Source organism: Podarcis liolepis (assembly GCF_965112155.1).
Source record: "Podarcis liolepis genome assembly, chromosome: 15".
NCBI lineage: Eukaryota > Metazoa > Chordata > Lepidosauria > Squamata > Lacertidae > Podarcis > Podarcis liolepis.
In genome coordinates, this window is record NC_139566.1 from 32,835,082 (window position 1) to 32,956,977 (window position 121,896).

At 45.1% G+C, this 121,896-nt stretch overlaps 1 protein-coding gene across 5 annotated transcripts; it reads right to left on the reverse strand.

The window, feature by feature from the left end:
• Positions 1-10,009: 10,009 nt before the first annotated feature.
• GNB1L (G protein subunit beta 1 like) lies at positions 10,010-102,610 on the reverse strand. 5 transcript variants are annotated; one of them, XM_083479077.1, is made up of 9 exons: positions 102,485-102,530; positions 101,174-101,314; positions 99,273-99,353; positions 49,531-49,671; positions 47,986-48,114; positions 43,852-44,014; positions 35,432-35,530; positions 24,229-24,444; positions 10,010-10,487 (listed from the first exon to the last, which is right to left on the reverse strand). In XM_083479077.1, the coding sequence occupies exons 4-9, from the start codon at positions 49,644-49,646 to the stop codon at positions 10,221-10,223; spliced, it is 990 nt and encodes a 329-aa protein (XP_083335203.1). In that variant the 5' UTR covers positions 49,647-49,671; positions 99,273-99,353; positions 101,174-101,314; positions 102,485-102,530; the 3' UTR covers positions 10,010-10,220. The 5 variants fall into 5 exon arrangements, with proteins under 5 accessions (XP_083335203.1, XP_083335202.1, XP_083335206.1 ...); XM_083479076.1 differs by lacking the exon at positions 101,174-101,314 and having other exon boundaries at positions 102,485-102,610; XM_083479080.1 differs by lacking the exons at positions 24,229-24,444; positions 101,174-101,314 and having other exon boundaries at positions 102,485-102,607.
• Between the last annotated feature and the right edge of the window lie 19,286 nt (positions 102,611-121,896).

Sequence of the window (121,896 nt, forward strand, 5' to 3'; positions counted from 1 at the left end):
TTTAGCAGTGTAAATAAGTTTTTATGGATGTAATAATGGAATACTGAATGGTTTAAGGTAAAGGTAAAGGTAAAGGGACCCCTGACAGTTAGGTCCAGTCGCAGACGACTCTGGGGTTGCGGCGCTCATCTCACTTTAAAGGCCGAGGGAGCCAGCGTTTGTCTGCTTCTGTAAACAGTTTTACCGGGTCATGTGGCCAGCATGACTAAGCCGCTTCTGGTGAAACCAGAGCAGCGCACGGAAATACCGTTTACCTTCCCGCCAGAGTGGTACCTATTGATCTCCTTGCACTTTGACGTGCTTTCGAACTGCTAGGTTGGCAGGAGCAGGGACCAAGCCAGTGGTCTGCAACCTTTAAGACAAAAAGAGCCACTTGGACCTGTTTCCGAAGAAAAAAAAACTGGGAGCCGCAAAACTCGTCATTATAAAAATAACTTTTGTCACTTTTTATTATTATTTCTTTGTTTGACCCCTCGGAATTACTCCTCCTCATAGAAATAAACGTTAAATTAACAAGTTACCCTTTTTTGTGTGTGTGTTCTTCACTCCCCTTCAAAACAGTGACCAGCGTACATGCCCCTTACAATGTAGTGGGCGGGCGGGCGGGCAAGAAGGTGACGTCGGGACGGTGCGTGACTAATGCACGCACCGCCCCCATGCGACGTCACAGCCAGTACAGCGCCCGCCACAGTGGGGAGTGTCGGGGCGCACAATGCGCCTCCTCCCCTTGCTAGTATCCGCCCTGGAGCCGTGGCAAAGGTGTAAAAGAGCCACATGCGGCTCTGGAGCCGCGGGTTGCAGACCCCTGGACCAAGCAATGGGAGCTCAACCCGTCGCAGGGATTCGAACTGCCAACCTTCCAATCGGCAAGCCCTAGGCTCTGTGGTTTAACCCACAGCGCCACCCGCGTCCCTACGGAATAGTTTAGTTGCTTGTAAAATACACAGGGATTTATGGTATGCAAAATGAACCATGGAAAGAGAAGGAGGGAAGTCACTGATACTTTAAGGATGCAAAAATGAGTACTTTAAATTGTAAAACAGAAAATTTAATTAAAAGTGTGTGTGTGTATACACATATATACAGTGGACGCTCAGGTGATCCGTGCACGTTCGCAACCCGCAACATTCGCAACCTGCAGCGGTGCTTCTGTGCGCACGCGGGTTATGATTCTGCGCATACGTAAAGTGTGATTTAGTGCTTCTGCGCATGCGTGACCGCCGAAACCCGGAAGTAACCAGTTCCGGTACTTCTGGGTTTCGGCGGGTCAGTAACCTGAAAAAATGCAACCTGAAGCGTCTGTAACCCGAGGTTTGACTATATATGAAACAGAGATTGCCAATAAAATGACCACCTGTTATAAGAACATAAGCAGAGCTTGCTGGATCAAGCCAGGGGCCCATTTAGTCCAGCACCCTGTTCTCGCAGTGGCGAACCAGGTGCCTGTGGAAGCCCACAAATGGGATTTGAACACATGAGCCCTCTCCCATCCTGAGGTTCCCAGCAGCTGGGATTCAGAAGCACTCTTGCCTCCATCTGTGGAGGCAGAACATAGCTGCCATGGCTAACAGCCATCAATAGCCCACTCCTCCATGAATTAGTCGAACAAAGGGTGCTTAGACACAACCCAGCTTTCCATAGCGTTTGTGCCTACCAAAAATTCAGGGCAGGCACACCTTGTCGTTCGCAACCGGTGCGTGTTCCATAACTGACCTGCTGAAATCCCGTTCCTTTTAATCCTCCGGTGCTCTCTTACAGAAACTAACACAAAATACTCCCTAAGCCACACTGCTCACTGGAGTGGTGGTGACTTGGGCCAGTCACTGCCTCTTTCAGCCTACGCCTAACTCACAGGGTCCTTGTGGCGATTAAACGAGGAGGGGCAGAACCACGTACACCATGCCAGGCTCCTTGTAGGAAAAAAAGGTGGGTCTGCAAAAAGATAAATACATATCTCTCTCTTTTTCCCTTTTTTAAATTTCCAAACCCTTTATTATTTTATTCACATAATATACCGTATTTTTTGCACCATAACACTCACTCTTTTCCTCCGGGTGGCATGCCTACGGATTTTCCTCCTCTAAAAACTATGTGCATGTTATGGTCGGGTGCGTGTTATAGAGCGAAAAATACGGTACATTCTTTACAACAAACAACTCCAATATAATCAGACAATTCCAAAATAAAATCGTATGTAACAAAACCGTAAGTCTCACGTTTTCATTTACACTGATCTCCTCTCCAATACCTTTACTTGATATTTCTTGCTGCTTTCTGTTTTCCTTATAGAATCTTTATGAAAATTTAAATCTCTTAAATCCTACACCAATCTTTAACAATTTCAATTAATCCCTTCACCTCCCTCCCCCACAGCCCAGTGCTTCCCTCCACCCGTGTGCAATCTTCCTTACCTACTATTATTGTTGTTATTGTTGTGTTATTCACTTAATTTGTTATTCCATCCTTAATAAATTATTATCCTATCTCCTTGCGCCTTTTAAACTTTTGCATATTCATTTTTAGTCTCCAGCACCGACTTTTTCATGTACAGTCATACCTCGGGTTAAATACGCTTCGGGATGAATATTTTCGGGTTGTGCTCTGCAGCAACCCAGAAGTAACGGAGCACATTACTTCCGGGTTTCGCCGCTCGTGCATGCGCAGAAGCTCAAAATGACATCATGCGCATGCACGGAAGCGGCAAGTTGCGACCCGCGCATGCGCAGACACACAGACGCGGGTTGTGTTCGCTTCAGGATGCGAACGGGGCTCCGTTTGCATCCAGAGGTACCACTGTATTCCTTAACGCATTCACACTCTTTATTAATATTTTGATTAGAGTAGCCTCTAATTGATGCTGTTAATTTTGCCATCTCGACGAATTCAGTAAGTTTGGTTCTCCATTCTAATAATTCTGGTATTTAGATAAATACATTTCTCAATTGCCAGCATTAAGCTTGGCGGCATGGAAAAGTTTTCAGTGGGTATTTAGAGACTAAAACAGAAAGGCGGGTGACGACGGATGGTTTTATTGAGCATTGTTGTAACATTTGTTGCTGCCTTTTGATTTCCTTTATGCTACTTAAGACCTATTTTTTCTATATTACAATGTATTATTCTATATCAGAGGTACAGTAGTCTCCACCCCAATCGTTCTACCCGGACACTGAGGTCCAGCACCGAGGGCCTTCTGGCGGTTCCCTCACTGTGAGAAACCAAGTTATAGGGAACCAGGCAGCGGGCCTTCTCGGTAGTGGCACCTGCCCTGTGGAACGCCCTCCCACCACATGTCAAAGAGAACAACACCAGACTTTTAGAAGACACCTGATGGCAGCCCTGTTCAGGGAAGCTTTTAATGTTTGATGCATTACTGTATTTTAATATTTTGTTGGAAGCCGCCCAGAGTGGCTGGGGAAGCCCAGCCAGATGGGCGGGGTATAAATAACAAGTTGTTGTTATTATTATTATTATTATTATTATTATTATTAGTCATCTCTCACTGAGGACCTTTCTGGCTGAGGCTGCTAGGCCACTCCAGTGGTCCAGAAAGGACGCTGAGTCCAGATGTGCTCCTCCAGGATGTGGCTCCGAGTCACTTTCATTCCCCAGACCTCCAGCTCCAAAGGCTAGTTCACGGTCCTCTCTCTGCTGGCTCAGACAGAATGGGAACTTCTCGCTGGAGCGCAGAAGGAAAGGGACTTTGGAACTAATTGATTCATTTGCAGGAAATGTCTGGGGGTCAGAGATCAGCGTCCCTTTCGGCTGTGATAAATATCCCATGTAATTGGTGGACAAATGCGAGTGCTCAAGATTTATATCAATTAATTTTGGAATGTTGCTTGTTCTCACCCCTTCCCGTAAAACTCGCTGGGAGGGCAGCCTTTGCAGAGCCAGCGTGTTGCTTTCATCGCCTTCGGATGCTGACTCTCGGCTTCGGATACAAACCAGTCCTTTAATTTTGCCAGAGTTGACGTTTTAGAAAGGGGCTGTTTTACTGTGCTTTGTCTTGCAAAGTGTGCCTTTGTTAAGTTTATATTAAATGCACCATAATCACTTTTAGTCCTAAGAATACGAGAAGAGTCCTGCTGGATGAAGCCAATGACCCACCGAGTCCAGTATCCTGTTCTCACAGTGGCCCACTAGATGGGAAACCTGAAGTCAGGATTTGAACACAAGAGCCCTTTCCCTTCCTGGCGATTCAGAACCAGTTCTGGGCACCACAGTTCAAGAAGGACACTGACAAACTGGAACGTGTCCAGAGGAGGGCAACCAAAATGGTCAAAGGCCTGGAAACGATGCCTTATGAGGAACGGCTAAGGGAGCTGGGCATGTTTAGCCTGGAGAAGAGGAGGTTAAGGGGTGATATGATAGCCATGTTCAAATATATAAAAGGATGTCACATAGAGGAGGGAGAAAGGTTGTTTTCTGCTGCTCCAGAGAAGCGGACACGGAGCAATGGATCCAAACTACAAGAAAGAAGATTCCACCTAAACATTAGGAAGAACTTCCTGACAGTAAGAGCTGTTCGACAGTGGAATTTGCTGCCAAGGAGTGTGGTGGAGTCTCCTACTTTGGAGGTCTTTAAGCAGAGGCTTGACAACCATATGTCAGGAGTGCTCTGATGGTGTTTCCTGCTTGGCAGGGGGTTGGACTTGATGGCCCTTGTGGTCTCTTCCAACTCTATGATTCTATGATTCTAGGTTTGTCTCCATCTGTGGAGGCAGAGTATACACTACAAATAAGAAATTGAGATAAATCTATATAGTTGCACCAGCAGCAAATCTCTTTTTTCTTGTATCCAAAAATGCAAGAAGGGCTTTTACACTTGCCAGAAGCTTGGCTCTGCTCTCGCCGGTCTCGGAAGCATCCTTTAAAAAAGTCCCATATGACCAGAGAATTTGTGCCTGTCCATTGCGAGATATAGGAAGCCCTGAATACATATTTTTTTAGATGTCCCTTTTATGATGAGGCACATAGAGAAACCACACTGACCCCCTGCTGGTGAGGCTTACTGACCTCCCAGTAAAGCAAAAATTTGATCTTCTCTTGTTAGGCAAAGACCACAAAAGGACCCGGATTGTCGCCAGATTCTAGGCACAGATCTGTAGGCGCAGACCATCCCCCGATTCAATCTAGTTTGTTAAGAAAATTCCCAAACCCAGATCCACAGGCTACTTTGGGTCATTTCTCTAAGGAAGTCTATTTTAAAGTTTTTATGTATTTATATGCCTATCACACTTTTAAACTTAAAATCTTTAAATGTTTGTTTTGCTATTGGGCTTGTAGTTCCATTTGTGCCTCTCAGGTTGGTCTCAGACCGTAATAAATTTCATGTTAGACTACAAATAGTCCATCAATAGACTACGAATCTTCTTTTAAGGCCATCCTAGCTGGTAGTCTTCACTGCCTCCTGTGTGAGCAAGTTCCAAAGTTTAATTTTGCGCTGCATGAAGAAGTCCTTTTTATGGGATGAAGAAAAAGTCCCGACCAGAGAAGAAAGGCAGATCAAGTTGATGGACTATGACGAAATGGCAAAAAATGACCGGAAGAATCAGAAAACAGGAAGACCAAAATTTTAATAAGGAATGGGGGAAATTCAGAATCTGTCTTAAAAACCATTGTAAACAGCCAAAATCGTTAGTGGGATTGGAATAACACTTGTAGTTTAATGGTGAATTTTGGACATAAGGGAGATGCAAAAGATTTGGATTGTTGTAAAAGATGCAGCAGGAAAGGACTAACAATAGAAAGGGGAGGAGGGACGTCCAGGCGATTCTGTGGAATCTTGTTTCTCTATTGTATGTTGATATGTGATTGTAAAATTCTAATTTGAAAAACCCAAATAAATTTGCAAAAAAGAAGAAGTCCTTTTTAAAACCTGTCCCAAATCTTTCAGTCTTTAATTCTTCCATGTGTCTCTGTGTGTAATAATTTAAAAATCTTAATCTGCTTCAAGATGCTACTCAAGCTGAGCACGAGGAGCAAGGGCAGGTTGGAAACTGTGAAGTAATTGAAATAAATGACTCCAGTGGCCCCAGGCGGCTCATGCTCTCTCTCTCTCCTTTAATTTCCCATCTGGGGGTGGGGAGGGGAGTCGAGCGAAGAACAAGACGCCTTTGCAAGCAGCTGCACCGTATGACCCAATTGGGGCATCACTTGCAACGTCGCAGGAGATGTGGAAATGCAGGTCTTGAGAGTTGCAGACAATCCCCAGCCAGACCAGTTCACAGATTGGATATAGGGACAGATGGAACTGAAGGGCAGCACACTCTGGCTTCTGCCATTGGGCACGTAAGCCAAGGCAAGCTCCACACCTACTTCCAGGAAGACCTTGAATACAAGTTGCTGGAAATCACGTTGGGACGTGGCTGTAATTGGCCGGGGGAACCAAGGTGGCTGCATTGCTTGCCTTGCAGCTAGAGCACAGGGGCATGGCGAAGGCCAGCTTGGTCCATCCCTAGGTGGCCTTCAACTGGTCCAGGCCCAAGACCCACCACCGACTCCCAACTTGCAACATGGACCCCATTTTCAGAGAGATTCCCCAGACAGCGATTCCTTGGTCTGACGAGCCTTAGCCAGAGATAAACATGGTGGCAACAGCTTTGCCATGACCCACCTGGGATGGCTTTGAGATTCTGACCCACGGGATGAAGAGCTTTTTGCCACACCCCACCTCCTAATAATAATAATAATAATAATAATAATAATAATAATAATAATAATTTATTATTTGTACCCCGCCCATCTGGCTGGGTTTCCCCAGCCACTCTTGAAACATGAGCACAATAATGAGGGACTTTATGTACACAGGAATTAACAGAGTCATTTTTTAAAGAATGTTTAGAAACTTGAGGGAAGAGGATCACATCTCCGGGGAGTATGAAATGAGCCCTATCTCTGCTGTGACGTTCTGGGTTGTTGTTTTTTAGTTGAATCAAGACTCTCCCATCACGGCTACATTGAAATCCTGGATACCTGAATTGTTTTCTAGGGGTAAACTATCACTTCTCCTCTGCAGAAAGCTCAGCAGAAAAGGCCTAAAAACAAATCAAAACGTTCCTTCTCTAAAGGATAGACAGAGGGTGTCTAGGAATAAGCGTATCTTTGGGCTGTAAGATTTGACCAGGTAAAACAGAAGATCATCCAACAGCTTTAGCTGGCAGGGTCAGTTTTAATGGGAGGTTTTGAGAATTAAGGGGACACTTTTTGTCATTATTATTATTTTGAGATTAGGTGTTGCGATAAGGAGTGACATACAATCCGAATAAGGCTGGAGAGGTTTGGCCCTCTGGCTGCTGTTAGATTCCAGTGTTTATCAGCCCCAGACAGCATGGCTAAGTGCTAGGGATGATGGGAGTTGTAGTCTAAGAAATCTGGCCACAGGGTGCCCCCGAAAGATGGCCCTTTCCTTCTACCAACGCATGGCAGGGCTTTGCTTCTGAAGCTGCCATCTCAAAAGTGTGTCCAGTCTCTCAAGAAAGGTGCTGACACCGAGGGTGTGTGGAAGCACACCAATTTAACGAAAGCTGAATCCACCAACTGGGTTAAGAGGCAAATCGTTAAGCAACGGCAGAAGTTGAAACTGGCGGTTGGCTGCTCCAGGTCAGACAGGCAGGAGGATCTTTTCTTCTTGCTTCTGTGATCGCGGAATGGGAATTATGCGCCCCAAACTTGCCCGATTCTCCACACTGAAAAAGTATGCCAAAGTCTCTAAGGAGAAAGGCATTAATTGGATTGGCAAGTTAAATCCTCCTGCTAGAGCTGGTCTACAGGGGGAAGGATTTAACAGCGGCTCTGAAACGGTTCTTAAACACAGCTTTGCAAGCAGAGACTGTGGCCTGGGCAAAAACCTCTCTCTCTCTCTCTCTCTCTCTCTCTCTCTCTGTGGCGTAGCATGGGGGGTGTAGGGGGGGCCGGCCGCACCGGGCGCAACATCTGGGGGTTAGGGTTAGGGGGCGCAAATCCACGGGTTAGGGGGTGCAAATCCACAGGTTAGGGGGCGCAAATTACTTGCCTTGCCCCGGGTGCTGACAACCCATGCTATGCCACTGCGCTCTCTCTCTCTCTCTCTCTCTCTCTCTCTCTCTCTCTCTCTCTCTCTCTCTCCCTTCTCTTGATTAATTGCAAAGCTCAGGGTGACAGGAGACCATGCAATCCACAAATGCCAGAGGCTGTCCCTTGCCACATTCTTGGCCGATTTAAAAGTTTGAAAACCTGACAGGAGTGTGAACATATTAAAGGCGGCCCTAATAAGACTGTAAAGGGAGAGGCAAAAGGGGGGAAAAGAGAGGGGGATCATAAGTGTCGCGGGGAGTAAATGTTGCAAAAGGACATTCTGCACAGAGAGAGATAATCCTAGAGTTGTAGAGCTGGGACTCAAGGGTCATCTAGTCCAACCCCATGCAAGGCAGAAATCAGGCCTAGAGAATCCCTGACACATGGCCACAGATGCCGAAACACCTCCCACCGCCATCTGAGGGAGTCCGTTTCACCTTTGAACAGCTCTTACCATCACAAAGTTCTTCCAAATTCTTCACTGGAATCTCCTTTCCTGTAATTTGAATCCATTGGGTTGGGTCTTGCCCCACATGTTTCTATTATACAGTGGTGCCTCACAAGACGAAATTAATTCGTTCCGCAAGTTTTGTCGCCTTGCGATCTTTTTCGTCTTGCGAAGCACGGTGTCGGGAAAGTTTTGGAAAAGCTTCAAAAATCACCAAAGTCTTTAAAAACCTCAAAAAAGGCTACCACACCGCCTTCTATGAGTTGCTCCTCGAAGTCAAGTCGCAACTGTATTAACGGTGTTAAGAAAAAGGAAACAAACTTGCAAGACGTTTCCGTCTTGCGAAGCAAGCCCATAGGGAAAATCGTCTTGCAAAGCAGCTCAAAAAACAAAAAACCCTTTCGTCTAACAAGTTTTTTGTCTTGCGAGGCATTCATCTTGCGAGGTACCACTGTACCTCGGGTTAAGTACTTAATTCGTTCCGGAGGTCCGTTCTTAACCTGAAACTGTTCTTAATCTGAAGCGCAACTTTAGCTAATGGGGCCTCCTGCTGCTGCCGCACCACCAGAGCACGATTTCTGTTCTCATCCTGAAGCAAAGTTCTTAACCCGAGGTACTATTTCTGGGTTAGCGGAGTCTGTAACCTGAAGCGTATGTAACCTGAAGCATATGTAACCCGAGGTACCACTGTATAATATATCCATATCTAATCTATCTATCTATCTATCTATCTATCTATCTATCCAGCACCGGATTTACGTATAAGCTAAACAAGCTATAGTTTAGGGCCCCACTCTCTTTGGGGCCCCCAAAAAATTTAAAGGGGAGAAAACTGGATGTACAGTTCCAAAATATAAGATAAAAAACCCAAATAAAATAAAACCTACATACAGCAACAGTGTTTTGTGTTGTGTAAGCTCCTATTTGTTATGTGCAAATAGCTCTAGGGTCCCATTAGGTCCATAAATTACCATATAGCGTATATTCAACACAAAAAACAGCAGCAATTTGTTGTTGACAATGGACAGCTGGACATATAAAGGGACCCATTACCTTCAGTAGCTTAGGGCCTCATCAAACCTAAATCCAGCCCTCTATCTACCTACCTCCCACCTTCCAAGACATTGCCTGCAGTCCCTCACTCCTTCATACTGCTATATATTGGTGCAGGTGGGCAGAACAATCACAAACTATGGCAAGAACCTCCCTTTCCTGGTTCACAGCACAGGCTTATTCAGAGAGAAGTCCCCATTTTGTTCTATGGGGCTTACTCACAGGAATGTAGGCCAGCCGGCACGGAAACTGGTAACGTTGGGCCCCTGCTGAGGCCCCAGGATTTTCTTATTTCCTGATGAATAGCCTTTGGACTATCATGTAACTTAAACAGAAAACTATCTTTAGAAAGATTTTTTCCTCCAAAAGCATTTTATTTTAGAAATCCAATTTAAATAAAAAAAAAGATTCAAAAAAAAATCTGATTTAAATAAAAATAAATACAAATACAAATCCATTTTTTTATTTTTTATTAAAAAAACCCATTGATTTTTATCCACCCTGAAAGCAACCCTGTTGCCTCCTTCTGCTAAGTGGAATTGTGTGTCCTGAAGTCCCGCTTAGATGGTACCATCTATTCTCCCTCTCGCCTTGCCCTGCCTTGCCCTTTAACTCTAAATTGCAAACTTCTGCCCTGTCTTCCTTCTTCAGCTCCAACCCTGTTTCATGTTTGATTATATATCGACCAGACGCTGATGCGGTGATCTTTGGAGCCAGCCGCCATCAGTCTCTCCTGGGGCTGGCTGTGGTCCGAAAAGGCTACGCAGTGGACTGCTGCCGTGTGGTAGTCCAGGACGGCCAACGGCTTCATCTTCTTCCAGCCGAAGAGGCGGATGCGGTGATCCCAGCCAGCAGTCGCCAGGATTTTCTTGTCTTGGCGGAGGGTCACCTCGGCGATCCCGGGATTGGTGAGTTCATACGTTTGTCGGAGCTGAGAAAAGAAGGGGGAAATAATAATCATCATCATCAGTGGCGTAGCGTGGGTTGTCAGCACCCGGGGCAAGACAAGTAATTTGCGCCCCCTAACCCATGGATTTGCGCCCCCTAACCCTAACCCCCAGATGTTGCGCTCGGTGCGGCCGGCCCCCCCTGCACCCCCCACGCTACGCCACTGATCATCATCATCTATACCCTCCCCAGCCAAGACCAGCCTCAGGGCGGCTAACACCAAATATAAAAGCAATGGATTGAAATACAGCTTAAAAAACAAGATTAAATACAACATTAAAACATTAAAATGCAACCTCATTTCAGTGGAAACTCAATCAAAAACTTTTGGGGGGATAAAAACGTCAAGTCTTCACCAAGGCTAACTACCCAGTCTGGTCCTACATGGGCCAGAAAAAAGCCAGGGAAGTCCCCAAAGAGGAGGAAGGAGAAAGGAAAAAAGAAAGAGGGGGGAGGGAATCAAACTGATTCCAAGCCAAAGCCGAGGACCCTGGAGAATAATTTGTTACTGCACTCAAAGTACCATAGAACTGTAGGGTTGAAAGGGACCCTAAGGCAGTGGCGTAGCGTGGGTTGTCAGCACCCGGGGCAAGGCAAGTAATTTGCGCCCCCTAACCCCTAACCTGCCGCCGCTGCCAGCTTCTTCTTGCTGCTGCCTGGTCTGGTCTGGTGTGGTTCTCTCCCGCGCTTAGCGCTGCGCTGGGCGGCCGCTGCACTGTCCCTCCTCCAGATAGTCCCTCGTTCTCTCTCCGCACCGCACGCCTGGCACCCACCCCCTCCACAGTGGGCGGCGACCCAGCGGCTCGGATCGGATTCGCACAGCCAGCACTGCAGTGAGAGAGAGTGAGTGAGCCTGGAAGGGGCAGAGAGCTGCGAGTGCGAGCGCGCCCCCCCCAGATGTTGCGCCCGGTGCGGCCGGCCCCCCCTGCACCCCCCACGCTACGCCACTGCCCTAAGGGTCTTCTACAACTTCCTACCATGCAGGAATCACAGATGAAGAATCCCTGAGAAATGGCCACCCAGCCTATTTAAAAGTCTCCAAGGAAGGAGAGTCTACCATCTTCCAAGATGGTCCATTCCACTGTCAAACAGCTCTTACTGCCAGGAAATTCTTCCTACTTCCTTGTAATTCAAAGCCATTGGTTCAGGTCCTACCCTCCGGCGCAGCAGAAAACAAGCTTGCTCCCTCTTCCAAGCGACAGCCCTTGAGATATTTGAAGATCGTATCACCTTGCCGACAAAGGTCAGTAGAGTTAAAGCTATGGTTTTCCCAGTCGTGATGTATGGATGTGCGAGCTGGACCATCAAGAAGGCTGATCGCCGAAGAATTGATGCTTTTGAATTATGGTGCTGGAGGAGACTCTTGAGAGTCCCATGGACTGCAAGAAGATCAAACCTCTCCATTCTTAAGGGAATCAGCCCTGAGTGCTCACTGGAAAGACAGAACCTGAAGCTGAGGCTCCAATACTTCAGGTCAAGATGGTTGGATAGTGTTCTCAAAGCTACCAGCATGAGTTTGACCAAACTGCAGGAGACAGTGGAAGACAAGAGTGCCTGGCATGCTCTGGTCCATGGCGTCACAAAGAGTCGGACACGACTAAACAACAACAAATTGTATCTCCTCCCAGTCTCCTCTTTACCAAGCGAAACATACCCAGCTCCCTCGACCGTTCCTCATATGGCCCGGTTTCCCAGACCCTTGATCGTCTGGGCAGCCCTTCTCCGCAACAAATATAGATTTTACAAATATGTAAAATCTGACACCCTTTGGCTCCAGCGAAGGAGACCAAATGTGAGAAAGCTGCACAATAGGCCCGTCTCTCACTACCATTCTCGTAAGAATATAAGAAGAGCCTGCTGGATCAGGCCAATGGTCCATCTAGTTGGTAGTCATCTGCCTCTTGCGGGTCGTTTAACTATATGCTTCTTGGCTTCAATACTTTCGTTTATCTGTACTGAACTGTCCAGCGTTCAGCTTCCTTGGACACCTACGAGTTCTAGTGTTATGAGAGAAGAACTTTTTCCTCATCCACTTTCTGCATGCTTCTATACTGTCGCCTTTCTCCTCCCAGTCTGCCCAAGCTTTCCTCCTTTCACAGAGCATCCCTTTCCTGATGTGGAGTAAAGAGGGTCTTCATATCATGGGAAGATAATGAATTTGAGCTAGGCAAGGGGTTGGAGAGAAGAGTTGCTTTGAAACTGGTTGGAGGAGGTTTTAAAATTGGATTGTTAAGTATATAAGGTTTTATGGACATGCATAAACAAGTACCGTATTTTTTGCTCTGTAAGACTCACTTTTTCCCTCCTAAAAAGTAAGGGGAAATGTGTGTGCGTCTTATGGAGCGAATGCAGGCTGCACAGCTATCCCAGAAGCCAGAATAGCAAGAGGGATTGCTGTTTTCGCTGCGCAGTGATCCCTCTTGCTGTTCTGGCTTCTGAGATTCAGAATATTTTTTTTTTCTTGTTTTCCTCCTCCAAAAACTAGGTACGTCTTGTGGTCTGGTGCGTCTTATAGAGCGAAAAATACGGTATATTATAATGGAACCAAGAGGGGGAGTGGAGGGAAGTCAACCAAAACATTATGGTTTAATTTGGTTATGGGATTTTTCTTTTCTGTTTTGTTTATTTTGTTGTTCTTGGAAAATCAATAAATTGTTATCAAAGGAAAAGAAAAGGAAGAAATTGGTTGTTTTCATGTGCAAAGCTGAAATAAAAACAAATGGGGTCTGAAACAGGCACCACGGGCAATTTCCAATTCTCTGTATGTACCAGGTGTAGAAGGCCTTTGGTACCTCCAGATGTTGCTGAACTACAACTCCCATCAGCCCCAGCAAGCATGGCCAATGACCAAGGAGAGCCAAAGGTTCACCACACCTGTATGGCTAACGTTGGATTTATCCTGTTAGGTGTATTTTGTTGTTGTTGTTTAGTCGTTTAGTCGTGTCCGACTCTGTGTGACCCCATGGATCAGAGCACGCCAGGCACTTCTGTCTTCCACTGCCTCCCGCAGTTTGGTCAAACTCATGCTGGTAGCTTCGAGAACACTATCCAACCATCTTGTCCTCTGTCTTCCCCTTCTCCTTGTGCCCTCCATCTTCCCAATATCAGGGTCTTTTCCAGGGAGTCTTCTCTTCTCATGAGGTGGCCAAAGTATTGGAGCCTCAGCTTCAGGATCTGTCCTTCCAGTGAGCGCTCAGGGCTGATTTCCTTAAGAATGGATACGTTTGATCTTCTTGTAGTCCATGGGCCTCTCAAGAGTCTCCTCCAGCACCAGAATTCAAAAGCATCAATTCTTCGGCGATCAGCCTTCTTTATGGCCCAGCTCTCATTTCCATACATCACTACTGGGAAAACCATAGCTTTTACTATACGGACCTTTGTTGGCAAGGTGATATCGCTACTTTTTAAGATGCTGTCTAGGTTTGTCATTGCTTTTCTCCCAAGGTGTATTTTTAGCATAGTTGAAAAGGCTAAGGAGTAAACCCTCCACATATCCGGAATGGAGTCCCTAAGACGGTTGGATGGCGGCTTGTACGCCTCCTTCCAGCAACTCCTGCAGCCCAGCTGGTGCCAAACGTATTGCTCTGCTTTCCTTTGGGCCACATCAGCGAGGCTGAGAGTGGGCTCTTGTTGTCTGGGCAGCCCAGGACCTCCACACCCACTGGCTAGGTTTGCGTCCCAGGGAAGTCACTTCAGTGCCACTAACGCAGACCTGTTGATGGGATTTTACCATTGTACTGTTGAGAGTGTATTAATTTATGGTCTCTGTGTGTGGTTTGGGAGCTGCATGGTCAGGGAAAAAACAATGCTGCCCAAGGTTGTAAAGACTGCGGAGAGAAAAATTGGGTGCACCTCTTCCCACCTTGGAGCAAATCTATGCTTCCAGGTGCCATAAGAAAGCTGCAGAGATCATGCAGGATAGTGCACACCTCGGAAATGATCTCTTTCAGCTTCTGCCTTCTGGAAGAAGGTACAGGGTTATAAAGACTAGGACTAGCTGCCTGAGAAACAGTTTCTATCCAAATGTGATTTTAGTTTTAAACGCAATGTAAGGTAGTCTCTGGGGACGTGGGTGGCGCTGTGGGTTAAACCACCAAGCCTAGGACTTGCTGATCAGAAGGTTGGCAGTTTGAATCCCCGCGACGGGGTGAGCTCCCGTTCCTCGGTCCCTGCTCCTGCCAACCTAGCAGTTTGAAAGCATGTCAAAGTGCAGGTAGATAAATAGGTACCGCTCTGACGGGAAGGTAAACGGTGTTTCCGTGCACTGCTCTGGTTCGCCAGAAGCAGCTTAGTCATGCTGGCCACATGAGCTGTAAGCTGTATGCCGGCTCCCTCAGCCAATAAAGCGAGATGAGCGCTGCAACCCCAGAGTCAGCCACGACTGGACCTAATGGTCAGGGGTCCCTTTACCTTTACCTTTAAGGTAGTCTCTATGTGAGTATATTGTATTCAATTATGGGGTATCAGAGTTTTTAGGTGCTAACCAGGCTGGGATAGTTGGGTTAGCAGGCTTGTTGGTTTTTGAATGTCTGATGTAGATTTTTCAATTTTGTTGTTCTGTATGGGACAGACAGATACCAAGAAAAAGCTGAAAAGGAGCAGGGCGATAGTGTTGCTGCCACAGTCCAGAAGTGAGTCCTGACCAGCCAGTTGAAGACCACTGACCTATTGGACCCCCCTAGAGAAGGAAGACAGAAACACCCTTTTCGCTTCCATTTCTGCACAGATGGGAAAGTAATTCTAACTCCCCAAACTACGGCAGTCACGTCCGGCCTGACAGGTTGAAGCGTTACAAAAATGATGGGAGATGATTTGGCCTACAAGGGGATGAGATGGAAGGCTTAACATGTGCAGAGATTATTTGAAAGAAGAAAGTCGCAGCTGCTCAGCTCTACCTGCTCCTCGGACAACCTGCTTCTTGAGCGTTTGTCCTGATTTACCGGTGCAAAGCTTATGCAGAGGTTGGACCAGGCGTAAGGGTGGACCAAACATTTGGATTTGTTTGCAGGATGGTTATGTGACAATGTGCAGTCATCTTGATTTGCTTGCAGGGTGCCTTCTATGTCTTCCTGTTAGTGATTTGATCCTGCCACACTTTCTTTTCCTTTTTCTAATATTTCTAATATTTCTAATATTTCTAAATATATTTCTAATATTTTTTATTGCATTTTTTCCAGATAGAAATGAACAGCACAGAAAAACAAAGAAAACAAGAAAAGAAAAGAAAAAAGACAGATTATTTCCAAAGCTTGTTTCAATCCACCAATGGACTTCCCCACATCTCCCGCACAGTGCATTCTCAATAATAAATTTGTCAGCAAATTATAACCTTATTTCATGTGTTTCTTTTGTACTTTCAAATGCATTTTAAGTTTAAATTACTTATTATCCAAATTACTCAATAAGCACATATATTATCCTTTTTTGAACATTTAAACATTGGTTCTTTCATTATTATTATCTAATTTCATATATATTCCACTCTCATTGCTGGGGCTATCCTTCCAAATCGTAACGAACTCCTATAATTCATATAACTTATAAAGTTTTTGCAAATAGTCCTTAAATTTCTTCCAGTCCTCCTCCATTGCTTCTTCTCCCAGATCTCGGATCCTGGCAGTCATCTCAGCCAACTCCATGTAGTCAATCAGTTGCGTTTGCCACTCTTCCAGTGTGGGCAAATCTTGAGTCTTCCAATATTTGGCGATAAGAATTCTTGCTGCTGTGGTTGCATACATAAAAAACGTTCTGTCCTTCTTTAACACCTTTTGGCCCATAATGCCCAAGAGGAAGGCCTCCGGTTTCGATCCTGCCACACTTTCAATGCGTTTCCTCATCAGTCTCCTAACCACAAAGCCCTCCATTTTGCAAAGTGATTTTGTGGTGCTTTAATCTGCTTCAGTTGCACAAACCTTTTTTTTTTTTGAAAGGCACTTGAATCCCTTGTGCAAAACTATTAAGAGCCTGTAGGTGCCCTTGAGGTGTTTGTTTGTTTGTTTGTTTGTTTGTTTGTTCAATCTTTATTGCAGTCCAGAGACCCAACAAATTGTTACAAAGCAATGCAATGTTTGTTTGTTTATAGTAGCTACTTGCCCCAAACCTTTTCACAACACTTTAACAAATAAAAAGAACTGGATGATTTTGGTCAATGACTGGCTACTCCAAAATATCACCATGAACTGGAATTCTATTTAAGTCCTATACAGGTACTTTATTACCAGCAGATATGTTAAATCAGAATTAAGTCCCACTACATTCAAAGAAGGTACGGCTAGCTGGCTGGAACCTTGAAGAGGAACATGCTGCGATGTTTTGTTACATGTTCCACACACTTATAGGGATGCGGGTGGCGCTGTGGGTTAAACCACAGAGCCTAGGACTTGCCGATCAGAAGGTCGGCAGTTCGAATCCCCGTGACGGGGTTAGCTCCCGTTGCTCGGTCCCTGCACCTGCCAACCTAGCAGTTCGAAAGCACGAAGTGCAAGTAGATAAATAGGTACTGCTCCGGTGGGAAGATATATGGTCGTTTCCATGCGCTGCTCTGGTTCGCCAGAAGCGGCTTAGTCATGCTGGCCACATGACCCGGAAGCTGTACGCCGGCTCCCTCGGCCAATAAAGCGAGATGAGCGCCGCAACCCCAGAGTCGGCCACGACTGGACCTAATGGTCAGGGGTCCCTTTACCTTTACTGCACACTTATTTTTTGATAGCAGCTACAACATCCACTCCATTTTCTTGGGGTGGGAAACAGGATATGTCTCTCCGCCTCCGTCAGAAAATTTGGGATAATTTCATTCAGTCAAAGTTAATGAATTATTATCTGAGGAAGGACATAAGGTAAGTTCATAGGTCCACATGGTGCTATTGTTAATGCATTTTTGATGCCAGGCAAAAACCTCTCTCTTTCCCCAGGCATTGGACAGATTATGATGATACATTTTTCTGCTAAGGTTTTTTTTTTTTTTTGGCTGATGTTTTACTGGGGCTGTTTGGTATAGATTTTTGTATAGTTTTTATTGCAATGCACTGTTCCCTCAATTTTATGTTATGCCTTAAAGTTTTTTAAAATGCTGTAAGTTGCTTAGAGACTCTTTACATAGCAAGAGACTAATGAACTGAATATGAAAAAGTTAGATATTTAAAGCATTATTTAAATGCCCTATTATTAGGGGTGTTGGTTTTTACTTACCTGGCATTTAATTTAATGTCTATTATTTATCTGGTGGATAAGGCAATTCTGATCTTTCATAAGTTTGGTTATGTAAATAGAGTTTTAGTACTTTTTAAAAGAGGTCTAAATAAGTTTATATACATACAGTGTATGTATAGTGTCAATGCATAACAATATAAAGTCTAAAATAACCAGACATACATGCAGTAAAAAAAGCGAATAAATAACAGAAACAGATGTACTGTTCTAAAATGCTAAATTTCAGGGTATTAGGTCATATGCACTACCTTCTGTGCCCCTAGTTTATTATGAGCTATGATGTTTGGCTAGGGATAGATGGACCTTTCAGTTTCTCGATTTTTCCACTCTTAAATTCAGCTCTCCACATTTCCACATCAGTTTGCAATTTTTCTACAAGTAACAATGCCATCGTGAAAACTTGTCGGCGTATCAGAGCGAATCTGTCCTAGCAGACACATGTTTGCAAAGCGATCTTCTCTAATACAATGCGCTTTCATGCACGTTTTAACCAAGCATATGCAAAGTTTCCTACACGTAACTTGGCTGGAGATCTGCTTTGCACAATTTGGAGAAGTGCAAATTTCAAAGGAGGGCTGAGTTTTGGGATTGCGCATTATTTCGGAAGCTGCAGATCGGAGGCGAGGTTCGCTTTCAAATGTGAAATGAATCGGTTTTCTTCTCCAGGTCTATGCCTGGCCTTTTGAGGAAGCCTCTGAGATTCCTCCCTGCAAGGAAACAACAGCCTCAAACCCATTATCCCTTCGTTACACTAACTCGGCCTAACCACTTTCCTTTGCGGCCTCCCCACCGCGGTGCCCGGCACAGACTCTGGACAGCCTCCTGGAGACAAGAGAGCCTCGTTTCACCAACTCTTCACTGGCACACTGGACTGGTGCCATCCCAAACGGGGCCGCTCTTGCGTCACGCCTTTGGACAGCCGGTTACCGAGCGAGGAGTCGCCAAAATGCATCGGGAGTAAAAATAACGTGCCACTGAGTGGCTTTCCAAACAACACCATTACCTCAGGGATGTGGAATGTCGAGGGGGAAAAAGCATCTGGTTCCTATTATTAATCCAATAGGAGAGAGGGGGGGGGATAGGTGGAAATAACCTGATGTGAGGCTCTTAATGCTTTCGTTGGAGAGACAGCAAGTAAAGATGGGGGAATTGAATCAATGAATCGTAGAATTGTAGAGTGGGAAGGGACAGCGAGGGTCATCCAGCCCAACCCCCTGCCATGGCAGGAGTATTTTGCCCAACGTGGGGCTCGAACCCACAACCCTAAGATTAAGAGTCACATGCTCTACTGACTGAGCTGTCCCTCAGTCTAAGTGGGGAATGTTTCACAACCAGCCTTGGGGAAAATGCCCAGAGTTCGCTCCAAGTAACAATAACTAGTTCTAATACTGATGACAACAAGCCCATTCTATAGTTGCTGATGCCGTGTGACTAGTGGGGATTGCAATAAGAGGTTAGAGGCACCTGCCATATGCTGTGTATATGTGTTATTATTGCAATTTCTGTGGTCTGGTCTTTGACCATAATAAATCTTGATCGCTGCGTCAGACCATTGGCTCAGCACTGTCTACGCCGACTGGGTCTTCAGCTGTTGTTGGACTACAACTCCCATTAACCCTAGCTAGCAGGACCAGTGGTTGGGGTGATGGGAGTTGTAGTCCAACAACAGCTGGAGGCCCAACCTTGAGAAACAACGGACTGCCACATCACAGAATGGCTGTGTATGTGTACATGCATGCGAGGAGAACCTCATATCCAAATGTTAACTCGGCCTCGAAAAAGCTTTGCATGTGGGAAGCGAGCACATTATTATTATTAATATTATTATTAGAATTTATATACCACCCTATACCCAGAGATCCAGGGTGGTTCACAGAACAAAATCAAAATATAAAACCACAAAATATATAATCAAAATAAAAACCAACCGAATAGGCCAACCCAATAATTTAATCTCACTGTAAACAAGTGGTACAGTGACACTAAAGTATTTCTTTTCTTTTCTTTTCAATTCTATTCTATTCCAATAACCCCCCCCCAAAAAAAAACCCCACATTTTAAATGGGCAAAGGATCAGGCTTTCTGTATGCTATCTTTCCACTTGGAGGGAGGCATCACATGGCAGGCACAATTCCCCCCCCCCACTGCATTTTTTAAAGGGTTAAATGAGGTCTGAGGCCGCTGAACACCAGTGGAAATTGATCCCTTAATGTGCAGGATTAGAACTTAATTTGGATTAAAACCAACAACGGAGATAACTCTGAGGATTCTGCCTACTATGCAAATGACTCATCCCAGCTTTTCACATGTTCTACTTCTAAGCATCCGGGCGCCTCGTCTTTGGCCATCCAGCAACAGGAGGCTTGAGAGAACAGCCCCTAATTAAGTACGACTTAACCTCTTGGCATTGACCGGCTCTTTTGTCCATGTACAGATTACTCTGTGGCCATTACCATTTGCTGTCATTAGGCGACCTTGGCTACTCGGGGAGATGTCTTTAATGAAGGCAGCTGCTTCGTTGGAGTGGAACACTGCACACCCTGCCCTTCTGTAATAATAAACTCCCTTTCCCATTATAGACTGGAATGTCCAAAGAACAGAGACTTAATTTCAGAACGCTACGATCAAAATCCTATTAGACCTTCATAGCAAATCTTCAATCATCCACTTGCTAGCGGCTGCACTATCAGTCATAGCACAAGGGCGGAAGGACCCCCAAGGCTCTGCTTACTGCAACTTCCGACAAAACCATCAAATTTGCAGATGGCACCAAACTGGGAGGGTCAGCCAATGCCGCAGAAGACAGAATTGGGATTCAAGATGACCTTAACAGGTTGGAGAACTGGGCCAAAACTAACAAGATGAGTTTCAATGGGGACAAAGGTAAGGTTCTGCACTTAGACAGGAAGAACCAGCTGAACAAATGTAAGATGGGGGAAACACCTGGATTGCCAGCAATGCATGTGAGAAGGATCTAGGGGTCTTAGTAGACCACAAGCCTAACACGACTCAACTGGGTGATGCAGCAACAAAAAGGGCTCATGCTATTCTAGGCTGCATCAACAGAAGTACAGTGGTACCTCGGGTTACATACGCTTCAGGTTACATACGCTTCAGGTTACAGACTCTGCTAACCCAGAAATCGTACCTCGGGTTAAGAACTTTGCTTCAGGATGAGAACAGAAATTGTGCTCCAGCAGCGCGGCGGCAGAGGAGGCCCCATTAACTAAAGTGGTGCTTCAGGTTAAGAACACTTTCAGGTTAAGAACGGACCTCCGGAACGAATTAAGTACTTAACCCGAGGTACCACTGTATAGTGTCCAAATCAAGGGGAATAATAGTATGACTCTATTCTGCCTTGGCCAGATCACACCTGGAATACTGTGTCCGGTTCTGGGCACCACAGTTTAAGAAGGATGCTGACCAGCTGCAGGGTGACCCAGTTGATCAAGGGTCCGGAAGGGTCTTATGAGAAATGGTTGAGGGAATTGGGTATATTTTACTTTCTTGGGCTCCATCATCACTACAGATGGCGACAGCAGTCACTAAATTAAAAGACACCTGCTTCTTGGGAGAAAAGCGATGACAAACCTAGACAGCATCTTAAAAAGCAGAGACATCACCTTGCCAACAAAGGTCCGTATAGTAAAAGCTATGGTTTTCCCAGTAGTGATGTATGGAAGTGAGAGCTGGAGCATAAAGAAGGCTGATTGCCGAAGAATTGATGCTTTTGAATTAAGGAAGGGGACGGCAGAGGACGAGATGTCTGGACAGTGTTCTCGAAGCTACCAGGGGACGACAGAGGACGAGATGGCTGGACAGTGTTCTCAAAGGAACCAGCATGAGTTTGACCAAACAGCGGGAGGCAGTGGAAGACAGGAGTGCCTGGTGTGCTCTGGTCCATGGGGTCATGAAGAGTCAGACACGACTAAACAACAACAATACTTCCAAGGTGCAGTCCACACAGGACCTTATATGCTTTCTGCCACCAGCTGAGGCTGATTTGGGCCGGGGAGCATTTACTTGGGGTGAGCGAGATGTTGCTCAAGGTGCTGATGTGTTGCTCATTTATAGCTTTCTATTCTTTAAAGTGTAAGGTTTATTGCATTTTTTTTAAAGTATTCATTATTACTTTTCTTGGGTTTTTATTACTTGAGAGTTGCCTCTGGCTAGAATGGCAACTAAAAAGAGTTATAAATAAAATACAGAACATATGCGCAATGCTACATTTATGCACATGAGTAATGTGTTTGTTTTTCAAGGTAGAATTTCCTTCTGCGCTTTATAGGATGGAATGGGCATTGAATATCTTCCCCAAGCTCTCTCGTTCTCTGCTTCTCTCTGTCCCTGTGTCCCACATCCCAGAAATCTGCCACAGGTATCAAGAGGCCATTGGTCTCCCATCGATGGAACATTAATGTTCCACTTTGGACAATATACCTGCAATCAGCTTAACAAAGAAAGAAAGAAAAAGGTCCACAACTGTGATATAACATTGCATCGTAAACTTACTGACAGCAATTGAGCATTCATCCTAACCCACCTTGTTGTCCCTTTAGATATTTGAAGATGGCTATCATATCTCCTTTTAGTCTTCTGTTTACCATGCTGTTGTTGTTTAGTCGTGTCCAACTCTTCGTGACCCACATGGACCAGAGCACGCCAGGCACTCCTGTCTTCCACTGCCTCCCAAAGTTTGGTCAAACTCATGCTGGTAGCTTCGAGAACACTATCAAACCATCTCGTCCTCTGTCGTCCCCTTCTCCTTGTGCCCTCCATCTTTCCCAACATCAGGGTCTTTTCCAGGGAGTCTTCTCTTCTCATGAGGTGGCCAAAGTATTGGAGCCTCAGCTTCACGATCTGTCCTTCCAGTGAGCACTCAGGGCTGATTTCCTTCAGAATGGATAGGGTTGATCTTCTTGCAGTCCATGGGACTCTCAAGAGTCTCCTCCGGCACCGTAATTCAAAAGCATCAATTCTTTGGCAATCAGCCTTCTTTATGCTCCAGCTCTCACTTCCATACATCACTACTGGGAAAACCATAGCTTTAACTCTACGGGCCTTTGTTGGCAAGGTGACGTCTCTACTTTTTAAGATGCTGTCTAGGTTTGTCATTGCTTTTCTCCCAAGAAGCAGGCGTCTTTTAATTTCGTGGCTGCTGTCACCATCTGCAGTGATCATGGAGCCCAAGAAAGTAAAATCTCATACCACTCTAAAAAGTCATGGCTTCTCCCAAAGAACCCTGGGAAGTGGAGTCTGTTAAGGGTGCCAAGATTTGTTAGAAGGCCTCTCTTCCCTGATTCCCAGGGCTACAATACCCAGAATTCCCTGCGAGGTTGTGAAATCAGGCTGAGAAGACAAAGGGTGAGGAAATTCAGTTCTGTGGGCAGAATGTGGCCTTCAGAACCCCATTCAGGCCACACCCACTTTCCTATGGCCGCTCCCCTCACTACCCACCTGCTCCACATCTAGAGCGTTTTATGCCTGTAACGTGTCCTCTGACAATGCCTCTTCCTTGGTCTAGGCCAGCATTTCCCAAACTTGGGTCTCCAGCTGTTTTCGGACTACAGCTCCCACCATCCCTAGCTAACAGGGCCAGTGGTCAAGGATTATGGGAATGAATAGCAGTCTAAAAACAGCTGGAGACACAAGTTTGGGAAATGCTGGTCTAGGTGGCGGATAGAGAAGGGGACGTGTGTGCAATGGGAGCCATCTTACTCCACCAGAGTAAATATTATTATTATTATTATTATTATTATTATTATTATTATTATTATTATTATTATTATTAATTTATAATTATTTCTACCCTGCCACTCTGGGCAGCTTCCAACAGAAGGTTAAAAATACATTAAAACATCAGTCATTAAAAACTTCCCTAAAGAGGACTGCCTTCAGATGTCTTCTAAATGTCATATAGTTGTTTATTTATTTGACATCTGATGGGAGGGCGTTCCACAGGGCGGGTGCCACTACCGAGAAGGCCCTCTGCCTGGTTCCCTGCAACTGCGCTTCTCACAGTGAGGGAACTGCCAGAAGGCCCTTGGACCTCAGTGTCTGGGTTGAACGACGCGGGTGGAGACGCTCCTTCAGGTATACAGGACTGAGGCCGTTTAGGGCTTTAAAGGTCAGCACCAACACTTTGAATTGTGCTATTACATTAATAGCTTCAACTGCTTTGCCTCTGGCTCCGCCCACCATCGACATGTGGCCCCCCAAAATGATGTTCAGAAAGGAATGTGGCCCCTGGGTTAAAAAAGTTCCCCCACACTTGTGTTAAGACCTTAGTGGGGCCTGCATAAAAAATGAAAAGGACAGAGAAGAACCAACGACTTAACGGAAGTTGAAGAAGCGTCTCCATCTTCACCCAGCTTTCCCCCCAGATCATAACCAGCCTGTGATTAATTAGCTAGGGATTGGCAACAGCCCCACTTCATGACTAAATATTTTTTCAGTCTATCAAGCCGTTAGCGAAAAAACAGAACAAATGGTGCAGAGAGGGCAAAGGCACTGACCTCTAGGCTCTGCTGCTCATTGCAGCTCCAGCAGCAAAGCATCTTCTCAGACGAGGCCGAGACCCCCTTGGCCTTCTCAGAGTCAAAGTCAAGGCCCATGATTGGCTCCTGATGACATGTGAGTCGGCTCTGCATTCTCCCCATTGACAAATTCCACAGAACCACTGATCCATCCTCATAGCCGGCCAGAAGGGAAGGATGCGAACTGACCTTGGGCTGATAGGAAACACAGAACAGATGAGTGAAGTGGCCTGGCGAACTCCCCACCAGTTATTAGACCCAAACCCGACGAGTACTGTATTTTTTGCTCTATACGACTCACTTTTTCCCTCCTAAAAAGTAAGGGGAAATGTGTGTGTGTTATGGAGCGAATGAAGGCTGCACAGCTATCCCAGAAGCCAGAAAGGCAAGAGGGATCGCTGCTTTCGCTGCTCAGCGATCCCTCTTGTTGTTCTGGCTTCTGAGATTCAGAATATTTTTTTTCTCGTTTCCCTCCTCCAAAAACTAGGTACGTCTTATGGTCTGGTGCATCTTATAGAGCAAAAAATATGGTAAATGCAAGCAGGGCAGAGAACTCCAAAAGGCACTGCTAAAACAAGCTACAATACCCTAAACCTTGAATACCCACTGAGACTAACTATCATAACTTGGCATGTGTAGGCAACTGATTTTTTTAAAAGAGGGGAAGGGCAATTGGAACACAGTTATCCCTACCCTTAATTAAAATCTCATAACGCCGATTATTTCAAAAGCTTAATATGATGATTTAGTTTAATCTTGGGTTGGGCCCTAATAAAAAAAGCCTGGTTGGAATGCAAATTGGCAGAGCCAAATTCCTCTCTCCTCTTGCCGAAGTGTGATGTCAAACATCCTCTCAACACTTCATCGTCCCAAAATGCTTCTAGCGACACCTGCGCTCTGTATGGACCCCAATTATTTCCCACTCAATTCACAGCAAGTTCTGTTGGTGGTCCATCCCTCCATCAAAAATCTCCTTATAATTTGAATTTTATTGGTCGTATATGGAAAGAATTGGATCTGACTCAGATAAAGCATTTATGACATTATTCATCGATGGCAACCGCGGCGTTAGTACAAAACAACAGAAAAGCAGGCAAAGTAGCAGGAATGATGGGCAGGGAACTCAAACGCTGGGCCTTTAATTTAAAGCTGTTAAAACTATAATGTTGGAAGAAGAATAAGGGAGAGAGAAGAAAACGGCATTAAAATGTCAAAACATATTTTCCCTTGGAATCCTAGGAAGGATTCTGTTTTAGGGTTGGGTTAATTTAAGGAACAATTAAAGAATGTGTTTTGAGCTAATCTGAAGTTCTTTAAAGGTAAAGGGACCCCTGACCGTTAAGTCCAGTCGTGGACGACTCTGGGGTTGCGGCACTCATCTCGCTCTATAGGCCGATGTAATAGGTATGAGTTACTCGTGTGTAAGCTGGTGCCTTTCTCGGTTAATTTGCCTTGTTAAACCTTTCTGACTGCACAGCCCCTTCTCATTGTGGCTGCCTCAGTCACTGGCAGAATCTGTCAGTGGGCGTTTCTTGAACCTCTTCCAACATAAAAGTTGTTTGACACCCAGTCTCCTCCTCCTCTCACTGCGCGGGAGTCTTCTGCACAGGGAAGGTGTGGGTAGCAGAGGACCTGGGCTCTCCTCACTGATGTCCAGTGAAGAGTCCTGGAGCCCTCTCTCCAATTCCCCCGTCTGCCCCCCTTCATCCCTGGTGTTGCGCTGATTGGCTTCCCCCTCTACTGAGCTGTTTCTCCCCCTGCTGCTGGGTCCTTCGCCAGCATCATCTGGGAGCCTCCCCTTCACCTCTCCCTCCGATGTCAGTTCCCTGACAGCCGAGGAAGCTGGTGTTTGTCTGCAGACAGTTTTCCCGGGTCATGTGGCCAGCATGACTAAGCCGCTTCTGGCGAACCAGAGCAGTGCATAGAAACGCCGTTTACCTTCCCGCCGGAGCGGTACCTATTTACCTGCTAGGTGGGCAGGAGCTGGGACTGAGCAACGGGAACTCACCCTGTTGCGGGGATTCGAACTACTGACCTTCTTATCAGCAAGCCCTAGGCTCAGTGGTTTAGACCACAGCGCCACCTGCATTCTTTAGTTACCATGTTTTTCAATGTATAAGATGCCCCCTATTTTTGAAAACCCCAAATTAAGAAAATGGGGGGAGATTGCCTAGAGTCGCTGGGCTTTTTTGGGGGGGGGAAGAGTTGTTGAGCATTTTTAAGGGGGATTGCCAAAAATCGCTCACCGCCTGGCCTACGCTGCCACCTATTATCTGTCCCCTTGCCGGCAGAAACAGCCAATCGCGCGCCCACTTGCCGCAGCGACAGCCAATCAACACCAGCTCTTGCCACAACCACCAATAGCACACCCAATAGCCCAGGACAATCTCCGGCTTGCGGCAGCAACCAGTTCCATGTTCCCCCTATGCACTACCAGTGTATAAGACGACCCCCAATTTTTAAGATAATTTCTTAAGGAAAAAATACCTCGTCTTATACACGGAAAAGTACAGTATGTATTCATGATGACAGCCAACCCAGCTTGCTGTCCTCTTCTTCTACCTGCAGCCCTCACCCCATGTAGCTCAAAAGTTTTATCTGGAAGGTCCTGTGCAGATTTTGAGGGTGTGTTAGGGAGAAGGAGAGGAATGGGGAGTCCAATTGCCCAAGTGAAAGTCTGTTTCGCTCTTGCAACAGAACATTTAAATTATAGTGTTTGCATTGTGATGTAACCCAATTTACATCCCGCCTTATACATTTCTGAAAAATCATTCTAAGGTGTTTACACAAAATAACGTGAAATATTCACACTGGTAACACCAACAGACTTGAAAAACAAGTAGACATTTCAGAACACTGTGTAATGGATGGCGGGTGTTTATATCCTTCCAACCTTGAACCTATAAGTCTCTTGGCCCCCACAAGGGCTCTTCAAGATCCACTGCCCTTTCAACCTTTGAACATATAGATTATATAGGTAGGACAATCTCATTTGGATATCTATTTGGACATATGAATGGTTTCATAATAATAGATACATCTGAATTAGGATGGATTGTTCAAACTGCTAATATGAGCTGGCATCCTTATTTTCCTGTTATATTTTAAACATATTAAAACAAACAAGCAAGCAGATGTAATAAAATCTTCAATATACATAAAATCAACAGTTTTGTAAAAAATAAATAAACACCAGAGTTTTGAGCAGGCCTTGGAAAAAGAGCAAAGAACGTGGCTGCTTAATATTAAATTTGTTCATATTTTCATATATGAGTTTGTATAAGTGAGGAATAAAGAATATATATATGTGTGGTTTTTTAAAAGCTCAAGTAAAGTGCTGTCCATGGATACTATCTCCAATATCAAGGGAAACTACTTTCTTTCTCTCCCCCTCCCCCAAAAGGAAAAAACAAAAAAATCTCCTGAACCCAAAGAGTTAACAGGTCTGAATCCCGCTGTAACCAATTGAGAGATATTTTGATTAATGATGTCACAGGTCAAAGGGCATGGCACCCTGGCCAGCCACCCAATTTATTTAAGTCTCTGAAATAACTCAAAGAAAGGAACGTTACTGGATTACGTGTCACACTTAAGGAAAATATTCATCATTGCACCGGCCGGTTGACGGATGGCCCCTGCAAATCGGAAGACTCACCATGTGAGCAAAAGGTTCAAAAGTCGTAATCAAAGCAAATTTAAAAAACCAATTGCCTGTTAACGCCAGCTATAGATTTTAAAGAAGAAAACACAAACCCACAAAGGCCGAAATAATTTCCGACAGAACGCAAAGATGCCCCACTTTCAGATCTGACCTCTTGCCAGATCTTTATGTTAATTAGTTAATTAATTAATTAGAGGTAGCTTTTGAAGAATTAAATGCTCAAGACAACCGTGCATTGACCCTCTCCCTCTCCCATTACTCCTTCAGACCGGTATCAAGACCCATGTTACAATACAGTGGTACCTCGGGTTACATACGCTTCAGGTTACATACGCTTCAGGTTACAGACTCCGCTAACCCAGAAACAGTGCTTCGGGTTAAGAACTTTGCTTCAGGATGAGAACAGAAATCGTGCTCCTGCACCACGGCAGCAGCAGGAGGAGGCCCCATTAGCTAAAGTGGTGCTTCAGGTTAAGAACAGTTTCAGGTTAAGTACGGACCTCCGGAACGAATTAAGTACTTAACCCGAGGTACCACTGTACTAAAATTGTTTTAAGAATCTCTAGGCTAGCTACAATGGATGACCCTGCTGGTGAAAATAGCCTCGCAGCAGTCCTTCCTGTTAAAGTCTGCTTTGTGATCTATCCCTCTCCACTCTTTGTTGTAAGGGGAAGATATTTAAGAATGCCGTAAGAATCCTGGTTGGATGATAATGACGAAGGTCATGAATTACATTTGTCCGTCGCTTTGTACAGAGGAAAAAAGTTCCGCAGCGACTTGACAAGGTTAAAATGAAATGAACGAAAGCAATTCAGAGCCAGAAAAAAAATTAAAGGAAGAGGCAATACAAAATAGATAAAAGGAGATGTTGGACATAATATTATGTTTGCTGACTGGGAACAGTTATGGACCACAGGTATGAAGTTTACGGCATGTAATGCCTTAAGAGAGAATATTATGAAAATGATATACAGGTGGTACATGACCCCAGTCAAGCTTGCAGAAATCTATCATTTGCCCGATAATAAATGCTGGAAATGTAAAGAAACTGAAGGTACATTCTTTCACCTTTGGTGGACGTGCCCAAAGATTAAGGCCTTCTGGGAAATGATATATAATGAATTGAAAAAGGTATTTAAATATACCTTCCTGAAGAAACCAGAGGCCTTTCTCCTGGGCATTGTCGGCCAATTGGTGCCAAAGAAGGACAGAACTTTTTTTATGTATGCAACAACAGCAGCAAGAATACTCATTGCAAAGTATTGGAAGACACAAGATCTACCCACCCTGGAAGAATGGCAGATGAAGGTGATTGACTACATGGAATTGGCAGAAATGACTGGCAGAATCCGAGACCAGGGAGAAGAGTCGGTGAAAGAAGACTGGAAGAAATTTAAAGACTATTTACAGAAACATTGTAAAATTAATGAATGTTAGAAGCATGTGGGATAGAAACTAAGCGGTTTCCAGCTGTAATGCTTTAAGAGATATATATAAAAAAAGGTTTTACAAATGGGTAAAAGTTTAATGGTAAGGATTTGCTGAATTAACAAATTGAACTGGAATACAAAGAAGGGAGGTATGAGGAGGTCCAAGGAAATAAGTGTACGGAAGTTATGTTATTGAAAATTAATGTGTGTTTTTAACTGTTTTGTATTTTGTATGTTTATTTTTCTTTTTTGTTATATCTTAAAAACTTTCAATAAATATCTTTTAAAAAAATAAATAGATAAAAGGTATGGCTAAGGAAAGGTCCTAACCTGCCCCAAGAAATGATGAGCTCCACTGATGGAGGCAACTTCCTTATCAAAGGCCTGAGTAAAGGAAAAGGTCTTAGCCTGGTGTGTAAAGACTGAGGGGGCCAGTGATCCATGCGACGGTCACCTCCAGGCTTGACTACTGTAATTCGCTCTATGCGGGGCTGCCCTTGAAATTGTCCCACAAACTCCAGCGGGTGCAGAATGCTGCAGCGAGGCTCCTCACGGGGTCCCTGCCATGGGATCATATTCACCCAGTGCTTTACCAGTTGCACGGGCTCCCGGTGGAGTATAGGGTCAGGTTCAAGGTGCTGGTCTTGACCTTTAAAGCCCTTTGTGGCTTACGGCCCTTGCATCTATGGGACCGCCCCTCCTGGTATGCCCCACAGAGGACCTTAAGGTCCATGAATAACCATAGTTTAGAGGTCCCGGGCCCTAAGGAAGTCAGACTATCCTCCACCAGGGCCAGGGCCTTTTCAGTGATGGCTCCGACCTGGTGGAATGCTCTGTCCCATGAGACTAGGGCCCTTCAGGTGTTAACCTCCTTCCGTTGGGCCTGTAAGACAGAGCTATTCCGCCTGGCCTTTAATTTGAATTCAGCCTGTTCTTTTATTTCCCTCCTCTTCCCTCCCCCTCCCCTTTTATGAAGATCACCCGCTCTGAGACCCCACAGCTAATTCTCCCCTGGCCTCCTCGCTGGCCCAAGTAGGACCAATTCAGCCAGCTAGCCCTGGGGATTATTTAATTGATTTTTGATTTTTATTGTTATTCATGTTTTTATGCTGTATTTTATGCTGCTTTTATAATTAAGTGTTTTAAAGTGTTTTAAATTTGTTGTTAGCTGTTCTGAGACCGGTTTTTGAACCGGGAAGGGTGGGGTATAAATAATTTTATTTATTATTATTATTATTATTATTATTATTATTATTATCATTATTATTATCATTATTATTATCATTATTATTATCATTATCATCCCCGGGGAGAGCATTCCATAGATGGGGAACCACCACTGAAAAGGCCTGTTCTTATGTGGCCACTCTCTGCATCTCCCTTGGCTGGGCCTCTGCCGAAAACTGCAAGGTATCTTGGCTGGTTCATATGGGGAGGGTGGCCTCTGATCAGACCAAAGGCCTGCCTGATCTAGAATCCTGTATTCCAACCTGGGAATCTCACAGGTAGCTCATGACAGCAACAGTTCTCTCCTGCTCTTCCCAAGTGATGGGTATTCATAAGTATATTGGTTCGCTTGTTTTGGAAGACATTCCCTGGCCTATTTTAATTTATGTGCCATTATTAGATTGTTGTTTTTTTGACTGCTATATAGTGGTACCTCAGGTTAAGTTCTTAATACGTTCCGGAGGTCTGTACTTAACCTGAAACTGTTCTTAACCTGAAGCACCACTTTAGCTAATGGGGCCTCCCGCTGCCGCCGTGCTGCCAGAGCATGATTTCTGTTCTCATCCTGAAGCAAAGTTCTTAACCTGAAGCACTATTTCTGGGTTAGTGGAGTCTGTAACCTGAAGCATATGTAACCCGAGGTACCACTGTATAGCAGTCTGTTTTGCTGTCTTTTCATGATGGTTGATGAATTGTACAGCAACTTGGGTGCCATTTTTTTTTAAAAAAAACGGAGAATGTGAGCCATATGTTTTATAAATTAAAAGTGCTGCTATCCTTGGAAGAGTAGAAAGGAAGGTCCAAACAGCAGCTTGAGGTCGGATGGAACATTCCTCCTTCCTTTGAAGGAATATGTCTTATAATCCGATGCGTATCCACTGGGCTCCTGCAAATCATAGCCAACTGGAAAGGGTTGAATCTGCAAACGCAAGGATTGTCTTTCCTTAATTTTCCCAGCAGGAAAGGTGCTATGTTGTGCAATGGTGAGCATTTAAAAAAAAACAACTAACTAACAAGAATGCATGTAGAAACTGGAAATGCAGTAAGTACTTTATTATATAAACTCCATTAATGCATATTCCTGACACATTGACAGAGATTCTCCTTTGCTTCCTTCCTTCCTTCCTTCCTTCCTTCCTTCCTTCCTTCCTTCCTTCCGGGACAGGCTTCCAAATGAAATAGCAATAAACCTCTGTCTGTCTGTCTGTCTCTGCAGTTAAGTGTAACACTTATGAATATTCTAATGTTCTACAACTACCACCTTGACTACAGCACCTTTTGATTCACATCCGAGCAGTCGATGAAGGCAGAAGCTGAAATGCTTTGCTATCAAAAAACAATCTATTTTGTTAGTCACTGTAATTCATTTACGATTTTTGTGATTACCTGTATTCTACCAGGATCTAGGACAAGGCTGTATGAAGTGCTATACAAAAGCTTTGACAACTTTTCTGTTGTGTGAACGTTTCTGTCTCTCTAGAAGACTAAATGTTATAGGCTTCCCTACCACTCTTCTCTGGAGCACTGGGGGAAGCAAGTGAAACATGGACAGGGAATCTGTGGTCTTCCAGATGTTGTTGGACTGCAACTTCAATCATCCTTGACCAAAGGTCATGCTAACTGGAGCTGCTGGGAGTTGGGAATCTAGCAAATTTTTATTATTCCTGCATTTCAGGGGGTTGGACTAGATGAAAGGGGTCCCTTCCAACTTTACAATTCTTTGATTCTATGAAAATCTTGAAGGCCCAATCCCACCTTCATTTTTGATCAAACTGCGGTCAGAGGAACCCGCCCCCCACTAAAGCTAGTTGGTTAAAGCAGGGTCCATCTGTATTTTGATATTCTGGTTTATTAAATCAGAGAGCGATGAGGAGATTTCACCCCTCCCATACCCAAGAATCTCCTGATGATCTCCTGATGGTCTCTGCTGACTCTCCAGAGAGGAGGAGGCGTGTCCTGCCTATCTACTTATTCTGCCCAGCAACATATCATTGTGTGTGTGTGAGTGAGAGACAGTCAGTATATCGGAGAAAGTGAGAGTGTTAGAGATTCTAGAGATAAGATTGCTGCTAAGTGCAGCTGCAGACTCTCAGTGTAGCATTGATTTATGCTTAGAATATTCAGCTCTGTATATAGTTTTGTATCATAGTTGTAGTTACAGAATAAAAGGAAGATATTCTACAGAGCTGCTCTCTGAGTGGTTTATACTCTGCAAGACTCTGCAAAACTCTGCTGCGCAACAACTGTATTATTGAGACAGTGAATCCGGTGCTCTCAGCTCTAAGCTGTGAGTCCACAGCACTGTGACCTTTTCCTGTGAGAAGGAGGTCTCTGGCGGTGCTTCCCAGCTCGCCTAGCCCAGTCGGGGTTGAGGTGCATGAGTCCAGTTGGTACACTGGCTCTAGGGCGATGCTGACAAGCGATAGAAGGAACCACAGTTCCTCAAGTTTGTAAACAACCAGGGCACTATGGTTGAGGCAAAACGGAAAGCATGAAGGTTTCACTCTCCTCCTCTTGTGTGCAAAGGAGGAGACAAAGCCCTCTGCAAATAATTCCCAATCATCTAAACCAGCTTTTCTCAACCTGTGGGTCTCCAGATGTTGTTGAACTACAACTCCTACCACCCCTAGCTAGCAAGGCCAGAGCTCGGGGATGATGGGAGTTGTAGTCCAACAACATCTGGGGACCCACAGGTTGAGAACCACTGATCTAAACTATTAGTTTAGACAACCATCAGCTGAGCCACCCAAGTAAATCCTCCATTAAATATAGGTGCTATGCTAAAAGTATGAACTGGGCCTTCATGTCTTCTATTGATATGACAAAGTGTGTGAACCTTAAAGGTAAAGGGACCCCTGACCGTTAGGTCCAGTTGTGGACGACTCGGGTTGCGGCACTCATCTCGCTTTATTGGCCGAGGGAACCTTAAGGCTTCTCTAAATAAGGCCCAGCGGTATAATTACATTTGAACCCTCAAAATCAGTGTTGATGGGTGCCTAGTGCAGGGGCTGAAGAGCGCCCAACACAGATGGCTATCCAGGCTCCAGTCTTTCTTTAATTCCAAAGACAAAAGTCCATTCCAGACATATATTAACATATATTTCGGAAAGTTATTTGCTATGCATTTGGACACCTCTTGACATATTGCAACTACATTTTGCATGATGTTTCCCAAGACCAAGGAACATGTTTCCCTCCATGTGTGGATCCATTTTGTCTAGGTTTGGTGGGCACAAGATATTGGTCATAACATTATGTTTGCTGACTGGGAACAGTTGTGGACCACCGGCATAAAATTTACGGCATTTAATGCCTTAAGAGAGAATATTATGAAAATGATTTACAGGTGGTACATGACCCCAGTCAAGCTAGCAAAAATCTATCATTTGCCTGACAATAAGTGTTGGAAATGCAAAGAAACTGAAGGTACTTTTTTCACCTTTGGTGGACGTGCCCGAAGATTAAGGCCTTCTGGGAAATGATATATAATGAAATGAAAAAGGTACTTAAATGTACTTTTCCTAAGAAACCAGAAGCCTTTCTCTTGGGCATTGTCGGCCAATTGGTGTCAAAGAAAGACAGGACTTTTTTTATGTATGCTACTACAGCAGCAAGAATTCTCATCGCAAAGTATTGAAAGACACAGGATCTACCCACTCTGGAAGAATGGCAGATGAAGGTGATAGACTATATGGGACTGGCTGAAATGACTGGCAGAATCCGAGACCAGGGGAAAGAGACGGCTGAAGAAGATTGGAAGAAATTTAAAATTTATCTTAAGAAATACTGTAAAATTAATGAGTGCTAAAATGTTGAGGTTATAGAAAGAAGGGGATTACAGCTGTAAAAGATTAAGTAAAAGAAAAGAACAAGGGAAAATTAGATAAAATCATGGGGGAGGATTTGCTGAAACAAATTTGGGAATTGGGATGCAGAAAGGGGAGGTATGGGGAAGTCGGCGAAGTAAGGTTTAAGAAAAAAGGATTCGAAATTATACATGTTTGTTTTTGTGTTTGTATGTTTGTATTGTGTATTGTTTGTGTTTATAAAATTGTGAAAAACCAATACAAAATTTTAAAAAAACATTAAAAAAAACATTTTGTCTAGGTTTGGGATGCCGGATGCCACTTTGAGTCAAGATGGCGCACGGAACCTTTCAAAACGTCGTGATTTCAGCCAATTTTTGCGTGATGGTCCCCAAGATCCAAGAGCAGGTTTTCGTCTTGCGTTTGGGTACTAGGCACCATTTTGAATCAATATGGTTCAAAACCGATTTGAACCACTGATTTAAAAACCACACCGATTTTTGTCATCGTTGTTTCTCAGAATCCCCAAGCAATGCTGAGTATGAGGCTGCTAGTACAGGATAATGTAAGCATTATACATAAATGAATATGTTTAACCTCTCCAAATCTGAAGAGCCAAGGAAGGTAGTAACATGGTTGGTTCACACCAGACTAGAGACAAGCAAATCAAAATACAGTCATGTTGATTAAAGCTCAAGTGTTTTATTAATGCCAGGCTATCAAATGCCTTGCCAAATCCAAGTTCCATGATCGTTATTTCCCCCCCTGGATACTTCAAAAAAACCAAACTACCCGGGCTAAACTTTTCAGGGAGTATTTACAAAACTCGCAACCCACACCATCTGATGAAGTGTGGAAAGCTCCAGCGGTTATGTGAAGGATGTTCCTGTTTCCCTCCCACCCTTAATAGCATAATTAGTTGATTGCTTTTGACAATCAATCAAAAATAAATAAATATACAAACCTCAGAGTGAAGAATGATTCATGGGCTCCGTATATAGAGAAATGAATCACAGCGAGGGAAGCGTTTTGTAATTAGCAAGCTCCCGTTGGCTTACCTGCCACATCTTCAGACACATGGGCATGCCCAACTTGGCATCGGCCTCTGGCTTCAAGGTACAGACTGAAATCTTGGATGGCAGCTCCAAAACCCGAACCTGACATCAGGAAAACAAGTTTAGTTGGCCTGGCGCCAGGCACAAGGATGAGTCTCCTAAGGTGATTTGCAAAAAAAAGGTGGTGCAAGCTCTTTTGTTGCTCAGGGATGGTGGGAGAAAACAAATCAACCCAGAGGAAGCCCCAGAAATCATAACTGCTAAGAAAGGCCAAAGGAAGCTACCTTATACTGAGTCAGAATATCGGTCCATCTAGTTCAGTACAGTGGTACCTCGGGTTACATACGCTTCAGGTTACAGACTCCGCTAACCCAGAAATAGTACCTCGGGTTAAGAACTTTGTTTCAGGATGAGAACAAAAATCGTACTCCGGTGGCGTGGCAGCAGCGGGAGACCCCATTAGCCAAAGTGGTGCTTCAGGTTAAGAACAGTTTCAGGTTAAGAACGGACCTGCGGAACGAATTAAGTACTTAACCTGAGGTACCACTGTACTGTCTACACGGGCTGACAGCAGTGGCGTAGCTAGCCGCTTGGGTGCCTGGTGCGGGGCCGTGTCTTGCAGCCAGGGGTGGTGCGATCCGTGCCCGTGGGGGTGGGGTGAGCCTCTCCGAAACTTACAGCCTCTCCATCGACGCCCCCTCAGCTGGGGGGGGGGGCTAAGGGGGTAGGCAGACGCAACTTCCACGCTGCCATTTCAGGCAACATGGAATCTGCAGGCGCCTAAGCCAGCACATCACTCCTAAAAAGTTTTGTGAGCCCAATTTTGTTAATTAAAAAACTAATTTTGTCACCCCACCCCCCTCAGTGATGACACCCAGGGCGGACCGTACCCCCTTCCCCCTTCCTCCACCACTGGCTGGCAGAAGTTCTCCAGGGTTCCAGGAGACGTGGGGGGTGTCCAACCTGGGCCCTTCTACATTCAGAGCACATGCACGAGATAAACTGTTTAGGTTTCAATCAAACTCAGAAACAGGGCATCAGGAGCGCTTCAGCCCTGTTTTTGAGTTTCTGCCCTGTTTTTGAGTTTGTTTGAAACCTAAACAGCTTATCTTGTATTCCTTTGTAAGTTTTACTTAAAACCTTTTTGTAAAGGCAATACTAGAGTTTTTACAACCGAGTCCTCAATTTCTTATTACTACTGCTTGGTTCTCTTAAATAGGGCTATGTTTAAAACTTGTCATTGAAGTTTTCATACCTTTTTTGTAAACTCAGGGAAGCGTTTCAGCCCTGCTCTTGAGTTTGCTGGAAATTATTTAAAATCATTTAAGGTTTATAATGTTCTCTTAAATAGGGCTATGTTTTAAACTTGTCATTGAGGTTTTTATACCTTTTTTGTAAACTCAAGGAAGCGTTTCAGCCCTGCTCTTGAGTTTGTTTGATAGCACTTAAAATCATTTAAGGTTTATAAATGTATTTATTTCCTTCTGAGGAAACTGATTAGTTCAGTGGAACGAGTTTTGTAGCCGGCATCTCGATAAGTCTTTCGTTTAATTCTAGGTTAATTTTCCCTTAATTTTTTTTAATTTAATTCAATTCTATAGTCGATTACTTCTTGTTTCAGGGATTTTCACGGTAATTCTTTTGTTTTGTGTAATTTCTTGGTTCCGTGACTGTATTTTTCACTGGTTTGAAAAGTTATTGGCTGTCAGGTACTTGGATAAAAAGTTTTCTCTGAACCTCAGGGAAAGGTACCTGAGTTTCATTGCTGAATCATAGATTCATAGAATTGCAGAGTTGGAAGGGACCCTGAGGATTATCTCATCCAACCCCCCTGCAATTCAGGAATATGCAGCCGTCCCGCTGTTAGCCCACAGATGGAAGGAAGATAAAGTACCCACAAGAGAAGAATGGCTGATAAAGATGATGGGCTACGCCGAAATGGCGAAAACGACCAGGAAGATGAGAGAGCAAGAAGATAACAAATTTAATAAAGAATGGAGAAAATTTATAAAGGAACACTGTAAACAACTAAAAACATTGGCAGGATTTATTTTTTTAAAAAAACCACACTGGCAATGTAAAGAGAACTATGGTGAGAATTGAGTGTTAAGAAAATATGGAGAATATTATATGATGCCATTGGAAAAGAATAATTATGGAAACCATGGAGGGCTGGAGGGAAGTCCAGGGATTCAAAGAATCCTATGTGTATGACTTATTTGTGAAGCTAACTGTTAAAATTAAGAGTGAATAAAAATAAAAATAATAAAAAAGGACTATGCAGCCGTCCCATACAGGGATTGAACCTGCAGCCGTGGCATTATCAGCACCACGCTCTAGCCAACTGAACTGCTGCCCTATGTCAATTTAGATCTGTACAGTTTTGCACCTGCTTGCATTCCCCTTTTGCGGTAATAGCTGTGTCAAAATTAAGAGCGGAGCAGCCTGGCCCCATGGGCGTGCAGTGCAGAAACAATTCTCGCTCTGTTCAGTGGGGATGACTCCCAAAGGCAGGACATGGGATTGTAGCCTCCACCACAATCCAGCAATAGAGCCCACGCTAGTCGGATTTCCCCAACGGCAAAAGAGAAGAGATCGTAGCTCAGTAGTGGAACACAGGAATTGCATGCAGAAAGTCCCAGCTTTCCAGCTAAGACTGAGGAAAGGTCACTGTGCTGATATCCCAGTGACCTACTGTCCGGTGTAGAACAAAAACACTCAATGCAGATGTTTCTGGATTACAGATCCCTTCATCCTTGACTGCTGGCCATGTCGGCTTGGGCTGACACAGTCCAACCAGATCTAGAGGACTCTATTGTGGACTATCCCTGGTGTGGGCAGCACCGAGTTAGATGGAGCAATGGTATAAGGCAGCTTTCTCTGTAGCATCCTGGGCCAGTAGCAGGAGCCCCAAGAGCATACAGTGCTCCATGGAGCCAACTTCTTTAGATGTTCCTCCTACCCCTTCTCTCCGCTTGATCTTCTTCCCTCTTCCTGTATGAATCATTTCCACGGCAAACCATTTGCATGAAACACATTCAGGGCACATTAAGACTCTCGGCATTCAGAAGGGCCAGAAGGCAGCCGTACCAGCACGACGAGTTGAGTTCAGTACACAACACTTACAATTTACTGGCATTCTCGAGCTGAAAACCTGGGAGGAAAAATCAAAGGGGACCAAGCTGCTTTGAGAGCACATGCTCTGCTTTGAGCAGTCTGTGGTTTAAATCGCAAGAGCCCAAGAGGTGGAAGGCACAACGACGTCAATGTTTTACTGCTGATGAACGAGAAAGAGAGAGTGCATGGAGGGTTTGAAGGGCACAATCCAGAAGAACCGTAGCTACCAGGGTTTTTTGCCCCAGGTGAAACCTCCAGAGGAGCGCCACGGAGGCTCCCAGACTGTCCCATTTGTACACAAATGCGCGTTGGGGTGTGTGCCAAACTGGGTCTGATCCAGGTGAAACGAAGCCTAGTTTCGCCCCTGCGAACCAGGAGGAAGCTCATCTTGCCAAGTTCCACTGAAATGAACAGGGCTTGCTCAAAGCTCTTGCTAGGGCGCCCACAATAGGGTTGCCAACGAATTGTGCCTCCAATTTATTAAACCATCTCAGGAGCAGACATAGCGCTGAGAAAATCAGGGCATTTGCGGAGGGAGGAGAAGGTACTGCCAGTGCTGTAACTAGGGCAGGGGTCTGCAACCCGTGGCTCCGGAGCCACATGTGGCTCTTTTACACCTTTGCTGCGGCTCCGGGGCGGATACTAGCGAGGGGAGGAGGCGCATTGTGCGCCCCGACACTCCCCACTGTGGCGGGCGCTGTACTGGCTGTGAAGTCACATGGGGGCGGTGCATGCGTTAGTCACGCACCGTCCTGACGTCACCTTCCCGCCCGCCCGCCCGCCCGCTACATTGTAAGGGGCATGTACGCTGGTCACTGCATTGAAAGGGGGCATGTACACTGGTCACTGTTTTGAAGGGGAGTGAAGAACACACACACACAAAAAGGTAACTTGTTAATTTAATGTTCATTTCTATGAGGAGGAGTAATTCTGAGGGGTCAAACGAAGAAATAATTTTAAAAAGTGACAAAAAAGTTATTTTTATAATGACGAGTTTTGCGGCTCCCAGTTGTTTTTTTCTTCAGAAACGGGTCCAAGTGGCTCTTTTTGTCTTAAAGGTTGCAGACCCCTGAACTAGGGGAAGGCAGCTGTCTAACTTGCTGCACAGTCCTATTCACAATGACTTGGAAGTCAATCCCACCAAGAAATGTAGGAAGGTGCCTCATACTCGGTCCATTGAGCTCAGCATCGTCCTCAAAAGGGGTGGGGAACCTGTGGTCCTCCATATGTTGGCTCTGGCCATGCTGGACAGCTTCTGCATGCAAAACACATGCTTTACAGCTGACCTTTGGTTCCTTCCTCCTGGTATGTCCCACAGAGGAACTTACGGTCTTCAAATAAAAACATCCTGAAGGTCCCAGGCCACAGAGAGGTTAGGCTGGCCTCAACCAGAGCCAGGGCTTTTTCGGCTGTGACTCCGATCTGGTGGAACAACCTGTCACAAGAGACTAGGGCCCTGCGGGACTTGACATCCTTCCGCAGGGCCTGCAAGACAGAGCTGTTCCACCAGGCCTTTGGCCAGGGCACAGCCTGACTCCCTCCTTTGGCAATCTCCACAGAACTCTAGCCTAATGGTTGCCATCAATTTGATATGAATTAATTTTATAATGAATGATTTTAGAATTTTGTACTATTTTATTGTTGTTAGCCGCCCTGAGCCCGGCTTCGGCTGGGGAGGGCGGGATATAAATAAAATTTTTTATTATTATTATTATTATTATTATTATTATTATTATTATTATTTGCACACAAAGCAGCCGTATGCTGAGTCATTGGTCTCTATAGGCCAGCACTGTCTATGTCTTTATTTAGTTATTCATGTTATATTCCACCTTTCTCCCAGTGAAAAACTCAATGCATCTCACAACACAAACCAACGCAACTAAAAATTCACTCTCTGCCCCCATTAAATAAGTAACCTTGTTTAAAATAGCACTGAAATCACTTTAAACCGTCATAACAGCTAGTGACTGTTGGAACAAAGACATCTCTTTGCCTGCTCGCAAAAGAAAAGCAGAGTGGGGGACCAGGCGAGCCTTGAGGGGGAATATATACCATTAACTGGGAGCAGCGACCAAGAAGGCCCTGTCTTGTGTCTTACCAAATACCTAGGAGGCCACAAGTTTGCTATTTGCTCTTATCGCCTGCCATGGTAGTTTCCCAGGAAGGGAGACATCTGAAGGCAGCCCTGTTTAGGGAAGCTTTTAATGTTTGATGTATTATAGTATTTTAATATTTTTTTGGAAGCCGCCCAGAGTGGCTGGTGAAACCCAGCCAGATGGGCGGGGTATAAATAAATTATTATTATTATTATTATTATTATTATTATTATTATTATTATTATTTTGTTATTATTAGGAAAGTGTGTGGAAGAAAGCAGCCTGAGCCTCCTTTCTCATTTTAAAGGACAGCAAAGAGCTAGGAGCGCTTGCGTTCCTAAGGATTCTTTGCATTTCTCAGCAGAGAGCAGAACCATGCACATTTACTCAGGAGGAAGTCCCTCTGAGTTCCATAGGCCTTGCTCACAAGCAAGTGTGTTCAGGTTTGCTGTCCCGGTGCCAAGCTTAAACAAGTTGTGAAAGAGCCACCGTCAGGTTTCCCAACTTCCTTCAGTTGAAAACAGCTACAGACATGTGTGCGTAACTGAGATAATTTGGATTGGGGCAAATTATGGCCCTTTCCCCCCACCCCCGACTCAAAAGCACATGCTTCCAAAAGTGCAGCTTGCCCAGTATGGTACCTGCAGGTTTCCTCCCCATGAGGCATGGAGCAGATTCAGGAGGGCAATTTAAATGGTGTGTTAACCTCCCCCCAGTTCACACTTTCCCCACTTCAACTCCATCACTGCCTTTTTAAAAAAGAGGAAACCTGTGATCAGATCACCCTCATCAGGTCTACTTTGTCGCTAAATCTGCAAAGTGGAAAAGCCTAGAACATGGGTAGGCAAACTAAGGCCTGGGGGCCAGATCCGGCACAATAGCCTTCTAAATCCAGCCTGCGGACGGTCCGGGAATCAGCATGTTTTTACATGAGTAGAATGTGACCTTTTATTTAAAATGCATCTCTGGGTTATTTGTGGGGCATAGGAATTCGTTCATCCCCCCCCCCAAAAGTCCGGCCCCCCACAAGGTCTGAGGGGCAGTGGACCGGCCCCCTGCTGAAAAAGTTTGCTGACCCTGGCCTAGATCATGGATGAATCTTGAGCCCGGCTTCGCCTGGGGAGGGCGGGATATAAAGAAATTATTATTATTATTATTATTATTATTATTATTATTATTATTATTATTCCAGATTCTGTTGAGCTCTAACTCCCCTCACCTCTGCCCATTGTCCATGGTGGTTGGAACTGAAGAGACCGAGAGCCCAACAACATATGGTTAGCCACATGCTTCCCCATCCACAATCTAGGCAGGGAAGGAAATATTTCTGCAGCTGAATATCAGCTGCATTCATCGCGGCTCAGGAAAGAGAAGGCAAGACCTGAGGGTTGTTGGCTGCTATTGCTGAAGACCAAAAGGCAGTGAGTTTGGGGCACTCCCTGCAGCATGCAAAAGGGTTAAGTCTGCTAGTATGGAAGACCCAAGAAGCAGCCTGCAATGGTTGCCACCGAGCCTCAGAAATAAATCCCGGGTCTCATGTATTTTGTCAACTGTAGCTGAAACCAGAAGCCGTTCCGTGCTGCTCTTCTCTCCTTCGTTTTTGTGCTTACTAGGTGAGTTTTGTCTTTGCCTGGGGCTAATAGTGTTCCTGGGTGGCTATAGGTGGCCACAAGAAAACACACCCTTCTCCTTTTGCACATTTATAATGCTTTTTAGCATGTTTCTGGCAAATTGGCAAGAGAAGTGCATGTAACTCATAATTGGTGATTTAAATGCAATCAGGAACAAATAAATGTCTGTTCAGGTCTTATTATTCATAGACGGAATCTGCTTCAAGACAAAATTACCCTCTTTGGGTCCCGGCCAAGCATAAACACATATTAAGTCTTCATGTTAATCATAAGCCTCAAAAGTACTTTGGCTCATGGTGTTACCTGTTTGAGGATAGAATATATATATATATATATATATATATATATATATATATATATATGCTTACACATGAATTTTGTGGAATTTTTGACTTGGGCACTTAAAAAAATAATCTGGCAAGACCGTGACTGCAAACAGCAAAGCCAAGCCCACCCTCTGGGGGAACAGATTATAGCTCAAAACAGAACAACTGCTTTGAATGTAGAAGGTGGCCTTGGCATTTCCAGATAGAAGGATTCTTCCTGAGAATGAGGGGAATTTACTGCCAGTCAGGATCACCATCCCAGATCCCACAGAGCACACATAAAGAAGGTCATCAGCCACACATTTTCAAACATCAGCTAAAGCCAGGCTTGGAATATTCCATTAACGGCCATTGTGTTCTTGGTAGATCTCATTAGCCAACACAAAGAATTCATTGCGCCTCCTTCTGAGAAAAGTTATTTTACATAGATAATGAACATTTCCTCATTTTGGATCATCCAACTCATGGAAAAACTAGAGCATGCCAAATATTGTTCATGCTCCACCTAGCATCTCAAAGACCACCTCCTTCCCTACAGACTCTCTTGGGTGTTAAGATAATGTCAGGGAACTGACATCGGAGCTAGAGGCGGAGGGAAGGCTCTCAAATGATGCTGGAGAAGGGCCCAGCAGGGAGAGAGGCAGCTCCGCAGATGGGGAAGCAAATCAGCGCAACACCAGGGATATAGAGGGGCTGATGGGGGAATCGGCGAGAGGGCTCCAGGACTCTTCACCGGACACCAGCGGGGAGAGCACGGGTCCTCCGCTACCCACACCCACCCTGCGCAGAAGACTTCCGCGCAGAGAGAGTAGGAGGAGACTGGGTGTCAAACAACTTTTATGTTGGAAAAGATTTAAGAGATGCCCACTGACGGATTCTGCTAGCGACTGAGGCAGCCACAAAGTGAAGGGCTGCCCAGACTGAAAGGTTTAGCAAGGCAACATAGCCTGGAGAGGCGGCAACTTACGCACGAGCAACCCATACACATTACAGATAACCAAGGGAGCACTCTCGATTCTTCTGCTGGCCTTGGACATTTTAGTGGGAGATGGTCTTGGTTGGAAGTCCCTCCCCAGAGAGATGCAACTTGCTCCTTCACTCTATGGATGTTGCCATTGGCCTTTCCCAGCCAGGATGTATATTTTTTAGGGTCTATTCTGAAGTCTTTTAATGGATTTTAATGTTGTTTTATATTATGGTGATCTGTTCCAGAACCTTATGATGGAGGGTGTCAAACATACATTACCTACCTCTTCCAGGCCTTTCCATGGCATGGCTAGTAGCCACCGTCTCTCTTCAACCTCCAAGAGGGAACATTTGCAGAACCCAATATTCTCCGTGGAAACAGAGTCTGTGACAACACTCCTTCCTTCGGCCAAGTCCCACAGGCAAATGTTTTGGTCACGGCCCTGGCTTTTACAATCAGAAACATTCTTTGTCATACGGCAGAATTTGCAGATTCTGAGCGACTCTTTGCCAAGCAGCTTCATCATGGATCCTCAACAGAGCTCCATGCCAATACGTATCTAACACTCCTGTATACCCAGCCCTCGCATAAGCCACCCTGAGCTGTCAACTTCCTGGCTACCAAGAGGAGGGAAGCTGGTCTCTGTTTCCTTTACAGTGGTACCTCGGGTTAAGAACTTAATTCGTTCTGGAGGTCCGTTCTTAACCTGAAACTGTACATAACTTGAGGTACCACTTTGGCTTAATGGGGCCTCCAGCTGCTGCCAGAGCACGATTTCTGTTCTCATCCTGAAGCAAAGTTCTTAACCTGAGGTACTATTTCTGGTTAGCAGAGTCTGTAACCTGAAGCATCTGTAACATGAGGTACCACTGTATTTGCCAGTCAAATTAAAGAAAACAACACATGTCACATTAATATCATTGTTGAATGATTGTGAAGCTGAGGCTCCAATACTTTGGCCACCTCATGAGAAGAGAAGACTCCCTGGAAAAGACCCTGATGCTGGGAAAGGGGACGACAGAGGATGAGATGGCTGGACAGTGTTCTCGAAGCTACCAGCATGAGTTTGACCAAACTGAGGGAGGCAGTGGAAGACAGGAGTGCCTGGCGTGTTCTGCTCCAGGGGGTCCTGAAGAGGCGGACACGACTAAACAACAAGAACAAATCTTGCGTGTTTTGAGCTCAAGCCTCCAGGCTCAGGAGCCATGAATGTATGAAGCTGTTGTATCCTGAATCGGGCTATCGGTCTAACTAGTCTAATGTTAAAGGAAAGGTTGAAGCAGTTGGGTGTGTTTGGTCTGGAGAAGGGGAGACCTGGCTGGGATGGCAACGAACGTGATAGCACTCATCAAATATCTAATCTGCAGTACAGGCCCTTCAGATATAGAAGGCACCAAACATCCTTGGGTTTAGCTGTATGGTGCCCATGAAGAAATCATGGTGGGAATTGCCAGAGTAGGAAGAGGAATGGAGTGAGAATGGGGAACTGGAAGAACTGGATCCTGGGAAGGGGCCCAGTGGGCTGAGAAGTACCAATCCAGATCCTCCAGCATCACCTGTGTGCTTAATTTTGTTGTTGTTGTTTACTGCAGACTAATGTTGGAATGGGATGAACTGCCAACACATGGTGACATGGAAATCAGTACAGTCATACCTCGGGTTACAGACGCTTCGGGTTGCGCGATTTTGGGTTGTGCAGTGCGCCGAACCCGGAAGTACTGGAATGGGTTACATCTGGGTTTTGGTGCTTGCGCATGTGCAGAATCGCAACCTGCGCATGCGCAGACGTGGCGCTGCGGGTTGCAGACGCTGCGGGTTGCAAACGTGCTTCCCGCACGGATCACGTTTGCAACCCGAGCGCCCACTGTAGTTAAAATCAGTGCAGCTTCCAAAAAGTCAGCCTGCCATCTTGATTCAAAATGGCACCCAACTGTATCCAAACAAAGATGGGAACCTGCTCCTTGTTTCTCAGAACAAATTGATTACGACACCTCAAGATGCATAGGGAACAAGCAACTTTCCGAAACAGGTAAGAGCTTTTGTTCTATTACATATATATCCCACCTTTCTTCCATTATGGAACACAATGTGGTGCACATGTGGCTCCAAGCACTTACCACACCTAGACCTGCTTAGCTTCAACAAGGCGGCTGCTAAATTTACCTCAGGCCCAGCCCAGCCCATCCACAATGAAGCAGCCGAAGCATCGGTGCTCATTTCCAGTGGGAATCGCTGAAATTTCGTGAGATATCGTAGAGTACACGAAATCTCGTGAGATTTTGGTGAGATCTTGCCAGAAATTGGCACGGATGCCAGCAGCCGCGGGGTGGGAAGTGCAGCAGCGGCAGAGAGGGCGGCACTTTCCATTTTGCCTCAAGCTTTGAAACGGGACAAGCCGCCCCTGCTTCAGGCCACAGGGGAAACAAGTTTGCAAGAAGTCTGGATGGCTTTCCCCTCTTCCAGCCAAAAGAACATTGCCGTCTGTCAGTTTTGGATGAAAGGTCAAAGTACATAAAATGCACCAGCTCCCCCAACTCACAAAAATCTAATATATACATTTTGGAAAGTTATTTGCTATGTATTGGGGCACCTCTTAAGATATTGTAACTAGGTTTTGCACGATGATATCTGAGATAAACAAGCACATTTTTGACCATGTCTGGATACAACTAGACACTGTTTTGCATCAAAATGGCGGACTAAACCTTTCACAATAGCACTGATTTTTTTGTTTCTTAGAATTCCAGAGCCACATCAGGTATGAGGCTGCTAGTAAACGACAACAATGACACGCCACATACGAAGATAGTATTAATAACTGCAACAAACAAAACATTTGCATTGTGTTGCTACCATGTAATTTTAAAATAAACAAAATATATTGATCTGCAGTACAATTAACATTACAGACGACAGATGAGATACTTAAAATTACGAGAACCAAACCTCATACGAAGTACAGTAATAGACATTTGAAATGTGGGTGTTAAGATGGACTCAGAAGTCCATCAACACAAGTGAGGTTTCTCAGGTATCCTGACCGAATTGCTTATTCAATCAACCCCAGCTAAGTGCAGAGACCAACCTATACAGACATTCTCTTATGGAGATTGAAAATTAAGGAACACTACCCAGAAATAACTGTAGTTCCTGAAAGATTTCTGTGTCAATGCTTCTGAGCACAGAGTGCATGCGAAATGAAAACCATGTAATTATCTTAACAACTCAAATTTAATTCTGGGTTGTTAATTGTGGTTATGCAGACGACAACAAATATAAATGCTAATAAGGTCTGCTACGGAAGATGTCTTTTCTTGATAAACATGTCAAAACATCTCCAAATTACCCTGACGCTTTGGCAATCCGCTCCAGAAGAAGGTGGAGCGTTCTGTCAGTCAAAACAACCGAAGGCCTTGTGGCACCTAGCAGATTTATTGTGGCAGAAGCTTGTGTGAACGAGAGGCTGTTCATCCAGATGCAGGAAAAGTTCTCTTCTGCTGATTCTGTGTGTGTATTAAATGGCCTGTATCCAACGTTAACCAAGGCCGCATCCGCACTATACATTTAAACCAGTATCATACCGCTTTAAAAAGGCATGGCTTCTTCCCACCCAAAAAAGTATCTTGGGAACCGTAGTATGTTAAGGATAGTGAGAGTTGTTAGGAGACCCCTATTCCCTTCACAGGGCTTCAGTTCCCAGAATTCTCCAGCATAGGGATTCATAGTTAAAGAACGCTGGGAATTGTAGTTCTGTGAAGGGAACGGCGGTCTTGTAACAATCCTTCACAATCCTATGTGGTATGCCCCACGGAGGACCTTAAGGTCCATAAATAGCAACACCCTAGAGGTCCCGGGCCCTAAGGAAGTTAGATTAGCCTCAACCAGAGCCAGGGCCTTTTCAACACTGGCTCTGGCCTGGTGGGACGCTCTGCCTCATGAGACCAGAACCCTGCGCTCCCTCTTCGCTCAGGAGGCTTCTTATTTCTTGTTTTCCTCCCCTAAAAACTAGTGCGTCTTATGGTTGGGTGCGTCTTATAGAGCGAAAAATACGGTAATTATTGGCAGCACCTCCAGGTTGCAGCTGGGAAAGACTCCTGGCTCAAACCCTGCAGAGCTGCTCCCAGTCAATGAAATCCAGAGATGTGGAGCCTGTGTCGCCCTCCAGATGTTGCAGAGACTTGCCTACCATAGAAAGGAGCCATGCAATCTGTTGCTCCGCCCACTTTGACCTCTGGCCCCGCCCACCACTACCATGTTTCCCCAAAAGGGTTGCGCAGAGGGGAATGTGGGCTCCTGGGCTGTAAAAGAATTCCCCTCTCCACTGCTCCAGTTTTTCATTCTGATGCCCTTTTCTAGAGACATCGTTAATTCCGCAATCTTCTAAGTGTGCGCCTTCTGAATTGCATCACTCACTCACCTAAGAAGTGCGTTTCTTCTGTTGCGTAAAGTTTTCACCCAGTACACTGATTTCCCGCCATGCCCATCCAGTGTCCTATCCACCCTGTGTGTTTTCAGATTCCAGATATGGACCAGCCCATTAGAAGATCTAAACAAGAAAAGAAAAAAGTGTGGGAGGGAGACAAATGCTAATTTCATCAGCAACCGTTTCAAAGCATGAGCAATCTGGTGGTAATTCCAAACTTATCTAAGCTGCCTACGGACTTTCTACACTGCAGAGATGTTTTTTAAAAAATCACTACAAGCTTGCTGATTTGATCATTACTTTCCCTTTCGGGGGAGGGAAAAATCAGTAAAATGTTGGGATGTTCCTTGAAAGTTAAATTTTATGGCAGGGATGCCTAAGCCGCCGCACTCCAAAACAAAAACAAAAAAATTCTGCATACAAAGAGAATCTGAATATGCTTGCTTTGCTTGCCTTACACAGTCACACGCCTTTTGGTTTTCTTTTTAGATGTTATTAAAGTTAGAAAAAGAATACAGGTTTCAAAGAAAGAAGAATGGCAGCTGAAAATAATGGAATACGCAGAGCTAGCAGGTCTAGCCAGCATGGTAAGAGAACAAGAAGACTGGGTATATAAAGAGGAATGGAAAATATCTGTGGAGTAACCGGAAATCAACTGCAAGCAAATGAAAATGCTAGCAGGATTATTGTAAATTCAACAGTAATAATAATAATAATAATAATAATAATAATAATAATAATAATAATAATAATAATTTATACCCCACCCATCTGGCTAGGTTTCCACAGCCACTCTGGGCGGCTCCCAACAGAATTAATGATAATAATAGTAATAAAAATGATAAAACACCAAACATTAAAAACTTCCCTAAACAGAGCTGCTTTCAGATGTCTTCTAAAAGTCAGAAAATTGTTTTAATTCTTTGACATTTGGTGGGAGGGCTTTCCACAGGGCGGGCGCCACTACCGAGAAGGCCCTCTGCCTGATTAAGATATAATGGAAAGGGGGAAACTAGATGGCGGGAATAAAATATGCAGCTAATTTTGGAAGTACAAGGAACCATGAAAGGAGAAGGGAAGTCGTCGTAAGTACTGTTGTATATTTAATGGTGGAAAATGTATATCTGAAATTTTAACCAAATTTTTTTTGAAAAAGTTTGAAAAAGAACACAAAGGTTAATACCAAACATCCATTTTCAATTCAATTCTTCATTGCGATCCAAAGACCCAACAGACAGAGTTCAATGCATACATTCATGGCACATAAAATACTGTATTTTTCTGTGTATAAGATGCCCCCATGTATAAGATGCCCCCTATTTTTAGGGATTCCAATTTAAGAAAGCAGAGGGGAGATTGCCCCGTGTATAAAACAACCCAGAGTTTTCCACATAATTGTAAAGTAAAAAAACTAGCCTTATATACGGAAAAGTACGGTACATTAAAAGCAAACTGCTGAGCAGATCGTAAGACTATGCTTGTTTAAGACTTTTTTCTAATATAATTTTATCTCTGATCCTGACACCCCCCCATACTCACCCAGAGAAAAGAATGGGAAATTCCGGTTCTGGATCTGAACAATGAAAGCACAGAGCATTGACTGCATCAGTTGTTCCCCGCAGAACATACTGGGGATCCGGGGAAGGCAGAGCCATTACGGCAATAATGTATTAGAAGCTCCTGTAAGAGAAAAAAAAATGTCAATGGGAAGCACAACGCACACATACACACACACACACACACACACCCAGTTACTGAATGGAGAAACAAACAGCTATTGACGTACATCATTGTACATATGTCATTGATCAGGGGTGTGGAACCTTTTTTTGGCTCCACGGGTCAGATCCTTAGAAGATCCTAGCCTCGCGGGCAAAATCTGACGGGTGGGTGGGGCCAGCCACCTGTCAATCGCCTGGCATCATAATGATGCTGTGTGATTTCATGCTCTCAAGTCCCAAAGCTGGGAATTCAAAGCGTCTCCTAATGGGTTTCCAGACAGCCCTGCGCAATGCTTTAAAGCAGCGGTTCTCAACCCGTGGGTCCCCAGATGTTGTTGGACTACAACTCCCATCATCCCTGCAGCTCTGGCCTTGCTAGCTAGGGGTGATGGGAGTTGTAGTCCAACAACATCTGGGGACCCGCAGGTTGAGAACCGCTGCTTTAAAGCACCTCTGGTGCCCATCAGCTGAGAGACAAAGCCTGCTATCTCATGAAAATCAGGAGAACCCTGCATTCGCACACGGGTTTCTACCTGCCCCAGATGTCGGGATGTGGGGCAGGTGGACGTAGCTTGTGAGAAAAGGCCTCGCAGACCGAATTTGAACCCCTGAGCCATCTTGCCCATGTGCCAGAGGTCCCCCACCTTTGCCATAGATGGAAAACTCGGATACTCATATACAGCCCATACTTTGACTACTTCCCCAAAGCTTTGGTGAATTCAAACACCTTGATTTAACAGAAGTAATAAACTGAGACTGATATTTGGGCTCGGGGATAGGAGAATGAACGCTCCTAGCCCAGTGGACCATAAAGAAGGCTGATCGCCGAAGAATTGATGCTTTTGAGTTATGGTGCTGGAGGAGACTCTTGAGAGTCCCATGGACTACAAGAAGATCAAACCTATCCATTCTGAAGGAAATCAGCCCTGAGTGCTCACTGGAAGGACAGATCCTGAAGCTGATGCTCCAATACTTTGGCCACCTCATGAGAAGAGAAGACTCCCTGGAAAAGACCCTGATGTTGGGAAAGATGGAGGGAACAAGGAGAAGGGGACGACAGAGGACGAGATGGTTGGACAGTGTTCTCGAAGCTACCAGCATGAGTTTGACCAAACTGCGGGAGGCAGTGGAAGACAGGAGTGCCTGGCGTGCTCTGGTCCAGGGGGTCACGAAGAGTCAGACACGACTAAACGACTAAACAACAAAGCCAAATGGTGTCCAAACTTTTGAGGGCCAAATTTGATGAAGTAAAGGGCCGTGGGGGCTGACCAAAGGGCCAACCAAAGTTGTTGAGCTTCTTTTAGGATTGAAGTTGTTAGGATTTTACCCCAGGAAATAAACACAGGGGCTAGATTAAACAGGGGAAATAAACACACTGCCACAGGGGCTAGATTAAACTGGCAAGCCAGCTGGATTAGGCCCCAAAACGGACTTTGGACATGCCTGTCCTAGCGAAATTGTGCCCCAACACCTATTGCTAAATGCCAAAACACTCCCCACCACCACCATTACGATGCTTCCGGGGCTCGCTGTTGGTACAGCACCATTTCAAGAGAAAACTGTCAAGCCGTAGCACACAAACCGCTGTATATTTAAAAAACAGGCCAACTAGATCTTTGTGGGAATAATTAAGGGTACAATCATATGGCATCCCAGAGGTCACAGGGTGTCTTATGTAAGGCAGAGAGACAGGTCTGACCTTGGAGGGGGAGATCTTGTTGGGATGTGAATAGATACTAGGAGATGATATATTTATTAGACATTATGCTTCCTTCCTCACGTTTGTGAGTTCAGCAGAGTGCCACCTCTTTGCAGCTTAAAGGGAAGCTTATATAGGCTCGTTTTAGGCTTATCTGACTGCATTTTATATATTCCAGAGATCTGACCACAGAACGCTTCTTGCAGAAGCCTCCACTGGTCTTAGTTTACTGACATTGGAGCTCCAATATTATCAGAGGCAAAAAAAAAAAAAAAAAGGATTTGCCTGGGGCTGACTGGGTGCAGGTTTTGAACCAAAGGGCCCAACATCTTTCCACTGCCTTTCTGTTCTTTATAAGGGAGGGACAATGGGAAGGAAATATGAAGTTTAAAAAGTGCCCCCCCTCAAGGGATTGGGGAAAGGCCACTCCCTTCTTTTTCGCCATGCTTGCCTAGAAGACTTTTCAAAATTTCGGATCATAGAAGCCAACTCCAAGGGAATGAGGTCCCTTTGCCCCCCACCCAAAAAAATATTTGAAGAGGCTAGGCCCCCCAAAGATGTTGGGCATTGCCATTCAAATGGTAAGTATGCAACACATCATGTGATCAGTTATATGTGGTGGAGGTCACCTGCCCCCCCCATATTTTATTAAAATTGGCACCCCTGTTTTGGATCCCCGCAACCCACCAGTAGGATTCCTCTGCCCTCAACGCTCAGTGGGCTTGACTTTTGAGAAGACATGTCTAAGGTTTTGCTGCGGAGTATGTTTCATTTAAAATAAATATATAAATCAATATATCCTTAAAAGGAAAGCCTTTCGCAGATGTCCAGATACAGACATGATTTGATCTGGGATGGTTTTTTTCCTGGATATTTCAAATTGTATTTTCTGAGCATTCTCAAGGGTTGTTTTTTTTTTTTTAGCAGATACTGCTTTTCGTAGGAAAACAAACCAACCCCATAACATCACGTGTTTTATTTCCTGTATACTGCTTTCCTAAAAAAAAAAAGGTAGGAGATATCATCATGATGGATGTCAACTACTACGAATCTGTCAAAAGAGTTTGTTTTTAATGTTTCCTGAGATGGAGACTTCTTTTAAAAAAGAAGAAAGCGGCAAAGGGATCCTTTTCTCTGTCTGCCAGTTGCAATCAAGTATCCCCAAAAAGAACCATATCGCACCAACGAAACTTTCAACCCAACAGAAACATGTCGACCGAGAGGCAAGTCTCACTGATTGCAGCAGGATTTATTTGAAGATAAGCATGCTTAGGATCACGACTTTAGTGTGTCATGGGAAATTAAGGTGATTTTCATCCCAAATCCTTGTTTAGAGTTTGGATTTTTCTCTCTCTTTCTTTCGTCGTTTCATTGCTGCATTGAGTTACATTTGAAGGGAAAGATCGATTTCTGTCAGGGGTTTTTATGCGGCATAAAACCTGGCAGCTTGATGCTGTATCTTGATGCGTTTCGTGTAAGATTTCATAGAATCACAGAATTATTTGCTTTTGTGGTTTCTTATTTATTTTACTTCGGTACATTGCTCTGAGATATTTATTGTCGCTCCATTATGTCACTTAAAATATGGAATTATTATTGTTGCTGTTTCTAGTAGTAGCAGTTTAGTTTGGGATGCGGAATCTGTACAGTGGTACCTTGGATTTCGAACAGCTTAGTTCACAAACAACTTGGAACCCAAACACTGCAAAACTGGAAGTAGGTGTTCCAGTTTTCGAACATTTTTCAGAAGCCGAACATGCTTCGTTTTGTGTTTCCTGTTGCGTTGTTAATTTGTGTGCCCCCATTGTAATTCATGCCTTCCGTTTCCGATTGCAATGTTCTGAGGTGATATTTGGAGTTTATATTTGGTGCTTTTGTTTTTGCTATTTGTTTTGCTATTTATTGTTTTGAGGCTTTTTTGCTTAATTTGTTTTTGTGACTGTGTGGATCCCAGTTCAGCTACTGACTGACTGATTGTGTGACTGCAGAAATGGATAAAAGCCCCCCATCCAAACAATGACTATCATTAGTACAGGTAAGAAAAAAAATAATTTTATTTTTTCCCCCATCTACAATACTGTTTTATTTATTTTATAGTACAGTACATTATTTATTGCTTTCATTTCATGGATCAATAGTAAAATTCATGCTGTTTTAGGGGTTGTTTTTAAAAGTCTGGAATGGATTAATCCGCTTTGCATTACTTTCTATGGGAAAGCGTGCTTTCGTTTTGGAACAGACTTCCGGAACGGATTAAGTTACAGGTAGGGTAGCCGTGTTGGTCTGCCGTTGTCAAAACAAACAAACAAAAATTCCTTCCAGTAGCACCTTAGAGACCAACTAAGTTTGTTATTGGTATGAGCTTCGAAGAAGTGTGCATGCACACAAAAGCTCATACCAATAACAAACTTAGTTGGTCTCTAAGGTGCTACTGGAAAGAACGGATTACCGTATTTTTTGCACCATAACACTCACTTTTTTCCTCCTAGAAAGTAAGGGGAAATGTATGTGCGTGTTATGGAGGGAATGCCTACGGGTGGCATGCCTACAGATTTTCCTCCTCTAAAAACTACTTGCGTGTTATGGTCGGGTGCGTGTTATAGAGCGAAAAATACGGTAAGTTTGAGAACCAAGGTACTGTATTGTATTATTTTTATATACAGGCAGCGACCATTCTGTGCGGGGGTTTCGCTCCTGGCCCCCACGTGCGTCAGTGAAGTGACCATTACTCCCTCTTCCCACTGGAGAGCCAGTGTGGTGTAGTGGTTAAGAGTGATAGACTCGTAATCTGGGGAACCGGGTTCGCGTCTCCGCTCCTCCACATGCAGCTGCTGGGTGACCTTGGGCTAGTCACACTTCTCTGAAGTCTCTCAGCCCCCCACACTTAACAGAGTGTTTGTTGTGGGGGAGGAAGGGAAAGGAGATTGTTAGCCGGTTTGAGACTCCTTTGGGTAGTGATAAAGCGGGATATAAAATCCAAACTCTTCTTCTTCCAGGTCCAAAACGACCTGCACAAAACGACACCGTTTGAACAAGGTTGCTTCCCTCAATGCCTATAGCAAACTTTCTCTCTATTATGATGCCTTTGCAAAAAGAACCATGTTGTGATTTAAAGTCCTTTTATCTTCCAGTCGTGTCACTACCCTCGCGAACACCTTCAAAACAGGGGCACGTGCATGCAGCGCTCTGTTGACTCGAAAGACGGCAACTTTGCAAAAACACACCCAAAAGGGTGTTGTCCTTGAAGCCAAAAACGCACCGCTCTGAAGTTTTACAGGAGAAAGATGGAGGCAGAATGGAGAAGAGAGTCACCCCAGAGGCTATCTGGAATTACGAGGAAGGATTTAATACCAGCTTTTTCTTTTTCTTTTTCACACTTCTAATTACTGACACACAAGTGTTTTGCTGACAGAAGGAAGGTTTGTGTGTGTGAATCTGGGGAGGGTTATTAAGCTGGCATGAAGCTGGAACTCCAATTGCATGTCCCTACACGGAGAGCATCATGGAAGATTCTTAGACACACAGCACCAGGGAAGGGCGGAAGAGGGGAGTTAATCTCAAACATACGCCAAATCCATTCATAAATAAGGCTGAATTTCCTTTTTCTCGCCAGAGAGCTCTTACTGATGCAATGAGCTAAGGTGTGTTGTGAAAGCCTTGTTTTCCAGTGTTTCATTTTATGTGCATCCTTCCCCTTGTTGTTCAGAAGCCAGTCTCTGCCCCTGCGTGAAACAGGGCACACACCATATACACACCAGGAAATGGTGTACATTTCAAGCCTTGGCAGGATTAGGCTCTGGGCAACTGAATTCTGGGCGCCATGTGCTTTAACTCACAGATGACAGCCTTTTGCTGGAAGAAGCCCTCAACATGATGTGCTGTCTTGCCAAGTTTGGTTTAAAGATAAAGGTAAGCCGAGAAAGGCAGCAGAGGCCTCAAAGTTTCCCATCGACAGGTCAACGGGCCACAGAATTCCTAACTGTGGTGAGATGGACTGAATTTCTATTTAGTTATTTTCTGCGGCAGCCCCATAGCTGTTGAACTCCCTCCCTGCCACTGGCACCAACTCTATCGGGTTGAGGACAGCTCAGCCCCCACAACGTATGTGGAGATGAGGCTGAGCATCCGTAATCTTGAGGGGCTGGGCTCTGTCAAGACTACCCAGCCAGCAGAGGTTATCACTGGGGCTCCCCACAGCAGCAGAGGGCCTCCCTGGGCCCCGTGGCCTCCTCCCAACACACGTATGCGACAAGCCTCCGCCCCCCAATGTTGCATGCAACTTGGAGCCTCTGCTCCCCGCATACAGTGGTACCTCAGGTTACATACGCTTCAGGTTACACACGCTTCAGGTTACAGACTCCGCTAACCCAGAAATAGTACCTCGGGTTAAGAACTTTGTTTCAGGATGAGTACACAAATTGTTCTCCGGTGGCGCGGTCGCAGCAGGAGACACCATTAGCTAAAGTAGTGCTTCACGTTAAGAACAGTTTCAGGTTAAGAACGGACCTCCGGAACTAATTAAGTACGTAACCCGAGATACCACTGTACAGTGGTACCTCGGGTTACATGCGCTTCAGGTTACAGACTCCGCTAACCCAGAAATAGTACCTCGGGTTAAGAACTTAGCTTCAGGATGAGAACAGAAATTGTGCTCTGGCGGCACGGTGGCAGCAGGAGGCCCCATTAGCTAAAAGGGTGCTTCACGTTAAGAACAGTTTCAGGTTAAGAACGGACGTCTGGAACTAATTAAGTACTTAACCCGAGGTACCACTGTATTTGTATCTGGCACCTTCAGTATGCAGCAGGCATGTATACTCCCAGTATAAAAAAACTAGCATTGATCTACCCATTGTCATTGGAAGGAGCAGGAGCGTGCGTGGGGTGGGGGGATGGATTGCCCAGAGTTGTTGAGCTTTTCTTAGGAGGATTGAACAGATTTTTACCTTTCCCCCCAGTAAATTTTTTGTACACGATAGGGATCCCGTGATCTACCAGGATCAGCCAGGGATCTACTGGTTGGAGATCCCTTGCACAGTGGTATTTCGGGTTACATACGCTTCAGGTTACAGACTCCGCTAACCCAGAAATAGTACCTCGGGTTAAGAACTTTGCTTCAGGATGAGAACAGAAATCGTGGCAGCAGGAGGCCCCATTAGCTAAAGTGGTACCTCAGGTTAAGAACAGTTTTAAGTTAAGAACTGACCTCTGGAACGAATTACAGTGGTGCCCCGCAAGACAAACGCCTCGCGAGACGAAAAACTCGCAAAACGAAAGGTTTTTTCGTTTTCGAGTTGCTTCGCAAGACGAATTTCCCTATGGGCTTGCTTCGCAAAACGAAGCTTGCCCCGCAAGCTCCGGGGATAGCGGGAAGCGCAGCGCGTCTTCCCCGCTGTCCCCGGACCTCTTTTGAAACAAGGGGCGGCGCGGAGAAGATCGCTTCTCCCCGTTGCCAGCCCCGCAAGCTCCGGGGACAGAGGGGAAGGCGCAGCGCCTTCCCCTCTCTCCCCGGACCCCTTTTGAACCAAGGGGCGGCAACGGGGAGAAGCGATCTTCTCCTCTCCGCCCCTTGCTTCAGAAGAGGGGACAGACCGGCGCTTCCCCTCTGTCCCCGGACGGTCTCCATAGGAACGCATTGATTGATTTTCAATGCATTCCTATGGGAAACCGTGCTTCGCAAGACGAAAAACTCGCAAGAAGAAAAAACTTGCGGAACGAATTAATTTCGTCTTGCGAGGCACCACTGTAAGTTCTTAACCCTAGGTACCACTTTATGCAGCTTCTGGTGAATGCTGAAGCTGTACCTCTGAAGCTTGGCTTTTAACACTTGAGGTGCATATTTTCAGGACGCAGCCTGTTTTTATGATTGTAGTTGCATCCTTCAGGAAATTCAACAAGGGTGGCCCCAGACCTGCGCAAGGAACACCTCCCTGTTCTCATGCAGAATGTTCCCACTAAACATAGGAAAGTCCTACTGCAAGAAATCTAGCTTCCCACAATCCTCCTGTCTTTTAAACAAGACCCAGCCAGTAAATGGCCCTCCATCTTCTTTAAAGAGTCATGCAAGTCCTGGATATACAAAACCGGCAAAGCACTACGTACTGAGTAGCTTCTTAAGCCCCTGATAGCGTAGGAACACGTCATTTTTCTGGTGGCACTGAACCTCTCCATCAGGCAGACGTGAAAGTAAGCTAAAACCTCCCCCCCTTTTTTTTAAGATAATGGGCTAACTAAACACCCGACATTTGCACAGAAAAGGATTACTGCAAAACCAAGAACCTCAAATGTCACACTGGTGCTGTTTAATGACTGTTCTCCTTAATGCTCAACATCTGTGCCTCAAAACGACCCATTCTTCATTCCCATTCTGCTAGAATGGTTTGCGTAACTTGAAAAATGGCAAAAAAAGCAGGGGAGTTGGGTGAGGTGGGGGGAAATAGGTGCTTTAGGCTACAAACCTACACACACACGTACTTAGGAGTACAGTGGTACCTCGGTTTAAGTACTTAATTCGTTCCGGAGGTCCGTACTTAACCTGAAACTGTTCTTAACCTGAAGCACCACTTTAGCTAATGGGGCCTCCTTGCTGCCGCCACACCGCCAGAGCACTATTTCTGTTCTCATCCTGAAGCAAAGTTCTTAACCTGAAGCACTATTTCTGGGTTAGCGGAGTCTGTAACCTGAAGCGTATGTAACCTGAAGCGTATGTAAGCCGAGGTACCACTGTATGTGCATCAGAATGGCAATCAAACCATGCCACTGTCTAAAATACATAGGGATGGGGATATTGACTTTAAAAAGCTCTTGCAAGATCAACGGAAAGGAAAAGAAGAGTCTAAGCGAAGAGTCTTCAGAAACGGTCTGCATACCAGCGGAACCAATTTCAGGAGGAAGAGAAATTCAAAGACAAGGACCATTCAGAGAGCGCAAAGACCTGAACAGAAGTGAGGTTAGGTTTAATAAGACTTGCTCCAGAAGGCTGGAGATATCTGGAGCTGTCGTTCTCCTCCCTTCTCCACCCACTTTTGTGGATTCTATAATGGGTTGGGAGTTACTCGTGCGTAATCCTGCTCCGTTTGAGCATTAGATTGCCTGGTTAAACCCTCTGGACTGCACAGCCCATCTCAGCGTGGCTGCCCTTAGTCACTCGTAGAATCTGTCTGTGGGCGTTTCTTAAAGCGTTGCCAACATAAGAGTTGTTTGACGCCCAATCGTCTCCGCCTCTCACTGCACGGGAGTCTCCTGCGCAGGGTGGGCGTGGGCAGCGGGGTGCTTGGGCTCTCCTCGCTAACTTCCAACAAAGAATCCTGGAGCCCCTGCACCTCCCTGTCCCGTTGCTCTCCTGGATCCCTGGTGTTACACTCATTCTCTTCCCCTTCTTCCCGGCTGAGTCTCCCTCTAGCGCTTGGACCTTCCCCTGCAGAATCAGAGACCCTCTCCTTCTCCCGTGCCTCTGATGGCAGTTCCCTGACAGATTCCTTGAGACAATCCGTTCCGTATCTGTCGAGAAACAGCCATGTTTACACACAATCCTGTGTCCACTTAACCTGGCAGTAAGCCCTATTGAACTCAATGGGTCATACTTTTGAGTAGATGGGTATAGGATTGCACTATAAAAGAGAGGGAAGCAAAGGGATTGTGTGTGTGTGTGTGTTGTGCCAGCACTTTGAAGATCAGCCTGCTAATTCTTTAATCTTGCTTTCCTTTGTAAGGAGGGGCACCTGGTGGGCTTGGAATTTCCAGAGAATAACAGGGATTTCATATATTTGATCAGTAGCACACCTGGATGTTTCAAATACTTTTGCGGCCATAATTATGGCTGCACACCTGCTGGTTTGAGTCCTCCCAATTGGTTTGCCAGATGTACCTTGGAGAGATTTATTTCTGGTATACCTGACAATCGGTTTGTTTGTTTTTCCTTGGGCACCATCTCATGGCTATTCTAAAAGTGATTAGAAAAATCATACTTTTGGGTCTTGGCTCTAGATGTCGGGATTATTGGGCTGGAAGCAGCCAAGACGGAGGGGACCGCACGATATTTTACCAGCAATTTTGTTTTTGCTTGAATGTGTGATGGAAATGCAAGTGACAGGAGTGGGAGCAGGAGAGTTGCTGAATTCTGCTGGAATTTTTCCTGTGGGAAACAGTTAACGTGGTGGTTTTTTCTAAGTTGTTCTTTTTTCTGGTCTGACCCCCACCCGCCCAAAGATAATCTTGCTAACATTTGCATACACACACACACACATATATACATATACATGAATTAGGAAACTTCTTTTGTGATTGCATGGCAAAATGACAGCTTTGGAATTCCATAAATACAATAACAAATGGTAGTTTCTGGGTTGGTCTGGGATTTAAAGAACAGCAACCAAGGTATGGCAATTAGATTTTTTTCTTCCCTGCTCCAACTTGTGTTACTGGATGCAAAAATGTGCCTAGTTTCAAAATTCCAGAGGGACATTTATTTATCTATTATGTTTGTATCTCGCCTTTCCTCAAAGGAGCTCAAGGTGAGATACATGGCTTCCTTCCTTCCCACCTTATCCTTACAACAACCCTGTAAGATAGGGGCCTCAGAGGCTGAGAGTGGCCCAAGGCCACCCAGTGAGCTCCATGGCACACCCGATTTTAACCAGGTGGAATCCATTTTCCTCTTAGCCATCTAATGGGGGGGGGGGGAGCTCCTTGCCACAATCTGAAGGCATATGGTACAGCAGCTTTGCTGAATAGTCAGTAGGTCCAGATCCGGCCAGTGGCTGGATGGGTGCCTGAGAACAGTGGCGTAGCGTGGGTTGTCAGCACCCGGGGCAAGGCAAGTAATTTGCGCCCCCTAACCCGGGGCAAGGCAAGTAATTTGCGCCCCCTAACCCCTAACCTGCCGCCGCTGCCAGCTTCTTCTTGCTGCTGCCTGGTCTGGTCTGGTTCTCTCCCGCGCTCAGCGCTGCGCTGGGCGGCCGCTGCACTGTCCCTCCCCCAGATAGTCCCTCGCTCTCTCTCCGCACCGCACGCCTGGCACCCACCCCCTCCACAGTGGGCGGTGACCCAGCGGCTCGGATCGGATTCGCACAGCCAGCACTGCAGTGAGAGAGAGTGAGTGAGCCAGGTAGGGGCAGAGAGCTGCGAGTGCGAGCGCGTGCCCCCCAGATGTTGCGCCCGGTGCGGCTGGCCCCCCCTGCATCCCCCACGCTACGCCACTGCCTGAGAATCCTAAACCTGGTATCCTATGATGGAAGGTGGGCTACAAATGAATCATAGGGGCGTCTCCAATGGCTCTACAGTGTTACCTTGGTTCTCAAATGCCTTGGTTCTCAAACAATGAAAACCCAGAAGTAAGTATTCTGGTTTTCGAATATTTTTTTGGAAGCCGAACATCTGATGTGGCTGTCAGCTATTGTTTCTGGGGCACCTTCACCAATCAGAAGCTGTGCCTTGGTTTTTGAACATTTTGGAAGTCAAATGGAGTTCCGGAAAGGATTAAGTTTGGCACTTTTGTTTTTGCTATTTATTTTGCATTTTTGTTTTTGAGGCTTTTTAGTTTAATTTGTTTTTGTGACTGTGTGGAACCCAGTTCAGCTACTGATTGATTGATTGACTGAGTGTGACTGTGGAAATCCAAACAATGACAATCCGCGGTGCAGGTGAGAGAAAAAAATAATTTTAATTTTTATCATCCACAAAACTGTCTTATTTATTTTATAGTACAGTACATTGATTATTAGGGACGCGGGTGGCGCTGTGGGTAAAACCTCAGTGCCTAGGACTTGCCGATCACATGGTCGGCGGTTTGAATCCCCGCGGCGGGGTGCGCTCCTGTCGTTCGGTCCCAGCGCCTGCCAACCTAGCAGTTCGAAAGCACCCCCCGGTGCAAGTAGATAAATAGGGACCGCTTACCAGCAGGAAGGTAAACGGCGTTCCGTGTGCTGCGCTGGCTCGCCAGATGCAGCTTTGTCACGCTGGCCACGTGACCCGGAAGTGTCTGCGGACAGCGCTGGCTCCCGGCCTCTAGAGTGAGATGAGCGCACAACCCTAGAGTCTGGCAAGACTGGCCCATACGGGCAGGGGTACCTTTACCTTTACATTGATTATTGCTTTCGTTTTATGGATCAGTGGCCTCATTAGATAGTAAAATTCATGTTAAATTGCTGTTTCAGGGGTTGTTTTTAAAAGTCTGGAACGGATTAATGCATAAGTTTCTATGGGAAAGTGCAACTTGGTTTTGGAATGCTTTGGTTTTGGAACAGAGTTCTGGGACAGACCAAGGTACCACTGTACTTAGACCCACCGGTTAATGGCTAGCTTAGGTTCCTTATTTCAGTGGGTCCACTCTAAGTAGGATGTAACTGTACACAACCCATTCAATCTGAGTTGGACAGGATCCTGGAGGTCATCTACAACCCAGTGCTCAATGCAGGATTTAGGATCCACAGCATCCCCAAACAGGTGGCCATTCACAATGAGTTTAAAGATCTCCAGCGTGGGAAAGCCTTTCAAGGCAGCGTGTTCCATTGTCAAAACAGCTCTTCCCATAAGGAAGTTCCTTGTAATCTTTATCTGAAATCTAAAGATTAGGAAACTGAAATTTCCACCCACTAGCTCTAGTGCAGCTACCCAAGTGAAGTCTGCTCCACCTTCTGCACTACAGGCAGCCAGATATTCAAAGGCTTCTATCCCATCTCCCCGTGAAAGTCCCTTTTCCAGGCTAAACATGGCCAACCCTTTCAAATAAATGCAGAAACCACCGAGTCTGGCAACCTTCATTCAAGAGTGGCCAGAGAGTGAGTTAAAGTTATGGCCTCCATCTTTTTGCATGTACCCGTAACCTAGTATTCAGTATTTTGGTAAATTGAGAGGCAGGATAAACATGATTAATCCCATGTTTTAAAATTGCTGAACTGTTTTGTTAAGAATGAAGCCTCATCATTTTAATCTGCCACATCATTCATAAAATGCGTTGCATTTTAAAAATGTCTGCAAACCAAATTTTTCTGAAGGTATTTTAAAATAAGGTAAAGGACCCCTGGATAGTTAAGTCCAGCTGAATTCAATATGGGGTGCAGTGCTCATCTCTGTTTTCAGGCCGAGAGAGGCATCGTTTGTCCACAGACAGCTTTTCAATGATCAATACAGAAATCCTACCATACACCTACTGTAGACATTTCTGCTTTGAATTCTGCTGATGAAGCTTCTTTTAATTCAAATTCTAACTTGTATTCCTACCCCCCAAAAAACACACACACACTCCAGAAACATGTAAAAACTGTTTGAAAATTGCATTTGGCATAAGCGAAGGACGTTGGCCACATTAGTCTCGCTGCGGAAATGATATTCTTAACTTAAGCCTGATGAACACACACACAATTCTGATGGCACAGTACAGTGGGAATGATTCAGCTCCTAAGAAGACACACACACACACATACCAAAAATGATGTGTATTCTTAAAAACCATTATTTACAGCAGTGGAACTTGTTTGCGAGCTTCTGTGCATTACAATTATGCCTTACCCTTCCGGTACACATGTTTCAAGGAGGTCTCCCCTTCCAGGCACAGACCAAACTCAGATCTCCTTAGTTCCAGAAAGTTTGAAGAATCAAATATATTGTCTATGTTTTAGCCCAGGGCTGGGAAACCTGTGGCCCTCTGGATGTTATCGGACTCCAGTTCCCATCACCCTTGACTGTTGCCCCATGCTGGCAGGGGCTGATGGGAGTTGGAGTCCAATAACTTGCAGAGGGTCACAGATGTTCACCCACCCTTGTTCTAACCCAACACCTGTCTCCTTTGCAGGTAATGATGCCTACTAGGCAACAAACGAGACTCGGTGAAGTTACCTTAGCCCATTAAAAAATTAAAAGGTCTGTAATTGGAAAACATGCTGCGATAAGGATTACTTTGTTTTATAAACACTACTAGTCTTGGTTCAAGAGTCATATGAAATGACATGACACTGTTGCCTTTGGAAGTTTTAAGTAGACATTAAGAATGTCATCAAGAGATTGCCGATTTTTATCATCCGTCTGTACGATAATAGCTGCTACTCTGTACTTGTCATCACCTCTGTCTTGATTGACCAAATGTATTTTTTTAAACAGCCTGGAAACAATAAATGCTGCCAGCACCCTGCATTTTAAAACAAGACACTAGACAGGCTGTAATGACCATATCTTCTGTTCATTTAAACATCTATCAGCAGCTCCACCCTATATGGAAGACCAGGGGCAGGAAGCAATTAAACACATTTATGCAAACCAGAGTAAAAGTTACAGCCACACTCCACTTAACCAGGGCCAGTCTGGGGAAACCATGGTTAGCACTACCTGGCATTGCTTCCAAACCATGCTGAGTGTTAACCATTGTTTGCCTAATTAGTATGCCACAGCAAATTGTGGTTAAAGGAAACAAGAAATCGACATACTGGAGGATACATATGAACCTATATCACATGCCTGATCCTACTTCACTTGGTGCCTTGCAGATGTTTCCATCAGCATGGATAACAGTCAGGCATGATGGGAGCTGTAATCCAAAACATCTGAAGGAAGCCTCCTCTAAACCATGGTTTAGAGGATTGTCTGCATTAATCTAAGACATCTGATTGAATCAAATAAACTGTGAGTTTAAAACAGCAAGGTATGAGACCAAGTTACGTTTTTTCAGTCACCTCTCTCACTGACCACAAACAGGCAAATAAAAAATAGAGTATTTTACTTTGGGTAACTAATGTCCTATAAGGAAAATCACGCTGTATCAAATGTGACTTTCAGAAAAATTGGAATCTGAGCTGGTGCCTTGAGGATCACTTTCAAATGCTTCCATCTGTGTGTTGTGAAATTTCAACTATAACTATTTTCCATATGAAAACACGTATTCAGCATGGGAGCAAAACTAAGAGTGATGGTAATTATTTTTAGGACACCGAGTTAGCATATGGATCTCATTGCCATTTATATATTTTAGTCAGTGAAACAAAAAAGTGCTATTAATCAATATGTACACCCCGTATATTAACATAAACATTAATCATTCTAATACTCCCGGTGTGTCACAGTGATAATTTTTTTTCAGTCTTTCATTCTGACACATTTGCCTTCAGCTATCAGCTGGTTGACCTTTCCGAACACAGTAAAACATTTTGGGCACTGAAAGCAGAGTCTTCTAAGACAGCCAAATAGCACGGCAAGATGAAAATGTCCCCCCAAAAAAACTGTGGCGGGGGGTGGGAGTGGGGAGAAGGGAGAGATTGAAACATAGCTGAGTTTCACATTTGGCGTATGCTTTGAAATATGTAACATTAAAATGCAGCATGAAAAACAGCTGAAGTTAAGGAGACTTTATTTTTCCTACACAGGTTCAACTTTGTAGATTATTTGGGGGGGGCGAGGGAAGAAGAAAAGAGAGAGAGAGAAATGCAGCTGTTCTGTTTTACGAAGCCATAAATTCCCTGATAAAATGCAAGGATGAAATTGAAGAAAGACTAAAACAAACCCCACAATAATTTAATTCCGAAAAGCACAGGGCTCGATTTTGCACCACTTTCTTCCCAAGGATGGATCTCTATTTAATGTGAATGTTAACGCATGTAAAGGCATAGCTTCACAAGCCGCAGCTGGGAAATGGTCCAGCAGACAGGAGTCACACACAGGCAAGGCAGAAAAACAATGCATTAGCCGCTGGGTCCTGAGCTTGCAATTGGATGGTTTCCCCTCTCTGAGAAGTTGGGGTTCTCCATGAAATTGACTGGTGGGAGGTTCAGAGCAGGTGGAGGGGAAATGTACTTCTTCACAAAGCACATGCAAAGAAGTGGGACCGGCCACTAACTTGCATGGCTCACAAGCAGACTAGACAAAATTCATGGAGAAGTCTATCAGTGGCTACATCACGTTCATTATGGAACCACCAGGATGAGATAGTCCCCCAAAGCAAAGCTGGAGAACCTCTGGACCTCCAGATGTTACTAAACTCCCAAGTCCCATCAGCTCCTGGCAGCATCGCCGATGGCCTGGGATGATGGCAGCCGCAGTCCAGGAACATTTTGAAGGCTACAGGCTCCCCTCACTCCTGACTCCTAACCTAAAGCATGGAACTCCACCTAGAACCTTCAGTCTTTTTTCAGGCAGTTGGCAAAATCTGTCCCTGAGTCTTTAAGGACATTTGATTGCTTTTTGTGGGTATTTCTAAAATACTTTCCCCATTGAAATTAGCTTCTATCTTCTCCGCTGATTTCATGCTTGGTGCCTCTAAGCTTTATCGTGGGATATAAAACCAGGCAAGTAAACCCCATAGACAAAAGGGTCCCTCTGCACTGTACTACTGCAGTATGTACTGTTCCTCTAGAGCCTGAGAGTGGGGCAATTTAACTGGTTATTAAGGACACTCAAGCACCTTAATGCTGGAAGGAGAGGTCTGCCCCACTCCTCCCCACGCAATGCACAATGGACAGAAGACAAAACTCAGCTGGCAGCTTATGAGATGGCAGATGCCCTTAAACATAAGGAAGATGGGAAGTTCTCAGATATGTGGACTCCATATGCAGATTTATTTGGCTGAATGTTTGAGCGCTGGTCTGGTCTTGACCTCCAGTTGTTTCCTCCCCTTAAATGTATGCACAGAATGTATTGTTTTGGCTATATTTTCGTTTCCTTGTTTTTATACAGGCGACGCCTCAATTACATGGGTTTTATGTTCCAGGCCGCAGCGCGCATGAGCGAAATGCGCTTACATAGGGAGCCTGCAGCTTCCCACCCAACAGCTGTTGAGTGGGGTAGCGTGGCAGCAATGAGAGCTCCTGTGCGCCATTTTGGAGCCCTTGGGAGTCTATACACAGTTTCCCATAAGTGGGGGAACCCAATCTGATAGGCAGGATACAAATAATAAATAATGACATGCTGTTGAAATGGAATACCCAGGATGAAACGGTCAAATCTGCTATGATTAAATGGGCACAAGATGTTGGACATAACATTATGTTTGCTGACTGGGAACAGTTGTGGACCACAGGTGTGAAATTTACGGCATGTAATGCCCTAAGAGAGAATATTATGAAAATGATATACAGGTGGTACATGACACCAGTCAAGCTTGCAAAAATCTATCATTTGCCTGGTAATAAATGTTGGAAATGTAAAGAAAACGAAGGTACATTCTTTCACCTTTGGTGGACATGCCCAAAGATTAAGGCTTTCTGGGAGATGATATATAATGAATTGAAAAAGGTATTTAAATATACTTTCTTGAAGAAACCAGAGGCCTTTCTCTTGGGCATAGTCGGCCGATTGGTGCCAAAGAAAGATAGAACTTTTTTATGTATGCCACAACAGCAGCAAGAATACTCATTGCAAAGTACTGGAAAACACAAGATCTACCCATCCTGGAAGAATGGCAGATGAAGGTGATGGACTATATGGAACTGGCGGAAATGACTGGCAGAATCCGAGACCAGGGAGAAGAGTTGGTGGAAGAAGATTGGAAGAAATTTAAAGACTATCTACAGAAATATTGTAAAATTAACGAATGTTAGAATGATCTTGGATAGAAACTAAGTGGTCTTTGGCTGTAATGCTATAAGAGAATATGAGAAAATGGTTATTAATAGGTAAAAATGTAATGTTAAAATATTTTTAAAAAATTGAAGATTAAGATGATTGAAGAGGGGAGGGATTTGCTGAATTAACAATTTGAATTGGAATACAGAAAAGGGAGGTGTGAGGAGGTCCGGGAAATAAGCAAATGAAAATATGTGATGGAAAGACTGAATTGTCTTTAACTATTTTTATTTTGTATTTTTCTTTTTTTGTAATTTTTTTGAAAATCTCAATAAATATTAAAAAAAACAAATAATAAATAATGACAATAACAATTTTTGAGTTTGCTTCTTTTTGGAAAATTCATTTTTTTAAAAAAAAGCTAACAACAACAACAACAACAGAAGAGGATGCCTTCCCACAACCCCCACTCATTCACAGAACCAACCTAGCTATTGGTGCTTGTGGCGACCAGATCAGCCCCAAACAAGCACATCTAATCCCTTAAATGAGAACCGTGTGGATGGGAGCTAAAAGAAGTTCACAGGAAAATGGCTCATCTCATTAGAAAATTAAAAGAATGCAAAAATGTGCAATGTTAAGTGGGGAGGGGAGGGTTGAGGGTGGATCTGTCCCTTGGCGTTCACAGCTTAGAAGTGCATTCGGGCCCTGCACACTTGATAAACCATGGCAATCTAGCAGAAAATTGATAAGCCAAGGACCACTGCAAAGGTTATTTTGGAGAGGCTTTCCCGTTCAGCCACGCAGAGTCATCTGTCAGCTAGAGATCAGTCAGCCCAGCCCCCTTAATTAGGGGTGCAGCAGCAGCAAGCACAAAGCCTCATGTATTCAACAGCAAGATCTAGCTAAGAACGTCCTTAGACAGCACAGGTTTAATTAAACACCTTCCAGTCATTTTAGCAGACGTTTCCTGAAATAATCTCATTTGAAAGAGCAGGCTTTTTTAAAAACACACACACAATGAAAAACAATAAAAAGAGGGGGAAATGACAGCAAGAGTAGTATATCATGTTGTTACAATATCTGAAATTAATCGAGCCCGCACTGCAATTAAGGACGCTATAATTTTCAGCAATTTGAAGCTACACTTCGTTTGCAACCTAATTAATCCTAGACAAATATTTTTCCCATGACAAACTTTTTTTTACGAGCGCCCGATTTATTCCCTTCTAATTACCTTTTAATTAATCCAGCCTTGGTATAACATTATCGTAACTTTTGGCACTTCCCCAGTGGAAGACGTTAAGCTGATTGCAATGTGGTTGCGCAACCCCCCCTCGACTCACGGAGCGCCACTTTCAACACCCCATTTATTTATTTGTCTGTTCTGTTACTTTGCTTTCCCACCCACGGGGCATAAGAACATGAGACATGATAGACAACCTCGCATCCCTCTCTTCCTCTCAAAACGGCAAAGCACGTCCTTAAAGAAAGAAAACACATTTCTAACCTGAAGGAGAACAATGGGCCCCGTACCAAAATCCTAACTCCTTTAAGAATGCACACCACTTACCCAAGCTGCCTATTTGCAACCCAGGCAGGAAAAAACAAAACAAATCCTTTTGATAGGTACTTAATGGGTCTTACTAGTGCCAGCTTCGGCTCAAGCAAAGATGTGGGCCACATTTTCTTATAAGCAAGGTTTTAGAATCTCTAAAGGTCCAAAAAGTAAGGAGAAACTGCTTTCTGCTTAGCATGAGGTTATTGTTTACGTCAGGCATAGGCAAACTCCGGCCTTCCAGATGTTTGGGACTACAATTCCCACCATCCCTAGCTAACAGGACCACTGGTCAGAGATGATGGGATTTGTAGTCCCAAACATCTGGAGGGCCGGAGTTTGCCTATGCCTGGTGTCAGGGAACTGACATCAGAGGCACGGGAGAAGGAGAGGGTCTCTGATTCTGCAGGAGAAGGTCCCAGCGCTAGGGGGAGACTCAGCTGGGAAAGAGGGGAAGAGAATGAGTGTAACACCAGAGATCCAGGAGAGCAACGGGACAGGGAGGTGCAGGGGCTCCAGGACTCTTCGTTGGAAGTTAGTGAGGAGAGCCCAAGCACCCCACTGCCCACGCCCACCCTGCGCAGGAGACTCCCGCGCAGTGAGAGGCGGAGACGATTGGGCGTCAAACAGCTCTTATGTTGGCAGCGCTTTAAGAAACGCCCACAGACAGATTCTACGAGTGACTAAGGGCAGCCACGCTGAGATGGGCTGTGCAGTCCGGAGGGTTTAACCAGGCAATCCGATGCTCAAACGGAGCAGGATTACGCACGAGTAACTCCCAACCACTACACCTGGTTTACGTGAATAATGCTGAACATAACCAATCACAGGCACCAAACTCTATTGGGGTGCTGGGCCCCTTTGGCCTCCCCAATAAAATATTTAGGAAGGCCACTCCCCCCAACATTTTCTGCAAGTTGGCGCCTCCCTCTCTCCCTTGGGCAGCTGTCTCCCCTCCAGCCGGGTGCCGCCCAGTGGGGTGCGGTCAGTGGACTGGGCTAGTCCCCTAAATGTTCCTGGTAACTTAAGAGTATTAAAGCATAGTGGCCTTCTTCCCAAAGCCTGGGAAGCCTCTGCCCGGCTTAGGGAGGGAGGCGCAATGATCATGAAAGGGACAACAGGACGTCCTCCCCCGGAATCGCCCTCGCAAGCTGGTGCCTCGGACCCTAACTGTTCCCTTACGAAAAACTGCACCGCACACCACTGCTTCCGCCCTCTTTTCCCACCTCGGCTCCTGGTTTTCTGCAACATTTCTGAGCACGTCTGAGCCATGGCAGCTGGGGAGAGGCAGGAAGGCCAGTAGGAGAGGCAAGCAGGTAGGGTGGGGTGGGGGAATGATTTTGCACTTAAGATAAATAAAGGCTAGGTTTTGAACACTTCTCGTTTATTCCCAAAGGCACACAGTGCCGTACATTTTACTGTGACTGACCTTGTCCTGTCCTCTTCCACTTTTTATGAGACAGGAGGTTCAGGCATGAAGACCTTATACTGCTTGTTTGCAACGTTTCAATGTAACTGTGTCTTTGCCAAAAATACCACACAAAACCTTCCTTAGGAACGTACGGATTGATAAGGTACATGGGAACTTTGCCTCACACAGAGGCAGACCACTGGGGCCATCTCACTTAGTATTATCTGAACTCCAGCAAAGAGGGAATAGTCCCTAGATACATGGGACCTTCTGCATACAAGATAAAATTGAGATGCGACTGAGCTATGGCCAGTCTTTGTTGTTGTTGTTGTTGTTTAGTCATTTAGTTGTGTCCGACTCTTCGTGACCCCCTGGACCAGAGCACGCCAGGCACTCCTGTCTTCTACTGCCTCCCACAGTTTGGTCAAATTCATGCTGGTAGCTTCGAGAACACCATCCAACCATCTTGTCCTCTGTCGTCCCCTTCTCCTTGTGCCCTCCATCTTTCCCAACATCAGGGTCTTTTCCAGGGAGTCTTCTCTTCTCATGAGGTAGCCAAAGTATTGGAGCTTCAGTTTCACGATCTGTCCTTCCAGTGAGCACTCAGGGCTGATTTCTTTCAGAATGGAGAGGTTTGATCTTCTTGCAGTCCATGGGACTCTCAAGAGTCTCCTCCAGCACCATAATTCAAAAGCATCCATTCTTTGGTGATCAGCCTTCTTTATGGTCCAGCTCTCACTTCCATACATCACTACTGGGAAAACCATAACTTTAACTATACAGACCTTTGTTGGCAAGGTGATGTCTCTGCTTTTTAAGATGCTGTCTAGGTTTGTCATTGCTTTTCTCCCAAGAAGCAGGCGTCTTTTTATTTTGTGCCTCCTGTCACCATCTGCAGTGATCATGGTGCCCAAGAAAGTAAAATCTCTCACTGCCTCCATTTCTTCCCCTTATATTTGCCAGGAAGTGATGGGACCAGTGGCCATGATCTTAGTTTTTTTGATGTTGAGCTTCAGACCATATTTTGCTCTCTCCTCTTTCACCCTCATTAAGAGGTTCTTTAATTCCTCCTCACTTTCTGCCATCTGTCATCCACAAATCTTTGAATACATAGGTTCAATCTTTGGCATCTGCAGGTAGGGCAAGGGAAAAGCTCCTGCCAGAAATCCTGGACTGCAGCTACCAGTCAGAGTGGGCAATACTGTTAGATGAACCAGTGTTCTGATTTTGTACAAGGAAGCTTCCTGCAGTTTGCTGAGATATTTATAGGTTACACACTTTTCACTTTTTCTGTCTTTCCTTTAAGGAATTCTTCTGTGTGTGTGTGTGTAAACACCAACACAAATACACATACGCACACAATTTTTTTAAGTGCCTTGAGATCTGTCAAAGGTATTAGCTTAGAAATTTAATGAACATCCCCCCCCCATCCACAAAAAAGGATTGGTTTTTAAGAAAACGCCTCTTATGTTTACTAAACGCATCTTGCTCCCAGTGCACACTACAGTGGTGCCCGCAAGACGAATGCCTCGCAAGACGGAAAACTCGCTAGACGAAAGAGTTTTCCGTTTTGGAGGTGCTTCGCAAAACGAATCTCCTATGGGCTTGCTTCCCAAGATGACAATGTCTTGCGAGTTCCTGCTGGTTTTTTTCCCTCCCCCCCCCTTTTTCTAAGCCGCTAAGCCGCTTATCAGCTGATCCGATCAGCAGATAAGCCGCTAAAAGCCGCTAATAGCGCTAATCCGCTAATCCGTCAATGGGCTTGCTTTGCAAGACGAAAAAGCCGCTAGACGAAGAGAATCACAGAACGGATTCTTTTTGTCTTGCGAGGCACCACTGTACTGCAACAGAGAGGGGTACCCACCTTCAACTGATGGTATATAGAAGGATGCAGATATGAGAAAACCAAGGCAAAACAAAATTACAAGGAAGACCTGTTTTCATCAGTGGGTTATGACCCTGGTTTCAAGTGAACCATGTTTAATATTAGAATAATAGAATCATAAAGTTGAATGGGAATACAAGGTCTTCTAGTCCAACCCCCTGCAATGCAGGAATCTTTTGCTCAACACGGGGCTCGAACCCACAACTCTAAGATTAAGAGTCTCCTGCTCTACTGACTGCGACACCAAGGCAGAGAGCAATTGCTGCACCATGGTTGAGTTTGAAAGGGATGGGAAACTGTTATGTACTGAAGTTCTCACCCTGGGCCAGCAGGGGGATACTGTAGATAGTTTTCACTCAGGTCCACATATGCAAATAAGGGATCGAAAGTGACATTCAGTGATTGGATAGTTACAGAAAGTTGTTACAGTTGCGTTGTACTGGAGCTCTATATAAGCAGGCTGACTGAACCCTTCAGTTCAGTTCAGTTCTGGCTTGTGAATAAACAAGAGCTGTTTGAAGAATCGCTGTGTCGTCTGATATGTTCACCCACAACTTAACAGAAACGTTTGCATTGGAAAGGAGGGGAGGAGAGGGAGGAAGCCTGTAAGTTCCAGAGTTCTCCAAACCATCGTTAAGCGACTGGGAAATGTTATTTCTACACCGGGTACAAAAAGTCACTGTGAAATTAAAAGTGTTTGCCATCGCCTGAATTTCAAATCCTCCTCCGGTACCTGAACTTGAACCATCAGCCTCCAAATGCATTCTGAATAGTCCCCTTATTGTGTTGCACTGTCAAGCTGGCAGGAACTGCACTGTCAATCTTTCATCAGATAATCAGATCATGTTGTGTTCCAACCAAATTTATTAAGGACTTTTACCAGCGCTATTAGCTCAAACCAGAACATCTAGATCAAAGTATGACCAGGTTTACCGCACAATGAAACCGTTATAAATGTTTAAAACACTAGTTTAAATGCCTCCATTGTTGCAAGTTATTAATAATTGAAATCTACGTCTCTAATATCCATCATGATGGGATTTATCTGCAGCTAACAGGGTCAAGATTGGTTAGCGGCTGGAAAATGGCATCTGTTAAGAGGGTCATCACTTGAAATCCTGGAGAGCTGCTTAATTTATACATGACTTTTGAGTTCTAAGGGGCTTACTCTTAGGTAAGTGGGCGTAGAATTGTAGCCCAATACATTTGTCTGAAATAAGACGTCGAAAAGTTTGCGTTCCTTCTGTCACCTGGTACCACTTGTAGGTATCTTACTGAACTATTTTCTATATGATTATATGTTCTATGTACAAATACTGAGAAGGTGGGACAAAAGCAGTGTGACTTGAGTGGTCCAGAAGCAATCTGGAGGTACTTTTCCAAGTAAACGCACATAGCCATAATGCGGCTCTTGTGGCCCTCCAGGTGCTGTTGGACTCCAACTCCCATCAGCTCCAGCCAGCATGGAGAACAGCCAGGAATGATGGGAGTTGTAGTCCAGCAACTATGATAAACTATGCAGTCGAGTTTCCTGCATTTGGGGAAATCGCAAGGGTCAGCACACCTGGAATACAATGGATGAGTCTCACCCTAGGAAAACCGCTTTTTGTGATTATGGTATCTCCAGGTCAGAATTCCCCCAGCCTTAACATAGGATTGTGAAATAAACCATATGGCTCCTAGATCTGAAAGACCAGTGCCCAGGTTGTCTAATGTTTTTAAATGTTTGGTGGTAACGTTTTTATTTTATGTTTATCAGATGTCAAGGAGATAAGTAACTATTCAACCTTTAAAAGAAATCTGAAGGCAGCCCTGTTTAGGGAAGTTGTCGTTGTTGTCGTTGTTGTTGTTGTTGTTGTTGTTGTTATATCCCACCTGTCTAGCTGGGTTGCCCCAGCCACTCTGGGCAGCTTCCAACACATATAAAAATGTAATAAAATGTCAAACATCAAAAACTTCCTGATACAGGGCTGCCTTCAGATGTCTTCTAAAAGTTGTAGATAGGTAGCCGTGTTGGTCTGCCATAGTCAAAATAAAAAAATTCCTTCCAGTAGCACCTTAAAGACCAACTAAGTTAGTTCTTGGTATGAGCTTTCGTGTGCATTTCTTCGTATCTGAAGAAGTGTGCATGCACACGAAAGCTCATACCAAGAACTAACTTAGTTGGTCTTTAAGGTGCTACTGGAAGGATTTTTTTTAATTTTTTCTAAAAGTTGTGTAGCTCTTTATTATGTCCCTGACATCAGATGGGAGGGTGCTTGTTGTTTTATTATGTTTCTGTATATGCTGGAAGCCGCCCAGAGTGGCTGGGGCAACCCAATCAGATGATCAGGGTGTAATAATAATAATAATAATAATAATAATAATAATAATAATAATAATAATATTGCCTTACTACTTCGTTGTTGCTATTTATTAAATAGAAATTTAATAAATAATAATTATCATTATTGCAAAAATTTATTCTCTCTGCCCTGGGATCACATTTCCCCCCTTCTTTCTAAATTGTTTATTTTGGTGTGTGTCTCTTTTGGACACTTTCCTTATTTCTTTGCCAACTACCATTGTCAGCACCCAAATTGTTACTTGCCAAAATGCCAAAGGAAGAGCCGGAAATTCTAAAAGTACCTTTGATTTCTCAAAGGGGACAGTGAGCAGGACTTGGGGGGAAAAAGAGGGGAGAGAAAATTGCTATTGTCACCATAACAGGAAAGAGAGAGGGGGGAGCCCCTGCTTAATCCACAAACTTCCACAGTCGCTACCAAGACAAGCCATTGATACTTGGTTGACTTCATTCCAAGTACTCAGAATCAGATTCTCCATCTGTAATTCAAACTTAAAAAAACAAACAAACCCCAGGACAATTTACGGAAAGGGGATTAATTTAGCCATTTCTGAATCAAAGACTTATTTCATAGCTTCACCCCCAAATTCTGTATATTGTTAGGATCCCTTTTGCCTCCCTCTGAAGACTTAGTGAATGATTGAAGCGTCTACTTTCTGAGAAACAGATAACACAAGCCTAGTAATCCGACTCTAAGCTACTGGATAAAGGCAGTTTGTTTCCTCTTAGCCCATCTGTCAACACCTCTTCAGTAATTAGTCCTAATTATTACAAAGGGCTAGCCTCTCGTCCGCATTATTAAATCAGAAATACTATCATAGCCAGGTATCTTTCAACACTCCCCAGACCTGCGGCCTTCGATTTCATTGAATCTTCTATCAGTATCCGCCTTTGGAAGAAGCGAGGCCGTAATTTTAGCAGCGGCTTCAAAAGATGGCAGATCCCAGCGTGGAATTCCAGGGATGCATTCATGTACACACAAACTTCATGCGAAAAGGAGAGGCGAGAACCATCGCAAACTGACCTTTGCATTGTGCTCAGCCCAGAAACACACAACCCACACCCTTCATTTAGTGCAAGAGGCATTTTTTTCCCCCGTGGAGGTTCAAATATTCCCATCAGAATAACCATCAGCAAGGAAACTATGGCTGAAGACAATGGAAGGCCAGAAATTTAATCTTTCTTTTTTTATGATGCTGCATTTATAATACAACCAGAGTCCTGTTTCCTCTCTCCTCCAACTCCCCGCCCCCCCAAACACAGCCCTCTTCCTTTCTTAAGAAGGGGCCTGGATGTATCTGCTTAGAATGCATAAAGGTGGCTTTGTAGCTCTTAGAACTTTTGTCTTTCATATTTCACCATCTCATGTAAATTAGACATTCATGCGCAGGAAGAGATGATCAGACAACTGATTAGAAGCTGGCAAAGAGGCTGAAGATTTTTTAAAAAAGAACAACTGAGAAGAATTTTTGCTGTGGTTATTGTATGATACACACATAATCAAAATACAGTCATACCTCGGGTTACAGACGCTTCAGCTTGCGTGTTTTTGGGTTGCGCACCGCGCCGAACCCGGAAATACCAGAACGGGTAACTTCTGGGTTTTGGTGCTCACGCATGCGCAGAAGCGTTATCTCCCGCTTGGACTACTGCAATGCGCTCTACGTGGGGCTACCTTTGAAGGTGACCCGGAAACTACAACTAATCCAGAATGCAGCAGCCAGACTGGTGACTGGGAACGGCCGCCGAGACCATATAACACCGGTCTTGAAAGACCTACATTGGCTCCCAGTACGTTTCCGAGCACAATTCAAAGTGTTGGTGCTGACCTTTAAAGCCCTAAACGGCCTCGGTCCAGTATACCTGAAGGAGCGTCTCCACCTCCATCGTTCTACCCGGACACTGAGGTCCAGCACCGAGGGCCTTCTGGCGGTTCCCTCACTGCGAGAAGCCAAGTTACAGGGAACCAGGCAGAGGGCCTTCTCAGTAGTGGCACCCTCCCTGTGGAACGCCCTCCCACCAGATGTCAAAGAGAACAACAACTACCAGACTTTTAGAAGACATCTGAAGGCAGCCCTGTTTAGGGAAGCTTTTAATGTTTGATGTATCATAGTATTTTAATATTCTTTTGGAAGCCGCCCAGAGTGGCTGGGGAAACCCAGCCAGATGGGCGGGGTATAAATAATAAATTATTATTATTATTATTATTATTATTATTAAGCGCCAAATCACAACCCACGCATGCACAGACGCGGTGCTGTGGGTTGTGAACGTGCCTCCCGCACGGATCACGTTCACAACCCACGCAGACGAAAACTTTAAGGCAGCGTGAGAACCACAATTCAGCAAGAGGTTAGGTGTTCTTCAGCCTATTTAAATCAATAAGCTAAAGCGTGCTTAACTGCGCGCAGGATCGTAGCCAATATTTTAACCACAAAATTGAAGTAAAGTGCAACTCCATCACAGCCAGTGTGGCAGAGGGGCTAAAGTCTTGGACTAGGGCCTGGGAGATCAGGGTTCAAATCCCTCCTCAGCTATGCAGGTCACTGGGTGACCTTTGGCTGTGGTTACTGCCTCTCAGCCTTACAGTGGTGCCTCACAAGACGAAAAGAATCCGTTCTGTGATTCTCTTCGTCTAGCGGTTTTTTCGTCTTGCGAAGCAAGCCCATTGACGGATTAGCGGATTAGCGCTATTAGCGGCTTTTAGCAGCTTTTAGCTACTTATCTGCTGATCGGATCAGCTGATAAGCGGCATAGCGGCTTAGAAAAAGGGGGGGGGGAAGACCAGCAGGAACTCGCAAGACATTGTCGTCTTGCGAAGCAAGCCCATAGGAGATTCGTTTTGCAAAGCACCTCCAAAACGGAAAACTCTTTCGTCTAGCGAGTTTTCCATCTTGCGAGGCATTCGTCTTGCGGGGCACCACTGTACTTACCTCACAGGGCTGTTGCGGGGATTAAATGAGGAGTGGGGAGAACTATATTGAGCTCCTTGGATAAAAGACAGGATCTAAAGGCAATAAAATAAACAAACAAACTCCATGTCAACTGCTGGCAAATAAAAATAATAAAAAATGTGTCCTTCAAAAGGCAATAAGTAGCAAGATTACTGGGAATGGGCTCGTCTGTCAAGTTCCTCCCAGTTTCTCATTCTGCAAATCTTAAGTTCAGTTGTATGCATTTTGATGCCTCTTTGCTTTTTTTTTTTCTAAGCCCTCTTTTCAGTGTGCATTTCTCCTTTCAGTACACATTTGGTACTCAAATTTGCCTAACGTGCCTGCTTTTGCAGAACAATTTTTCATAACACATTTTAATGTTGTCTTTGTTAATAAAGCCAAATTGCAGAAGGCCAGAAGTGAACCACTGCCTTCTTTTACCGGCCTAAAGCCAGGTGTGGAGCCATGGAAGATACAGTGGTACCTTGGGTTTAAAACTTAGTTCGTTCTGGAGGTCCGTTCTTAACCTGAAACTGTTCTTAACCTGATGTATCACTTTAGCTAATGGGGCCTTCCACTGCCACTGCGCGATTTCTGTTCTCATCCTGAAGCAAAGTTATTAACCCGAGGTACAATTTCTGGGTTAGTGGAGTCTGTAACCTGAAGCGTCTGTAACCCGAGGTACCACTGTATGAGAAAACCCTCTTCTGATGTGTCCCTTCTCCGGTGATATTTCTGTCCTTTCCCCCTGCCTATCTTTCTGTCCTTCCGACGAGGTCCGTTACAAAAAAGTTTGCAGAACTCCCCTAGAGGCGGCAAGACTGGAACTTCCTTGAAAGACACTGCTCTGCTCTAGATGAGAGAAACCAGCTGGGTGAGCAAAGGAGCCTTTTGACAGCAAGAGGCATAACAAATCATGTGCAGAATCCGACCCCTACAGGACAGTTGCCTTACAAAAGTTAGATAATTTGTCCACCCAGCCCAGTATTGTCCAATCTGACTGGCAGTGGAGAGCCAGGCTCTTAGGTAGGAGATTTGGGTCACCCAAACTGAACTGTAGGCATCAGTCAAGGGTGTCAAAATCCAGAAGCTATTCCAGGGGGTGAGGGAAGGTCCAATCCAAAAAACGAAGCCAGGAGCCAGAGCTGATGCACACAGTGAAACATACCAGACCCATGAGTACCACCCTGCGATGGGATGTTTGCCCAAGGAACAAACAGGAAACTCTTTATGGCTCTTCCTGTCTAGGAGGAAGTGTTTTCTGGGTTTGTTTTCCTTCTGCCCCACGCCCATGGATTAGTCCACCACTGGCTGCATTCAAACTTAAGAATAAAATATCATTAAATGAATGAGCCTCTAATTCACAAACTCCCTCCTCCATACGAGTGTGGAGGGGCCTGGAGGTTTTCACTTCCATTTTTGATTAACCATAGTTTACTGTTATGCTCACACCCTAAATTATGATTGAACTCAACTACAGCCGTACCTCGGAAGTCGAACGGAATCCGTTCCGGAAGTCCGTTCGACTTCCAAAACGTTTGGAAACCAAAGCGCAGCTTCTGATTGGTTGCAGGAAGTTCCTGCAGCCAGTCGGAAGCCCCGTCAGACGTTCGGCTTCCAAAAATGGTTTGCAAACCGGCGTTCGGGAGCCAAAACGTTCGAGAACTAAGCTGTTTGAAAACCAAGGTACGACTGTATAGTTTTACTGAAACAAGCCAGCCTAACTAACTCGAGTCTGAAGTTGGTTTGTTACAGTAAATCTTAACAAAGACTGACCCGCGTTGGTTTAAAACAGAAGCAAAAGCCTCCAATCTCCTCCGCGAAATTGCAACAGAGGAAGAGAGGGGAGGGCAGAGGGGATGAGCTCAAAGCTCATTCACAGAACAAGACCATCCTTCTTACATTATGACCTGTGTACAGTGGTGCCTCGCAAGACGAAAAGAATCCGTTCTGTGATTCTCTTCGTCTAGCGGTTTTTTTGTCTTGCGAAGCAAGCCCATTGACGGATTAGCGGATTAGCGCTATTAGCGGCTTTTAGCGGCTTATCAGCTTATCGGATCAGCTGATAAGCGGCTTAGCGGCTTAGAAAAAGGGGGGGGAGGAAAAAAACCCCGCAGGAACTCGCAAGACATTTTCGTCTTGCGAAGCAAGTCCATAGGAGATTCGTTTTGCGAAGCACATCCAAAATGGAAAACTCTTTCGTCTAGCGAGTTTTCCGTCTTGCGAGGCATTTGTCTTGCGGGGCACCACTGTATTTTTCTATATAATGGCTATTTCTTCGTAGGTAAAACAGTGCATAAATGGACTCGTGCTTCTGTAGAACTGGAACTATGTGTGATTACATTATTCACGTGCTTTGCAGGAGAGGCCCTTTTAAAAAATGCTCATTGTTTAGTGCCCTCAAATATTAAAAAGTCTTGAGACAAATAATTATATACTGAATAACTGGAGCTCTATTGCAAAATCTTATGGACATGTAAATTCCTTATGTAAAGGGTTTATGGTTGTACTTTGTGCCAAGCACATTAGATCTTGTAATACATTCTTTCTGAGTGAGGTTAGGGAAGTCCCCCCCCCCACATCAATGTATGGAGTTTATGCTTGCAAACTGCTCCCCCCCCACCACCACCTCATGAATGGACTGAACTCAGTCTAAGTTACTTATGCTTTCTTGCCATTTCAAATCAGTGCAAAAAAACTAAGCCTCACTTAAGCCTCAATGATTTTTCAATGAGATCTGAGGCTGCAATCCTATGATCATTTACCTGGTCTTGCTCCAAAACTATATGTTCCCATTAAATTACACGAGACATAATTTAATATTGTGTTCTTAGGTTGTAACCTGCCCTGTGATCTTAGGATGAAGGGAGGATGAATAATAATAATTCTGAAACAAAAATGCATTTAACAATGATAAGAGATTCCGCCCCCCACCCAGAAAATAATGCTCAATAATTATACCAGCAAAATGCACAGGTAAAGAGACATATATGCAGATAATCCCCTAAAACTAATAATTAGATATATTTGCTTTTAACCTGACCAGACTAATGAATGAAACGGAAAACCTGACATTGCGGGCTATATTTATTTATAGGTAATTTATGGACGCGGGTGGCGCTGTGGTCTAAACCACTGAGCCTCTTGGGCTTGCTGATCAGAAGGTCGGCAGTTCAAATCCCCACGACAGGGTGAGCTCCCGTTGCTCTGTCCCAGCTCCTGCCAACCTAGCAGTTTGAAAGCACAAAGTGCAACTAGATAAATAGGTACCGCTGCTACAGGAAGGTAAACGGCGTTTCCATGCGCTCTGGTTTTCGTCACGGTGTTCCATTGCACCAGAAGCGGTTTAGTCCTGCTGACCACACGACCAGGAAAAGCTGTCTGTGGACAAACGCCGGTATATATACCACCCTATTTTAGTCTCACAACAACCCTGTGAGGCAGGTTAGGCTGTGTGTGTGTGTGTGTGTGTGTGTGTGTGTGTGTGTGATTGGCCTAAGGCAACTTTCGTTGCATTTCATGGTTGAGTGCAGAACCCAAGCCTGCCATGGCCTAGTCCAAAGTGCTCTTCTACATCAGTCTTTCCCCATTTTGGTACCCTGTGGACAGGGTACCAAACTCCTATCAGTCTCAGACAGCATGGCCAATGATCAGGGATGAAGGGATTTATCATTCAACAACCTCTAGAGGGCACAATGTTGAGGAAGGCTGCTGTAGGGCATGTTGGCGCTCACAATCATCAGTCTGAATATTCTCCCGCAGAACATTTAGAGGGCCACAGGTTCCCTCACTCCTGCCCTATAGGTTTCCTCTATAGACCTCTCTGTCTTATAGGGTTTGGGGGGATGATTAGAGATACAGCAAACTTTGGCTCTGTTTGCTTATTGGTCTGCATTTATGATTTGGCAACACGACTCCTTTTTAAAAGTAAATTGGATATTTTGGGCATTAGCTATAAACTATGCATTTAATTGCCTTTGTAGAAGCCACCATTACACACACACACTTATATAATCTTTATGGAACTTGGCTGGTTTATGGGGGCTGAACTTTTTAGGTATTTTGCTAGTTCTGCTACATTTGCAATTCCCTGGAGGGCCTTGGTATGGAATGTGTCTGTGTGATCTTATTACACCTACTCAAACACCCCAAAGTTTGCAGCTAGTGCTCCTAGATGCATTTGGGGCTTTTGGATTTGTTATGCTTTTTTGGCACAATAAAAGAAAAATGAAACATTCCCCGTAATTCATTAAGCCGCAGTGGTACCAAAAACATTTCAGCGACAGGCAAACCAACTTCAAGCTCATTAATTGCAAGCTCCTTTGCATACAAAGAAGCAACAATTATGCCACCCTCTGTTTGTGAGAACCCCAGCTCCTGAAACTGCTACAAGAGGCGATGGGCCGAGCAACATGATATAATAATAATAATAATAATAATAATAATAATAATAATAATACCCCCGCCCATGTGGCTGGGTTTCCCCAACCACTCTGAGCAGCTTCCAGCACATATAAAAACATAATAAAACGTCAAACATTAAAAAAACCTCCCAATACAGGGCTGCCTTCAGATGTCTTCTAAAAGTTTGTAGTTCTTTTATCTCCTTGATATCTGATGGGAGGGCGTTCCACAGGGAGGGCGGAACTGCTGAGAAGGCCCTTCTAAATGCCCTATTAAACTTCATTTAAAAGTAATGATCGTCAGCAAGCAAGATTTTCTCTGAAATATTCGTGATTGGCCTAGATCATGGGTAGGCAAGCTAAGGCCCAGGGACGGATCTGGCCCAATCACCTTCTAAATCCGGCCTGCGGACGGTCCGGGAATCCGTGTGTTTTTACATGAGTAGAATGTGTCCTTTTATTTAAAATGCATCTCTGGGTTATTTGTGGGGCCTGCCTGGTGTTTTTACATGAGTAGAATGTGTGCTTTTATTTTAAATGCATCTCTGGGTTATTTGTGGGGCATAGGAATTCGTTCATTTCCTTCCCCCAAAATATAGTATGGCCCCCCACAAGGTCTGAGGGACAGTGGACCGGCCCCCTGCTGAAAATGTTTGCTGACCCCTGGCCTGGATCAAGACTTTAAGGCGTAGAGGGGCAATGTGGCAGCTGCACAGAGCTCTGGAAAAAGGTCCAAATGCAGAAGCCACAAAATTTGCCTTGCTCACGCCTTGACTAGTCAATCCATAAAGAAAAGTCTAGCAATCACTTGTTTAGCTGTTACTCTGGGAGGGGGAAAAGGAATGGCTGTGCAGACTAGGGCCAGATTTAGGTTTGATGAGGCCCTAAGCTACTGATGGCAATGGGGCCCTTAATGTCCAACTGTCCTTTGTCAACAACAAATTGTCGCTGCTTTTCTGTGTTGAATATATGCTATAAGGTAATTTATGGACCTAATGGGTATCTAAAGCCATTTGCACATGCAGAATGTAAGCTCCCTATACAGTGGTGCCTCGCAAGATGAAAAGAATCCGTTCTGTGATTCTCTTCGTCTAGCGGTTTTTTCGTCTTGCAAAGCAAGCCCATTGAAGGATTAGCGGATTAGCGCTATTAGCGGCTTTTAGCGGCTTATCCGCTGATCGGATCAGCTGATAAGCGGCTTAGCGGCTTAGAAAGGGGGGGGGGGGACCAGCAGGAACTCGCAAGACATTGTCGTCTTGCAAAGCAAGCCCATAGGAAATTCGTTTTGCGAAGCACCTCCAAAACGGAAAACTCTTTCGTCTAGCGAGTTTTCCGTCTTGAGAGGCATTCGTCTTGCGGGGCACCACTGTACAGTCATACCTCAGGCTGAAGTAGCTTCAGGATGAATATTTTTGGGTTGCGCTCCGCGGTGACCCGGTACTAACGGAGCGCATTACTTCCGGGTTTCGCCACTCACGCATGCGCAGACGCTCAAAATGACATCATGCGCATGGAAGCGGTGAAACGCAACCCACGCAGACGCGCCTTACGTTTACTTCAGGATGCGAACGGGGCTCTGGAACGGATCCCGTTCGTATCCAGAGGTACCACTGTATATAGAAACAAGCAAACCAGGGATATTTTAGGGAGCAGGCTAGCAGACGGGGCCCATTACTTACATCACAGGAACCAACACAACACAAAACACTGTTGCTGAATGTAGGTCTTATTTTATTTTTATCTTATATTTTGGAAATTTATATCCAGGTTTTTTTTCCTTGAAATTTTTTTGGGGGGCCCAAGAGAGTGGGACCCTAGGCTATAGCTGAGGCATGTCCAACTCCCAAGAGACTGCAATCTACTTGCAGTATAAAAAAACTGGCAGTGATCTACCCATTGACATTGGGGGAGGAGGAGTGTGCATGGGGTGAGTGGATTGCCCAGAGTTGTTGAGCTTTCTGGGGGGAGGATTGCACAGTTTTTTAGCTTTCCCCCATAACTTTTTGTTCACGATAAGGATCCCGCGATCTACCAGGATCAGCTGGGGATCTACCGTTAGATCACGATCTACTGGTTGGAAACCCCTGGTATAGCTTGTTTACCTTACACGTAAATCCGGCACTGGTGCAGACCCAACACGGAGGACACAGCAGGATCGGAGACAGTGACATGGTCGAAGCAGAATTTTGGTCATTAGTAGGGCAGGGGGGGGGAGTGTTGTTTAGCTGCTTTCCCAATATGGAGGTTGCTGCTGGTAACCAAGAGAGAGGGGGCGAGGCAGTGGTGAGGCTAGAATGGCACTAGTGCAGCGGCAAAGCCAATCGGACACTCTCGCCCAGCCTGCCCTTCCCGGTTACTTGCAGCAATGTCCGTGTTGGGAAGCCAGGCAAGAAATGAAGAGCGGTCTCCTTTGGCTTAAAGATGAAGAACTCCACGAAGTGAGAGCAGGGGTCTTTATCAAAAAAATTCCTCCCCCCCCCCTTCTTTCTTTACTTTCTTTCAAAAGCACTTTTTATGTGTTGTATTTAAATTTAATAAATAAAGTTTTCCATCAACAGTGAGCAACAGACTAAGCAAGCATGTGGCTCACTCAGTCACGGTCTTTTCCCATTATGGTGAGATTTCTTTAACTTCTCAGTTCTCTTTTGAAGCTTCTTAGTTTGCACCTGCATATAAAAATTAGCATATGCAAATCTGCCTCCTTTTCTCCTCTTTTGGGGGTGATGCATTTAGTGGCCACCCTAGCGCAAAGGCAGGCTGGCAGCTGGTGATCAGGCAAAAACAAGGGGAGGCGAGCCAAGAGAGATGAGCCGCAGTACCACTTCTGGCCACCCTGGCAGGGGGCGCTGCAGCACAGATTAGACGGCTAGCTCCCTCTGCCAGAAATCCTGCCAACACCCCTCTATGCAGAATTTCAACCTAGGCTGCGTTAAAGGTTCCACACCCACCACATAACTACGCCAGAGCTACAAACAACTGGCAAACCAAACTGAAACGTTACTTAATAGAAAGTGACACTTAAGAAACATGCTGCAATAACTCGCCATGCAGCTGGCTGACAGATGAAGATGTAAACATTTGATCTCCCGGATCTGGAGCATGAGGAAGCGTGATTAAACTCTTAATGATAGATTCAAAGTTTCCACCGCAGTTTTGCTACTTGCAATTAAGGACGCTACCTAAATAACCTTCCCAACAGCAGTTTTATGGAGCCTCAGCAGAAAACATCTCCATTATGCAAGTGGAAAAATGCTTTGCTCTTATTTAGCAGGGATCGGGCAGGGACATCAGGGATCAGGAAGTCCTCAAGGTCTCTCATTTGCCATGGTGCAATGCATGCCACTCCTCATTCTGCTACATGCATGGAGCCAGGCCCTGATTTCTCACTCACACCCTTATGGCACAGATGGGAACCTGTGGCCCTCTAGATCAGGGTTTCCCAAACTTGGGTCTCCAGCTTGTTTTTGGACTACAATTCCCATCATCCCTGACCACTGGTCCTGCTAGCTCAGGATGATGGGCGCTGCAGTCCAAAAACCAGCTGGAGACCCTGCTCCAAATGTTCCTGGACTACAGCACCCATCATCCCTGACCGTTGGCAATGTTGGCTGAGGCTGATGGGAGCTGGAGTCCCACAACATCTGGAGGGCTGAGTTTGCCTATGCCTGCCTTGTGGCATCTGGCACTTCCCTGGTTCACAGATGGGAGAAGAGCCTACAAATTATGTGATTTAAGTGCTGCCTTTTAACTGAACTCGCTCATGGGTGTCAAGGCAATGTGCCTAGCTGTTCATCCCTACAGGGAGAATCCTAATTAACCTATCAACTAATTTTAATAATTACTAATTACAGTAAATTTAATGGGGTTATGTAAGACAAATACATTTTTTTTAAAAAGGCAAACCAATTAATTTTCACACCCACCCACCCCGCTAATAAATCTTGGATATTCAGAAGATCAACCGAGCATGGGTTTGTACAAGTCTACCCATTCCAATCTGTAAACTCATTAAACCTCTGCATTGAAAAACAAAATCAGATACAGGGAAATAAGCAACAAGTAACACACCAGAAGATAAGTCTCCAAGCTGGAAAGGGAGTCATTTTTATGAGCAGACCCAACATTTAGGAATGCGAGAGAAAGTTTCCGATCGTTTTGTTTGGGGAGGATGGAGGTCTCGCAAGGAAGTGCGATCGCAAATGGAAAAACTTGCTATAAAAAGCTTTTCTTCCATGAATGGAAGAGGAAACAACCGAGTCCTTTAATTGTTAAATTGAGAAAAGAGGCTCCTCCAATGTCAACTTTATAAAAAACAAAAACAGAGAACAGAACACGGAGAAAAGAAAAACACAAATCGGTCCGAGGTAGGCCACTTTTTCCACAATGCCCCAGACATTTTGAGGTTTTAGAGTCCAAATCCATGAACTCACTGCTAAGCGCAAGAGCGAAGGAGGTGTCATATGCCAAGGAGGAAGACAATTAGAAGGATGAATGAAAGCCTTCTGAGATAACAACTCCAGCAGTTTCCTTTTAATCTCGGATGAGCAGTCAACCTGGATGTTCCATATACATGCCAATTCCTGGATTCCCTCTCTCTTTCAAAAAAGGATTACTTTGCTCACTTGAAACAAAATGATTTGTTATCCTGGGAAGCTTGTTATACGGCCATGAGAAAATAAAATGTGTCTAAGGGATTCGCTTGGATTTGCAGAGAATGCTTTCATCCTATCCAACACTTCGTAAATGAAAACAAAAAGGAGAAGATTGCTAGGAGCCAACAGATCTTGGCTCTATGCGACGAGAAGAAGGAAGAAAGTCCCAGGTTCATCGCAGTCTTCTACAGTTTAAAAAACAAAAAGGAAGACCCAGTAGCAGGAAATGGGAAAGGGCTTTTGCCAGAAACCCTGCCATCCAAGGCCAACTCTGCTGGGCAAGATGACCCATCTGACCTGGGAAATGGTAGTGCACTATATTCCTGTGCCATCAAGGGTTGAGGAGGGAGAAAGGTTGTTTTCTGCTGCTCCAGAGAAGCGGACACGGAGCAATGGATCCAAACTACAAGAAAGAAGATTCCACCTAAACATTAGGAAGAACTTCCTGACAGTAAGAGCGGTTCGACAGTGGAAGTTGCTGCCAAGGAGTGTGGTGGAGTCTCCTTCTTTGGAGGTCTTTAAGCAGAGGCTTGACAACCATATGTCAGGAGTGCTCTGATGGTGTTTCCTGCTTGGCAGGGGGTTGGACTCGATGGCCCTTGTGGTCTCTTCCAACTCTATGATTCTATGATTCTATGATTGCCAGGATGAAACAAAGATGGATTTGAATACAAAACTAGGACACATTAGGCCCTGGACTTAGCTCCACCGGAGGCAGAAGAGCAGGGCCAAATCTAACTAGTCCAGATTGACGGCTTTGTGGCACAGGCCTTGCATATGTGACAGTCTCACCCATTCTTAGGAACAAACTCGGAAGCTTATCTTCAATCTTCAGAGAGGTTAGCCGCGGGATAAGCATGGCAGGGTGTGCGTAAGAAGCCAAGCCCTATCACCCCACTGCAATTAAAGAACAATTAATTCCGCCTCCACCCGCTATGGAACAGCACCAAAAACTAGTTGGGAGAAAGAAGATTTCAAATGCTCGTGTATGTCCACAGTGTCAGCATTTGCATTCTGCCCAAGTTTTCCATTCTTCCTCGCTTCATTCAGTTCCGCAGGCAGGACAGATGCTTGGGTGTTGATTGATGATTTATCGATCCGTTACATGCTTTACCTTGCTGGCAGGAGATGTTTCTCCACCCTGACATCTACCTCTGTTTTCTAGCAGTATATATAATAACTATATTTAAAGAAAAAAATTCCTTCCAGTAGCACCTTAAAGACCAACTAAGTTAGTTCTTGGTATGAGCTTTCGTGTGCATGCACACTTCTTCAGATACACTGAAACAGAAGTTGCCAGATCCTTCTATATAGTGAGAAGGTGGGGAGGGGTATTACTCAGAAGGGTGGTGGGAATGGGAGATTGGCAGGTAGCTGAGATTAGCCTGTTGACGACTCTTAACGACTGCAATAGGTCTTACAGGAAAAGGCAAGGGGTGAGAAGGTGAAAAATGGCTTAGTCATGTATAATGAGATAAGAATCCAATGTCTCTGTTCAGACCAGGTCTCTCCATGGTTTTAAGTTTGGTAATGAGTTGTAATTCAGCAGCTTCTCTTTCCAGTCTATTTCTGAAATTCCTTTGTAGTAAAACAGCTACTTTGAGATCTTGTATAGAATGTCCTGGGAGATTGAAGTGTTCTCCTACTGGTTTCTCTGTTTTGTGATTCTTGATGTCAGATTTATGTCCGTTTATTCTTTGGCGTAAGGTTTGGCCTGTTTGTCCAAAGACTCATGTAACTGAAGGGTTGGAAGTCTAGTCCAACTACCTGGTATGCAGGAATCACAGCTTAAGAATCCCTGGCAGATGGCCTTCCAACCTCTGTTTAGAAACCTCCAGGAAGGTAAGCCCACCACCTTCCAAGGTAAACCATTCCACTGTCAAACAGCTCTCACTGTCAGTATTGTCTTCCTAATGTTAAGTTGGAATCTTCTTTCTTGTACAGTGGTACCTCAGGTTACATACGCTTCAGGTTACATATGCTTCAGGTTACAGACTCTGCTAACCCAGAAATAGTGCTTCAGGGTAAGAACCTTGCTTCAGGATGAGAACAGAAATCGTGCTCCGGTGGCGCGGCAGCAGCAGGAGGCCCCATTAGCTAAAGTGGTGCTTCAGGTTAAGAACAGTTTCAGGTTAAGTACGGACCTCCGGAACGAATTAAGTACTTAACCTGAGGTACCACTGTAATAAGAATCCATTGTTATAGTTCATATCCTCTGAAGCATGGGTAGGCACAAACTAAGGCCTGGGGGCTGGATCCAGCCCAATCGCCTTCTAAATGCGGCCCGTGGATGGTGCGGGAATCAGTGTGTTTTTACATGAGTAGAATGTGTCCTTTTATTTAAAATGCATCTCTGGGTTATTTGTGGGGCAATTCGTCCCCCCCCCGCTCCAAAATATAATCCAGCCCCCCACAAGGTCTGAGGGACAGTGGACTGGCCCCCTGCTGAAAAATTTTGCTGACCCCTGCTCTGAAGCAACAAAAATACCCTAGTTTTTCCCATCTTCCATGTGACGGACCTTCAGATATTTGGAGATGGCAAACATATCACCACCTTACAACCCTGTTTTGTTATTGGTCCATTGCTTTCGATTTCCATTAACTGTACTACTTGACGGGTATCATATACATTTTTTAAAAAACAAAAGGGATTCTGGAATGCATCCATCTGAAGTTGTTCGGAAGGCATTCAAGATGTTGGAAGGTTTGTCCTATGCAGAGACCGGATCCCTCATCATCACATCTCTTGACTCATAAAAATAAATTGCTTCAAGTATCTGAAAGGATGATCTCAGGAAATATGCATGTAATAAGCCTTTGGCTTAAGCTCTTCAGGCGGAACGGCTTGCATTCCCAAACCTGCACTTGCCAAGGGAGCGCCCACGTGGGGGCGGGGCATTTGTCAGTGAGAACTGGTGGGTGGGCGGAGCTTAACCCTCCCCCGCACCACCACATCAACCTCATCTGCACATATGCTCCAGCCTCAAACACACTTTCCCCTCAGCTGGGCTTACTTCTGATCGCCAAGCCGCCACAGGAAGAATGGGCTAAAATGGGCAAGGGTGGGAGAGCAAATCTGCAGGGGAGACTTGGTAGCTAGGGGTAGGGGGAGAAGACTAAATATCCTCTTCTTCCCTACCAATTATCTCTTTCAAATGCCTTGGCCTGAGCCGGCCCAACTATTAGACAGAGTCAGGAGGCCGCCTTGGGCAACTGGTTTTTGGCATCATGAAAGGGCAAATTTATTACCACTATATTTTTACTTCTGAGGGTAGGGGTAGGTGGCCTCAGGTGCCAAAACCTGGGGACTTACTATGAACTTTTGCGGGGAGTTGTGACATTTGTTCTTCTGCCTCAGGCAGCAAAATCTCTTGGCCCAGCCTTCCCAGGCCCTTACATAAAGAACCCTGTGTTTGCCTCGTAACATGTGCTTTATTCATTTGTTTAAGCCAGCCTGCCACCAATGTGCTCAAGGTGACATATGTAGCTGAAACTACTCAGTTACTTCAGAGTACAGTGGTACCTCGGGTTACATACGCTTCAGGTTACAGATGCTTCAAGTTACAGACTCTGCTAACCCAGAAATAGTACCTCGGGTTAAGAACTTTGCTTCGGGATGAGAACAGAAATCGGGCTCCGGCGGCACAGCAGCAGCAGGAGGCCCCATTAGCTAAAGTGGTGCTTCAGGTTAAGAACAGTTTCAGGTTAAGTACGGACCTCCGGAACGAATTAAGTACTTAACCCGAGGTACCACTGTAGTTACAAAAGTTGTTCCAAACACCGGTCATATCAGAAGTCTTTTTAGGCCTCATCGCCTCTATGCTCAGTCAACTTATGCTGGCAATGTCAATTCTATGGTTGGGTTTCTGATTTCTGAACGTCTGATAAAGCAAATAGAGACACCTGAGAAAGAGATATGAGCCTGGCTTCTCAAAGGTTATCCCCAAAAAAGTTCCTAAAGTGAAAAGGGTGAGGGGAGAAGCACACTCCTGAGCATGGGTAGGCAAACTAAGGCCCGGGGGCCGGATCCGGCCCAATCGCCTTCTAAATCCGGCCCACGGGCGGTCCAGGAATCAGCGTGTTTTTACATGAGTTGAATGTGTCCTTTTATTTAAAATGCACCTCTGGGTTATTTGTGGGCCATAGGAATTCGTTCACCTCCCCCCCAAAAAATATAGTCTGCCCCCCCACAAGGTCTGAGGGACACTGGAGCGACCACCTGCTGAAAAAGTTTGCTAAGCCCTGCTCCTGAGCTTCTCCAAGGATAATTAATGGCATGACAAGGATGAACCGCTCAGCTGGCAACACCCTCGCCCAGGTGTGAAAACTGGCAGTCACTTGGGCCCAAAGTGTAACGAAACACCTATAATATTAAGAAGTAGGCAAATTATCCCAAGACAATCCATCACAACACACAGTGTCAGGATGATTCATTAGGACAAGGAAAACACTTGTACAGTGGTACCTCGGGTTAAGAACTTAATTCGTTCTGGAGGTCTGTTCTTAACCTGAAACTGTTCTTAACTTGAAGCACCACTTTAACTTAATGGGGCCTCCTGCTGCCGCTGTGCCGTTGCTGCACGACTTCTGTTCTCATCCTGAAGCAAAGTTCTTAACCCGAGGTACTATTTCTGGGTTAGCGGAGTCTGTAACCTGAAGCGTATGTAACCTGAAGCGTATGTAACCTGAGGTACCACTGTATTAATGAATGCACACGTTCAAAGAGCGATTAGGAAAGGCCTCGTGTTTCCATCGAGCAGCGACTTCAGACTTTGAAAGCAACAAGTTTGGATGAATAGCTTTTGACTTTCTAAGACCAGGGGTCCATCTTCATCATGGGATCCCCTTTTAAGCATTTAAGCACGTCCCATCTCTTACTGTCTCCTCATCATCATCAAAAAATATTTAAGAAAGAAAATATCTAAGGTTACATAATGTAAGAAGACCCCGCTTGGTCAGACCAATGGCCCATCTAGTCCAGGATCCTGTTTTCACAGAGGCCAACCAGATACCTAGGAAAAACCCCACAAGCAGAACCTGGGGACAAGAGCACCCTCCCTGTCTGCAGTTTCCAGAAACTGGCATTCAGAAAAGATGTTGCCTCCATCATGGCTAATAGCCATTGAAAGTCTTTTCCTCCATGAATTCGTCTAATCCTCGTCTAAAGCCACCTAGGCTGGTGGGCATTACTGTTTCCTGTGGGAGCGAGTTCCACTGGTCAGTCACCTTAAACCAGCATGCGACCCCAGTGTAGCTTGTGACCCACTAGATGAGAATCAATGGAAGACCAAGGATGGGGAACCTGGGCTTCTCCAGATGTTGCGGGACTGAAACTCCCCACATCCCCAACCATGCTGGACCGGAACAGATGAAGTCCAACTGCATTTGGAGGCCCACGGCTGATGGGAGATGGAGGCCGACAACATCTGGAAGGCTTATGGGTCCCCCAACTGTGATACAGAAAAACATGGAGCAAGCTCAAGCTTTGTCAGCCAGTGGCTAAATGAAGTGAAATACTGTTGGGCTAAGGAAAATAATGAAAAGACTAATCTGGCTGCGCATTTTTGGATGAGCATTCCAACTCATGTGCCTTTCAGTTTCTGGGAAGATTACATAAAAAAGGAGTTTCTCCACCCTCTCTCATGCGAACCATAAAATAGATTTATGGCCCAGGTTGGGGGAAAGAATATTTAGGAAAATAATGCATCAAACTCATTTATTTTTACAACCAGGATTTTCTTTCTAATCAACACAGAGCCAAAGTTTGGCCTTCCACTTAATACTCTGGTTACTCTTTCTACTATCAGCCTTGCAGAACAGACTGCTTCCCTGGGGAAACTGCTGCAGCTGTGTGGGTTTGGAAAGTCTTGCCTAATTTTTAAAGGCAGTATCTTTCTCTTGAAGTACCGAACAAGATGCAACAGGGAGGGTGCTCAATCCTCGCAGAAAACATTTGGCCTGGGACAGTCAACCTGAGACTCGTGGTTGTTGGCGTTCATTGGGACTGGTTGGGTATAAGGCCAACAACAGGGGCAGCCATAACAAATGACAGGCAGAGTCAATTCTAGTTCTGTAGCCATCTTCCTCCCTGCTGAGTTATTTAACACTGAGACTAAGCAGCAGTAAGTTGATAGCCAAATGCCACCTTCTAGACTAGTTCTAAGAAAGAAGGCAGTCAGGTCGGGGATGCCTGACTTTGTTGTGGCCGGATGTCTGGAAAGGTGCCAGCAGAGGCTGGGCAATTCACCCTTCTGGAGGAGACAGGGAATGACTGACAGCCCATAAACACCACCCATTCAAACATCATCATGTGATTCATCCAGAGATCTTTATGCCCAGTCCCTGGTCCACCAGTAGTCCTAGGTCCACCAGTAGTCAGGATTCCTCAACCTCGTCCCTCCAGATGTTTTGAGACTACAATTCCCATCATCCCTGACCACTGGTCCTGCTAGCTAGGGATCATGGGAGTTATAGGCCAAAAACATCTGGAGGGCCGAGGTTAAGGAAGCTTGCCTTAAGTGCTTTTGCCAGGCTTGAGCGTGTCCTTGAACTGTGATGACATCTCTTGCTTGCCTGGATGAGAATGGAGAGATGGGGGACAATGTCATATAAACATCTGGTAGTTTTTTTGTATCTGAAATACAGCAGCTAAGAATTGCACATGTTGCTCCATCCACTTTTGCTTCTGGTCCCACTATCTGTGCTCTCCAACTGAGCTGGGTGCTTCCCTCTAACACCTATGGGGGAGCTATGGGTGCGCCAACCCTTCTGCCCCGAAGAACATTCCCCAACTACCTCCGCAACATCAATACTAACAGAGCCAGCGTAAGACCCATCAAAATGCAGCCACTGTGTATGGCCAAACCAAAGCCCACAGAACCCACTTTTGTCCATGTTTAAACAAAGTTCCTGGGAGAGAAATTTGTCCTCAAGTCTCAGGAAGATCGAGAGCTAAAAAGTGTTTTCATAGGTTCATTTTATTCTCATTTTTAGGGGGGATCACTTTAACTGCTCCAGAGAGGCTCATAATTTTGAAACGGCTCAGGAGTTTAAACAATGGATGTTGAGCCTGTGTTAATTCGAAACCCTTGACTCATCCTGCCAACCTCACTTTTTTCATACGTCGACATTTTAATATTAAAGAAGCAGTAAATCCATCCATCTGGGTGTGTTGGATCAAAGTAATATTCCTTCCTTTTCAGATCCTATACACACACAGACACACACCAAAAAAACCAACAAAAAACACTTGGGTTAGATTGGACATTTATGCAAATTTCCACTTGATGGTGACTTTTTTATATATATAAGCAAAAAAGAGAGAAAGGGGGAAAGTTTGAGTGTTGACTTTTTCACCGCTCAGAACTTACTCTTCCTCCAACAGGGGCAGAGCACATTCATCTATCTTGGAAAAGGGAATCCTGAGAATTAGTTGTTTTTTCTTGACAAAAGCCAACTCGTTACAGCTGACTGGTTCACAGTTTTTAGGCTGCCAGTGAAACAGATCTATGTGTGTTTTTTATGGATAAGCTTATGGAAAATCTTCACCCTGAGGGACAAAAAATAAATTCTATAAAAAGACACGAGAATACGCAATACAATAGTGTCTGCAATTCATGGTTTATACAGAAAGAACAGGAAAATGTCTGGCTAGGAACCTTAACAACATGTGAGGGACAATGATTTAAGGTTATGAAGAAAATATTACAGTGACTGAATAATGCCGTTACATTTAAATAAAGAAATAAGCTGTGTTCAGACAAATGCCCTCATATGCTAAGCACGAGTGTGTGGAGTACAATAACTTTATAGACTTTGTAGGGAAGGGGCCATAGTTCAATGGGAGAGCCTCTGCCTTGAATGCAAAAGATCCCAGGTTCAGTCCCAGGCAACTTCAGGTAAGACTGGAAGCAACCCCTGCCAAAAATCCTAGTTAATTTAGATAGGCAATACTGAGCAAGACGAAGCAGCAATCTGGCTCAGTATATACCGTACTTTTCCATCTATAAGACGCCTCCATGTACAGTGGTGCCTCGCAAGACGAAATTAATTCGTTCTGTGAGTTTTTTCATCTTGCGAATTTTTCGTCTTGCGAAGCACCACTGTCTTCAAATCACCAAAGTCTTCAAAAACCTCAAAAAAGGCTACCACACCGTGTGCTATGAGTTGCTCCTCGAAGTCAAGTCGCAACTGCACCTCTTCAAGCAATGCACCCTGGGTATTAACGGTTTTAAGAAAAAGGAAACAAACTTGCAAGACGTTTTCATTTTTCGTCCTGCGAAGCAAGCCCATAGGGAAATTCGTCTTGCGAAGCAACTCAAAAAACGAAAAACTCTTTCGTCTTGCGAGTTTTTCGTCTTGCGAGGCATTCGTCTTGCGAGGTACCACTGTATAGGACACCCCCTATTTTGGGGGGACTCAAATTTAAGAAAATGGGGGGAGATGGCACAGAGTTGTTGAGCTTTTTTCAGGGGGGATTGCCGAAAATCGCTCGCCTGCCCGCGTCGCAAAATCCGCCTCCCATCTGTCCCCATCGCCAGCAGAAGCTGCCAATCGCCTGCCCAACTGCCAGAGCATCAGCCAGTCAACACCACCCATTGACGCAGCAACCAATAACACGCACAATAGCCGCTGACAGCCGTGGCAGCAAGCAATCAAGGAGAGCCCCACTTTTTGGCATGATTTTTAAAGGAAAAAACATAGTCTTATACATGGAAAAGTACGGTATGTTCCTAGATAATAAACAGAGTCTTTCTGTATGATCAGCACCCCATTCAACTACTGTTTTCATTGCTTAACCCCAAATATTAAAAGATACAAAAAAGAGAGAGAGATTATCCAAAGCTCATAAGTAATTGGTAAGGTTTGTGAGCTATGGCCAGCCTACAAAATTTTGGGCACCAAATCACAAAGGCAGGCTCCAGTGTTTACAGAACTATCCTAGACAAGTCTACTCAGAATTAGATCCCACAATCTGGTGCCTTTCAGATGTTTTGGCCTATAGTTCTCAGAAGCTCAAACCAGCAGCAGGTGGTCTCCTGTCAATGGGAAGCAATGTCCCACCTGGACTGTCAGAGGCAGCACGCCTCTGAATGTCAGTTCCCGGGAATAACAAGTGGGCAGAGTGCTACTGCATGCATGTCCGGCTTGCAGGCTTCCCACGGGCATCTGGGAACAGGATCTTAGACTACATCGGGGTCAGCAAGGCTTCCCGTGCATGGGCCAGATCACTTCCATGGAGATCCTCTGTGGGCCCGACCGGCGCAGTGTGATGCTGGAAATCGCGTCTGGTTATGTCTGCGGCGCCAGAAATCGCTTCTGCGCATGCCCAGATGCCAAAAATCACGCCTGCACAGAAGTGATTTCCTGTGTCTGGGCATGCACAGAAGTGATTTCCAGAGCCGCAGACATGCGCAGACGCGATTTCCGGCATATGGGCATGCGCAGAAGCAATTTCTGGAGCCGCAGAAGAGTCCCCATGCCGTGCTGCGCCAGTTTAGCACAGCGCATGGGGACTCGCCAAGCAGGCGGCTAGGTTCAGGGGCGGCTCATGGGCCGGTTAAGAAACCCTCATGGGCCGCTTCCGGCCCATGGGCCTTAGGTTGCTGACCACTGGACTACACGGACTATTGGTCTGATCCAGCAGGCTCGTCTTAGGTTCAAAAACATAACCTGAAGTTTGTTCTCTAAATCACCAATAAATTAATTGCTTACTACAGCAGCTATACTCTAGTTCTCATCTCCTCCTAAACTACAATACTCTCTAAGCAGTGATTTGACCATTTCACCATGAAAACACATACTGAGAACCAAGCCTTTCAAGTTCCACCAATCTCAAACGGAGCAATCTAAGCCCATATTTAATCCTCCCATTGAGATCAATGGAATTTAGAAGGGCTTTTCTTGCCTGGGTGGTAATACTGCTCTTTAACTCCACCCTTTTCAGCAAGGTCTTGAACCACAGGGTTGGCAGTTAGCATTCAAGAGTCATAAAAGAGAGAGAGGGACCATCAAATTCAAATTGCACAAAATTATAAGGTGTGGGTCACTTGTTTGGGCATTTACAGGTCACTGAGATTAAATATCTGGGAGGTGGTTTGATATGATCTCATGGTACAAAGATCCCAAGCACCAGTTGCTAGCAGAGCATGTTGCCCTCTGGAGCCCTAATGATGCCAGTTCAAGACGTCTCCAAAAACTGCATTTGTAATAGTCCAAAGCAGCTGTTTTAATCAGGAATAAAACTGGTTTGCATATCCATCAGCATTTCATAGGCTTTTGACCCTATTGATCAAAAGATATTTAAACTAAAACCCAAGTACATTGACTAGGGAGTAAACTGCATTGAGCAAAACATTTAAAAACATGCATAGGATATTTGCACAGTGCAAGTGCAGTGGTACATATTACGGAGGATGAGGCCTCACTGAACCCAGTGGGACTTACCTCCAACTAAAATGGACATACGCCTGGGCTCTGCTAAACCCCTCCCCCCCAAAAAAAACCCTGTACCTGCTTACACTACTACCCTCCAAAACACTGTTGTTTTTTTCCTTAGCACAAAATGCCTGCATCAGTGTAACCTGTTAACCACATCCGAGTGATCCTTATCTCGGCTTAGCAAGCAGAAATATGAATAAGCCTTTTGCCTGCCCAAGTAAATTCTTTGTTCCTCCCTTCGCAGTGCAAGTGAACAAACCAGTCAAGATACAATTGCCCAAACTCTCCTACTGTGAAATAAGTGACATTAGCAGCCGCGTCCCGTGCATGCTTGCATAGAAATACAGAGTTCAGAGGATGTTCCTAGCACATGTGTTTAGGACCGTAGCCTAGGACAGGCTGGGGGATGTTTAGTTGAGGTGGAGGAGTCCCTCTGCACTGTGCTGCCTCAACCAGTGAGGGAGTTGATCAATGCACCCGCCCGGAAGCCAGCTGCATTGTCAATGGCAATAGCAGAAATCCCTGCAAAGGGTGTTTCAACCTGAAAGCTGGCATAGCAAAAGAGGAAGGTTTTTTCCCCTTCTTCCCCTGACCTTCTGCACAGGGGTTTGGAGTGCTCTTAAGATGATAATTCCAAACTGGAACGAAAATGCTGCCTGGAACGAAACTCTTCATTGCACCCAGTGGAGGCTGGGTCCATTAAGGTGAATGCCCCACCTGCCTGCCTTCTTACTTGCAAAAAGGTCTTTGGGGTGGCCCTGCCTGACAGCTTTCACCTCCTGAGTCTCAGCGTTGCCCTTCTAGATTCTAGAACTCAGGAGGGAAGAGGGTGGCGATGAAAGTAGAATTTGTTGGCCCTGCCTGCCATTGCCTCTGGCTCCACCTACTGTCTGGGTTCCCTGCCTGTCCAAATGGGCCCCAGCCACTACTGATCACATGTGTGCACACCTATTCTGATGTACTTCTGATGTACTGCTCCTGATTTAAGTTACCTTGCTGGTCTCCAGCATGTCCAAACATCCCTTAAAAATTGTTCCTGCTTATTTGCAAAGGACCCAAAGGCACCAGAGGCTGCTTTGTGCAAAATTACACATTTGGATGCGCTTATTATCTTGGCTCGCTGCCTAAAATGAGGTGCGCCGAGCAATATTATAAGCTCAGGTAAATGAGGCAAAAAATCAGCAAACTGATTGACCTAAAAAGGAAATGCTCCAGGTCATGGGCAATTTGCATTCCCCCCCCCCAAGCCTACTACAAGAATTGATGAACAGATAAAACTACAGGAATATTATTGCATCCCTACTTGTAAGCTTGAAAACAACCACTCGCCTGGAGCAAGTAAGAAATCATCTTTACATGACCAGGCAGGGAAGTGCATGTAGCATATCAGAGAGAACACAGAACCTGCATTCACCTGAACCCATTCTCTGTGTGTCCCCCTCTGATGTAGCTGCATATGGTTGCGACACAAAGACAGGCCTTTTTAGTGGTGGCCCCTCACTTGTGCCCAAGCAAGACTTATTTGCTCATGCACTTACCCGTATTTTTCGCTCTATAACACGCACCCAACCATAACACGCATGTAGTTTTTAGAGGAGGAAAATCTGTAGGCATGCCACCCGTAGGCATTTCCTCCATAACACGCACAGACATTTCCCCTTACTTTCTAGGAGGAAAAAAAGTGAGTGTTGTGGTGCAAAAAATACGGTATTCGTTGGTTATTAATACCGAGCTTAAGGTTATAATTTAAGTGGCTGCTATAGATGGAATTTGACATAATTTAAATATATTTTTATTGCTCCTTGATCATATTGCTGAAGACTGGTACGGCACCTTCTCTTTCTACACCTGCTGAAAAAAATTCCGTCCTGCCAGGCCTACGCAAGAAATTAATAATACATCTTCACAGAATGGTTAAGTGATGCCTGTTTTTAACTTTCTTATGTGGTTTTTATTGTATGGTCTTACATATTTTTGCTGTACACTGCTTTCACATAGTTTATGAAATAGCAATCTATAAATATATTTTTTTATAAATAAACAATATTTTGAATCAATCCATCTCTTAATGGCCTAAAACAAGACCACCAATTTAATGACTTTAACAGAAGACTAGACAAATTCATGAGGGACAAGGCTAACATTGGCTATGCTTTGCCTCCACGGTTGGAGGCAGTACAGTGGTACCTCAGGTTAAGTACTTAATTCGTTCCGGAGGTCCGTTCTTAACCTGAAACTGTTCTTAACCTGAAGCACCACTTTGCTGCCATGCCACCGCCACGCGATTTCTGTTCTCATCCTGAAGCAAAGTTCTTAACCCGAGGTACTATTTCTGGGTTAGCAGAGTCTGTAACCTGACGTGTATGTAACCTGAAGCGTATGTAACCCGAGGTACCACTGTAATGGTTCTGAATACCTATTGCTGGAAACTACAGGGGGGAGAGGCTCTTGTGCCTGGGTCCAGCTTGCGAATTTCCCAGAAGCATCTACTTGGCCCCTGTGAGAACAGGGTGATGAACTATATGGGCCCCTGGCCTCATTCAGCAGGCATTGGCGGAGCTTCATGCTCTGGCATGGGGGGTGGCGGGGGTGGAGAGCAGGTGGGGGCAGGGCTGGCGTGCATCCCGGGGGCAATGCGCTCCCCCCGCACGCCTCTTCCTCCGCCAGTGTCAACAAGCTCTTGTGTTCTTATGGACGAGCAGATAGTTTAAAAATCGCAAAAAGGTTCATTATTTTAAACCCAGATACTTACAGAAACTGTAGCTGGCAGGTACTAGTCCTTGAAGAGGCAACCTCCCTTCTCTCACACACACTTGGAAAAAACATGCAATGTCTAAAAGAAGGAAAGTTATCTATTAGCTATTGAACCATTCAGTATCATCTCTATCATTTCTGATTGCCAGATTCACTTTCTGCAAGTGCTCCTGTTTCTTAACTGGCATCAAGGGACAGGCAGAAATTCACTGTATGTCAATGAAGAAGATGACACCTGTTGGATTTTTTGCCAGCATTCAGTTGGTAAGGCAAGGGGAAAATGCTAGGGAGGAGGGACAGGTTCAGCAACAAATCCTGCCTGATACCCTATATTCACAAGGAAAGACCACACCTTTTGGATTCCTGCCTTGCTTACTCCTGTTAGAAACACAGCTTCACCTTCAAAGGGTGTATCTTTATTTGGTTATTTAAGAAAATTATTCCCCACCCACCATAGAAGCTTAGTTTTTACACACACACACACACACACACACACGACAGCAATAAAACAAATAATAGAAAAATAATAAACATGGTCAATGCAACAAATGATCTAACATTTTAAAAGCCTGGGAAAATGAAAAGGCTTTTGTCTGACACTGTGAAAGCAGGAGAGTCAATGTGCAGAAGGTTACCACCAGTTCACTATTGGGTTTAAGCTTCTTTATCATTGTATTAATGTTATTTTACTTAGATGGAGGAATCCTTCTCATTTTATGCTGGAAAGCCCTCACCCAGAATATCTAGAAGGGAAGTAATTCCTGTTGGGTTTTTAACCTCTTGTTAAAGCCACTATGGTGTCCCATCTGTTGAACACCGCTCCCAGTTCAGGTATGTCTGGCGCCACCATTGTTAGTTTTCCAATGCCAGGCTAAGACATATTTATCTGCGCAGGCATTTTAAGTTTTGTAAGCTGATCATTGTTCAACCCGCTCTGTTGTTTTTAGCTGTCCTGTTTGTTTGATGGTGTGTTGTGTTATGTGTTTTTGCTTATGTTATGAGTTGTTTAGCTGCTTTTATTTCCTTTTCTATTCCATTCCCTGCCCTGGTATTCACATTCTGCATCACTGCGCGGGCAGGAAGGGGGCAGCATGCAGTCGAAAGAGCGCTGTGCCATATACCAGTGTTTTTCAACCACTGTTCCGCGGCACACTAGTGTGCCGTGAGATGTTGCCTGGTGTGCCGTGGGGAAAATTGAAAAATTCGAAAGATTAAAAAAAAAATGTCAAATTTTCGCCCACTAGGCGGGCGCCGGACTGTGTCCACCCTATTTTCCATCCGTCCTGGGTGGGGATCAGATCGGATGGGATCGGATGAGAGCAGACAGGCGGTCCGCTCTCATCCGATTCCCCATAGAGAGCAGTGGGGCTCTGACATCTCCCTCTCCGCACACAGTGCGGAGATGGAGCTGTCATCTGCCGGCTCAGCGGGGATCAGCGGATCGATCCCCGCTGAGCAGAGAACGGTCCACAACGTTTTTGTTTGCCATTAAAGAAAAAAATATTAAACCATGCTTGAATGTTAAACCATGCTTCTTTGTGTTTATTTGATTCCTATTCAAGAGAATTACTTTATATATAGTCAATATAGGCACAGAGTTAATTTTTTAAACATTTTCTAATGGTGGTGTGCCTCGTGATTTTTTTCATGAAACAAGTGTGCCTTTGCCCCAAAAAGGTTGAAAAACACTGCCATATACAGTAAAGATGCCAGCTCTACCTGTTGGATTCCTGCTCCACGGCTGCAAGAGACTTAGCTCTGCCAGCAGGAATCCAAAGAAAGCCCCTTACCAAATAAAATAGCTCTTGTCCCTGCAGGCAAGGCAACACCTGTTGAATTCCCTGCGTCAAGCCCCCCTTCCACCCTATAATACTGCAACCTTTCTATAGGAAATTGCACCTGTTGAATTTCTCCCTGCATTCCAGCTGCTGAAGGCCATGCCAAAGTACCAACAGAAGAAGAGCGGCAGGTGAAAATGATGGACTTTGCGGAACTGACGGGAAAAATCCGAAACCAGCACAATCAAATATTCCAAAAAGACTGGAGTAAATTTATACAACATTTGAAAGATCGTTGTAAGCAATTAACAACGCTAGGAGGGTTATCTGAAGACTTGTAATGAGAAGGTGTTTTTTTTTACCTTTCTATATTTATTTAAATTTTGAGGTATTTAGTAATGAGTTATATTAGAATTGGAAAATATATAGAATGCTGTGATATAAAGGTTAGTTTTGAAAGCCAAGAGGTGGGAGGGAAGGAAGTCGACAGGCTCTAAAGAGCCAAAGAAGTGGATAATAACAATGTAGAGGGTATTAATACGACATTAGGACACACCTCAGGAAGCCCAATACGACAGACCTCAGGAAGCCCAAATAATATACTTATTAAACGACGAAGACTCAAGTAGATCCCTTGCAGTCGCTAGATACCTGATTAATGTCTTATTTCATAAGAGGAGAAATGGATCACTGTATGACTCTGACAGCTTAGCCAAACTTAAGAACCATCAATAAGTGCCAGAACTAAGATGCATATCCCCCAAAATCCGAGGGATTTGAATTGCGGTTGACATAGAGGGAGCTTATTGTATATAATGTTTACTTAATTGAAGTAAAATTGGTTTTATATGGGTGTTTTAACTTGGAACTGTTTAAATTGTTTGTTTATGGATAAATCTTGATGTATTGTTTTAGATATGGGCCAATGGCCGTAATAAATCAAATCAATCAATAACAATGTGATTATATATGTTTAAATGGAAAATTAATAAAAATTATTATTATTTTTTAAAAAGGCCACGCCAAGTGCGGGTGGGTGTGCTGAGCAGAGGACCACCATGCAACCCAAAGCATGCCTCACCAGGTAAGGTTAAAGGCTTGACCTGTTGGGTTCCTGCCTGCCTCACAGCTGCTAACTTAGGCCTGCCAGAGGGGGAGGAGTATCCAAAGAGGGCCGCATTATTGGAGGCGTCCAAGCCCACCCCCCTCACCACAGGCAAGGCTAGACCTGTTGAATTTCAACCTGCTCTGCAGCTGTAAAACCATAACTACGGAGCGTGGGGGGAATCCAAAGAAGGCCTTACTGGGTAGGAGAATGGCCTCCTCTCCAACAGGCCTCTCCCCCCCCCCCATTAACTGAAGCACAAGAGCCCCCATTTGCCCCTCCCCACAAATATCCCCCCTCACTCGCTAACTACATTACATTCCTCACCCATGAGGAAGACGATCGATCGGCGATCTGCAGGCGATGCCTGCCCGGCTGCACAGCACGCAGGGCGCAGGGCTACGCATGGAGCACAGAGAAAGAGAGAGAGAGCGCGGGCGCGCCGACAACACCGTCACGTGACAGGGACTCCGAGGCTGCTCGACCGCCTCTGCGGCAAGGCTTTCCCTGCTCCGCGGCGCATGCGCGGGCTTGATTCCTGCAGCCCGGCGCGGTGGAACGTTGAGGAATGTTGCAAATCTGGAGTTTTGGAGGGAGGCAGGGCGGGCAGGTGTTAATGGGGGCGCTAGCAAAGGGGTACGTGTGGGAGGGGGGTATTTAGCGGTAGGTGGAGGTGGCCGGTTGCAAAAGGAAAAGGGGGACACACCCACTGCGCTTTTAATAGTTGTGTTCGATCGATCAATCAATCAATCCCCAGGTGTAGATTGGAGGACAAGCTGCCTGCACCAGTAGAATCTCTCTCTTCTCTTTACTGCTCTGCACAGCTGTTAAAGGTCCAGTAGCCTTTGCATTCTTTTGCACGCTAAAAGGTAGAGCTCCTAAAGGTAAAGGGACCATTGGGTCCAGTCGTGGCCGACTCTGGGGTTGTGGCGCTCATATCGCTTTATTGGCTGAGGGAGCCGGCGTACAGCTTCTGGGTCATGTGGCCAGCATGACTAAGCCGCTTCTGGCGAACCAGAGCAGCGCACGGAAACACCATTTACCTTCCCACTGGAGTGGTACCTATTTATGTACTTGCACTGACATGCTTTCAAGCTGCTAGGTTGGCAGGAGCAGTGACCGAACAATGGGAGCTCACCCCGTTGCGGGGATTCAAACCGCTGACCCTCTGATCGGCAAGCCCTAGGCTCTGTAGTTTAACCCACAGCGCCACCCACGTCCCAGAGCTCCTACTTTGCACAAAAAAATGCTCAATGTTCATTCTTCCAGTGAAACTCTTTTAAGTCTCAAACCCAGAGCGTCGCTGCCAGTTTGCAGTACATTACTCAGCTAGATAAGAGTCTGGTCTGACTCTGTAGAAGAGAGCTTCCTATGTGAATCAGCCCTTTTGGCAAAAACAAAGAGCACTGGAATCATGGGGTTGTATCCAGCTAAGTCCTGCGTAGATTCATTGACATTAAGACTTAAGTCACATCCATTGACTTCAGTGGATCTAATGACTAATGTCACAAGGGGATGGACTATAAGGGAATGGACCATAGTTAGATCTAAGAAGAGCCTTGTTGGATCAGGTCAAAGGCCATAGAAAAGGGTGCACAATTGATTGATTGATTGATTGATTGATTGATTGATTGATTTTCCATTCCACCTTTCCTCCAAGGAGCTCCAGGTGTCTGACTTGCAAGACAAAAATGTCTACAGAACCCTTGGCTACTGAAGGCCTGCTCCCCCCCCCTCCCCAGGCTGTGGGTTCACCAGACAGTGGTCCTTGGTGGTTGGGAGCCCATTTAATTTCCCACAATGCCCTCTACAAAGCTTCAAGAGGGGGAAAGGGGGTCTCCTAACCACTTTTAACAAACCACTTCCCAGGATTCTTTGCGGGAAGCCGTGACTGTTTAAAGTGGCAAAATACTGCTTTAAATGTATAGTGTAGGCGGGTCCTGAAGTTGTCTAAACCCCTTCAAGCCATCTTAAGTTAGCGACCATCACAACATCCTTAGTCACAAATTTTACACTGTGAACTATGGGCTGTATGAAGGACTGCCCTTTTGCATTTACTGAATCTTCTATACAGTGGTGCCTCGCAAGACGTAAAGAATCCGTTCTGTGCTTCTCTTCGTCTAGCGGTTTTTTCGTCTTGCGAAGCAAGCCCATTGACGGATTAGCGCTATTAGCGGCTTTTAGCGGCTTATCTGCTGATCGGATCAGCTGATAAGCGGCTTAGCGGCTTAGAAAAGGGGGGGAAGGGGGGAAAACCCGCAGGAACTCGCAAGACATTTTTGTCTTGCGAAGCAAGCCCATAGGAGATTCGTTTTGCGAAGCACCTCCAAAACGGAAAACTCTTTCATCTAGCGAGTCTTCCGTCTTGCGAGGCATTCGTCTTGCGGGGCACCACTGTATTCAGCTTCATTGGATGGCCCTGAGTTCTCTTGAACAACTTTCTCCACACTGTACATCATTTTGCATACCTCTATCACCTATCTATCCCATTACTCTTTTTTCCTAAAGCTAAAACCCCCCAAAATGTTGTAACCTTTCCTCATAGGGAAGTTGCTCCAGTTCTTTGATTCTTTTGGTTGACCTTTTCTAGGTGTACAATATACTTTCTGAGGTGCACGGATCTGTGCCCAGTAATCTTCTTATTGTTATTAATTATCTCTATCCCACCCTTCCTCCCAAAGGAGCCCAGGGCAGCAAACATCAAAATGGCAAAACTACCATTAAAAAACACAAAACAAACAAACAAAAACAATTAAAACATTTTTAAAGCATTTAAAAGCAATCCAATAACTCACTGTTACTAATCGTTGCTATGACTAGGGTCTTTCAGCCATCAAATGCCTGGGTAAATGGGAATGTTTTAAAATTTCTGCTGAAAGTACATCATGAGAGAGGGAGAGATGAGCCTCACTAGGGAGGGCTTTTCACAGATGAGGAGCCACCACCATGACGGCCCTGTAAGAACAGCCAGAAGTGGCATCAGTAACGGGGCCTCCCCTGCCAACCAGAGGGCCTGAGATGGTTAGGTACCTACTTGGGTCCACTGAGCCTCTTGGGCTTGCCTATCAGAAGGTTGGCGGTTCAAATCCCCATGATGGGGTGAACTCCCATTGCTCCATCTGCGCAGATGCGATTTCCGGCACCGCGGAAGTGAGTCGATGTGCTGCGCTGGTTTGGCACGGCATGTGGGGACTCACTGAGTGGGCAGCACATGGGCACATGTGGCCCATGGGCCTTAGGCTGCCGATCCCTGTCCTAGTGGGACACCATCCACAGAAAATCGGGATGGAACGGAGTGTCCCAGAAATGGGCAGGACTGGCTGGCGGATTCTGATCAAGAGTACTCCCTGCTACCGTATTTTGCTCTTCTTCTTTTTTGTCACATTGGTCCCACTTGTGTTCTTGCAACACAATGCAGCTGTTTGGCCAACCGGTGCGTATTCATTTGCTGCGAAGCAATCCGTGGTTTTTACCCACACGCCATACCGTGCCGTAGATATTCAATTTACTCGCGTTCGTGTTGAGGGCGGGGGGATGGGGGAGAGTCATAAAAACGATACCCGTGCTTTAAACCACTCAGAAGCTCTTTGGGGGCGAGGAGAAGGGACCCCAGGTTTGCAAGCGATACGGCAGTACTTAGCTAACGCTCAGGTTTCGACGGCACCCTCCCACCCCCTTCCCTTCCCTTGCTCCCCCCAGTGGTTCCTTTAGTCTTTCTGGGAAGCTGCCAAACACCTGTGCAGCGAAGAGTGCAACAAATATTCTTGCTGTTTAATTTAGCTTTGCACAGAAAAGGCTGCATTAGGCCTGATGTAGGCCTAATCCCGGCCCTCTAAAGAGGTTTAAAGCGCTCTGGTTTCACCTAATCCCGAAACCTAAGCCAGCATCTTTGAAAACTTCCATGACACCACAGAATGAGCAAATAAAGGGGCTCTCGACTATTAAATTATTAGAAGGGACACAGTGTGTCTTTTGGATTTTCAGACTTAAAGCTCTCCCTAAGGAGCTTGGCCGCGGCCACAATAAGAATGTTTATTTTGCAGACAGCAGGGTGGGGGTCTCGCTGGCGGTTTATTATGCCGTGTCTGATTGCTTGAGTGGGGGGAGAGCGAGAGAAGAAAGAAAAAGTGGTAATATCGCTGTGTGGTGGTTGGGCATGTTGAAGAAAACGAAAGAAGGAGCATGTCTAGACATTGCAAGCTTACAAAAAAAAACCAACCCTCAAAAACAACCACCCTGAGCTGGTTTCTTATTTTATAGATCGTTCAAACTGTCCAAAATGCCACATTTGAGCCTTTAAGCCTGATTCCTCATAATGCTAAATACGAGGGCTACTAAACAAGCAGAAAGGGAGCTCCTGGCAGCTTGCCCTAAGAGCAGCAGATTGAAGCACAATTTGGCTGGTAATTGGCAATATGGACCTATTGTTTTGCAGAATAGTAAAGGAGGACCCCTGCTGACAGGCAATTTAATGTGCTTAAAAAAATAAAGTTGGGTTAGAACTTTGCCGGGAAAGGAGGCTTTTGAGAGTTCTGCAGGCACTCTGATGGGTGGGTTTGGGTTTTTTTGCAGGTATTCTGCAGGTATTCAATGCAACAATAGCACATTAAAAGGTAGAGGGACCCCTGACCATTAGGTCCAGTCGTGGCCGACTCTGGGGTTGCAGCGCTCATCTCACTTTATTGGCCGAGGGAGCCGGCGTACAGCTTCCGGGTCATGTGGCCAGCATGACAGCCGCTTCTGGCGAACCAGAGCTGCGCACGGAAACGCCGTTTACCTTGCCGCCGGAGTGGTACCTATTTATCTACTTGATGTGCTTTCGAACTGCTAGTTTGGCAGGAGCAGGGACCGAGCAACGGGAGCTCACCCCGTCGCTGGGATCTGAACCGCCGACCTTCTGATCGGCAAGTGCTAGGCTCTGTGGTTTAACCCACAGCGCCACCCACGTCCCCAGGGAATGGATACAATGGGATAAAAGAAGCATGCAATTTATTAGATTGACAGGTCTTGATCTCAGCCACCTGTGATTGCATCTTGGCGACTCTCAGTGGGTAATGTGTACAAAAAAGGCATATATTAGCGTAAAGACTGGCCACTATCAATTGAGCAATGCTGATTTAACACCATGCATTTAAAGCGCTATGATACTACTTTAAACAGTTGTGACCCGGAAGCTGTACGCCGGCTCCCTCGGCCAGTAAAATTAGATGAGCGCCGCAACCCCAGAATCGGCCACGACTGGACCTAATGGTCAGGGGTCATAGAATCATAGAGTTGGAAGAGACCACAAGGGCCATCGAGTCCAACCCCCTGCCAAGCAGGAAACACCATCAGAGCACTCCTGACATATGGTTGTCAAGCCTCTGCTTAAAGACCTCCAAAGTAGGAGACTCCACCACACTCCTTGGCAGCAAATTCCACTGTCGAACAGCTCTTACTGCCAGGAAGTTCTTCCTAATGTTTAGGTGGAATCTTCTTTCTTGTAGTTTGGATCCATTGCTCCGTGTCCGCTTCTCTGGAGCAGCAGAAAACAACCTTTCTCCCTCCTCTATGTGACATCCTTTTATATATTTGAACATGGCTATCATATCACCCCTTTACCTTTACCTTTATCCATTGCCTACCTAGATACCTGGTAGATTTACCAAATGTTAAAATGAGGATAGCCTTTACACAGGCAAGACTAAACGTACTTCCATCCGCAGACTGGACGGGCCGACATAAAGGAGTTCCTAAGAAGGATAGAGTTTGCAGCTGCAACTCTGTTATCAGTAGAAGACATAATTCATGTATTTGAGTGCCCTTTCTGTGACAATCTCAGAAACAATCACATCCACCCATTGCTAAGATCGGAGGAGGGAAGGTCGTCTCTTGCAAAGACCTGTCTTTTGCTGTCCGAGGTTGAGAGATATATATCCTGCACTTGTAGTTTCATTTTGGATATAATGGAGATGTAAAAGATTTGGATCGTTATAAAAGATGCAGGAGGAAATGATTCATAATAGGGCCCACAAAGGGGAGGAGGGAAGTCCAGGAGATTCTTTGGAATCTTGTTTTTATGATGTATGTTGGATATATGATTGTAAAACTTTAATTTGAAAAACCAAATAAATAAATTGAGAGAGAGAGAGAGGCTTTAGATTTAGAACATCTAAATTCATTGTTAAGGCTTTACAGATTCATATAGCAAAGCTTAAGGCTGGGACGGGAAATACTGTATTTTCCCATGTATAAGACTATGTTTCACCCCCAAATTTTTAAAGTTTAAAATTGGGGGTCGTCTTATACAAGGAATGTTGCAATTATTTATTTCTTGATTTGGGGCTCAAAAAATAGGGGTCGTCTTATACATGGGGGGCGTCTTATACACAGAAAAATACGGTGATTCATCCACTAGGGCTCAGCAAGTGGAAATGTAAACCATCATTAGTAGCAGTATTCCCATTATTGTTGTTGTTGTTGTTGTTTGTGAAAACACAATGCTTGCTAAACACAATAAACCAAACTGACTTTTGGAACTGACACATTCCCCAGCTGGAGGATGGCCTTGCAAAATTGGGAGAAGTGCAAATTTGGAACGGTGGCTGTATTCCAGTTTGCATATTGTTTTGGAAAGAGCAAATTGGGTATTTCCATCTTTAAACATGAACGGAATCCTTAGCTACAGATGATTGTTTGTGTGGAATGAAATAAGCCATGACCCTGGGTTTGGACCTAACACTAAGCCAGGAATCATGGCCAAGACCAGCACATTTATAGTTCACTGCAGGCATGGCCAAACTTGGCCCTCCAACTGTTTTGGGACTACAATTACCATCATCCCTGACCACTGGTCCTGTTAGCTAGGGATGATGGGAGTTGTAGTCCCGAAACATCTGGTGGCTAAGTTTGGCCATGCCTGGTTTACTGTGATATGTGGATGAGGCCACTATGGAGTGGAGAAACTGGCCCTCCAGATGTTGCCGAAATATGCACCTCCCATCGCCCCTGACCATCGGCTAATGGGAGTCCAACATCGGGGGGGCACAGGTTCCCCTTCCCTGCATTACATGGCTGATTAATTTAATAATAAAAGGTAAAGGGACCCCTGCCCATTAGGTCCAGTCGTGACTGACTCTGGGGTTGCGGCGCTCATCTCGCTTTATTGGCTTCCATGTGGCCAGCATGACTAAGCCGCTTCTGGCAAACCAGAGCAGCACACGGAAACGCCGTTTACCTTCCTGCCAGAGTGATACCTATTTATCTACTTGCACATGACGTGCTTTCGAACTGCTAGGTTGGCAGGAGCAGGGACCCAGCAATGGGAGCTCACCCCGTTGCGGTGATTCGAACCACCGACCTTCTGATCGGCAAGTCCTAGGCTCTGTGGTTTAACCCACAGCACCACCCGCGTCCTAGTAATTTAATAATACAATGCTTTAAAAAAGAAGAACTGGTGGGAAATCTTGCAGGAGAGTATAGCAGTGGGGACCAGGGGGGGAATCAATCACTGTTGCCAGCTGAAATAAACCTTAATATGTGAGCTAGGAGGATCTATTAGAAGGACACTGCAAGATATGATAACTAGAGTACAGTTGATTTATAGCATAGGAGATGCAAGTGACTTGACATTATAGTGGAACTTCTCCAAATGGTTAAAAAGAAAGGAGAGGAGGATTTTCCTACTCCCTTAGCGGGTAAAGAAAAACACAGACAATGCTATCAGCTCCCCAGTCAAGGCCATCATCATAAAAGGATGGAAATATTTGAGAGCCTAAGTGGGAGTTTTCTTTCATACATGACTGTTCTGCTTATGAAAAGAAAACAGAACAGGCACTCTGAACTGGAAATTAAATGGTGGAGCTTAAAGAGCAAATCCATCAACAGATACGCCTCCAACCTAATATGAGGCCAGCCTGCAAATGGAGCCAGTGGCTTGGTTTCCACACTCGTGGCTCAGTTTGCTAAGCTCAAGGCCAGCCAATGACTTTTTGCTGTTTATGGCGGACACTATTCTAGTTCCCTCCATTCCACATACATTATTCAGCTGGAGTGACAGTTGAAAATTATGTCAGTATATTGCCCTGTATGGCCATTAAGATCAACAAATGAGACCTGGTTAGTCTTGCCACAACCTACTGAAAATCAACTTGTGGCGATGCAGAGGTGAGTTTTTCCACTGATGACCTACATCTTGAAAGACCTCCATTGGCTCCCTGTACATTTCCAAGCACAATTCAAAGTGTTGGTGCTGACCTTTAAAGCCCGAAACGGCCAAGGTCCAGTATATCTGAAGGAGCGTCTCCACCTCCATCGTTCTGCCCAGACACTGAGGTCCAGCGCTGAGGGCCTTCTGGCGGTTCCCTCGCTGTGAGAAGCCAAGTTACAGGGAACCAGGCAGAGGGCCTTCTCGGTAGTGGCGCCTGCCCTGTGGAACACCCTCCCACCAGATGTCAAAGAGAAAAATAACTACCAAACTTTTAGAAGACATCTGAAGGCAGCCCTGTTTAGGGAAGCTTTTAATGTTTGATGCATTACAGTATTTAAATATTTTTTTGGAAGCTGCCCAGAGTGGCTGGGGAAGCCCAGCCAGATGGGCGGGGTATAAATAATATATTATTATTATTATTATTATTATTGATATTAATATTATTATTATCATTATCATTATTATCTTTATTATTATCATTATCATTATTATGGGATTCACTCCCACAGGTGGTAGTGATGGAAGCCAACTTGGATGGTTTTAAAAGCAGGTCTGTCAGACAAATCTGTACAGTGGTACCTCAGGTTAAGTACTTAATTCATTCCGGAGGTCCGTTCTTAACCTGAAACTGTTCTTAACCTGAAGCACCACTTTAGCTAATGGGGGCCTCCTGCTGCTGCCGCCACACAATTTCTGTTCTCATCCTGAAGCAAAGTTCTTAACCTGAAGCACTATTTCTGGGTTAGCGGAGTCTGTAACCTGAAGCGTATGTAACCTGAAGCATATGTAACCTGAGGTACCACTGTAGGTGATAAGGCTATGAAAGTCCATGATGTGGTTTTGTTCTCCCTCCACTGTTGGAGGCAGTCTGCCTCATAATACAGTGGTACCTCGGGTTAAGAACTTAATTCGTTCTGGAGGTCCATTCTTAACCTTAAACTGTTCTTAACCTGAAGCACCACTTTAGCTAATGGGGCCTCCTGCTGCCGCCGCACCGCCGGAGCACTATTTCTGTTCTCATCCTGAAGCAAAGTTCTTAACCCGAGGTACTGTTTCTGGGTTAGCTGAGTCTGAAACCTGAAGCGTCTGTAACCCGAGGTACCACTGTACTAGTTGCTGATAATCACAGGCGAGGAGAGCGGGCGTCCTATAGGCATCCAGCTGGCCACTGTGAGAATGGAGTGCTAGAGGAACTCCTCTGGCCTGACCCAACAAGGTTCTCCTTATTTTCACACTCCTTCCCCACTCCTCCCCTTGCCTCCTACCTTCGTTAGCACTTAAGGTCCCGGTTTAATGAAACCACAGTTTACGGTTACACCAAGAAGGTGAATAAAGGCAGACTTCCAATCACCCCAAAGTTAGCAAATCCAGCAGAGTCTGCTTCCTCTGGGGAGTATGATTGCTATCTCCAAAGGCACTGGTGGTGATGTAGACAAGCTTTCTAGGTAAAGGTAAAGGGGTTCCTGACCATTAGGTCCAGTCGTGGCCGACTCTGGGGTTGCGGCGCTCATCTCGCTTTATTGGCCGAGGGAGCCGGCGTACAGCTTCCGGGTCATGTGGCCAGCATGACTAAGCCGCTTCTGGCGAACCAGAGCAGCGCATGGAAATGCTGTTTACCTTCCCGCCGGAGCAGTACCTATTTATCTACTTGCACTTTGACATGCTTTTGAACTGCTAGGTTGGCAGGAGCAGGGACCGAGCAACGGGAGCTCACCCCGTCACGGGGATTAGAACCGCCAACATTCTGATCGGCAAGTCCTAGGCTCTGTGGTTTAACCCACAGCGCCACCTGCGTCCCTAGACAAGCTTTCTAGAGCGCCTATAAATCAAGGATAGGGGACCTCCAGATGTTGCAGGAGTACAGCTCATATCATCCCTGCCCATTGGCTGAGCTAATGGAGGTTGATGGCAGTTGTTTTCCAGTAACTTTTTGAGACCACTCCTGCTACACATGCTTACCCAGAATTAAGCTTCATTGTTTCTAAGGACGTATGCTCCCCGGGATAAAAGTATATTGAATTGCAACCTCAGGTTCCAAAAAGCAAGATCTGTATCAAAGAAGCATATATTTTCTCAGCACAGGCTGTTGCAGTCGTTATATCGAAGTCTCTCTTTTTTTTTTACTTAATGCCATTTAACGGTCTCATAAAATCTTTACATGTGACTTGAGTCAGCATCATTAAGTTCTGCAACACAACCCTCTGAGAAATTTTGTTAATGCTCCTGTACCTCTCGCCTATTTATTTGTTCCCAAAACAGTTCCCAACAGACAGACGAGAGTCCCTTTTCTTCAAGAACACCGGACGAGGCAGAATGAGAAAGCTTCTCAAGACTCGGAGAGTCATTTGCGTGCCTAAAATCAAGAGAATGTACCGTATTTTTTGCTCATTAAGGCCCACCGGACCATAAGGCGCACCTAGTTTTTAAAGGGGGAAATAAAGGGGGAAAAGCCTGTCCGCTTCTCCCAGAGCTTCTCGGGGCTGCCGGGGGGAAGCCCAGGTCCCCCCTCCCCCAGCCCCAAAGAGCAAAGAAGCCAAGACAGTTAGCGGGATCCATCCCGCTGGCTGTCTTGGCTTGTGCCATAGCTGCGCGCAGCCCCTCTGGCTTTGCGCAGCTATGGCACAAGCCAAGACAGCCAGCGGGATGGATCCTGCTCGCTGTCTTGGCTTCTTTAGCCACGCGCAGCCTCTCCAGCCGGGAGAGGCTGCGCATTACTATGGCAATTTCCCCACCTCCCGCAAAAGCCCACAGGAGCCACACACCCTTTAAGAAGCGTGCGGCTCCTGCGGGCTTTTCTACAAGGAGGGAGAAGGGCCTGACTGGCCGTGTCAGTCCCTTCTCGCTCCTGGGGAAAAGCCCGCAAGAGCTGTGCGGACCTTGTGTGCTGCTCTTGGGGGCTTTTCCTGCCTGCCTCCCCCCTGCATTCGCTCCATAAGATGCACATACATTTCCCCTTACTTTTTAGGAGGGGAAAAGTGCGTCTTATGGAGTGAAAAATACGGTATTTATTTTAGTGTATTTTATACACAGGTGTTCTGTATAACCATCCCTGCCCCTTGTGAATGGCTGTGCCCTTGTGGGGATGTCATATTTTTAAAGTGCTGAGTGCAAATTTCTTGACATCATTTTTCTGAGTCCCTTCTCAAGATCTCTAAAAGTTCAGTCTCAGAACAGAGAGCAGGTGGCTCATTATGTACAATTATTAGATTATGTATTCTGGGTCTTCAATGGATGGGCTGCAACCTTATCGAAGGAAAGGGACAGATGAATCTCTTCATTTTGGTTTTTCTCCATTTCTCATTTCTTCGTCACTTGTAAATTCAGCTGTACACATTTCCCCGGCGGCTTAAGAAAGTCCCCATGAAAATTCGTCAGCTTTTAAGGGAAAATTTATCCCAATACACAACTGTTTGTATTATTCGATCTTGCCTAGTATGCACATTTTTGCTAAGCCATTTTCCTTACCCTGACGTACCTTTCCATGCTGTTGCCATGTGTTTTTCTGTTATTTTTACTAATATGTGCATTTTTAATGCACACTTTACCCCAGCAAATTTGCCTGGCTGATTCCCATCTCTGCATTTTTAAAAAAATAACTATGACTTGGCTGAAGAACTGGATGGCAAAATTCAGAGAGATGTAAATGTCAAAAGAAGGCAGCGTTTCATCATAACCTTTGTAAAAAACAGAAGCTTTCCTTTTGGGAATTGTAGGGACAGAACTACCCAAACTGTATAGAAATTTAGAATATTTAGAATGTTACTCGCCCCAAAATGGAAAGAAGTCCCTGCAAAAGAAGAATGGATACAAAAACTGACGGAATATGCAGAAATGGCGAAAGTTACCGGAAAAATATTAAATCAGGATAACAAACTTTTTATAAAAGAATGGAAATGGTTTGTTGAATATTTATGAATAAACTGTAAATAGCAGGATTATTGTAATAACCTGCAGTTTTATAAGAGTATATATTTAAAGTAGATGAATAAATGAGCAAATTAAGTTAATTTGGATATGCAGAAAATACTAAAAATAAATTTAAGGAACCACAGAAAGGGGGGAAGGAAGTCAAGTTCTGAAATGCCAATAAAATTATTGAAATGTATAAAACTGAAAATCACAAATAATAATAATTATTATTTTTAAGGGAAGGCAGTGTTTCATATTGCTTGGTATTATCTGTGGCGACTGGAAGTGGCTCCCCTTGCCCGTACTAAGAGATTTTGACTGGCACAAGGTCACAGAGTAAACATCAATGTGGGCCAGGGATTTAAGAACACGAGAAGAGGCCTGCTGGATCAGACCAGAGGCCCTTCCTACCCAGTATCCTGTTCTCACAGTTGCCAACTAGGTGCCCATGGGAAGTTAAGAAGCAGTATCTGTAATTTTCAGCAACTGGCATGCACAGGTATGCTGCCTCCTGCAGCAGAGGTAGACCATAGCCACTAAAGCTAGCAACCATTGATAGCTGTAAAGGTAAAGGTACCCCCACCATTAGGTCCAGTCATGGCCGACTCTGGGGTTGCGGCGCTCGTCTCGCTTTATTGGCCGAGGGAGCTGGCATACAGCTTCCAGGTCATGTGGCCAGCATGACTAAGTCGCTTCTGGCAAAGCAGCATGGAAACGCTGTTTACCTTCCCGCCAGAGTGGTACCTATTTATCTACTTGCACTTTGACGTGCTTTCGAACTGATAGGTGGGCAGGAGCAGGGACCGAGCAACGGGAGCTCACCCCGTCACGGGGATTTAAACCGCCGACCTTCTGATCAGCAAGTCCTGGGCTCTGGGGTTTAACCCACAGCACCACCTGTGTCCCTACTGATAGCTTTACCATCCATCAATTTGTCTAATTCTCCTTTAAAGCTATCCAAGTTGGTGACCAGCACTGCTTCTTGTGGAAGTTTCTTAAATATTTATTTATTTATTTGGTTTTCAACTTAATTTTTTTACAAACCCATATCAAACATACATCATAAAAACAAGATTCCAAAGAATCTCCTGGACTTGACTTCTCCCCTATTGTTAGTCATTTCCTCCTCCATCTTTTATAATAATCCAGATCTTTTACAACCCAAAATTCACCATTAAACTACAAGTGTTATTTCCAATCCTACTAACAATTTTTAACTGTTTACTGGTTTTTAAGACAAATTGTAAATTTCCCCCATTCCTTATTAAAACTTTGGTCTTCCTGGCTTCTGATTCTTCTGGTCATTTTTGCCAATGGGGGCATAGTCGATCAACTTCATCTGCCATTCTTCTCTGGTCGGGACTTTATCTTCTTTCCATCTTGGGGCCAATAACATCCGCGCAGCCGTGGTCGCGTACATAAATAGTCTTTTCTGCTCCCTTGGGATTTCGGCACCTACAATTCCGAAAATAAAGACTTCAGAAGCCGAAGTCTTGTTGGAGTTTAACTACCGTATTTTTTGCACCATAACACTCACTTTTTTCCTCCTAGAAAGTAAGGGGAAATGTCTGCGCGTGTTATGGAGGGAATGCCTACGGATGGCGGGGGGGATCTGCTGCAGTCGTGAGCAGAGGATCCATGGTTCCCCTTCCTTCCCTCCTCCGTGACTCACTTTGAAACAGCAAAGCGGGAGAAGAGCCGCTGAGTGGAGAGGAGAGAGGGACAGAGAGCCTGCTTGCTTTAAAGGAGCAAAGTGGGAAAGGAGAGGAGCCACTTACACATCCTTGTCCCTTGAGTGCTTTTTCTTCCCTCTCCACTTAAAACGTGGTTACAAAGCACGGATCCACATGGATCCTCAGGATTTTTGCATTGGGCTACTCCAAACTCACCGTCAGATCACATGTCTGTGGCCACAGCATGAACCACAAAAATCTTACATCCATTGTTTCATTTAGAATATTTTTTTTCTTGTTTTCCTCCTCTAAAAACTACGTGCGTGTTATGGTCTGGTGCGTGTTATAGAGCGAAAAATACGGTATTTACAATGTACCGTGCACCTTCTGTGTGACTTGAGTCTTCATCCAGCTTCATGTCAAGCTTCTTAGATCATGTACACACTCCCATTTAAGTTCACACCCACTGCTGGATAATCACAATTTGTTGTTGTCCGTGTTTTGATGCCGTTTTCCCCAAACCAGCTTGAATCCAAACTGAGAGGGGAGGAAAACAACTGGCAGTGTGTACGCAGCTTTAGTTCCCAAACTCTAACCATTGCAACACACTGCCTTTGATGAGGTTTCCCTGGATCTGAGCAATTGCCCCAACGCATCCAGATTTTGTTAACAACCTTGAGAACTAGGAAGCCAATTTCGATAGAGAATGAAAGAACACGCTGGTGTTCTCAGGGTGACTAATTTGGCACCAGTTGCCAGATTTTGTCCTGGTGCAGGTAACACAAAGCCTTCATAATTGCAGCCTGTTAAAATCGCTGCCAACATATGATATAAGCACACAAATACTTTGGCCATTGGCCAATAAACAGTACTATTAAAATTTAGCCAAGATCAGCAAAATCTAAGCAAAATGTTCAGCAGCGGCTCTGAACTGAACTTAAACCTAGTATACCTCTCATCTTATTTTTAATCTTAAAATAAAGATTAACAGCCCCTAGTTACGTAGATCTTTGTCGCAGGGAAAAGTAAATAATATGTGCTTCATTTCTCTGTCTAGATGTTGTCGATCGCATTCCTTGCAGTTGATGGCTGGTAATAATGATTAAAAAATGGAAAGTTGATATTCAGTGTTAATTTTGTAGAGAGAACAAATGCTCTTAATGAAAGACACACACACACACACACACACACACACACATTGCCACCAGGCAGTGCAATATAAGTGCAGCAATTATTGTATTAGTCAAGTTGTTGAGAATTTCTGTAGAACCGAGGGCTGTTTCTGCCTCCCCTTCTCTCTTAAAAAAAAGCAACATTCTTTATTATTTGGCACGTTTTCTGATGTAACAATTAAAAACCTGCTTTGGGCTTCAAAACCGTTGCCAAAATCAGACACCCTTCCCCTGGGGGGGGGACTTTGATTGGCTAGGAAATAAAATCAAAGTGTTTACTTTTGAGTGTTCACCTATGTCTTGCTTGGGTTTCATGCAAGCTAACAGAAGCGTCCTGAAACAGTGTGCTTCAACCTTGGTCTCCAGGAATTGTTAGATTACAACACCCATCACCCCCAGCTAGATAGCAACTATGGAGATATGCATGCTCAATTTCAGTTTCTCATTTTTCCAATTTTAACCTCAGTTCTCCGCAAATCCACATCGGTTTTTAATTATTAAAAAAAGAGTCCTCGTGAAAAATGCAGCATTTTAGCTAGTCAGTTTGTGTGTAGACCACAGTGGCACCATAACTTTTTTTCTCAGAGCCACTTGTTTAGAATACAGTGGTACCTCGGGTTACATACGCTTCAGGTTACAGACTCCGCTAACCCAGAAATAGTGCTTCAGGTTAAGAACTTTGCTTCAGGATGAGAACAGAAATTGTGCTCCGTCGGCACAGCAGCAGCAGGAGGCACCATTAGCTAAAGTGGTGCTTCAGGTTAAGAACAGTTTCAGGTTAAGAACGGACCTCCGGAACGAATTAAGTACTTAACCTGAGGTACCACTGTAAGAATTTGCTCTCGCCACATCGAATTTTTTATTGATAAGAAAATGCATTGGAAAACAAAAATAAACAACGCCTTGCGGTGCTTGATTTATATAACACAGAACACAACCACTTTTTAATAGCGTCTCCACCCCCATCGTTCAGCCCAGACACTGAGGTCCAGCACTGAGGGCCTTCTGGCGGTTCCCTCCCTGCGAGAAGTGAGGTTACAGGGAACCAGGCAGAGGGCCTTCTCAGTAGTGGCGCCCGCCCTGTGGAACGCCCTTCCTTCAGATGTCAAGGAAATAAGCAGCTATCTTATCTTTAAAAGACATCTGAAGGCAGCCCTGTTTAGGGAAGTTTTTAATATTTAATGCTGTATTGTTTTTAACACTCGAGTGGGAGCCGCCCAGAGTGGCTGGGGAAACTCAGCCAGATGGGCGGGGTATTTATTATTATTATTATTATTATTATTATTATTATTATTATTATTATTATTATATCTCAGGACACACGGAAAGTATAAAACAATGCAGCTGCATAACAGCAGGAATTATTCCCAAAATATAATTAATAAACGAGTTTTCCCTAGCCCTTTATCCAAACAGCGATTCTGCATCACAGCTAGGATTGACCTCGGTATCACCTGATGCTCTTACTCTCATTTTGGGAGGGGAAATCTATCCATATTCTGCAAATTTGATAGATGATAGATGATAGATGATAGATGATAGATGATAGATGATAGATGATAGATGATAGATGATAGATGATAGATGATAGATGATAGATGATAGATGATAGATAGATAGATAGATAGATAGATAGATACTATAGTATGCTACACAACACTGAATGCTTAAATGTTTCTTTGATTGCCCTTGAATCTCCTTTCCTGCTATACCAATGTGATGTGCCAGATGTAGAAAACCAGATGTAGACCATGGGTAGCCTACATGGTCTCTCCAGATGTTGCTGGACTACAGGACCCACCAGCCCCATAGTCAATGGTCAGGAATGATGGGAATTGTAGTCCAACATCTGGAGGGTGCCATGTTTGCTGCCCCTGGTGGAGACAACACCATTTGTCCATCTTCTTCTTCTTTGGCGATCACTCATAGTCAAGTAAGATTGTCTTCCATGAACACAGTTTTAACAATGAGTCCTTAGGTGACTGTGGAGGCCAATTCTGGCTCCACATGTCCTTCCACAGTGGGTACATAGGTTTCTGGGTAGGAGTTGATCACGGTGAGGGTTTGCCAAGCGTGCCTTCCTCTTTGCACGTTTCTCCCTTGCGTCCTGAGTTCAAGCGTCTTCGAAGCCCACAACACCTTTGGTAAAGGCTGTTCTCCAACTGGGGTGCTCGCAGGCCAGTGTTTCCCAGTGTTTTGTTGACACTGGCAGAAGCTCTCCAGGGTTCCAGGCAGGGATTGTCTGCTGGAGATGCCAGGGATCAAACCTGGGCCATACCATTGAGCCATGATCCTTCCGTGTGAGTAACAGCAGGTCTCAACAGTGTATATATTACCTTCCTACATTCCGCACAGGATAGCGTTCAGAAACTCTTGGTCTAGCTCTGGAGGGAGTTTGCTTTGAGTGACCCTCTTGCCTTTTGAACAATGAATGTCAGGGCCATGGAAATGTTTTCGCTTGTGCAGTCAGTTCCTTCATGCAAACAGCTGACAGGGAAGAAAAAGATTCCTGAGAAGTGGAAGGGAAACAAAACTTGGATATCGAAATGGAACCAAACTCTCCTTATTTTTCTTCCTGTGCTAACAAAGTGGGAGAAGGCTATCCCTGTCTGAGAGACATTTTTATTTAATTTTTTGCCATTAGAGAAGGAAGAGAATATTTCTTGCACTTTTACCCTCCTGCACTTATTATCCTTGCTATGGAAACCATTTAGGCCAGAGGTGGGGGAAACCTTTTCAGCCCAAGGGCCACATTCCCTGCTTGGCAAGTTTTCAGGGTCCGCATGTAAAAGGGTGTTTTCCAGGGTCCTGAAGCTGAGGCTCCAATACTTTGGCCACCTCATGAGAAGAGAAGACTCCCTGGAAAAGACCCTGATGTTGGGAAAGATGGAGGGCACAAGGAGAAGGGGATGACAGAGGACGAGATGGTTGGACAGTGTTCTCGAAGCTACCAGCATGAGTTTGACCAAACTGCGGGAGGCAGTGGAAGACAGGAGGGCCTGGCGTGCTCTGGTCCAGGGGGTCACGAAGAGTCGGACACGACTAAATGACTAAACAACAACATTGAATAATAGAATTATGGAGTTGGAAGGCACCCTGTGGGGTCATCTAGCCCAACCCCCTGCAATGCAGGAATCTCAGCTAAAGCATCCATGACAGATGGCCAACCAACCTCTGCTTAAAGACCTCCAAATGAAGCAGAGTCTACCACCTTCTGAGGGAGTCCATTCCTCTGTTGATCAGCTCTTACCATCAGAAACACATTACTGTTATTCGGTCGGAATCTCCTTTGAATCCATTGGTTTGGGTTCAAGCTTCCTCCATCTTCCATGCGACAGCCCTTTAGGTATTTGAAGAAAGCTGTTGCATCACATCTCGGTCTTCTGTTCTCCTGGCTGAACCAACTCTCTTAGCCGTTCCCCATAAAGCTGGGTTTCCGGACAATTTATCATCTTGGTCTTCCTCCTGGGTAGCCTACTGGGTAGCCAACACAGTGCCTTCCAGACGTTGCTCTACTACACTTCCCATCCTTCCTGACCACTGGCCATCCTGCTGGGGCTGCTGGGAGTTGTAGTCCAAGGTCTGGAGGCCACCACATTGGCCTTCATAACTGTGACTATTCAGCAGCGGAACATACTGTCACTGGAAGTATTGAGGCAGAGGCTGGAGCTCTCAAGGATGCTGGAGGTGCAACTCTATGATCCCAAGGTATAGGTTAGCTTTTAGGGATGGGTGTTACAGACTTAGAAACGAAAGCAGGTAAGTGGGAGGACCTGTATAATATTATGCATGGTATGTAAAAAGTCAGGAAAAAAATACTTTCCGCTTCCCTTCTCTCATAATACTGGAATTTGGGGCCATCCACTGCAGCTGAATTTTGGGAGGTTGGGGACAGTTAAATGGAAGCACTTCCCACAAGTTTAGAATCTCTTTTTTAGATTTGGTAGGGACTACAAGAGTCATCTAGTCCTGCCATGCAGGAATCTTTTGCCCAAAGTGGGATTCGAACCCACAACTGTGAGCTTAAGAGCCTCATGCTCCATGAATCGCACTATTCTTGCCTACAGAGGGAATGAGTTGTGTGTAGAAACCAGCCTACTGTGCAAAAATAAAATTTGCATGAGCTGCCCCACCCATTTTTTGTATCTGAGCCCACTGCCCCTTGTATGTGGTCCCAAGGGAGCATGGCTCTCAGGCCCCCCCCCCAGGGCCCCTGCCCTACAGCTTTGCAGAAGGACACTGCAGCTTCCAAAACTGTCTCTCCTCAGATTCTTCTGAACTTCCCGCAGTGTCAAATGAGACTGAAAGAAGCAGAGAATTACTTGTCATCACAGCATCGGCCGTGTTGCACATCGGCGCGTGAGCGATTTTCTAACACCACCTGAATCATCCCTTTTCAAACGATGCCACTGTAATCTGAAAGAACATGTTTTTATGGCACAGCGGTGCGTCATTCGTGTGTCAGGATCAAACCTGCTCTAGAGGAAGACATCATAATTACTGTTTTGTGGGGTAGGGGCAGAGTAGAAAAGGGTTGAGTTGGGCTTCAGAGATCATTGTTTGGACTTGGGTAGGGAGGAGGAGGTCTCTGCTGCAACATGAATTGTCATTTCCTTTAATGGATCTTGCTTGTATCTAGGTTAATTTGATGAAGAAAGGACTTTGCAGGCTGGGGTCTAGCGAAACCTGAGGCTGGCGGTGTGTTATAGCTCAGCATATGAAAAGCACAGCCAGATCTGTACAATGAAGGGAGCTGTTATGTACTGAGTTGAATAGGATCCAAACTGCAGCAGTCTG

Bases quoted from the DNA above. Each gene is read 5' to 3' on its own strand.
- GNB1L (XM_083479076.1), bottom strand. From the start codon at position 49,646: ATGGCTCTGCCTTCCCCGGATCCCCAGTATGTTCTGCGGGGAACAACT. The intron at 35,531-43,851 runs GTAGGTAATGTA...TCCTGATGTCAG, and splicing joins CATGGAAAGGCCTGGAAGAG to GTTCGGGTTTTGGAGCTGCC. The intron at 10,488-24,228 runs GTCAGTGCCTTT...TTCTTTTCTCAG, and splicing joins ATGAGCAGCAGAGCCTAGAG to CTCCGACAAACGTATGAACT.